Genomic DNA, 134,293 nt, shown 5'->3' with positions numbered 1-134,293 from the left:
TAATCCTTATAAAATGTAAGGGAAAAGTTCTGTGGAACAATCTTCATGAAATGCTAAATTAGAATGGGACAGATTCCTAGGTCGTCTTAATTAGAAGTGTGTCCTAATAGCAACAGTTCTATTTGGAAGATCAGCTGGAAAGATTTTAATCTTTACATTAACATACAGAGGCAATGTTACATTTTTGGTATAGTAAAGTAACTCCTGACTCTTTCAGCCAAATTCATGAGACAAGATATGCTTCTTAAAATGGTGTTAAAATTCAAATTGGCATTCTGACATCTGTGGTTATTACACTGTCATCTTGTGTCTCAAGATCATGCTATGGAAGATGTCTAAGTCAGTTTCTATCCAATGTTAATGTTTGGCATTTACACCCATATTTCAGATTGGGGGCTTAGAAATATTTACACTATCCCTTTGATTTTCTTTTGCTATTAGTATAACTTTACCACACATGAACCAGATATTTCAAACTTGGCTGCCCAGCATTAATGAGCAGCTTCCAAGTACCAAACTGGTGTGGACTATAGAAAATTCTCTCTTGTTTGCAAGACATTAAAATGTGGGAAAACATAACTATGAAGGTCTTGTCCTAAATACTGTGGTCAAATACATACCAACTACAATACTATGGAGGTGGTGGTAGCAGCTCTGTAGTTCAGGTTGCACTGAGATTTTCACTTGGAGTAGGGATTTGAATAGTCTTTCAGACTAAAATGAAAGCACTTAATACCAAATTTGGCATGCCTAAAAGAATTTTCCAGGTATTTTTATGGATTGCTACACTTAACAATTATTCAAAAATTGATTTTTTTTAAAATGGTCTCAATCTTTTTCCTTTTTACTGTTTGTGATGGAGCCATTTTAAGCCCCCCATTTTGGAACATACTCCTTGTACTACTAGTGTATCATAAGTACCCCAAATGTGTTTGCCTTAATTTGTCATAAGTTTGCTCTAATTGCTGATGATGAACATTTTGCTGGATATTTCATTCTCTAGTATTGTCTTGACTGCATTTGTGCTCGGCCCACAGCTTGCTGAACCAGAGAGAGAGGCTGAGCATCAGGAAAAGGAGCAGGCCTCAGCAGATAATGTGAGGCTGACTTGGTGAACCAAAGGTGTTCACAAGCTGGGGCTATATGCAGTAAGTGTTGCTTCACTTACGCAGGGCTGCTGCAGGGAAAGAAATGGCTTTCGAGATACGTAAGGTGGGTGCAGTGGGCCATACATAAGTCTTTATTCATGTTAGCATTGTGTAAAAAGGTGCTCTTCTACAAAAGATTCCTCTTCAGATGCTACATTGTAGGATTTTCCAATACATCCAAAGCTTACATTGATAACAGCTACAGTGCATCACCTTGTGTTCAGAAAATAGGCATTTCTTACTAATTTATCTGCCCTACATTTCAAGCTTCTGTTTCAACTCTTTGAACTCAGGATTTTGGATGCCCTTAAACAGTATATGATAGCCATGTTTTACTTAACCATGCCTAAGTGATGTTTTAACTTCAAGTTTTTTGATTGCCCTTATTTAACATTTTACTAATATGGGAGTAACAGCCCTATTCAGTGTTGCCAAAACATTCTAACATGGATTTTCTTCTGCCTGCTATTCTGGTTAGTTGGTTTTGAACATGTGTAAACTTGTCACTCAGGATACTGTTTTAGTGTGGGTCAGTTGTGATTTGCCTTGAAGTAAGGGCTTATATAATACAGCAATGAGGACCGTTGTGTACATCATTTCAGTTCATGTGTTGTTGGGAGAGCAGGATTGATTTTTCTCAGGATGAAACTCAATCCAAGTTACCTACCTCCACCCAAAGTAGAGACAGTGAGCGCTTTTTTAAGACGATGATTTTGGATCATACAGTAAAAGACAACTTTTTTTAGGGTGTCTTCACTGACAGCAGCAAATTTGCCGCCGTCAGATCAATCTATCTGAATTGATTGAGTGGTCAGGGAAGACCCGCTCAATTGATCCGGAAGTTGACGCGTTAAAACCACCCCATAAAGTGGCGCAGTGCAGCGACGACGATGTGTAGAAGAGGATTTACGAAGTCAATGGGAGTTACGCAAGCTACTCTGGGTAGCTTGTGTAACCCGTCGATTGCCACTGAATTTGAAGGTAAGTATAGACAGGGCCTTAGTCAAATTTAGCTTTTTGTTTTCATCCTGCCTTTTACGCTAGTCACAAAATGCTGCTCTCAATAGTTTACAACTTCCTGCAGTAATATCCGGCCCTTTTTCTAATGCAATACAACCAGGGTAGCTGTAGTGCTACAGAAAGGAGGTTCTTAGTATTCCATCAGTTACTGGTGCCAGAGGTTTCCTGAAGAGCTGCTCCAACACAAGCTTGAATGTTAACTTTTTAGTCTCATGGAAGAATCTTCTGATCTGGGCTCTGACTGATGGATTAACAATATCCACAAATACTTTGGAAGCAGCTAAAACATAGGGCTCATCTAAACATAAAAGGAGGTACTGCTTTAATTAGCACGGATGCAGTTCTATTGGTATAAAAGGACTTGTGTTGTACAGTTTATTCGTGTTTGGAAGGGGAGTAAGCTATACTCCTACAAACATTCTTAACCAATAAAAGCCCTTGTATGACCAGTTTAACTTTGTTCTAAAAAAAATCACCTTTCTTGCAAAAAGTTATACTGATAAAACTTAAGTGCAGACCAGGTCTTAGTGTGTTGGTGCCTAAGCTGATTCCCCTGTATAAGCCCTGAAACTGTTTCACAGTTCTGATCTGCTGCAGTTGCAACAGTTGTCTTCAGCTGCTCTGCTCTGCTCAGTGGGCGTTTGGCTGTAAACCCTTACGTTTTTTGACAGCAATTCACTTCACTTCTCCCAGCTTCACTGAGAAACAGTGGTGATGCCTTCACCCTGGTACCAAAAGTGTTGAATCCTAACGGAAAAAGACTGGCTCACTGAAAACCTCCAACAAAGAGTAGAGTTTAGAGTGCCTCCCTCAGAAAGGCTGTGTGGACGGGCCACAGCAGACCCAGCTGCTGTGGAACCTGAAAGACTGGTCTAGTCTCAGAAGAAAGCTGAGTGAGGTTTTGCAGAGATATGGAGAAAGCTAGGGCCTGTAGCTAATGCTCATAAGCAAAGGAGACCCCTTGCACTTGTGAACCAACAGAGCTGTTGAGTCTGTGGTGCCAGTCAAACTGACCTAGCTCTGTTTTTGTCATCTGTAACAACTGACCCTTCAGGGGCCTTGGGAGTTATAGGTGTCCTGTGCTCCCGGTTTTGATACCAGGCATTGACACAGAGTCTTTGGAGGACATGGCCACAATCACTGACTTTGACTACTGGGATGTTGAATGCTCTACTCCTGCAGTCTTTCTCAGAGAGTGCTAGGCATTAGGGTCCTCTGGCAGACTAAATGAGAGTACTTGTGCAGCTGTATAGTGGTAGCCCCACAGAAAAAGCTTCATTGACATTCATTAATCTCCCCAGTTAACAATTGTGGCTATTACTACTTTATCATCTCCTGAATAAATCTCATTCAGAATCCAAACTTTATTCTTATTGAAGCCTGGAAAACACAGCTTTTCTAAAATATGAAACTGTGGCACTATTTCAACTGGGAGAGGTGGGAGAGAGGGCACGTTGATGCAGTTCCATGTGCTCAGAGGCGCTGCCTAGGAGCCAAAATTGACATACTTCTGCTTTTGTGGGTGTGATTAATCCATCGGTCAAGACCCAGGCAGGATTCCTTTGTTGTGCAAGTAGTGTCCTTATGGGGACTCCCCTGACGATGTGTCTGCATCCTTGCGCTGCTGATCAGAGAACTTTGGTAGCAGTGTGTGTTTGGCCCTGGCATGCACTGCCCCCCTCATGCTCTGCCACGAGACTAACCAGCACCACGTGGGTTAACCCTCAGTTCCTTCTCAACCGCCCCTGACTAGAAATGGAGCTTTAGTTTTCCATTAGCAGATCATTAACTTCTTTAGAATTGTTAATTTTTAGCTACCTTTTGGCGGTTCCCTGTCTTTTCTTTATCCCTTTATCTCTTTGTTGTTTATCAATTTTTTTAAATTTAGACTTTGTTCTTATCTTTGACACGCACCCCCGTCTGGGATCCCACTGAACAGAGTAGGCCCGGTTCACTGGGCTTCAAGAAGTGTCTCAGTTGGAAGGAATCTATCCCAATGACTGACAGACATTTCCAGTGCATCCATTGTCTGGGAGAGAACCACATCCTACAGAAGTGTGGTTTGTGCCAATAACAGAAACCCAGATTTAGAAAGGACAGAGACCTGAGACTTAAACTTCTACTAATAGAGGCAACCCTTCGACCACCCTCTGAGCCACACCAAGACCCTGGATGGCAAGAAACCTCACCACAACCAAGAGAGGTGAGCCCAAGATGTCCCCAAGCTGCTCCAGCAAGACCTCTAAGAAAAGAGCTGAGCCAAAAACTGTCTCCATCTTGATCAGGCCCAACAGCACCAAACCCGTCTAAGTCCGGTACCCAGGGCTCACACGGTACCACACCGATGGAGCATATTGGGCTGCCTAAGGACCCATTGGGCAGAGGCAAGGAGTCATTGGTACCAACTGGGCGTGAGAGATCAAGAGAATCCTCCCTGGAGAAGGTTCCTTCGGTACAGAGATTGTCTGTCTACCATCTTCGGCACGATAGGCACCAACAGACGGCATCAAGTCTGCATCACCAACTCCTTTGGTGCAGATAGTACTGACAACACCATCATTACCAATGCCTTCAGCATCAGTGGACTTCCACTATGCGTCAAACCTTTCGGTGTCTGACACACTGGATTCACTTTTGCTTGGTACTGATTTCACCCAGAGTTCCAAACTCACTGGCAACGTCATGTCATGCACCATCTTTTTCATTCACTGAGTCAGTGAGCAAGAGGACGTGGTCTCCCGCCGCTCTTCTCACCCACTGTATCGTGTCCAATTCCATCATGGACCACAACCATCCCATCCCTGCTGGAGATTATTTGAGATGGCTACTCCATCCATTTCAGCCTCCTCTCCCCCAATACCTTTCCCCGTCCTTAATGGACCTGTCTCACGAGAGCCTGCTCAACAGGAGATAAACAATCTCCTCAGTGTAGGAGCCATAGAGCCAGTGCCCATCTGTCAGAGGCAAAGGCTTTTACTCTCGCAACTTCCAAGAAAGATAACCAAGAAAAAGGGAGGTTGGAGAACCATACTAGACCTCAGGGTGCTCAGCAAATTTGTCAAGGCTCAGAAGTTCAAGATGGTCTCATTAGCAACTATTATTCCAGTGTTAGAAAAGGAAGATTGGTCCTCAGCCATTGACCTTCAAGATGCTTGCTTCTACATTTCGATTATACCAAGTCACAGACACTACCTCAGATTTACACTAGGCCAACACCACTACCAGTACAGAGTACTTCCTTTTGGCCTCTCATTGGCCCCAAGAGTATTCTCCACAGTCCTCTTGGTAGTGGCAGCCAACTTACGCTCCTAGGGCATCATGATTTATCCTTACCTGGATGATTGCCTCCTTATGGTGCGTTCCTTCATCAAAGCCCAGCAAATCACCCATCCAACATTGGTTTGATTCAAGAATCTGGGCTTACAAATCAATGCACAGAAATTGACATTAACGCCAGTGCAGAGGTTAGAATTCATAGGAGCCAACCTCAACTCTGTCTGACCAAAGGGTGCTCTTCCCACATCAGATTCCTCAGTCTCACATGCTTCTAGAGCCTATACAATCCAGTCCTCAAATTTTGGCCAGATTCTGCCTCTAGTTTCTCGAGTATATGTCTGTGGGCACATTGGTTATAGCTCATACCAGACTTTGCATAAGATGCCTCCCAGCATGAGACTGAACAGAGACAGCACAGACAAGCTTATCAGTGCCCACCAACACCAAACAATCCTTAAATTGGCTGGGAGCTGGAGGGCCTGGGCTACAGGGTCTGCCTGCCACAGCTGGGGGCAGTGGGGTTCCTCCACCATGGGCTGGGAGCAGTGGCTGAGAGCTCCCGGGCCCTCTGTCATCAGCCACTGTGGATGGTGAGGACCCTAGAGCTCAGAGCTACTGTGGGCAGCAAAGGGATGCCAGAGCTCCAAGGTCTGTCCACAGCTCAGAGCCACAGGGTCTTTGCTGCCGCTGGCTTAAAACTGAGGGTCCTGCTGCCCATCCTAGCTGACAACAGAGATCCCTGCTGCCTGCAGCAGCTTGGGACCCAGGGGGTTTCTACTGTCCGTGCTGCCGGGATTCTGGTTGACAGCTGCAGGACCCCTGCAGCCTGTGGTGGCTCAGAGCTGGGGGGTCCCTCCCGTGGCTGAGCTGCTGCCCTCCAACTTTCCCCCTGAGCTGTGGGACCCTTGCCTGTGACGGCTGAGAGCTCAGCTCCCCACAGCCCCAAGAAGCTGTAAAGGATAATTTCACGGAGGTCCTTGGAAGTCACGGAAGCCGTGACTTCAGTGACAAAATCTTATCCTTACTCATAGGATGAGGCACTCATTTTGATGATTTCTCAGTACAGGAGAAATGGTCTCCATCTGCAGCAGACCTCCAAATCAACCTGCCCAAACTCACAGTGGTCAGGCATACATGCATTCATTTCCTTCCACTGATCAGAAGTGCACACACACAGGTCACGAAGGACAATCTAGCCTGCATATATTGCATAAATTGACAAGGAGGCACCAGATTGCCCTCCCTTTGCATGGAAGCACTAAAGCTATGGAACTGGTGCATTTCCCACAATGTCATAATAGTGGCAGCCTATCTGCTGGGAGTCCACAGCATGACAGTGGAGTGTCATCTGCAGGTTCCCACATAACCAGGAATGGGAGATAGATTCAGTGATACTCTGACATATTCTGACAGTGCGGGACACTGTTAATAGACTTGTTTGCCACTTAGCAGAACAAGCCATGTCTACGGTACTGCTCCAGAGTGGGAATCAGCCAGCGCTCCATGGGGGATGCTCTCCTCTCATGGACAAGGCCCTTCTTTACGCCTTTCCTCCCATTCCCTGTATTACTGAAAGTGCTATTGAAAATAAAAAGAGAAAAAGCTCATATCATACTGATCACTCCCACCTGGCCCAGACAGACGTGGTATCCCTACCTGTCACAACTGGTGCTGAATCCACCCATGACGCTTCTCTCCACTCCTTACCTCATCTCACAGAACAAGAGATGCACTCTCCATCCTAACTTATGGATACTACAGCTCAAAGCCTGGCTCCTTCATAGTTCCAGCGCATAGAGACATCTTGCTCTGTGGAGGTATAGGAAGTGTTATTGCACAGTAGGAAAGTGGCTACCCATTGTACCTACCTACAAAAGTAGACCAGCTTTCACATCTGGTGCCAGTCCAAAGGAGTTACCCTGGATATGGCCACTCTACGTGTAGCCCTAAACTATTTGTTGACTCTCAAGAAACTGGGACTGTATATCAGCTCGCTAAAAGTACACCTAGCAGCAATAGTGACCTTCCACCAGCAGGTAGAAGGGTATTCCATTTTTTCTCACCTGACTATGAAGAGAGATCTTATCCAGTGTTAAAAAGACTGAATAGTCTGCCATTTGAACCCATGGCCACTTGTTCTTTAACTCGCCTTTCCATGAAGACAGTGTTCCTGATCACCATCACCTTGGCAAGAGGGATAGGGGATATAGCAATTCTCATGGCGCATCCCCCTTTCACAGTGTTCTTCCCTGACAAAGTTACACTCGGACCACATCTGAAGTTCACCCTCAAAGTGGCTTCTGCATTTCACATGAACCAATTTATTCACCTTTCTACCTTTTATCCCAAACTCCATCAGGATAATAGGGAAGCCATCCTCCACCTGCTCAATGCAAGGAGAGCCTTGGCCTTCTATTTAGAGATTTTAGAAAATCTCAGACTTCCTCTTCATGCAGATAGGTCTAAAGGCACAGCGATCTCAGCTCAGAGACTCTCCAACTGACTCTGGAACTGTATCAAACTCGGTTATTAGATTCACAATTTAGCACCCCTAGCCAGTCCATACACACTCCATGGGATCTGCCTCCTTCTCCAAAGATATCCCTATATCAGAAATCTGTAGAGCAGCTACCTGGGCATCTGCGCACACTTTTGCTGAACACTATGCCATATCGAGGGACTCTGCTGCAGACGCCAGTTTTGGCGCCCCAGTTATCATCCGTAACAGACTCCAACTCCGAAGCCCCAGCCTTCAATGGGGGGTACTCACCTACAGTGGAGCACCCATAGGGACACTAGGGGAGAAGTAGTTACTCACCTTGTGCAGTAACTACGGTTCTTTGAGATGTATCTCTATGGGTGCTCCATGACCCAACCGCCGCCTCTCTATTTGAGTTCTTGTCAATGACTTGCAGCAGAGAAGGAACTGAGGAGGGGTCTCCCATGTGGTACTGGTTAGCCTCGTGGCAAAACACAAGGGGGCCAGCGCATGCACGGGCTGAACAGATATGGCTACCAAAGTTCTCTGATCAGCAGCGCAGGGACGCAGACACAGTGGAGCACCCCTAACGGGACACATCTGAAAGAACCATCATTACTGCACAAGGTGTGTAAGTTCTTACTTACTTACTTGCACACTTAAATTGCAATTTTAAATTGTCTGAAAATAACTATTTTACAGCAGAAGGGAGGATTGGCTTTTTTAAACCTGCATTGTTCAGGGAAGAGTAAATCTCCTTTATCTTCTGCATGGCTTCTCTCCTTAATCATCACTAATGGGCAATACCTCCCACGTATGGAATTCAGAGGTAGTCCAATATTGGAGACTCCAGGACTAAGCCCTGCCGTTCACCTGAGGCCACCATGTTTTCTGTCTCCAGCAGTGGAACAAGTTGGTGGTTCGTTGTCTCCCAGCCACTGTTTTAAACCTAATTTTTGGATGTATTTTTTGTGTGCAGTAGCTACTTCATTTCTGCGTATAGCTCCTCTCTCTTTTCTGAAGTGAAGAATGACCAAAGTATTGAAATTCTAATTATCCGGCATCTCTGGTGCAGTACCTCTTGGGCAGGTTTCATTTGCCCCTCGCAGCAGCAGCAAGTTAATTCCAAGAGGTTGTGTAGGTAGCTTTTTAGGACCGTTGGAGGGGAGCTGTACCCTGCTGCTGCAAGCTGTCCACCTGGGATTTTCAGTCAGACAGCTTGTAAGTCTTTGACCCTCACCTGAAGCCGTGACTCAGCCAGGAGCAGAAGCATGCCCAGGGAGAAGAGAAACCACGCAGCCTGCTCAGGGGTAAGTCTTGCAGACTTTGAGTTCCAGACAAAAACAAGCATCCTTTCCAGCAGGTGGCAGCTCATATTGTCCATGAGCAAGTAGGGTTTAAATCCAGATTTTTTTAAACCCTTCTCCTTTCTTTTTCTCTCTTCCTGCCACTTCCTTCCTACCACACAGTGGTTGAGATTTTTCTCTTCAGAAGCTCTCCATGCTCTATCCAGCTCACTGCACTCTGCAGCATGTCTGGGCCTGCAGAGAAGCCTGCTACTCTCAGGCTGCAGTAGAATGGGATTTGTCTATTTTTCAGCACATAAACTTCTGCTCTGCCCCTCTCAATAGGCTGGCTCCACCCTAATGCGTAAGGAGCACTTCTGTTCATCTGTGAACAAAACAGAGGCAGGTGAGAACTCCATTCTCCATGCAGCTGCACCAGCATGTGATTTTAAGGAGGTAAGTGAGAAATTCCTTCTCATGTTCTAATTACTCGTGTTTTACTGTGTAAAGCCCTGGGTGGTCATAAGTCTTCCCTAAAGTACTTGTAGGGATGCTAGCCAGCCTGGAGGAGCAGGCGAGGTCCTGGTGCTATCCCTCAGTCCATGTCCCCTCATTAATCTATTTGTACCAGTACCTCCCCTTGGTTGAGGGGTCCCCAGATCAGGATGAGAAGCATACTCTCTCCCTCCTGTAAAAAGCCATGGGAAGTATTGCACACACAAAGCCTAATGTATATAAAACAAAGTAACTTTGTAACTTTTAGTAGCTTAAGATTGGTGCAGCTGTAGCTCCACCCCTGAGAAAGTCACCCTTTCAGAAGGAGATTTCCTTCCAAAACATCCCATAGAATCATAAGTGAGGACATGCTACGCACATTTCAAAGCCTCAGTGGTAGCCATTGAGACCAGAAGTTTTTCCTGTGCTTAAGTCCCTGAGCCATTTATTAGGGGTATGTTCTTTGCTTGGAATGAGAAGTCAATGGTTCTGTTATAGTCCAATCCTCATTGTGACGTGTGATGAGCAATGGCTCCTAACAGTGGCAAGGAAGCTATATTACACCCATGCATAGCTATCAGTCTTCCTAAATCGATATTTTGGGCATCCAAACTTACAGGTGAGAAGCTGCTAAGGGAAACAGAAATTAGTAACTGAGAATGCAGAGGCCTTACCCCTCAGTCTAAAAGCTAGCATAGTAACAACTAATAGATTGCTAACACACAGGCTAGTCAAGAACTGACTATTTCCCTAGCAGAAGCAAAAATCTGGAGCAGAAGATCCCTACAAACCTCGACCTATTGTCTTCCAACAAAATCTGCATTATGACTGAGAAAATGAGCATTTGTGTATGAGACAATTCTTGTACACCATTCTTCCTTTTGAGCCTCTTTACCCAGAGTCCTAAGAAATGGCTGTTAGTAGTCATAGTAAGGCTTAGTGCTCTGGCATGAGTAGGTTTGTTTCTCTAAATTGGCCAGTCACTGGAACAGATTTATACCCACCTGTGTTCAAAATCAAGAACTGTTTGACCCCAATACAGAGAACAAATCACCCAAGGGTCAAAGCAGGCATGGCTCTGGCCCCAATCTTACCATCAACGCAGCATTACTCTTTTTGCGGAGGTGGATTAACGGTGTCAACTTCCAGATCAATTGAGTGAGTCTCCATTGCCGCTCAATTGATCCTGCAGAATTGATCTGCTGGCGCCGACAATGCCACCGTCAATATAGACATACTCTCAGAGTTGTCTGTCTGGCATGCAAAGCTTTCCTTTCTTTGCTCCAGATCCTGTCCCAATCTTGACAGACAAGACTACAGCTGTTTACTGTCTCAACAGAGTGGGGAGCAAGGTCATCTCTACTCTGGTGTTAGGCCATTCTACTTTGAACTTGATGTATTTATCATCAAACTATGCCAGTGCCAGTTATTCAGAATTCTCTGGCAGATCAGATTCTTTCCTCTGCTCTTGGACAATAGGATAGATGTACACATTTTCACTGATCCCATTGGTCCAGAGAATCCTGAGGAAATGGAGAGAGAGAGAAGTTCAATGATCATGCTAGCTCCAGCGTAGGCCTGACAATTTTGGTACTTGCATCTGATCACCATGTCGGAGCAGCCCCAGATTGTGCTTTGCCTAGCAGTCGCAGAATTGTGACCAGGGGCTGATAGCCTAGATGTTGAATGGATAACTGCCACAGAAAGGAGCTGTTCAGAACATTCTGATCTTCAGAATTCCCATTTCTCAGAATCAGCTAGACTGATTGACAGCGTAAAGTCAAAGTTTTCTATTTGGGAATCCTGCCATCCTGTGCCTATTTCTGGTATTTTGGTCCATTGGTTGATTCTAAAATGATTGGGACATTCCAACAGCTCAGTGAGTGTATATTTTAGCAGCTATTTCTGCACATTACCCTCCTGTTTAGGGCTATATACCATATTCTCACCTCCTAAATTCCTTAGAGTTCTCATGCATGGATTTCCTTCCAGTGTGTGAGCCCCTGCTCGCCTGGGTCCTCAATATTGTGTTAACATGCTTAATGAGCCCCTAATAATCTGTTCTTATCAACTGTCCATGAAGACTGCCTTCAGCTTGGAGGGTAGGGGAAATTCAACCCCACATGGCTGGTCCACTTTACACAGTGTGTTCCATACAGATAAGGTGACATTTAGGACTCACCTCAGTTTTTGACCAAGATTGTTTTGGAATTCCATTAGGATCAGCTTGTTCACGTCCTCATTTTCTTCCCTAGCTCAAATTAAGATGAAGCTAAACTTCACACTTTGATGTGATGGGGCCACTATTGTATTATTTTGATAGGACAAGGAACTCCCCTAAATTTCTCATGACCTTTTACAAACTGAGGTTTAAATAACTTCATTTCCTACTCAAGCCTCCTATTGATGCATTTTGGGAGTGCATTAGCTCTTTTGGCCACAGCATCTCACTGGGAGCTCATGTTCAGCTGATTATCCAGCATGACCCCCACATCCTTTTCACAGTCACTGCTTTCCATGATAGTCCCACATCCTGAAAGGAGGGCTTACATTTTTCCCTAGATCTACCCATTTACATTTAATTGTATTAAAACACATTGTTTGCTTGCACTCAAGTTTACCTAGTGATCTGGATAGCTCTGAATCAGTGACCTGTTCTCTTCATTATTTCCTCTTCCCCACTCTGTCATCTGCAAACCTTATCATTGATGATTTTATGTTTGCTTCCACCTCACTGATAAAAATGCTAAATAGCGTGAGGCCAAGAATTGATCCCTGTGGGACCCCACCAGAAACAGCTGCTTGAGGAAAATTCCCCACTTATTATTACATGTTGAAACCTATCAGTTTGCTGATTTATTTAATGTGAGCCATATTAATTTTATATCAGTCTAGTTTTTAAGCAAAACGTCCTGCAGTACTAAGTCAAATGCCTTATAGAAGTCTAACTACATTATGCCATCACTATTACCTTTATCAACCAAACTTGTAATCTCATTAAAAAAAAAAATTAGTAGTTTGACAAGATCCATTTTCCCTAAACCCATGTTGATTTGCATTAATTACATTACCCTCAAGTCCCTTTATCAGTCACTCCACTATCTGGCCCAGGACAATGTCAGGCTAACAGGCCTGTCATTACACAGGTCATCCCTTTTATCCTTTTTAAAAACTAGCACGCTATTAGCTTTCTTTCAGTCTTCTGGAACTTCCCCAGTGCTCCAAGACTTACTGAAAATCCACATTAACAGTCCAACAAGCTCCTCAGCCAGCTCTTTGAAAACTCTTGGATGAAAAGTTATCCAGAACTGTGGCTTTAAAAGACTAACTTTAGTAGCTTCTGTTTAACAGCTGTCGGGATAGTTATGAAAATAAAGAATTATAAAGTTAGCTTAAATTTGGTTAGGGAAATATTTGCTTTATAGGTTGTGGCTAATAACCAGAATAAGGCCCTAATTATCCAATAAAGGAAGGCCATGAGAATAAGTCGAAAGACCAAAATGTAGTGGGGGAAGGATGTATGGTTCAAAAACTAATAAAATAAGAAGCTGCAGTAACCAAGACAAAGTGAACCCTTCTCACAAAGCAAGCACAAATTTTTTCTCACATACCAATGCTATCTGAAAGTGAGGCTTATGTGTAACCAAGGGCAAAAAAAACTACTTGTAAGCAAGGAGATGGGAGGAGATCAAAAAGAAAAGCCTTGGAGAGAAGAAACTGTTTCAAACTGGGGTTTTGCTATAAAGCTAGCAAGTGTGCTGAAGGGTAGAAAAAGAGCCAGGAAGCTGAAGGGTGTTTATTAGATCTGGTCAAATCATGTAAGAGCAAATCAGTGTGAAAAGACTTTTCTCCCATCTGGTCCTTTTGAAAATGAGAACAGTAGATACTTATAAATGTTTTATTACTCTGTGGGATGTAATAATGCTTATTAGCTAAGTCCAAATGTTATCTATACAGTTGGACTGATTTATAAAGTAATTTATGGTTGGTAATGTTTGGTGGTGCCCTTTATCATTAATAATCAAATTCCAACAATATCCTCTAGAGATACTAGTGGAAGGGAATGTGTGTTATCACCATATGATTACTATTACTAATCTGTTCCCGCTAATACAGAAAAGAAATTTATTGAAAATGTCTTTTTCTGCATTATTATTGATAATTCTACCATTTCCATCTAGTAATGGACCAATATCATTGTCAGGATTATTTTTGTTCTTAATATATTCAAAAAACTCATTGTCCTAAACAATGCTGGCTATAGATTTTTTCCCTTGTCTCTTCCTTCCCTTATCTATTTTTTGAAATTCCTAACTTCTGATTCTCTCTGGAAGCCACAGGTGGTGGGGAAGATTAAGTTTGAGAGAAGCATATTTGAAATCTTTATACAATAGATACTACTGCCCTGGGCTGTAGTGACTCCATTGTACACTCTAGCCTTAGAGATCATGATTGCAGAGTACTGCAATATTGTGTTCTATAAGGGCTCCTAACTTGTGATCACTGGTTATGGGGGAAGGGAAGCTTCCTCCACTCCCTTCACGTACACATTCTGGAACGATGAACTACTCTAGTTTTGCATTTTTATAATGCCTTTCACTTCACCTGTGAATTTTATCTCCCACTATTGCTCTGTAACTATCATAATCCCTCTTTTGTGTAAGGGAAAACTGAAGCACCAACACGTATGATCTGACCAAGATCACAAAGGAGGCAAGTGGCAGAGTCACAGGGCTGTAACCAGGGTGGGGCGAGCAGAGCAGCCACCCAGGGTGCAAAGCTGTAAAGGCAGAAAAATGATGAAAAAACAATGGGGGGCACAAATATGCTTGCTCGCCTCGATGCTAACGGGGCTAGTTATTCCTCTGTCTTTTAGACTTTGTCCTAACAGATAAAGAGGAACTGATCCCAGAACTAAAAATTAATGGTTGCTAAGGTACAAGTAATCATTAGTTGATCAGATTTATAAAGTGCATGCAAAATAAAGCCCAGACCAGTAATATATAGACTGGGTGCTTTCATAGGGCCCATTTTCCAAACACAAAAACAATTATGAGCAAAATCACTTGTGAAGAAGAATTTAATCAGAAAAAGGTGAATGATAAATGGGAATTGTTTAAGAACACCTTACTAGATGACGATAAAACCAAGAAAGAAGGATATACAGGTTAAAAAGTCAACCAGATTTAGAGAGGAAGTGAAGGCAGCTATAAAAATAAAATTTTAACAAATGGAAGAAATGGGAAGCTGCTGATGATGAATATAAATCCTGCTTGCTAACACATGTCCCTGTGAATGGACTCCAGCTGTGCCTTTCCTACTCTGGGTAATCTGCCTGGCCTATGCTTGCCCATAGGAGCTGTGCTAAACTGCTTTCTGCTGGGAGGCATTCCCATACCTGTGTCCAGCATCCATGAAACCTGCTTCCATCAGGCAAAATCAGGTCAGTGTTTTGCTTCCAGCAAACAAAGTGCAAGTTTTATGGTGAAAGTAATTTCCCTGGCTCCTGGTTAAGAACAACAAACCACACCTCACAGGCTAGGGGGGAGACCAGTGCTTCATTAATTGAGTTTTGAAATGGGGTGGTTAATGACTATGTTCAAATTAGCCAGCATCACCTTTTCATCCTGGGGAATTGAAATGAGATTTTCCACTGCGAGATAGAGCTAGTCCAGCTCCCACCCCACCCCCAGCCCTTTTCAAACAATCTCAGGTAAACTTGGTATCTTCCTCTTTCACAGACTATTTTCCTCATTGTATTGTCTGAAGTACATATTTTAAAACCCTAATTAATAGCTGGTATTTCCCGTGGCAGTGTTCTGCAGTAATGGTGCCAAGCGCAGCAAGAGCATTGATAGGAACTCTACTGGGCTGGACACAAGTCCGAGAATCAGGTCTGCCTCCCACTCCTAATCTTTGCAGCAAGTCACTTTGCCTGGTCAATTTCTCCATAAAAGAGAGAATGATGCAACTCCCTTTTTGTAAAGTACTGGGGGCGGGATCCATGAAAGGCCTCTGCTGAGTGTCACAGCACTAGACAATCACAAGAACACACATGATCCCACAAAGCTGAGTTAGGCACTGCCTGGGCTCTTGTACAATGCATGGGGAGAGAGAAGTGCTGAGGAATGCCCTCCACAAAAGCCAGCACTGCTGCTCCCTACCTAAATTAGGAACTAGGAGAGGCTGATAGCAGACATGGGTTAAGCCCTGCCCCTTTCTCAGAGAGAGGCACCTCCATCCAAGCTGCAGTGAGGCACCTATGTCTGTTTAGCAATCCCCAAACAGGAACTCACCCCCTGGACTCAGACAGTTGAGGCACCTACTTGGTGGATCCTACCCATTCAGACAGCTAAGTGTTATAAGCTGTACTCCTTTATCGATGCTGCGGAACAATTGAACTTAGCTCTTTATGGCCTCAGTAAGATCTCCCCAGGGAAGCCAGCCAAGCCCTATTGCTTGGCACATTTAAAACTCGCCTAGACCAAATGCTAATCAATTCACAAGTAGGCACAATGCTGTGTTGGCAGGGAGCCGGACTGGATGGTCTAAACGGTCTTTTTAATATCCAGCCTCTGAGATTTACCAACATTGACTAATGAATCCACCATTGTCCAATGTGAGCGGAGAGAGGAGTGGAGGATGAGGGACATCACCCTAGGAGTAGGCAGTGTGGCTGAATAGAGCGGGGATTGGTCTGAGCTTCAGGAGTGGGGAGCTCACTTCCTAGCTCTGCCGTTGACCTTACCATGTAATCTTAGCTTTAAACTCTGGGCCTCTGTTTCCTCATCTGGAATTACACAGGTTTGTAAAGTGCTTTGAGATGGGTGTGAGGTAAGTGCTGAGTATTTATAGGTAGATAAAGACAGGAGCGCTGCGCCGAGGAGCTTACAAAATCCATCTAAATCAGAAGCACAATAAAGCAAGCAATGGCCTACGGAGGAAGAAGAGGACAGCAAGAGGCTGACAGAACAAACCATGTGTGTTGCACTTGCTTCTTTCTTACTACATCTGTTGCACTAGATTTCTGTTAGGCTGGGTGTGCTTAACAAGTTAATTCACAGCAGCCCTACATCTGACCAAAGAAAGAGCCTTGTTCCTGTGGTGCCTCTGGCAGTACCTTCCCTTATACCTGAGACAAACAAACAGCCCTGTGCTGATTAAAATGTTACATAAAAATCCGGTGCTTTCACAACCACACCATAAAGCCTTGCTGTTTTTAACCTCACTTGAGGACATGCAGGTATCAGTCCCCTCCCTTCCTGTGCCCCCTTCTCCCGTAACTCCTGCACTCCACAGCTGCACCCTCCTTCTCTTCCTCATAGCCCCAGGCATTTGGTGCAGCATACCTCCTTCTGCCCTTCCCACCAGCCAGGTCATTCAAAGCCCTGTTGCTGAGATCCTAGCGCTGGGGAGAGCCTCCTTCGGCTGGGATCACTGGGCCAGCGATCCTGCAGGGATGGGGGTGCTTTGAGGATTCTGGGCTCCATCCAGACTCTGATGGACCAGATTCTGCACAGAGGAGGGGCTGACACCACTGGGCCTGATCCTGTACACCCCTCCATTTTTGTGCCCCCCCCCCGGCTCTGCACCCTGGGAGGCTGCCCTGCTTGCCCCATCCTAGTTACAGTCCTGAATAAAGAACTCACCTGTTGGCTGCAACACTTTTTGAGTCAGGAAATTGTCATCTATAATATTTAGAAATTCCAAGGATGTTAAGGAATGGCATGAGACCGCCAATAGCTGTCACTCAACCTGAAGTGCCCTGTGAGCTCTGTTTCTTTTCCCTACACTTAGTAGATAGATAGATGCATAAGGAAGCAGTCATCCTGGTCCCTAGAGTGATTTGGTGGGCTGTAGCAGGCACCAGTTATATATAGTGCTGTATCTGTTAGGACACTGATTCATCAGCATTCAAGATACTTTTTCCCCGATTTCAGGGACACAGAAGCAGGTGAGGCCATTTGGCAGAGTCTCATGCTCCCTCCTTACCTTTTACACACTTGATCTTTCCTAAATAGGTTATAACCATTGATTTTAACATGTGAATCATCCCACCAGGTTTCAGTAATGCCACCTCGCTCAAATGAACAATTTCCCTTCCTCTTGTTCGTTAGCCAGGCCTCGAGCATTAGGGTAGAGGCAATTCAGTAATTTCTTCTTTGTCCTTCGGTTCCTTGATTCCTTTTGCTATCTGTTTATCCCCCTCCTGACTACTTTAGCCTCCCTGAGATTTGTCCCTCTTCTACTGTGGTGGGGGAGGGCCATCCAAACAGTACAGGCCCCTGTCCTCATAGAAGGTGAACCAATGTTTGACAAAACCAAAACCCTCCACCTTACACCACTTACCCAACCAGTGATTCACTTCCAGAATCTTCCGCCTACTGTCTTCCTTTGGTCAATGGACAGGAAGGATCTAGAGAAGACTGCCTGGACATGCTAAAAAAAAAAAAAAATCTTATTAAGCTTCCATCTAACATCAGAATACTGATCACATTGTAATTTCCCTGTCACAAGTACATGTAATACATCAAAACAAGTTTCACCAAGTCAGCCATGTATCCCCCTGGAAACTTCATTATATCTGCCCAAAACTATGCATTTCTTTGTAGGGGGAGCACTTCCTAGTTCTTAATTCTTTTTTAAGCTTCAACCGATTGCATGTTTCCTGGCCAAGTATAATAAAGGAAAGGCTTTTAATGTGTCCCCAGACACAAAAGATCACTTTTTTTTTTTTTTTATTAAATAATTGGCAGGCTTTCCAGTCTAAAGCAAGTTGAATTTAGCCTCAAAGGGGAATGAAAGAATTAGGGCAGTAAAATCTACTTGGCCTACTAAAGAAAAGAGGAAGATGTGTGGTCTCAATTGAAAGAGGCTTACAGTCAGAGGAGCCAAGTCAGACATAACATGTCTTTTAGACACCATCTGTTTATCATAGAGTAGTGCAATAATCTGAGATGAAAAATATTTTGCAGGAATTTAGCAGGTGGTGCTTCATAGCAATTCTTCCCCTCGAGTCCATGTCAGACCCGCACGAATTGTAATGTCATGTAATACCCACCACATAAAACCAAAAACTTTTAATTTTAGCAAATACTTAAGTGTCATTCACACTTCTTAATGTAGAACAAAGCTATGGCTGTGCAACTGAAGATACAAGTGAACTAGTTTCTTAAAATGGGAAACATTTAAGATTTTTAGTAGAATATGTATTCCTAGTATATATATAAAAACCTTATCACAGTCAGTTGCAGATCCGATCAAATAGGATATGCTTAGCATGGGTACTGTACCATGGCTCATTTTTCCCTAAATCAGCTGAAGACCGTAAGTCAGATTTTATCCAGCACTAGATGTACTTAACAGTTGCAGCCAAATACCATGATCTAAATACCACAGCAGTTGCAAAACACAAACTAGGACAATATCTTCATCTGTAAAAGAGGAAGATCTGCCATTCTAGGAGTAATACTGTTCACACTAGTGTGCTGACTAAGCAAAGCATTGAAACCGGGTATTGATTGGTTCTAATCCCAGCTCTGCACACCCTCAGGCAAGTTACCCTAGATCAGTGATCTCCAAACTGTGGGGTGCGCCTCCATGGGGAGGGGGGGAAGCTATGTGGCGGGGGCTGGACCCAGGCCAGCCCCCATGGGAGTTAGGGAGGGAGCACCACTCAGCTCTGCCCCCTAGCCCCGCTCTGCCCTCATTCCCTCTCTGCCCCCAGGCCAGCTCCACTTCTAGCCCCAATCACAGCTCTGCCTTCAGCCCAAGCTCCTCTGCTGAGCCAATGATGCCGTAATGGACGTAGGACATGGACAGATTCCATTCCTGGTAAGGGGGGAAGTGCCAGGAAAAGTTTAGGCACCACTGCCCTAGATACGCAATGACAATATTACTCAATGATCCCAAAGGGGCACTGAAGTTTAACATTTGCAGTGTTTTTAAAAATACGTGAAGTGAAACTATGGATGTGGGGGTGGGTGGGTGTAGAGGTGATCTCATTTGGGGTTTAAGGTGAACTTTGCCTGGAGTGAGCTAAAGTTCAACACTAACAGCAGCACAACTGAGTTTTTACTTTTGGATATTCGCCAGGCGTTACTTCTGGCTCCCATTTGTAACCACTTTTTTTTTTTGGGGGGGGCCATCATTGGCACAGCGGAGGAAAGACCAGCACATTAAAGTTTAGAAGACAGCTGCTTTGCTCCAGTCAACTTTAGGCACAACATTAGAATTCTAAACATACAAAAGTCCTAGTGAGGGAGGCTGGGATGGTCAGAAAAGATCAGAAGGCACAATGTTAAGCGCATTGATTAGTCTCTTCCACTTTCCAATGTGTCCCTGCCCAATTTAACAAAATTAGATGAAAACTGAAAGTTCAAAAAATGCCTGATGAAATATAGTGGAGAGTATAAATTAAGGCGAATTTTTGGGCAAGATGTAGTTTCACTTAAGGGTCTATATATATATATATAACATGTGAATGAAAGCATCTCTGTTATTTTTCTGTAGCAACCTAGTTTCTGGTCCCGATGCTTTTCTTCCCCCCCCCCAAACAAAAAAAAATTAAATAGGAAGTGAAAAATATCATTTTAATACAACTTGAAGTCTAAACAAGTCTTGATTAATTTTCTTTGTGCTGGACTGGCTCCAGAAAAACTATTTCCTTGGTAATCTGTAGATTCAGACAAGTAAAGATTTAATAAAAAGCCACTATTACTGCCAAAGAAACACAGTAATTATACCTGAACTATAAGAACAGGTGCTTTCATAAATACAAGCCAAAATGTATTCAAGCATGGCATAAACAGAGCAAATTTTATTTTCTAATCACTTTTTAGAACAAAATATGCAATGGAATGCAAATTTCAACACAGTATATGATTAGGCAATGATTTGATTTTAAAATATTCATTCACAGACATAAAGGACTTGACAAAATGTCTAGTTAAAATTACAATGTCTACAATAGCAGCAAAGAGTATTAAACTGTTTTATGATCATGTAACTGGTTCATACTACAGCACACATTACTTTATCCTCAATAAAGCGATCAGATTTAAATTGACAGTTGTTCAGTGTCTTTGAATTCTTAAAACAATTTGCAGAATGTTTATTAAAGAAACTACTTTCTGTATCTGGTAACAAATGGGACAAAAAATTCAAACTAAAAACTGGAGAGTCATTATAGCCCTCTTTTCCATATTAGCATTAAAAAACCTCATCACTTTATCATATCTCCATTAAGGGACTCTCTAAGAAAACATGAACTACTATGAACTGAAGTGGAGTACTGAAATTTTTCTGGCTTAAAATAGATAGGTAGGTGCACATTTTCATTATTTCACATTTTAGAAATGTAGAGAAATAATACATGCAAGAGATCAAAGTTATAAATATACTGTAAAAACAAAGCTATAACCCTGTCTCATTTACACAATTTAAATATATATTTTCTTTCACATAGTCAGTAAAAAGGTAGACAAATACAACGTCAAAGTTTTACAAAATATCAGACTTATGCATGCATATCTTTCAGATTTGGAAGTTGTTATTCAAGGGGGTTATTTTCTTCCCCTTTCTAATGGAAACTCGTCATTTATCAAAACTTTATATATTTGAGAATGGCTTCAGGATTTACCTTGATCAAAGTCTTTAGAAGGTTTGAAGAAATTAAAAACAACAACAAAGACACCCTTAATGTTATATAAAGCAAATGATTGGGAAGAATATTATTGCTGTGAACCCAGTCAAGTTATACTGATTGCAGAGTGTCACTTGCAACCTCCTGCATTTGACAAGATATTTAAAATGCTCAGTGATCTCTGTATTAATATGACATTTTATGAGGCTGTATCTAATTTAAAGTTACTTTACATCTTCTTTTCAGTGGAAAGCTCTTGACGAGATGTAAGAGTTTCAGTGACTTGTGGAAACGTGGGAGAAAAAAACCACTAGCTCACAAATAGATAAAAAGTATTTACATTTCAAAAAGATACAAAGAACTATCCTATTACCCCAAATCTGCAAAAGCAATCTCATACTAAGTAGTTAGTTTAATGGACTATAAGCTACAGATTCACAAATCTGCCTCATTATGATACTACAAGAATAACCAGTAAGATGTTGATTTTCACTATTTCACCAATTTCAGAGGTTTAATGGCTTTAAATTCAGTCACTGAATTATTGACAACTGTAAATATGCCAAGTATTAATCTCATTAAATGAATTTTATCTATAAGTTCTTCCAATAAAACAGCTTTCTCAGCAGACAGTAAAAGCTTTTAAACAGGCTTGATATATTTATTTCCAAACACACAAAATCACAACCAGATACAGCATATGAGTGTTGAGTTATCAAATACCAGGTTTTCATTTTTAAAAACTGCATTTACACCTTCACTTTTACAATTAAATACTGCCACAGATTAGTTTCGCTGCTAATAATCTTCATTTTTTGGCTGAAATAACAAGTTTGTATTTAAGCAAAATACTAAGTTTAAATTACAATACTTAAAACACTGTATAAGGTGAAATAAGTGAAATACACTGGAAGATTGATTCTAAACTATTTATGACAATGTAGTAAAATTTAAGATGATCTAATGTTAGATGTGTTATGATATCAAGTGATTGATGAAAAAAGGTGATGAACATTTGAGTCCAATCAGAATTTCATTAAGTCAGTGGTACTCAGTCGTCTCTTTAGGGATTTGAGGACAGCTCCCGTGCTTTTTGGCACATAAAAGAGCACAAGTAGATGCCCAAGTACCCAGGAAGTGGGAAGAGAAGGAAAAAGTTGATAGGAATAACAACCAACCACCAAATTGTGGAGTGACACCTAGACGTGTTATAAAAATGTATGTCATGTCTGAGCTAAATGACAATGTCATGGCTCAGTCACCAAAGGCAATGTCTTCACAGTTACATTGTAGGCCCAGAAACCAGACAATGAAGGAATGGCTCTCCAGCTCTTCAGGAGAGGATATCACTTCATTAGTCTCTTTGGACTGGTTTTCTGTTCATACTGGGGACTTAAGACATGTAAATAAATAGAAGGGTGGGAATATAGTCTGGAGTTTGTGTAAGATTTACTAGAGAGTGGTTACTACTTAACCACTTAACTTTCAATTTAAAAAGGCTTAAAGATTTATTCGTTTGTATGTTAATTTTGGTGATTGCGTGCTCAGAAGTAATTCAAGTGGCTGGTCAAAAAATACACTTTAATGACCACTTCAACTATATCCACTGCAATAAATCTGACAAATACTGTCCGAATTGCTAGCAGAAAGCTCATCTGAAAGAGAATTTAAAAAAAAAAAATGTACCGCATAGTTTCCTCCTATTTCGTGAGCATCGTTCACCTTAGGGAAGAAATGAAGGCTGTCAGTACTATACTGTGGATCAACTTCTGAGGGATAGAAGAAAGGAAAACACTCTTGAAGAAGCCTGTACCTCTACCCCCATAAATCTGGCAGCGGGGGAAGAGGGGGAGACTGTGTTGAGCACCTGTCCTGGACCAAGAGTGCCAATGACAGCCAATGACCTGGTGCACTGCAAGTCCCACTACACAGCAGAACATGGCAGGTGACTGCTGTTGCAGAGGATATCCATCTGAATGAACATAGAATAAGAGCTCTAAGCAGTCCTCAGATATTCTGAGCCCCTGTGCTTGGGGAAGGGGAGAGAGTGGGATAGGATCAGGGGGAAGAAAAGTGAAGGAGGCATGGCAGAGAAAGACAAGGGTATTAAAAATATGGAGAAGGCGGCCCTGCTTCTACACTTTGTACCTGTAAATCCTAGCTCCTTGCCAAGCTCCTAGCCTAAACTGCACTAGAATGCCTATGTCTTCACAGGTGCTCAAGTCGAGAGGCCACAGACTGCCTTCATGACAACAAAAAGTTCAGCCACCAGAAAGACAGGCCAACAATATACATATTGTTTACTGCTTCACAGATACCTCCCAATAGCAAAGTGCTATGTTCTAATCTGCATGCTGAACTGGAAAACTCTATTGTCACTAATGGGGAACCAAGAAAAGCTTTTTTGATTACACACCTCAACTAACTTTACCAGAGGTATGCATGTGCACATGGTATGCCTTAGTCTCTATGAAGCATCTGTTAAGGGAAGACTGAATAATGGAAAGAAAGCAAGGGGGCACATGGAGCTGAACAATATCCAAATACTACATCAGAAGTTACCAAACAAAAGGTATATATACAGTCTGAAAGCAACATCGCCTACACTATTAGTAAGCGACAGTTGTATTTCAGTAGAAGGTAGATGTTTGCTGGTGTGATAGAAGCAGTAAAAAAACAAGTTGCACACCTTTCTAGAGACATTATTTGGTTTGCTTTTCAAATGAAACTACTCTGTAGCTTCAAGCTTTCAGTTTATCCAGGGCTCTTCCAACTGTAATTTAGCTTTAAAAAATTGATACTGGCTTTAACACAAAAAAAAAAGAGCTATATGTTATTTTAGACTTAACAGGGAAGCAGTAAAGCTAAAACACAGAATTACAACAATAATGCTGGAACAAAAAAGTTGGTGTAAAAGTAACTGGTAGATGCAAGTGTGGTTTTCAATAGCTTTTCAAACAGTTATTAATTTTAATTTCTCGTGTAAAAAGTTGCATAAGGAGCATTAGATACCCTTTTCATTTAACCCCTAAAAATGAAAGGTAAAGAGCTACTGGAAGTTGCAACTAACTCTGCTGATGCCTAGTTACAGAACTACAAGAGTTAGGGATGTCCAAATTAACTCTGGGGGATATCCTAGCTCCTTGGAAGTGAATGGCAAAACTCCCATTACCCTATGTGGTGTCATGATTTCACCCTATGATGATCTCTTCTCTTTATTTAATGTGGGAATTTTTGTTACTATAATTTAGAAAATACAAATCTGAAAGTATGTTAATAGGTATCATCTTGAGGTTCTAGCAGGCATATATCATTGAAAGAAACAGCAAAGATTCAGATCTGAAGAATAAGAAATGCTCCAGTTTTAGGATACCTACCCATAGAGATTACAATGCATGAACAGTGTATACAAAATACAGGAATATGTCACACCAAATAGTACAAATGACTAGGTTATTTTAGTTAGTGTTGTGACTGAGCTGTTTCAGTTATTCTTACAATAGAGGTGGACTCTTTCCTAATACAAAAATAGTTGTGTGAAATGAATATTCCAAATAAATGAAACAATAAATGAAATAAATGAATAAATGAAAGTCATTCCGAATAAATGAAAGAGTCACCTGCCCAATTTTTACTCAGAAGGGTCTTCATGATCTGCCTCGTAACAAAAAAAATTCAAGATTTTGTAAACTACAGTGTTAGTTTTAGGGACAATTTTAACACACTGTGTACATATGTATGTATATACTTATGCATGCATGCACGAACTGCATTTATAAATAGAGCAGGTCTGCACAGAGTTGCTCATGGCTCTAATTTCTGCTTTCAGAGAATCAATTATTTTGTTGACATTTTCCCTAAAAAATTATGTAAAGAAATCTCTCCAACTGGAATTTTTCTTATGTCCTAGAGTAAGTATGGTGGCAATACTATTCAGTGTTAGGAAAAAGAATTGATATTCTGCCCTATGAAATGAGTGAGGACAATATCAAAAAGAAACTGATTGCACAATTGTTTCACAGGTCTTCAGGTACTGAGATGAAAGTTAAATACAGATTAATACAATAAATGTATATGATGAGGGGAAAAAAAGAAAAAAAATCATAAATCAAGAACAGTCTCAATCTACACCCGTGTTGAATTTAGTTTGGAACTGAAAGCAATCTTAACTAAGAAGGGTTTCAACCTGCCTTGCATTGTTAATTTTACAGGCATACCCTCAGATCCAACCTAAAATGTGAATGAGCATTATTATACTGCTTAATTCTAACAAACATTACAGCAAAGGTTTGACTATTTGACTTGTAAAATACAGCTAATTTACAGAGACATCTTCACCATCTAAAATGTACAAATCTGAATTCAAACCTATAATTTTGTTTGCAACAAACCCTGTTTGCTAGAGTATAAAGGCTCAGATTTAAACAAAAGTAATCATTTTAAAAACACAACTGATGTACTGTGAAAGAGCTATTCTTCATGCTCTGTTTGGAGACATTCATACTTCTAGTAAAACCAAAGGGTAACCATTCCATTTTTGTCTGTAAACAAACACACACAACATTTTGGTCTTCCACAACTAGGAAGGCTCCATTCCTCATTTTGGAGAAGTCTTTGTAGAGCTGAGAGAAACTGACACAACCAAAATACTCAGCAGCATAATGCAAAGCCAGTATGCAGACACTACTTTTAGTCCCCAAGGCCTTGTGTTGACTGGGTAAAAGTGGAAAGCCATGAAGACATGGCTGATTTTGCAGTTGTGAAGGCCCCTCCTACTGATTGACCTGTATTATAAACAAACAAAAAAGAGAAAAAGTTACTCATGTAAGTGTAATATGCTTTTTCTAGACAGCATACACCCCATAACACAGTCTTTGTGTATAACACCCCCCCCCCCCCCCCCACCCGAATGATTACAAATACATCATTGGTTTAATTTGTAATTTAAAAAGTAAATGCTCAGATATACTCAAAGAATTTAAAGATGGCATCTTAGAAGAAATGGTTTGTGCTAACCAACAATAATTATAGTCTTTAGGTGGCCTCTTCAGGTCCCAGCCCAAAAGACTCTCAGGGCCCAAGCTCATCTCAGAACAGCAGCAGCACAGGCAGATCACCTCCAATTTGAATCCCGTTCAAGAATTTTCGCAAAGCCACAAGAGAGCAACCATTTATAAGGCTTCTTAACTGGTGGCCTTATGTTCTCTCTCACCATTTGATGAGGTCATGCTGGACATTCAGAACAGTATGGGCTTGATCTAAAATCCACTGAAGTCAATGAGAGCCTTTTTATTGACTTCAATGGCCTTTGGATCAGGCCCTGTCAGAGAAACACAAAGTGAGAATAGTTTGTTATTCCTGGAGGGGTATGGTTTAGTAGTTTAAGCACTTAAAGAGGATGAAGAATCTTTCATCTGAAACCTTAAAAAACAGTCGTCTACTGTGGGCAAAGCCTGGCTTTTAAACAGTTTACTCTGGTGTCCTTAGCTAAACTTTCCCCTCCTCCTATTATTGTGCAGTCTGAGGTATTCCAATTATCCACCTATCTGCCAGCCTTCCCAGCTCTTAGCCTCCCAGCCAGAGATGGCTGCATTTCTCTGGTGGGCAGATATATCTGTAAATCCCATTAGAATAAAACGCACTATAGAAATGTAACACACTATTATTAAATAACCATGCCATATCATGCTTGCAGTATCTAGATAGCTGCATACTCTTCCAACCTAGTTATGGACAAACAGATTTCTTACCTACGGCTTTTCCTGTTTGTACAACATTCCGGCTGGTACTGACCATGGCATTTCCAAGTTTCTTGCCACGTTCACTGTTCTGGACAGAGCTAAGCAAGAGAAATATTCAAAGAGAATTAATCAATTGACTCACTACCTATTCAAGGGGCAAAACTTAGTCTAAAATATCAATTAAGTATAATCAAGCTCATAAGTTTCAGATCCATCTCTTCATTCCACCACAGACCAGTTACATACATAAATGTGTGCATCAGGCATGTTGGAGAAAGGGAAGAATAGATTCTGCCAGTGAACCAGGAATCAAAGCCAACAGGTTAGTCATTATGGAACGTGCTGTGCTCTTTGGTGTAAGGCTTAAAGACATTTGTGGCAAGTTTTTCTGTTGTAGGTTACAAGACAAAATTTTTCTGCATCTACATTTAGGTACCTTTGAAAATGTTAGTCTTTGTCTATAAGTTTTGTTAAATGGCTAATGGGCTGGTTCTGAATGTTTGTCATTGCTTTGTCATTTCAGAAAAAAATGTTAATTTTACTTTGTGCTTCAATCCATAAGAATCAACTGTTTGAACAAGGATTCCTTTCATCTCATGCTTTTTCAAACAAATAAAGGGAGAATTATGTTACTGTCATTGGAAAAAAAAGCATAAAAGCTATTAGTTTCTATTCATTTTAAATGGCAGCAGTTGTAAAATCCTCTCACTGGGTTTTATAATATAACATTCAAATAAAAATGTCAGTTTCCTCACCCACTCCATATATATATGAACACATAAATCAACACTTTCAGCTGGATTTGCAAAGTCTAGTTTTGATAAGATGAGCATTTTTGACTGCACTGTCACTTATGGAGAACAAACATGTTGTCGCAAGAATATTTCTTTCATTAGAATCATACTTAAAGGACGATTGATCCCCTTAAATTCAGTTTAGAGTTTCGTGAAGTATGAATGTCTCCCCTTTCAAAAAAAAAGTGTAGGTGATGGAATAGTATCAAATAAAATGGGGACACCAATAGCTTGGGGATTAGAAATGAGTTATACTAAGACTTATCTCCAAGTTGCTGGCTAAAACAAGATCCAAGTTTAAGTTGACAGCAACTGTCATTATCATGGTAAGGTGGCCTTTGTGAAATGGGTTAATGGTCTCAGTCTTCATCGTGGAAATCTAGCCACTGTTATGATGAGCACAGGCAACAAAGACCAAACCTTTTATCTCTAGAGCTGTCAGGTCAGGTCTTCGTTCTACACTAAAAAATTGATGGTAAAAATTATACCTTTGTGCCTCCTTAGATCTTCTCCCTCCTTTTAGAGAGAGTCACATCTGCTTACTTTAGTGACAAGAGTGCCCGTTAGCGAACGGGAGCAGCAAACGGGAGTTTTGCGAGGGAATTTAGAGACTGAATATGAGAGACAACTACACGCAACAAACATACTCTAAACATAGGCCACTGAAGAGACCTCTCCTGGGGAGGGAATCCCCATTACTAGAAAGAGCCAGTAATGATAATGGGGGGATTCAATAATTAGAAATATAGCTAGTTGGGTTTGTGATGACTGGGAGAACCATATGGTAAACTGCCTAGTGAGTGTATATTTCATGAGACATCTGGACAATCTTCTGAGCAGTGCTGGGGAGGAGCCGGTGGTCGTGGTACATGTAGGTACCAATGACATAGAGAATGGTAGGAGAGAGGTCCTGGAGGACAAATTTAGGCTGCTAGGTAAGAGATTAAAGTCCAGCACCTCCGTGGTAGCATTCTCTGAAATGCTTCCAGTTCCATACACAGGGCCAAGATGACAGACCGAACTGCAGGGTCTCAATGCATGGATGAGACAATGCTGTAGGGAGGAGGGTTTAGGTTTTATTAGGAACTGGGGAACCTTTTGGAAAAGTATGAACATATACAGGAAAGATGGGCTCCACCTAAACCAAAATGGAACCAGATAGCTGGCATGTAAAATTAAAAGGTTGTAGAGGCATTTTTAACTAAGGGCAGGGGAAAAGCAACAGATGTGGAGGAGCACAGAGTTCAGGTGGAGACATCCCTTGGGGATGAGTTCATTAAAAGGGGAACTCTAGATCCTAATAAAGGGGATAGGAAAGAAGTTGGTAAAGTACAGGTAGGAGCTAGTGAGACACAGTCAAACATAAGTCCCGTTTAAATATAACACAGGATGGCAAGCAACTCAATATTGACAAAATGAACAAGTGCTTATACACAAAAGCTAGAAATCCTAATACTAACGTGGGTGAACTAGAGTGCCTGGCATTAAATGAAGATATTGATTTAATACACATCATGGAAACTTGGTGGAATGAGGATAATCAATGAGACATGTTAATACCAAAGTACAAAATATATAGGAATGACAGAATAGGTCACATTGGTGGGAGAGTGGCACTATATGTGAAAGAAAGCATAGAGTCAAAGTGAAAATCTCAAATGAATCAGACTTTATGATAAAATCTCTATGGATAGAAATTCCGTGCTTGAACAATAATAGAACAACAGTAGGAATACACTACCAACCACTTGACCAGGATGGTGCCAGTGACTGTGAAATGCTCAGGGAGATTAGAGAGGCTACAAAGGCAGAAAACCCAATATTAATGGGGGATTTCAACTATCCTCATACTGACTGGGTATATGTCACCTCAGGAAGGGATGCAAAGATAAAATTTCTAGACACATTAAATGAATACTTCTTGGAGTAGCTTGTCCCCACAAGGGGAGAAGCACTCTTGATTTCATCCTAAGTGGAGCACGGGATCTGGTCCAAGAAGTGAATACAGCAGAACTGCTTAGTAACAGCAACAATAATATAATTAAATTTAACATCCTTATGGGGAAAAAATGCCAAAGAAACCCACCACAGAGGCATTTAACTTCAAAAAGGGGAACTACACAAAAAATGAGGAAACTAGTTAAACAGAAATTAAAAAGAACAGTCACAAGGGTGGAATGTCTGCAAACTGCATGAAGACTATTTAAAAACACCGTAACAGAGGCTCAAACTAAATTATGTCCCGAATAATAATTAAAAAAAAAAGAAGTACTAAGAGGACCAAAAGAATGCCAACATGGTAAACAGCAGGGTAAAAGAAGTGATTCGAGGCAAAATGGCATCCTTTAAAAATAGGAAGTCAAATGCTAGTGAGGAAAACAGAAAGGAGAATAAACTCTGGCAACTCCAGTGAGGCTACATCTACACTGCAAAGCAATAGAGCTTGAACCCTTGGTATCAGATTGATTCAGGCCCGGACCCCTGTAGGGTCCTGGGTCCAATTTTTTGTAAACAGAAGGAGTGTTGGCTTGAGCCTGAGTTGGAATTCTGGGTTTATGTTGCAGTGTAGACACATGCTCAGAAAACCTTTGAAAAAGCCCCCCACCAAAGGCTTTTAAGCAACCTAAGCAGTCAGGGATAAGAGGGAAGGTCCTCTCATGAAACAGTAACAGGTTAGAAGATAGGCAACAAAGGGGAGGAATAAATATTCAATTTTCACAATGAAGCAAGGTAAATAGCAGGCTCCTCCAAGGATTTGTACTGGGGCATGTAATGTTAAACAAACTCAAATGATCTGGAAAAGGAGGTGAACAGTGAGGTTGCAAATTTTGCAGATGAAACAAAATTGCTCAAGATAGTGAAGTCCAAAACTGATTGCAAAAAGTTACAAAGGGATCTTACTAAACTGCACAGCTGGGTAAAAAATGGCAGATGAAATTCATTGTTGATACATACAAAGTAATGCACATTAGAAAAAATAATCCCAACTATACATACAAAACGATGGGGTCTAAATTAGCTGTTAACACTCAAGAAAGATCTTAGAGTCATCATGGATAGTTCCTGGTAAACATCCACTCAATGTGCAGCAACAGTCAAAAAAGCTAACAATGTTAGGAACCATGAGAAAAGGGATAGATAATAAGATAAAATATCATAATGCCACTATATAAAACCATGCAGTTCTGGTCACCTCATCTCAAAAAACATATTTAAAGTTGGAACAGGTTCAGAGAAGGGCAATGAAAATGATGAGGTTTATGGAACAGCTCCCATGTGAGGAGGGATTAAGAAAACTGGGATGGTTTAGTTTAGCAAAGAGATGACTAAGGGGGGATATGACAGAGGTCTTCAGAATGAAGAGTATGAAGAATGGAAGTATGAAGTATGGAGACGTGAATAGGCAAGTATTATTTACTCCTTCACATAACTCAAGAATTAGGGGTCACCTGATGAAGTTAACAGGCAGAAGGTTTTAACAAACAAAAGGAAGTACTTCTTCAGACAAAGCACAATCAACCTGAGAAATTCGTTGCTATGGGGTGTTGTAAAGGCCAAAACTATAACTGGTTCAAAAAAGAATTAGATAAGTTCATGGAGGCTAGTCCATCAATGGCTATTATCCAAGATGGTCAGGGATGCAATCCCGTGATCCAGATGTCACAAAATCTCCAACTGCCATAAGTTGGGACCGGACAACAGAGGATGTTTAGAGTGAGATTCATTACTTTATACACATATAAGCACTCAAGGACCAACAGAGCTAAGAGAGCTTTATCTATTGAGGCTCATGCATCAGAACTGATAGTTACCTTGCAACTGCAAGACTGAATTTTGACCTCAGTTATACATGTAAAACTCCACTGAAGATAATAGGGTTGCACAATTATAACTGAGGGCGGAATTAGGCTTGAAGAATCTTTTTACTGATGGATGCAAGAACAGGAATGAATCCAGCTTAATTCTAGAACCCAGGCTAAATTTTCAAAGCTGAAGGTTATGGAAAATATATTTTTACTTTTAAATTGAAAAAGTTGAATCAGGGATACAAACATGGAACCCCAAAGCATCAATTTTAATGTTATTTTCAGCAGCATAGAATTGGATTTCAAGGTTCAGATCTTCAGTTGATTTAAAAATCAGTGGGACTATGCAGAGGATCTGGCCCAGAGTTAAAAAATAGACCAGAAAAAAATAAATCATAGTACTAGAAATGTTTTAAGAGTTTTAGTTTACAAAATTCACAAATAAACACTAATAAGTGGGTTAGCAAGAGGAGGTATTGCATTATGGGAAATGCAGCTCTAAAGTGTTTAAATTAATCAATTATTTATTATTTGTATTGGCCCCAATAAAAGTATCAAGGACCTATTGTGCTAGGCACTGTACAAACATGAAAAGACAGTGGCAATATATACTGGCAATATTTTTCACTCTCTCAGGCAATTTGCCCATTCTTAGGTGTGGCTAGTTTAGAAAGAGTGCAGCATAGTTTCACGAACAGGACCAATTCCCAAGTCTTTAAAATAATCTTGATTTTATCTATATATTCGCAGTTTAGCAACAGACAATACAGTATAAATATTGAAACAAAAGTTTTGTTTTTAAATATTAAAGTATTATATACTTACTGTGATAATCTTAACTTTACATCTGATACAGAGTATTGGCCCTGGAATGGGTGGCTGGAAGGGGAAAAATGCAGTGTTTCAATTTTGTTATTTTTTCCATAAAGAAAAAACAGCACAGTTTTATTTGCTGGTTGTCCTCCACTGCAACAAAGAAAATATCTAGTTTCACATGTCCCAGTTGTGATTCAGTCCTAGGATTTCGATGAATCACCTGCAAGCTGCCATCCTTTTACAAAATAGACACATTTCATCTTTTCAAACTTCATAAAAACTGTCAGCTGAGACACTCCTCCTGCTGACAAGATGAGGCATGATGAGGGAAGAGATGTCTCAGTAGCCATGTAGGGCTTTACAGATTTAAAAAAAGAAAAGCCATAAACTGAACACAAACAGTAGCCAATGCAACATATGGAGTACAGGTGTAACTAGCTCTATGCAGCATGGTGCCATATTCTGTACTACCTGATGCGGTTGAGTTGTCTTCAAAGGAAACCTTAAGTGCAGAGCAACTGCACAGTCTGATTTTAAAGTGAAAAAGGCATTTAAAAACATGGCAAAGTCTACATTTAAAAAGGAAAGAATGCAACTTCTGAGCTAACAGCACTGCTGTCAAATGATGACCCTGGCCACTACTGATCCCTGGAAATCTGGAAGCAATCAAAAATCCACAAAACCCAGCAGACTGTAAACCTCTAAGGAAAGGTGGATGAAACTCCAGCACACTCACCCTCCCATCATAAAGAGGACAGCTAACTCTCACCAAGTTATTCAGAGACTTCTACCAGCTTCACGTCTGCCTTTAGGTAGAGCTTTAGCAAGCTTCTTCTCATCTATGCCCCACAATCTCAGTTAGGTTCTAGTAATGAGAGAGATTACACCACCCTGATCTGAAGAAAAGGAGGTACCCCAGAATCCTTACAGCAGTGCAGTCCCAAATATCTCAAAGTTTCCTAGAGTTGCCTCATATAGGCTGTAAAGAGGAGCAATGAAAAAGAACCTTGTAACATCCCACAAAAAGCTCTGTTTCTCCAAATAGGAACAGAACAATAAGATCTTTATTCTCCCCCTTATCTTGGAAGTTGGTTTCTTACCTAGAATTTACCTCTGCAAGAGCGGGATGCTTGTTGCTGTTCCACACTCTGTAGTTGTGTGTATTTTTCCAAGTTGCTACAAAGGCTGTTCCAAAGTCTGACAATATCTTTTCATTGTCTGATGAATAAAAGACAGAAGGTGAGTGAACCTGTATCAATACACTGAGGATGTAAAAGAAGACATTAAAAGGAGGTTCTGAAAAAAAGAAAATTTCCCTGATTCTTGTCAGTCAGAGAGCATGGGGCTCTGACTGCATAAACATTAGCAAATCAACAAGCTCATTATTTTGGGTTTAAAAAATGCCACTGCCCAACACAAAGAGTTAAGGAAAGGAAAATGGAGTTCAGACAACTAAGAAATTAATTTAAAGGCACACTGAGAACTTGGTTTAGACAATTTAGATTTTTTTTTTATAAAAAGTTTCACAAAACCTAATATGAATAAAACTGTATTTTGATATTTTGATATCAAGTTGTTAAATATCCCCATATCGTGAACTCAAACTGCACCTTACCACTGTATGAGAATCTGAAAGTGAAGATAAGTGGCTTAGTTCTGTTGCAAAGCATTATCTAATAGCAGGGAATAAGTCAAAGGGGTAACATGAGAACTATGAAAAACATGACATCACCTGCACTGGTCTTGCCCTAACAGCAGAACCTTACTTTATTGTGCTACATTAATCTGCAAATTCAATTTTAGGGTGAAGCTGAGAGTTACTAAAGTGTGAATTAATAAAGAACCATCACACAGTACAGGTGTATTATGTTAATGACCTTTTAACAATATCTTTACAAATATAGAAAATCAATCTAGAACAGTGGTTCTCAAGCAGGGGTATATAGGCATCTTCCAGAGAGTACATCAACTAATCTAGATCAGTGTTTCTCATCCTGGAGGTTGCAGCCCCCAAGAGGGCCACGAGACAAGTCTGGGGAGATCACAAGTACAGGGCCAGCATTAGGGGGCGGCAAGCAAGGCAATTGCCTGGAGCACCACAAAGACAGTTACATGCTTCATCCCCGCTTCCTGAGGCTCAGACTTTAGACAAGGCTCACAAGTGCAAAACAGGCTCACATACCACTCTGAAATGTAGGTACAATATTTATATTCCAATCATGGTAAAAATGAGAAAGCAAGCAATTTTTCAGAAATAGTGTGCCGTGACACCGCTGTATTTTTATGTTTGATTTTGTAAGCAAGTATTTTTTAAGTCAGGTGAAACATGGGGTACGCGAGACAAATCAGACTCCTGAAAAGGGGTACAATAGTCTGGAAAGGTTGAGAACCACTGATCTAGAATACTCAGAAGGGAAAACCAAAATCTATCATGGCATTCACGAAAAGCATGTTATGCCACATCAAACGGTGAGTCATTTTAAATAAAATTACATGGCTGGCAGACACAGGGAACACAGAGGACTTAATATACGTATGTTTGAAGTGAAGCTTGCTCCAGTATTTGCTCAGGAATATAATGGGGTGGACACAGAACTGATTGACAGGCTGTTAACTGAGAATAATTATGAAGGAAAGGCCATTAAAGAGGTCAACACTGGGCAAACAGAACATTTTCCTAAAAGATTTAGAGAGTTAGTTGTTTAAGTTCTGCATGAACAATTGAGAATAGCTATAGTCCACAAAGAGAACCTAAATTAGCAGGATGTCTGCATGTACAGATTTCAAGTACTTTTATTTATAAGGTGAATATAAGGAAATTTAGCACAAATACTCAAGAAAAGATAACAAAGAGGGAATACAATAGTCTCTAAATCATTGAGAGTTAACATAGCATAAAGCAAGAAATTAATGAAGACGGTCAAGGGATTAAAAAAAACTCAAACTTTCAACTGAGATAAAGCATGAGCATGAGCCAAATTGAAATGCAATGGAACAACTGTTTACTGTGCACCCTGCCTCCGCGGCCCATCCTCCAGAATTTACCTGGCTGCAGCATAGCAGCAAGCAGTGCATGAAGATAGGCACCAAACTGGGCCCTGATCCACTCATCTCCTCCCTCCCAGCCGGTGCCATCAAGGAAAACATCATCCCTGTTCTCAGTTACATGCTTCACCACGTAGTCTGCAAATCTCAGGTCAGCAGTTGTGAGGTTCAGGATCTTCCTGAGTTCTGGATCATGGATTTGGACAAGGGCTTCCTCTATCTGATTGAAATAATCCCCAGGGGAAAAAACAGTCCAAGAAAGACCTTCAGCATACATAACCAGTAATTCATCCCCATCTACCACCACAACCAATGATAAGGAGAAACTGATGACCAAATTATGCATCAACTGTTCTCAAGATACGAGAGGATGGTCTGAAGTAGCCTGAACTTCATGATCTTCCTGGCAGAAGCTGCAGAAACTCTTTGTCAGGATTTTGGGTATGTTCCTAAAGGGTACGTTTCTATAGGTTCTTTTTCGAAGACTTTGATTTATTGGCTGGCTGAGTTAATTTGACGTTGTTGGGTAGTCATCATTATGCAATTGTAAACTTAATTTTTAGGGCATCTACAGCTTTCTGTTTGGGCATGTTTTATTGCAGCTTAAATATAAAATCAATAAATCTGATAAAGAGCATATTAGTAGTACCATAACTGTGTCTGTTCCTCAGTTACAAACATTTATTTTTAAGTTCTAATTAGGCAGCCATGAAAGTTCATTACGAGAAAGAAACCAAAACAGCAAGGAGTCATATGGAACTTTTATAAATATTCTATAAAGTGTAAATACTGGATATAATATATGAAACCAGAAACTTATTAATGTTTTTGAAACTTAATAAAAATTTTTCATTCTTAATAATTTATATAAGTGCAAGTATACAATTCTAACATCATAGGTGTGAGACCCTTCTCTATTTCTACTGTTTTTAGGGGCTTGTTAACGCAGTGAAGTTATTCCGGAATAAGATAGCTATAGTGCTGTAAATTCACACCCTATTTCAGAATAGCTCCTTGTATGGACACACAGTTTATTCTAGCCAATTTCCCTTGATAAACAAGCCCAGAGATCCGATCCCCAAAGAAGCGCAGAATAGGACATCGGAGAGTTAACTAAACACACACAAAATCTTGTTCGGTTGCCCACTTTAAGAAAAATACAGAAAATTTCAATGAATCTAACTGGAAGCTTAGGAATATTTTTGTATATATGGTCTTTGGACAAAAGCTCATTTAAAACAAAGTATGCAGGTAAGTTTTTGGGGGAGGGACTATTTTTCTGTTGTGTGTTTATACAGTGGGGTTCTGGTCCATGACTCGAACTCTTAGGTACCAAGATTATACAAATAATAATATAATTAACAACTTCATTAATAAATAAAGTCTCTTATTTTGATTTATTAGGCACATTCATAAGGTAACTACGTTTTTTTTTTTAACGTTTAAAACATTTTAAAGAAGAGAATTCATACTTCCACAATTGCATCACTTAGATGCTTCTGCTGGCGGAACAGGATGTTGGTGGCTCCCGCAACAAAGCCACGGACTGTTACATCAGAGAGGAGGTGATGCTGTTGCAGGGCCATGTATGGCAAACAAAGGTATCCCTAAGATAATGGAAACGTTACATGATTAGTAAGAAAATGGGGGGGAACACCCCCCACCCAATCCATCTTACTGTACACTTACCCACCTCCACAGTCCTTCCTAGAGCTAAACAAAAGCAAGAGTACCACCACAGAGAGAAAACAACCCTGGTTATTGCTCTGCACCATGTTCCTAGCCACACTGCCACTGGAGTCTAATATTGCTTTGCTATATTAAGCAAACACAAGAAACGGAAATGGAGTATACTTGGTAACGGCCTATGAAGGCTTTCACTCTTATACCACTGGTTGAAATCCAGCCCAAACAGCCTTAAGATGGTAACAGAGCTGACCAATGTGAAATGAGGTTGGTGGTCTCAATCCAGTTCTTATGTCCTTGGCATTCACAATAAAGACGTCAAGAACTGAACAGACAGGCAGACTATCCTCTCTTCCACAGCATCATCTCTTTTGGCAGGACTCAGGTACTCTGTCAGGACATTTAGACACTCTTGCACTGCTGCTATCCATGTGTTTTAGGGACAGTGATATCAGTCTGGAAATTTTTGTGAGCATGTGCATGCCTGCTTTAAAAAAAAAAAGGGGGGAAGAAGAAAAAGGCTATGCTCTGTGCTTTTTAACCACTGTGTCCTTATGACACTAATTATACCAATGCTTTCCAGGAAAATTTGCTATTTTAAAAAAGTCTAAGTCTTTGATGTCTAAGAATTTGATGTACACCCAAATTCTAGTGATACAGCTGGAACTATAATTTTCATTTAAAAATAATATCAGTGTACCCCTTGAAACTCTAGCCCAATTTCAGCTGTTCAGTTACATATAGCATTGTGCAGTTGATTCACTTCACTAACAGAAGGGCTACAGGCATATTAGACAAAACAAGAGTGCATGTACATCATCAAGTCGAACAAGGCAATTTGAAACATATGGAAGAAAGGAGTACAATTACTCCTTTTTTCTAGATTAAACACAGGGATAGCTATCTAGCTGAATAATACTAACAACTAAAACAGAACCATCTTTGTCAAAGCATAACAGTACTATGTTACAGAGTCACCAACCTGGAACATTAGGTTTCCTTAATATTATTTTTTTGGTAGTTGCCAATGCAATATCTAATGCCATGTAATTTTAACCACTAGATAAGCTGTAAAATTTTAGGAATGCTTTGCCTTTTAAAATAAAGAGGGCCTGATTCCAAACTCACTACTTTTACACCAGGCAACTATGACGACTTCTGATTTACAGTGGTGAGATGAGCATCTAACCCTAAATAGCTGCCCCTAAAATTAGTAACAAAAATCCATAACCTGTTTTTCCTTGTAGTCTTGTGTTCTTTTGTACTAGGAGTACTTTACCATATGGTCATTTAAGACAGTTGATGACATTTTGGCACAATCTCATTCATCCAAATTTGGTGTGATGGGATAAGTTTCTTTCCATAGGTTGGAGAAAAACAAACAAACAAACAAAAACAAAAAACCTAACTTGAAATAAACCTATTAAAAGAGATTCACAAATTATAAGGCCAGAAGGGACCGCTGTGATCATCTTGTCTGACCGCCTGCATAACACAGGTGCTAGGATTTCCCTAAATTAATTAAAGTATATCTTTTAGAAAAACATCCATTCTTGATTTTAAAATGGCCAGATCTAAAATGGACTTCAGTTTCATGTTGAATTAAATTGTTTGCTGGGAATAGACAATCCAGAAGTTTTTGAAGGATGCTCATCACTAGAAATTGGCATATTTCAAATTTCAAATCCTCTGCTTTGATTTCATTAGGTAAACTTGAATGAGAACGTGTCTTTGTGGGGTGGAAGGTAAACATTAAAATTATATTGTCAGCTACATTTAAATTTTTTAATTCTCCATTTAAAAACCCATCTTAAAAAAGATTCCCCCTCCCCCCCATTTTCAAGGGACCGTTTAATGTGAAGAGGTCTGTTAATACCCCTACAGTCACAGGGAGGAAAGGAAGGGAAGAAAGCTGTTGGCCTGGGGTTGTTAGTGGGATGTTTTATGAAGCCATAAATCCAGTGTCTTTTGAAGGTGTTGTGAAGGTTTCCTTTGAATATGAGGACTGGTTGGTCAGATAAGTCAGGTGCTGTGGTGCTTTTGTCTTTTATCATTGTATTAAGTCTGATCAGAGGATGAAAATATCATCCATGTATCCTCCAGTATATCATTTGTCTATCATGAAACTGATGATATACCTGAGATACATCAATGATATTTTCAATCCTCTGGACAGATGATAAAAACTCCCTAAGATTTTCACCACAACTTCAACAACCACCACCTGTCCAATAAACTCTTTCTGGAACACTCCCACACCAACATCAACAACTTCCGGGACACCATGATCAGCTTCAACAATGGAATCCTACAAGTATATGCAAAAATCCACAGCTCACTACACTTACCTTCACAGATCCAGTAACCAATTTCTTGGTATTTTCAGGGTGGTTATCTACAGCCAGGCACTCAGATACCACAGAATATGCTTTGAGAAGAAAATCTGGAATATTCACCTTAACACACTCAAAATCATCTTTACCAAATAAGGACACTCCACCAGAGAAGTCGATTGCATCATGGAATGGGTCACCCAAATACCCTGAGAAAACCTGCTTCAATACAGAAATAAAACCCCCTCCAACCGCACACCCCTACCACTGCACATTGGAACCCAAACTGGGTATCTAACAACTACTACCCATACTTGATGGGGACCCCATCCTAAAAGAAATCTTTCCTGAACCCTCTCTTCTGACCTTCAAACAACCTCCCAACCTCTCCAAACTCATCATCAGAAGCAAGCTGCTCACAGACCAGGACACACCAACTCAAAGGCCAGGTCTACGCTTACCTGGAAATTCGGCGGCAGTTGATGGGAGTTACACAAGCTACGCAGAGTAGCTTATGTAACTCCTGTCAACTTCGTAACTCTTCTTCTATGTAGCATTTTCACTGCGCTGCACCACTTGAGGGGATGGTTTTATTGCGTCGACTTCCGGATCGATTGAGTGGGTCTTTACTGACAACTCAATCGATCCGGACAGATCAATCTGACGGTGGCAAATTTGCAACTGTCAGTGAAGACATACCCAAAGCAGTACCAGACCACCCCAGAACTAACACAAAACCTACAGACATATCTCTGTTGCTATGATGATCAACATCCCCCACAACAAACTTTTCAAGATCCATGGGTCCTATATATACCTTCCACAACTAAATGGCCCAACAGCAGCTATTTGAGTGAAACCAAACAGACAATTACTAAGCTCTCAAATGAACACACAGAGGAAAATGATAAAAGACAAAAACACCACATCACCTGTGGGTGAACGTTTTTCACAAAGCAATCACTCTATATCTGATCTATCAGTCCTCATCCTCAAAGGAAACCTGCACAACACCTTCAAAAGACAAACTTGGGAGCTTAAATTCATAAAACTTTGCTAGACACTAAAAACCATGAACTGAACAGAGACACTGGATTTATGGCTTATTACAACACCCCCTGCAGCTGCTTTCCCCCACCCCCTTCCTTTCCTCCTAATGACTGAAGGAGTGTTAACAGGCCACTTCACCTTGAATGGTCCCTTGAAATGTGTGTTAAACATTGTTTACTTATGCTAAACAATCTGTTCCATCTTGTATTTAGCTGTGACACACTGGTCTGGTCTACACAGACTTACATCAATATAACTACATCAGCCAGGGATGTGAAAAACCAATCTAACCTCCAGGGCGGACAATGCTATGCTGGTGGGAGAGCTTCTCCCATTGACATAGCTACTGCCTCTCAGGGAGGTGGATGAACTATGCCGCCAGGAGTACCACTGTCATAGAGCATCTTCATTAAAGTGCTACAGCAGTATAGTTGCACCGATGCAACATTTTAAGTGTAGACCTGCCTTCTGAGTAAGTTTCCCAGATCTGAAAAAGAGCTCTGTGTAAGCTAGACAGCTTGTCTCTCGCCAACAGAAGCTGGTCCAATAAAATATATTATCTCATTCACCTTCTGTTTTTTGCATTTGGTTGTCATTTAGTAGATCCTCTATATATCTGTATTAGTTGGCATGATTGCAGCTTCAAGTCACGTGTACTCTAAATTCTCTAAATTTTAACTTTGGAGGATCAACGACTGAGTTTTCTGTGGCAAGTTCTTGACTGTGTAATTTGCATCTTTGGTGGTCCATTAGAGCCAGAGTTTGCTTGGCATAGCACCATGAAGGTTGACACTTTTTTTTTGGTCAAGCATCTAACTGGGAATCATTGATGAAGAGCTGTTTCGTTTGAAGAGTTGTGGCAGTACAGGGAAGATGGCATTTCAGCTGTTAGCTTTCAGCAATTGAATGTATTGCTTCTAATATAAGTTATTGATCCAATGGGATTGGAACATTGAGAACATAATTTAATAAAAACAAGTTTTAATTCTACAACTACCAGTTCAAGATATTCTAACAATTCCATTAGTCCCTAAAAAGCCAGAGATATAAAGCTATCAACGTCAGTCCCAATTCCTATCACAAAAGCCATTTTTTAAAGGATTGGATATTTACCATGATTTCCCATCTACATTCACAATATATAAAAAAAACCCTGAGTTATCTGACATAACTCATCTCAGGGCTCTATCAACATGTGGAGAACTTCAGAGTATAACTGCAAAGGATGATATTGAAATATGAGTTTGTGTTCACATTTTTAATTTCCAAGATTCAGAAATTAGGCAAAAGTGGTCATGGAAGATCAGTGTCCTAGTATATGACAAACCTTTTTAAATAGACATGCCTAGCATCCTGAGATTCAAAACTAAGGTTAGACTCACCTAATTTTCAGACCCATTCCACCCATACCCAACCCTTTCCCCTCTATGCACATAACACTGTAATCTCTCCATTTTCAGCTGTGCTGCTACTGTTACTCACACATACCTACTAGCAGGGCCTAGACAAAAGTGCGAAGGCCGCTATGAGGCATCATCAAGATATTGCATGAGACAGACAATGCCCATCAACAAAAGAATTAAGCCAGTAAATACACATAATAAATGAGAAAACTCTCTCCCTCTCTCCTGTAGCATGTTTAAGGGTTACTGGTAACAATAGTTAGGTACAATATTTTCAAATGGAAATTTATTTTTGAGTTGACTGCATCCCTTTGCCTCCATAACTAAGTGCATCTTTTGCCAGGGGATCCTACTGCCTGGTCATTCTGTAAATGGTCAGACACCCCAATTTACAAGGGTCCAGAAACCAGCCTTTTTCAGTCTTCTGCTGCAGCAAGTCACTGTGCTGTGATTTGCACTGCCATTTGTTAGTTTTGTTTTGTTTCAAGGTTCAAGTGCACAAAGATGACGTGTGTCACATACAAACATTTTCTCTCTAATTTATTTCCAATTGCAGTATGAGCAAGACCTGTGTTAGATTTAAGTGTGTTTAATTTTTAATTTGCTGAGTCATGTTTAAATTATTTGCCTCATTGCTGCAAGCCAAGCAAGGTGTCCCCAGAAGAGGGTAATCTGAAATGCAAACAAGAGGACTACTTGAGAGCAAGAACAAACACAGTGCCCTCCTACTTGAAACAAATGGGTTGAATTTTTTTTTTTTTTTTAAATAAAACTAAGAGATATTCCCCAAGTCACTCCTCCTTATCAAAGATGGGAAGAAGAACCAAAAACTCCTTGAAGTCCACTAGGGATCTTATCTTACAGATCTGTGTAGGAAGTGCTTACATATTACAATAAACAGAACTTTAGGAAAAGCCTAAATGGATGGTATACATAGTAACACACCCTAAATGAGTACTTCCCCTCATATTTGTGTTATCATATTTTACAATTACATTAGAAACACTTGCACTTACACAACATTCCTTTTTATTAATTAAAGAAGTTACTAAATAAATTAAGATTTACAAGTTCTTCAGAAGTAAAGCAGAAACAATATGTGGGGGGGGGGGGAGAGGGCAGCTGGGAGAAACTGTTGGTGTCTGCTGCTAATTGATCAAGGAGTGTCTGCGCGTCACTGCCTGTTAACAACATGACTTAGAAAAATAAACTGAACAGTGGTAAGTCATGTGAAGTAGTGCATATGCATGTGGGGTGGAGAACGCATCCAGGAAAGTGGGGGAGGGTTTATTTTACAAAAATAAAGTCACTTGTCAGAGTCTGCACTTGAATATGGAGCTATACTTTAAATGGCCTTCAGGCTGAGCACCCAAAAATCACTAGTCACTTTTGAAAACTTAGGCCTGAAAGCATTGGTAAATATTTACTAGGTATAATGATCAAAATGTTTACCTTAGTAAAAACTGCCAATGGCATGCCATATCGGTCCTCCTCCAACCCAGACACTAATCCTGGAATAAGAACCACATGTCCTGTTTCAGCCTGAGGCTGCACAGTAATTGGAAGGCTTTCCAAGGTTGTGCATTCCTTTGAAAGGGTTTCAGTCTGTTGTGATGTCATATTTTCATGTTCTCTTTCTTTCGAGTTGGGATCCTCCAAAATACTAGGGTCCAAGGTCTCCCAGTCGCTCTCAGAAGACTCTGGGGAAGTGCGGGAAGGAGGTGTCAAATGTTGTCCATTGCCATTGGAAGACTGTGCTCTATTGCAATTCTTTTCAGAATGGGATAAAGGCACATCTGTTTTCTTAGCCTCCCGTACATGGTTTCCTGACAGCTTCCTGCCTTCCTCTCCCGTTCCTGAGTTTGTATTTGAAATGTCAGTAGTGGACACAGAAACATAATCCTCTAAAGGGGGAGTAACTTCCCGCAGGCCAGTATCCTCTGATACACTCTTTCTTGGTCTGTAGTGTGAACAGTCAGTAAGACCATGTTCAATCATACCTAAAGGACAAACACATGCACAAATATCATCTCAAAGATTTTAGTGATTTTTGATAATGGCGAAGTATATCAAAGTATATCAAAAGTATATCAAAACAAAAGTAAGTGTCATGCATTTTTCTAAGCCACTTTAAAAATCTAGTCCACTTCTGCCCAAATGGCTCAGCACTGATCTTCTGCCTTGACAAGTGTTATTTAAAGTTTGATATACTTTTGGCAGAAACACAGAGCCAAAGACTTATTATTCACTCACATATCAAGAGTGCCCAATATGCCTCCTACAGAGATAAAATAAACTTCAGTATCTTATTACTAAGGTAAGGAGCACTATATAAATATCAAGTGTTATGAGGTTGTGTGCGTCATAAAAATATTTCACAGGTTTATATGTGAATTCATTGTGGCTACTGCACTCCGGCAGTATACCAATACAACCCCCCGTCACATAAATTGGGCCTCCTCCCTCCAAAATATATCACTGTCAATTTCAGTTATGAGCAGAAATTACACAAGAAAGAAACAGCCCAAACCTGCTTTTACTTACCAGGAAAGAGAGATAAGACAGTCATCAGTGCTCCCACCAGTCTATTTACTGGAGAAATATAAAATAACACCTGTAGGAACAGGGATTTGGGGAAGATTAAAATGACAATTTAAGTCAGAGAGAAAAAATAAGCAAACAAAGGAATCCAAGGATATCTAATGCCTATATCTATTTATCTATCGATATAAAAAAAATTTAAAAATCAGTTCATGGAGAATTTCACTTTGATATAAGCTCCCATAATATTTTTATTCAGATAAATACTTAAAGAGAAGACAAAGCATTTACTATACTTGGATAATTCAATCCAATACTAGTAGGTTGGATCATTTTCAGGGATGGCAAGAATGACTAGCTACAATCTGAAAGATTGATGGAATTGCAAAAATGACCTTCTACAATCTGGTCCTTGCTGGTGCTCACTCTTGAAGAATGGGAGAGATGCCACATTGCCTTTAGCTGACTGGAGGATTGCCCTAATCAGGCAGTCAGGACAGTTTTTAAAACCCATCCATGTGAAGGAATACCTCTTCTTCCAACAGATGGCCAAAATTTTGTTTGTGGCTTGGTATGTTACATGTTTAAGGTTAATGCTTTCCATAATTTTCTAGTGTTTTTCCTATTGTTTATTTGGGTGCACATCGATTCCTTTTCCCCCTTTAACAAGCCAGCAAATAGGGTGACCCTGGCTATAAATATACAAATGACCACCATCTGGAGGTGGTGTCTCAACCCAGCAGAAGTTGGGAGTTGGAGACATGCTTCCTCCTACCTGTGGGACAGGCATCAATCTGTGGATTAATGGGAGCTGATCCACAGAACAAAGGCATCATTCTGACCAAAACTTGTGGTATTATTGGGCATACTGGCTGAGTACATTTATGGTCTTTGATTGTACAGGTTTCCCTACAACTATTCTGGAACCTTAGCACCTGTTTAAAAGCTGGTAGTACAGGAAAACAGTGCACTCTCTCTTTTTGCAGTTGCCATGGTTCACTTTCTGCTTGTAAATTCAGAAATAATTCCCGCAATTATTCAATAGATATCCAGCTTTTTCAAATTAAACTTATGTTTGAGTCACTTGTGCATGCCTGGGAAAGCTTTTCTCTCCACTCTTCCTGGGAATTTGTGTCTTGCGGTTTGTACAGTTTCAGAATGGAATTATAGCTTAGTACTATACATATACTAGAATGTTTAGCTGTAATTATGAAATGATCCCATAATCAGTTTTTAAATCAATCAAATAGGCAAGGCAGTTTCTAAAACATTTATTGTATCAATGTAAAGTGAAACAATTATTTCTAATTCTAAAGTTTAAAATAGTTGGAGTAGACTTTTGAAATATTTTGGAAACTTTTCAACAGACTGATGTAGAAAGTGAAACAAACCCTACCTCATGATTACATTGAGATTACTGAAACTAATGTTTTATATGTATGTATGACTTCATGTATGCAATTTTAAACTGACAGGCTTTCTGGTGTACTCTGAGACTATTGCTAAGCTTACCATGAGGCACTGATATTGACTTTTTTGGAATTAAACTCAACAAGTCAGATTTGGCAAATGAAAAGTAAACAATGAGACACTGGGATCTCGATCATGCAATCAGACTCGATAGTGTAGATGACTCTGCCTTTACATAGCCCAGATAAAGACAATGGGGCTTCACATGGGCAAGGGAACCTATGTTACTGAATCCAATTGCAGGGTTTGGGCCTAAATTGTTTAAAAAACCCAAACACCGCACATTGCCATTAATTCTCATGTTACAATACAATTAGTTATTTTAAAACCATAAATACCTATCCATTAAAAAAAAAACTACACTGCAAGTACGTTAAAGTAGCAAGGCTAAGCAATGGTGGTGAGGGTGGGGGAGGGAAGAGTACAAAAGGCTCCAATTAAGGTTGCATATGAAAATCTTAGGTCTACCTACTTCTAACATTTCCACCGTCTAATTACACAATCATGTTTTCTCAAATACTTTTTCTACAACTGTAAATCACTTGAAATAAATCTAGTTAAACTGGTGGCAAAGCCCCAAAACGGAAACTTCAGCCGGTTTAACCCTTGCTTACATTGGTTGACCTCGAGTCATTAAGTTATCAACTTGGGCTAAATCTATATAAACACTGTTTAAGCTGGTTTAAGTGTGTCTATGTTAGAGATCTGAGCTAATTTGATTAGATTTTTAAATTGATTTAGACAATCTCAACATATGCATTCCTTGACTTTTGAGCAACCTTGATAAAAACTGTGTTCATGTCTGATGTGTTGATATTACTTCCTGCCCTTCAATGAATGATTTTTTTTTTATAATTGTCCTAGAAAGGCAACTTCAAATAATTTCTTTCAAGGAGATGAACTTATAATGTAGCTTGTTGACTGAGGAAGCAAAGTAAGATTTTTACCTTTAACATGAAAATAATTGTTGTAGGAAAAAAAGATTCCTATGGTCATGTATCCGTGAGCTGATATTCAGTTACTTTACTGGAAGTTCTTGTCCCAACATAGGAATTTACAAATCAGTACTCTTTTGTTTCTATTTCTTATCTCTTTGTATATGTTCCAGATTCCTCTTAAATTGCCAAGACAGCACCTGTTTTAGGCAGTAAGGTAGCCTGAAGAAAAATATAACTGAGACCTACACTTCTCTGTGGATTTGAAATGAGGTTGACTTACTTCTTTTAATATCTGTTTTTATTTACTGTGAATTGAAGTTAACATGACTAGAGAAACATGACCTTGGATACTCAATAAACATTTCAGATAAGTATCCATACAATTTGCAAAAATCTAACACTTGAAAAAGGCTGTGCATGCTTGCTTCCTTTGGTATTTATACTACTGTTATTGGTTTTATGTTTAAATGAAGTTCTATTTTGCTGGGCCTTATGTACTAGGTAAGAATTTTCACGCTACAATGGTGAGGGCACTATTTAGGTCCTGATATTTCCCATCCATTCTCTTATGCAGTTAACCATTTCTCTTTATCATTTGTATCAATTCTTGCAGTGGCTTTGATACGTACATGAACCCCTTAAAACCTGTCATGAAAATTTCTCTACCCAAATTTACCAAAGCTTACTTGCCTTTGCTCTGAAGTAGCTGTCTATAATGGAAAAAATCAATACTGTGCGAGTAGAATTTATACACCAATGCACACAAAGAGCAGTTAAACAAGCAGGTAAAGTTTTCCAGTTTTACTTATACCTGTATCTAAATGCATTGTGTTTTACTCCAGATACAGTTAGTGTAACGTTCATCTTTCACTAACATATGCTCAATAGCTTCATATAAACAATTACATCCAACAATTATATTTCCATTTAAATCTTCCCCCTCATCCCACAAACCCTACCTTTTTCTCCAGAAGAATCAACTTAAAAAGAATTAAGACCTGCAAAATAAGGAGGGACAGGGGAAATTAACATGGTGGATGGCTAACAGAGAAAAAACCCCACACATTTGTGTGTGTGTGTGTGTGTGTGTATATATGTGTAATATACCTAAGTTCATCTTTCATTAAAAATGTTTCCTGTAGCTATTTCATTATTTCCAAAATTTATCAAGTACATCTAACCAATGAAAACTTCTGGGATACAGCATGTCTTGATATTCTATTTGTTCCAGCTGAACATCCATTAAAAACAGTACCCCATGGGAAGAGATTACTAGAATTACATTCTTCCTAATATGAAGTTTATTAATAAATAAAACTATGTTCTATCATCCTGAATTAAATATATATTCTAACATAAATCACGTAAAATTTCATATGCACAAAACAACTCTCCCACAGAGATGCATTAATTAATTTAAACAATGAGAGTCCTGTAGCACCTTAAAGACTAACAAATTTCTGCAGGCAAAAGCTTTCATGGCCTGCAACCCACTTCCTCAGATGCATGAAGTGGAAACCACAGATAGGAGGTATATATATATATATATATATATATACACATACACACACGCACACATATATACACATCCAAGCGTGAGAAACATAACAATGGGGAGGACAAGTGCTAACAAAGTCAATTCAGTTAGGGTAGATGAGGCCTATTCACAACCATCCATCAGACTGGGTCTGAATAGGGACTTGGAATAGTTATCTCATTACAAGACGTAATTGTCACTGTTCACACATTCTCAACCTTCTAATCAATGGCCTATTCACAACCTTGGATGTGTGTGTGTGTGTGTGTATATATATATCACTCCCTTTGTGCACCAAAAAAACCCAAAACACCCAACCAAAAAAAACATGTACACCAAGGAATAAGAGATGGTGGTGCCAACCTACTTAACTCTGTTAGCTCAGTAGTTAGAGGACTTATGTAGGATGTGGAAGACTCAAATTCAAATCTCCACTCTGCCTGATTGGAGCAGGGGCTTGAACCTGACTCTCCTACATCCTGGGTAGATGCTCCAACTGCTAGGCTATAGAATCATTCTCATTGTCTCTCTGACCCAATGAATTTTTATATTTTATTGTTTTATGCAAAGTGGAACTGCTTCAATAGGAGAGCTTGAGAGAAACTTGCCTCAGAATACACCATAGTTAAGGTTAAGATTCTGTCACAGGTATTTTTAGTAAAAGTCAGGGACAGGTTGCGGACAATAAACATATACACATATAAACAATATACATATACACACACACAAACCTCCAGTCTACGGTTTCCACTTCATGCATCTGACGAAGTGAGTTGCCCAATCCAGTAGCTGTGCTCTAAGCATGCCTAACCCCCACACAAAAGAGAAGAGGAGGTAGTAACACCACTGTCCCCCATTTACCCAACAGGTTAGTGATTACGGCACTTACCCAGAAGGTGGAAGACCTGGCTTCAAATTCCCACTCTGTCTGGGAGGAACAGGGATATAAACCCTGCATGAGTGCTGCACTGCACTGTACTATGGTTAAGGATATGATTCTGTCGTGGAGGTCACGGATTCCATGACTTTCTGGGAACTCCAGGACTTCTTTGGAGGCAGGGCCAAAGCAGCCGTCAGCCCCAGGGCCACCGAAGCAGCAGCCAGGGTTGGGTCAGCTCCCCCCAGGGCTGGAGCAATGGCTGAGCTGGAGAAGCTGCAAGCTCTGTTTGTCCTCCCTCCCACAGGGTATTTTTAGTAAAAGTCAGGGATAGGTCACGGGCTTCCATGATTTTTTTTTTTATTGTCCGCAACCTGTCCCTGACTTTTACTAAAAATACCTGTGACAGAATCTTAACCTTAACTATGGTGTATTCTGAGGCAAGTTTCTCTCAAGCTCTCCTATTGAAGCAGTTCCACTTTGCATAAAACAATAAAATATAAAAATTCATTGGGTCAGAGAGACAATGAGAATGATTCTATAGCCTAGCAATTGGAGCATCTACCCAGGATGTAGGAGAGTCAGGTTCAAGCCCCTGCTCCAATCAGGCAGAGTGGAGATTTGAATCTGAGTCTTCCACATCCTACATAAGTCCTCTAACTACTGAGCTAACAGAGTTAAGTAGGTTGGCACCACCATCTCTTATTCCTTGGTGTACATGTTTTTTTTGGTTGGGTGTTTTGGGTGCACAAAGGGAGTGAAGTTTTTTTGGTGCACAAAGGGAGTGAAGAGTACTTGCAACCTGCCCATTGGGGCTACTTCTAGTGGGGGCAGGAGAAGGATGAAAAAGGGAATCTCTAGCAAGGGTAGAGCCAACAGAGCAAATTGCTACACCTCCCTCCCCAGAACCCCTGACAAGGAAATATGGGAAGTGTGTGGTGGCAGGAAGGGTGAGTAGCTGGAGCACATCTCCAGATGGCATATGGTCCCTCAAACAACTCCCAGGCTGCACCAACCTGCACCTGAGGCCAGAAAATAATAGGAGGCTGTATCCAGCTCCTTAGCTGCTCAGTACAGCAGCGAGTCTGACCTTTAAAATATGAAGAAGTGTATGTGTGCATATACTTAGCTATCAGCTGCTCATCATGCAACCTACACTTTTACCATGTCAAAGATACAACCCAAGCATGCTGGTGCTGGTGCTTTAAAACGTACCTTGTGTCTAAACTGAAGGACAAGATCTCGAGGAGACAGACCTAAAACATTGAGAGCAGATCCATTAGTGAAGCTTAGCAAGAGGTATCAACTCATTTCTTCCTGTCCCCCATTTTTCTTTTGGCCAAATTACATAAGCTGAAGTGACACACGATGATTCCCCATTCTCATGGAAAACATGCTGGTGATTTCATTAAAAGAACTCATACCATAACCACCTTCTCTTCCTTCATAGAATGAGAGCGTTGAGAGTAAGATGGAGACTCTGCATTACAGAAGGTGGCTATTTACTTTCATACTGAATCCAGCTGGCCTAAGTATTTCCCTATGGGAGCATTTGATTAAACAAAGTCTTTTAGTTCTCTTTTTAGATCACAACTCTTTCTATGGTATGTGGAGCATGGGGGAGGAGGGGGAGGGAGTTTCCAAGGCATAAAGGGCAGTTAGGTCAAAAGGAACTGGGTGCCTAACTCTCATTTGTGCAATTGAAAAATTCCCCCATAAAGCAAAAGAGCATAGTTTTCAGAAGCCGCTGAGCAGCTCACTCACTAATTGTATATCATGTCAAGAGGCACCATGGAAGTATTCTGGATTACAACCTACAATGAGACCCACATTATGGAAAAACAGGTAGAGGGTAGTTTACCTGAAAATGATTTAACTCCATAAGTGAAAAGAAAAATAACGAAGTACCATGCAGGCAGATAAACATCTAGTGCTAAATTTTAATGCACATAAAGTAGTTCAGAAGAAACGATTTGGCTAATATAACATTATATAAAAAAGTCACTTACCAAGATAAACTTGTGACCCCTCCAGTGTAGTTCCTCCCAAAGAACTATTCATATGCTCATAAAGTTCCTGTAAAAGTTAAATAAAAAATATTAATGGCATATGAATACCACATCTGATTAGTAACACCTATTCTAAGAAGCTACCCAATGGAGTAGAATAAATAAAAAAGTAATTTGCTTAAAAAAGATGGACAGACAAAAGAACATTTTTTATTCTAACTGGGTTGTTACTTTGAAGGGGTCATTGAAGGTATGGTTCCTAGATATTCCACTAATCAGAAAGTGTTCCTTTCTCAGATTTACATTAGTATAATATATTATTTCATGTAATTATTTAAAATAGTTGAATAGAAGAATCACCAATGAAAATGCAATACATACATGAATACAATGAAGAATGTTTATAATGTAAAACTTATAGCCATACACAAGGAGCATTATACTGTAGTAATATATATTGAAAAGTTACCTTTAGAATTGAAATTTGTGAGAAATCCTTTTCTTCAAAATAGGCATGTGTAATGAGCTGTAGCTTTGCTTGAAGTAACCCATACAAAGGCTTGTAAGACAGACAGAGACGTGGACATGTTATGTCATGAATGAAAGGCAGCTGAAAAAAGCATGTTTGTTGCTGGTTTCCAGTGTCTTCCCTCCCCACCCCCAACTGTCTTTGTCTTCTAATACAGATAGATACCCCAGTAGATGGAAGTGTAGTTTGTAAAGACACAAGCCCTTACTGTGCATTTTAATCAGATAATAATTATATCCTGTGTTTCATTTGCAGACAGAGCATTACCACTCAATATCCTGCCAGTAGTGTTGTGTGGCTAGAATAAGCCAGAACTTCCCTGCTTCATCTTGCTCATGAAGTTGAATTCATCTCTCAGTAAAGAATTCCTTTTCTCTGCGTGTTAAGTGTAGTTGCAGAGCAGTCTACATTGCACTGTAGGCCTCCCGATAACTGACAGCTACCCCTAATATGTTTTGAAGAGACATATCATATTCTACATAAAATAATACACTAACCACTAGCAAAAAGCTTCATTTCACAGTTGCCCATTGCTAAGATTTTCATTATCTGATAACTAGTAATATTATAATGAATAACCCTTCCTCCCTATAAGAAGTATCACTATGGGTATATCTACACTTCCATTGGAGATATTACAGCAACGTGGGCTGGCATACTCATGCTAGCTTAAATCTAGCTAGCAGCGCTAAAAATAGCAGTAAAGACACAGTGGCATAGTCTAGCAAGGTAAGTACATACCCATCATGGCTTTACTATTTTTAGTCATGGTAGCTAGACTAAAGTTAGCATGGATACGCCAAATCATGCTGCAATTACACTTCCAACTGCAGCATAGGCATATACTGAATGGAATACAGAATTATTTATAGGCTTCTTGGGACAATTATTAAAAATGCAAATAGATAATATCAAGACTCGTAACAAAGGACATGTATTTTTACACACAGTGTAGTTGTAGTTCTGTCAGTCTCAGAATATTGGAGAGACAAGAAGGGTGAGGTGTATCTTTTATTGGACCAACTTCTGTTGGTGAGAGAGACAAGCTTTCAAGACACACAGAGGTCTTCGTCAGGTCTGGAAAAGATACTCCCAGTGACACAGCAAAAGCTGGGAGTACCTTTTTACAATTATTCTTATAAGTACATACTAGTTGAAAGAATTATAATAAAATTTGAGTGCCTTAGCCTTTTAACTACAGCTGTGATTCAATGTTCATTTTGTTACCTTTTAAAGTGTTTCTAACAAGAAACATTTAAAATTATGAAAGTTCCCAAATAAAAATGTGTCAAACAAACAAGTTTTCTGTGTGTACTCTTTATATATATATATATATATATATATATATATATATATATAAAGAGTTTAAGCACTAGTTAATAGCTCTCTTACCAGCTGACTTAGAACACAGACACTTTTCTGTACTGTTTCTCGGGTGATATCTGCTTGCCGCACTTTCAGTGCCTAAGAAACAAAGTATTAAAATATTTTTACATATACGTATTTTTTAAATTATTTTTTAAAGCCAGTTACCATAAAATCACCTCTGATCAAACCCCAAATGTGCTATTTAAGAATGGGCCTACCCAGTGTCATGCCATGACATGTTTAATAAGGCATGCAACAACTTTTTAGATGACAGTTAACATTTTTTTCTAATGTACATACAGCGATTAATAAACCAAATACATTTTTTGCCAAATACTAGTCGCCAAATATAATGAAACCTGAGAATATGCAAATAAATGATTACCTAACAGTTCTACTGAAATCAAAAATCCATTCTTCTATCTTTTGTAAGCAACTCCTCAGTGACTAAGTTGCAAAAATCTGGTAAACTGCACAGGTACCTAAGCAGTTCCTTTTCAATGGTCAGTTAAACCAAGCTGCACAGGTGCTTGCAAACCTGGGTGTTGTGCATGAATGTCTAAATGCGCTTTAAAGTAGAAAAAGACTCTACCACCATGGCTGAAGAGTAGGGAATAATCAGAATTAAGACAGCCAACTTGACCTTAGAGAAGCAAGTATGTAAATCCAGCATATGAATAGTTCTATGCAAGTCAAATGCACCTTAACCTTGCCACTGTTCTCATTTGTACACAGCACACAGGTTGGAACACAATTTACTAATTTAAAAAATATTTGGATGAGAGACTTCCTCCAGAGATTCGAGAGCATCAACCAGAAAATGTGTCTGGAACTCCTTCAATTGTTTTGGATCCAGCAACTGTCCAAATTTAAGTTTCTCTACACTTTCAAATTGTACCAGTAGATGTTCTCTGACATTGTCAATAACCTCAAAGAAGAGACGTTTATACATTGCTTGGCCTTCACTTGCACTTTTCCTCCCCCAAGGTTCATGTGCACCTAACTCTGACACCTCTTTGCAAAACTTGTCAAAAATGTGTTGCTTTCAGCTAATTTGCTCTAACATCTCATGAATCTGCTGAATACAAAACCCATCAAACACCAAACATCAAAGATCACAAATTTTGCACCAAACTGTTCATCTAGATGAGTTGTTGACTTTGCTAACTCTGTTCAATCACAGACTACTCAATTCTGCACTTGCATACCTTAGCTACTTTTTCCAGTGCACAGCTGGTCAGGAAGTCAGCTGTCTACAGTGATGTTGCCCAGGTAATGTGATTCAACTTGGAGTACTACCTGCTTTGCCAGCAAACCAAGACAACAGCCGACATGAACAGATTGATTGCATGCAATTCTTGTAGATTAAAACATTTTGTGTGAATTCTGGGGCATACAATGCATGTGTTGCATATGTAGAGAGCACGCCACTTGGCCTAGCTCATTTTTCTCTCTGGCCCGCCCATGCTGCCGCCATTGAAACTTCCATCGACTTCAATGGTGCAGTATCAGACCTTAAGGCAATCTGCTTTACATCAGTACAAATAGTCAGAACAATTGGTCACAGTTGTGTTCTCAATTCACTGTGCAGACAGTAGTTGCAAACAGAATTATAGAAATGTTGAACTAAAAGGGACCTCGAGAGGCCATCTTGTCCATTTCTACTCCCCCATGCTGAGGCACAACTAAGTATACTTACACAATCCATAACAGGCATTTGTCACAATCTCCCTTGGTAACCTTTATAGTTAGGAAGTTTTTTCTAATATCTAACCTAAACTCCCTTGCTGCAGATTAAGCCTATTACTTCTTGATCTACCTGTCACAGACAGGGAGAACAACTGATCATCGTAACAGCTCTTAACATATTATCATCACTATCAGGTCACCCCTCCTCAGTCTTCTTTTCCCTAGACCAAACATATGCAGTTTTTTTTTTTTTTAACATTTCCTTATAGGTCAGGTTTTCTAAACCTTTTATCATTTTTGTTGTCCCCTCTGGACTTTCTTCAGTTTATCCACATCTTTCCTAAAGTCTGGTGCCCAAAACTGGACACAGTACTCCTGTGGCTGAGGCCTCACCAATGCTATGTAGAGGGGGACAACTATCTCACCTGTCTTACAAATGACACCCCTGTAATACACTCCAGATTGACATTTCCCTTTTTTCACAATTGCATCAATGTTGTCCCATATTCAATTTCTGACCCACTGTAACCCCCAGATCATTTTCTTTCATAGTAGTTCCTAGCCAGTTATTCCCCATTTGTAGTTTGCATATGATTTTTCCTTCCTAAATGTAGTATTTTGCACTTGTCTTTACTGAATTTTATCTTGTTGATTTCAGACCAATTCTTCAATTTAACAAAGTCATTTTAAATTCTAATCCTGTCCTCCAAAATGTTTTCACCCTCCCATCTTGGTGTCATCCATACATTTTATAAGCATAGTCTCCAATCCATTATCCAAGTCATTAATGAAAATATAAATCGTACTGGAGCCATGAGAGATCCCTATGGAGCTCCACTAAATAAGCCCCTCAGTTTGCTATTGAAAACTACTTTCTGAGTAGAAGTTTTCAACCAATTATGCAACAACTTTATTGTAATTTCACCTAGGCTGTATTTCTCAAGTTTGAGAAGATATGCATAGTCTTTAGTACTGAAGACTATGTAAAAGGCACCAGCATAAGTAGAAGGCAATGGGATGGGGAAGAAACAGGTATGACAAGCAAAGGGCCATAACCCCTCTCTTCTCTGACACAAAACCTACACAGAGGGACCAGTTGAAAAGCTTTTGTCTGGAAACAGTTTGTTTCATGCTCAGGCATTTCTTCTAACCAGCTGTAAGTGGAAGTGGCAGCACCTGTGGAGTCATCTACTCTCTCCGCCAGAACAAATAGTTCTAACATTTACCAGCAGAGCTAGAAAGGGTAGAGGCAGAAATCAAATGATACTCTTATATTGTACAAAATTGCAAGAAAGTGAATTACAGCCCCACACTTCTATCAAAAAGCCAGATGGGCAGAGTGCTGAAGTTGTTGCTACATAAAACACAGATTGCTTTATATTCCACTTGTTCCAAAACAGTTCAATTTAAAATCTATTTACCCTCTTAATGGTTAGTAAACAGCAGAAACTGAAATCAGTGGTATAATAAAACTAAGTTAAAATAATTGTATAGTTAAATATAAAGAGGCTTTAACCACAGGATACCACAAAGACCTCTTGCACAAATATTGAATAAACCGGAGTCAGTACAAATAGTAATAGAATTGCAATTATGTATTTAATATTGTAAAGTTGATTCAAACAAGAATTAACAAACAGGCTTTAAAGTAATCCAAATGTGATGGGGAACAGTTTAAATAAAGTACATAGGATGCAATTTGGGACTTCTGAACATAAGAGTTATCCAGAACTCCTCCTAAAAACTATTAGACATTCAAGATTGTTGCATGTCTTTGGAAATATTATTATACATATTTTAAAATAAGTTCGTAATAACATTACAGAGTAATTATAACTACAAACATTTATAATGTGCCCATCACTTTTTAAAATCTAGGCACAATGTACATATATCAGATCAAGCCCAAAACAATTTCCCCAAAAAGCATGGGACCACACACACTGCAACCCTTTACAGCCCCAAAATACTTCCCTGAAAATCCAACTGATTTAGGCAATAGAAAACTGCATTTAATGGAACACTTGTGCAAAGGAAGATTTAGGTCCACCTGAAAATATACTTTTTGCAAAGGAGACCAATATCTTTCCTGGATTAAAGAAGATTCATGAAGGGAAGAATCTGCATATCTGTGCAACAAACAACAAGGAAATACCCAAAGATCTTCTAAGGGCTGCTACTGGAATAATTTAAACCTGATTCCAGCAAGGAGTTCCACTTCCCTGGCAATATAAACTCTTAGCTAGCCTGACAGATTCTGCCAGCTTACTTCTATTTCTTGGAGCTCTTGCCTGGTAGATTCTCTGTAACCAAAATGTATAGTGGGATGTGTAGGGAAACTGACATGGACCAGACTGTTCCTGGTGGTGAAAGGAAAGACAGAAAGATTCTTCAGCTCTCAAGGTGCCTGCTTTTCAGATTCATAGGTTTTAAGACTAGAGGGACAATTCTGATCATTTAGACTGACCTCTTCCATACCACAGGTCATAAAATTTCACCCATTCATTTCTGTATCAAGTCTACAATTTTACTCTTGCACATTTGCAACTATACATTACCTTGGCTTCAATCTGCCTATAGCAGGAGACCCCATATACTGTCGATCGATGTCCACATCTTGGTGGCAAGTGGAAAAACACAGTATCTAAGCAAGGAGAGAAAAAGCTTCATCAGCCACCAACAAAACATCAACATTTTATATAGTCATCCTTTTCAATGTATTACTCTCACTTACAAAAGCTTTACTGCAGAAACTGCAGTTCCTACCAGTCTTAGTTTTGTGAGCACAACAGTTCTACTTACAGAAGGGAAGACATTTTGTCTAAATCTGTGACCAAACTGTTTCCGTAACTAGTAAACAACTTATTTTCTCTCTGTGCAAAAGGTGCCAGATAAGCAATATTTATGCTATGACATGACAAAGGGCACTAAAAAAAGCTTTCAATTAAAACTATAGTATTTAGTTTAAGCAATACAGTATTCAATAATTATGCAAATAGACATACCACTGCCATTAACAGTTAATTGCTAATGTATAGATATAGCAATGGCAAAACATTAGAAGAATTCTATTTTGCAGTTCACAGTATTTCACTATGAAACAAACCCTTTCCTGAGTGACTAAAATGGATTATTGATTTTATAATAATGAAATGGAACAGAACTGAACTTAAAAATATGGGGTAATCTCTTTAGACAAGGAGTTATGTAATATGAAGTTAGTCCCTTTTACAAATTTCACTGCATTCTACAGAGATCAGATAGGGTTTTAGTAGAATTTTTAGTGCATCTCTCTCCAAGCCAATAATTAACAAGTAGCCTAATTCTCCATTTCATGAGACATGAGTAACTCTTTCACTGGGAGATACTCACAATCTGCACAGTGAAATCAGGCTCAATGTGTTTACAGTACATTTACAGTAATCTTAATCTGAAATAATTTTGCTAATTCTAAATCAATCTTTAGTGTGTTTCTGGCCATAAAACCCAAGCATATCCACTTAGCAGGTTTAGTTGCTTTGTTGCTATGCTAGTTTTGAAGCAATTTCTCTTAGTTCAAAATATGCACTAATGACCTGTTGCTGTGGTAATGAAATGACAGAAAGTCAACTATTTAGCTGCCATGTGTAGGGCAGTGGCACTGAGCCAATGTAGAAACAACTTCACTCACCTGCTCTGACTTCCTGCTTTAGAATGCACTCAGTATATCTCTTGATATTTAACAATACAGAAACGAAACAAAGTCAGGACCCAACACAGGGCCAAGGAGTGGCCTTTTACTGCAGCAAAGATAAATTCTTTTGCTACAACTACTATACCTTTGCCACCAATTCCAAATGAAATACCTCTAAAACTTAGAAAGTTGGACACACAATTTGAATTAGAAACAAAACCAAGCCCTAATTCAAAGTAGTTTCAGGGTACTTTTGTGGGTTTTACAATGTCTTCCTTTTAAAAGTTTTTGTCTCTCCTGTTGCTGTGCAGAGAAACAGACAAATTGACTGTACTTGGGAAATAATGAAAGTCACCATAGTGCATTAAAGGAGCTGTTATAAATGCACAAAATAAAAAAATCTGGAATGAAAAGAAAGATTTTTTTCCCTCTAATCTTTCAGTTATGGTAACTTTCGGCATTACTTGTAAAAGTAAAACATTTTCAAGTGTTCATTTTCAAGTGATCCCTGGTTCTCTGGAGTCTATAGTGCTATTTTGCTACTGGTTCAGAACTTGAAACTGCATGTCCCAGACAAAGGTGCTTGTGTAAATTGATCCTTGGTTTCTCTTCTTCAGGAGAAAGCATAAAGCAAGATTAAAAGAAAAATGTTAAATAAAATATTTCATTTTTTGTTCTATACACAGAGCAAAACCATTTATAGATATATTTACCTGTAGACTGCTGTGCCTTGGCCAAGTCCTAAATAGTAATACAATGGCAAAAAGATTCTCTCACCTTTTCATTCTGAAAGCCACTACTTTTCATAGCACCTCCTCCTGCCCTTCTCTGGCCTGGTCTACACTGGCCGTGGATTTTGGTGGTAGTCGATAGGAGATATGCAAGCTACGTACAGTAACTTGCGTATCTCCCATCGACTTCCTATTGTCTACTTACTGCGGCATCTCCACTGTGCTGCCCCAGCAGGAAATGCCCTCCTGTCGACACAGCGCTACACTACTTGCTGGTGGATTTACGGAGTCGACTTCCGGGTTCGATTGAGCGAGGCTTTACTGCCACTCAGTCAAACCCACAAAATCGATCCTGCCCTGCCGGCTGTGCGGCTGGCAGTGTAGACATAGCCTCATTAATTGGTTCTCACTATATGCCTTCCACAGACTATCTGTAGAGCACATTTTCAGAACCACTAATCTATTTAAGCAAAAATAATTTGCTTTGTTCACACACTTTGAACAAGATACCGAAATGCATCTTTTTCTCCCACCTCCAAATATTTACAGGACCAGATTTCCTTCATGAAGTTCTGCCTTTTTAAAGGTTTTGAGGAGTGTAGATTATTTTATTTTAGAATCATAGGCAAGTGAGGTTGTAACCTTTAAAGGAACCTCTTGTACTGAGCAAAGATTTCCTGCTGCTGGATGCATTCTCATGATCAGGGTTCAGTTTAAAGGCTCAGGTATTTTAAGTTGTTCTTTTCACAATTCCATTTCTGTAAAATCCACTTCTGCAGTTGTGGACTAAACTGCAAAATAAAGGTTAATAGAATTAAAGTAGTCATAAGCCTGGTTAGTTAACAGTTCAAGTGTCAGGATTCTTCCCCCCCAGTAGAAACCAGTGTGTCCAGCTGCTGCCACAGATGCCCACTCACAGATGCTGTAACCTCAAATCTGGTTTCTTACCTTCTTGATAGTTGTGAGCTCCATCTGGTAAGGCAAGAAAAGGCAAGTATTTCCATTCTTCTGGTAAACTGTGGCTGTCATGTCCTTCTCCTGGGATAAGGGGAGGATAGGAGAATTCAACCTGGAGAAAAAGAGACCATGTTAGCAAACACAGAAATTCACAGAAACTGCCACACCAGATCAGTCCAGCAGTACATCAAGACTAGAATTCTGTCTCCACTAGAGGCTAGATCCAAGTGCTTCACACTAAGATGCAAGAAATTCCATTGGGGACAACCTACTCATAGCAATTGGCTCTTGTCCTCCAGCATGAGGTTCTAAATCCTTTATACTACCTAACTCTCTATCTATCTATATGATCTCACTATCTATATTTACATCAAAGTGCTATTTTTAATCTTTTTAAGCTCTCGCCCTCAGTGATCTCTTGATGCAAGGAGTTCCACAGGTTAGTTGTGTACTAAGAGTATTTACTTTTATCAGTTTTAAAAGTGTTGCCTTTTAATTTCATTTGAAGACCTTTTGTTCTTATATTGCAAGATGAGGTAAATGGGAACTTCTGAGTTACCATCTGTATCTCATTCATTATCCTGAATACCTCAATCAATCCCCTGTTCATCAGCTTTCTACTTAAGAATCCTAATCTTCTCAATCGCTCTTCACATGAAGGTCTCACTATACATCTAGTCATTCACCGCCCACCTCTGGACCCCTTCTTTTTTCTGGTATGTATTTCTAGAGAAGGGTTGACTAGAATTGAACAGAGTACATTCAAGGGAAAACATAGCAATTATTTATATAACGGCATTATAATACAGTCAGTACTTTCTATGCCATTCTTTATGCAGCCTAACTTTTTACTGATCATTTCTGTGCATTAAGCAGATATTTTCATTAAGCTGTCCACGGTGACACCTATGTCTTCTGCCTGACTGGTTACAGTTAAAATAAAATGTAAAAGAATGAACAGAGTATTTGTTTTGTGCAGTAGAAAAATCTAAGGTTGCTACATGGTTTTTAGGGTGGACAGAAGGAGATGTTTTCAATTCAAGAACACAAATCAGTTTGTCAGTGATGGAAAGAGAAAGGATGATCCTTAAAATACAAGACTCTACAAAAATAGCAGTAGGGCAGACTAATCAAAAATCACTGAAAGAGAGAGAGAGATGGAGGTTCTGCTTTACAGAGTCACTCACATCGGGAATGCTGTCTTCAACAGTGTAATAATTGTGACTTGATCCAATACTGCCAATTAAAGAATTCTACAAAAATCTAAGAAAATTTATAAATGTATTAGTTAAATCAACTTGTCAAAATGAGGGAATGAGAGCTCTAGCCAAATCATCATTTATCAGTAGAGAGGGCAGATTATTAAGGGAGAAAATATAATTTCTCTTGGAAGATGTTCAACTTTAGATAAATCAGTTGTCAAAAACTTGTACAAGTATTTTTCAGATGTTGTAAGCTTCTATAGAAGATCATGCAAAGGCAAGCACGTAGAAAATCATTTCGATATTCTATGGATAATCAAATTTAAATCCAAACAATAATAGTACTGGAGGGGGGGATGACTCCAGGCTTTGTTGAGTTGTATGACACACAAATATGGGGCAAGGAAAAAAAAACCCAGCTGCACAAATTGCAATGTCGGTTTCAAACTTGCTTATTCCCCTCATACTGTATTCCATACCATCATATGCATGAAGATCTCCAGGCAATGCCAGAAAAAATCAAAGCTTCCTATGGCCATAGCAGTTCTGCACTGAACACAACCTTCTCACAAAGTACAATTTTACATGAGAGAGGAAAATGGGGGAGGAGGGGGGAAAGACATGTAACAGAAATCATAATTGATTTAAAGACAATTGTATTCCAGAATGCTACTTATAATTCCTTTCCACTAAAAAGGTATAAAAGATTGTGGAGTTTGAACAAAATAAGCAATCAAGATAAATGGGAGAAGTATTTGCTTTCAAATGAAAGAGGAACAATATAATGAGATAGTGTATCCACGAAGTAGAGCAATTGTCATTGGATAGATTTTCAGTAAAACCATATTTCATTATATACCTTCCAACTTATAGACCATGAAATTACATCATCATAAACAGTGCTGGAGTAGTTACACCAGAGAAAAGGATTTAGAATGTATAATTTGATTCTATTCCAAAATTCAGATATATTGGCTGAAAATAGCAACTGTTAACAAAAATATTACTGGAATAAGAAGTATCATCATTTGCCTGCAGGACATAACCTTGTAAATAGAAAACGTAAAAAATAAATTTTAACACACAAATGCTTGTGCAGTATTGTTCCTGGTAAGGGATATACTATAATAAGGATATAGAAGTCAGCATCTCCACTTATAAGTAAGTTATGGACTTACTAATTTCAAACCAAACTGAAGAACTTTAAAACTGTATTGTCTGTTTTTAAATTATGTGACAGAATATCCTCAAACACTACTGACAAAATTAAAAGGAGAGAGAGAGAAGACTGGACAAATGTACAATTTAAAAACAAAGCTGCTGTGTCTAAAATTGTAGCTGTGAAGTATTAGAGACTTTTTTTTTGGTGCCTGTGTGTCACTGGAGTAAAATTTCAAATTAGTATTTGTATGCAAAAGAACTTAATATGTACATAATGATTATTAAATATCTGATGATACACCTTAATATTTGAGTTTTTTGTTTGATATTTTGTCTTTAGCTCCATCTAACAGTTACAGAACAGAAGGTCGAAGTCCATGTACATGTCAATCACAATTCTAAAAATATTTTTAGTATTATAACTATAGCCAGGGCTAATAGCATGGCCTATTAATAAGCTTGCCCAACACTTCCGAATATGAGACTCTATTTTCAGTTGCCTATATTCAGCTTGCCAAATTTATCTATTTGGGCTGGAATTTGGGGCAAATGTCTGCCTGAGGGTTTATTTATTTATTTTGGTGTAAAATTTCAGCCTAACCAGGGTTCAACTGTTTCCAAGAACAAGGCTAAGGAAAAATATGTTTTGCCCATGTTAAAAAAAACATCTGGCAGCCTTTTCTTTGACGTGGTGATCTTTTCTCTAGCTATCCTATGCTTTGGAGAAGGGAGTTGGCGTTTGTGCCAGGGATGTATCGTTTGCCATCCCCATGAAAATCTGCCCAAATTTGACTAAATTATAAATCCAGGAAAAATTGCAGTTTGCACATGCTCAGGAGAGATTTCTTACATCTCTGAAGATTCTGCCCTCACTGAGCATTCCCAAGCCTTTCACAGTTTCCATGTGTGACCAGACTACGCATGTGCTAGTCCTACAGACTGACTGAGTATGCTCCAGCTCAGGGCTATGGGGGCTCATAAAGGTTTTCCATGAAACTGCTGTTCCCAGCTGCTCTGGTCGGGACTGAGAACAGGCACCAGAACTAAGAGCAGGGAGCCCGTGTTCTCAGTGACCCCCTTAATTCAGCCCGTGTGTGTGTATGCATTGTGATACAGTGTTTAGCATGGGACCATGTCACTATATTCTCCACAGGACCCCTGCCTCATTCAGTGTACTGGATGTACCTGCTCTGGGGATAAATGAGGATTCTGTAGCAAAGAAGGCTGGTGTGTGTAGGATCCCTGCCTCATTTATTGAGGAAGATGAAGAATGTGTACTGAATGAGGCTGGAACTGTAGGAGGAGAAAGGACTGTCTCATGGTTAACATAGTTGAATGCTGCCCTGGAGAACTGGCTTCTATTCCTGCTTCTGCCACAGAACTCTTATGTGATCATGGGAAAGTCACTTTTCACAGATGGCGTGTTCCTCATTTGCTGAGTGTCCTTAATATGCTGGGGTCTGATTTGCTAAAGTGTTGAGCACTCAGAGCTGCAACTCATGTCAATAGGTGCTATACTTTGAACACAAAAAGTGCTATAAGTAATTTGAAAAATCAGGACATAAGAGTGAGATTGGACTCCCAAAATTAGTGGAAACTTTTGACCTTAATTTCTCTGTGCCTCAGTTCCCTGTCTGTAAAATGGGGAGAATGCCACCTATTCTTACAGGGGTGTTGTGAAGCTCAATTAATATGTTTATGAAGCACTCAGGTACTATTGTGCTGTGCACCATAGGAAAGTCCTGGAGGAAATAAATAATTCTGTCTTCAGAGCAGGGTTTGAACAATGTGCAGTAAATAAGGTGGGGCCACACACTGAACAATAAGGAAACAATAAAATAGTAAGTGAATATCATCCATTCTATGCACTGAATGAGGCCGGGGTCCTGTGGAAAAAACAGTATGTAATTAAAGACTATCATACTGCATCTGCACATGTACAGACAACCTTAATTCCAACATTTCCTAAGTTTTGCGTGCTTGACTTTGCAACCTTAATAATCTTCTTTTAACAGTTTGTATGTAATTTTGTATAGAATGCAATGCTAAAACTTCAGTAAGAAGCTATACTGAGTACAAAAAACATCTATAAAAATGACATGGTCTTTTTTGTATATTTAATTTATTTTAAATCGCAGACACATCATAATCTGCAAAATCTATCTGTTCTCCAAGGCTTTTTCTGGACAGAGGGAAGTTAAGCTGATGAGGATCAGGAAGGTGTGGACGGGACTCCAATGCGTATTTAAGTTCATAATTTGTATTTAATAGATTTTGTACAAGCCTAAATGAATTATACATATCCCATCTTCAGTTTCCTTATTTACAAGCAAATTAGTAATTGACAACATATATGTCGTCAATTACTAATTCACTCTTAATCAAGGAAACTGAAGAGATTAAAGAATTTTTCATGAAGCCAGTTAATTACGAGCCACAACAACAAACAACAAAAAGATAATTAGCTAAATACCTTCTATGCATAAATTACAATTTTTTGTAAAACACCTCTCTTCCTGTTGTGGATGACCCCTTTTTTAAAAAATCCAGCCTCACAAATAGTGGGAGAAATCTTGGGGTCCACTGGAGTCAATGGGAGTTTGCCATTGACTTCAATGTGACCAGGCTTTCACCCTGAATCTCTGATTAACACTTACAACCATAGTTTCTTTTTATAAATTACATAGCAAGAAAGTTTTGCAAGTCACTCCAAGTTCCACCACTCTAATTCATGTGGAGGGAACCTGTTCTATTTTGGGAAAAATTTCTTTTGAATTTATTTTCCTACCTCAACAGCTAGGCTAAACCAAACCAAGAAAAGAAGCTCTGCACAAAAGACTCATTTCATTCCTATGTAGAGGGACCATCCCATTGTAAATCAGTCCAAGTCAGTATGCAAGACAGCATTTCTAGGCTTTGTTGAAATCAGAGATTTTAGAGGAAATTCTTTTATCTTCTTGATATGCTAGTCCTTGTGTAATACAATCAAGAAAAACCAGAACCCCTAAGAGTTTAATTTGAAACACTTACTGCAATTGTAACATGTGATAGAGTGAAAAACAAAGCCCAGGTAGCATGAGTGTCTATTAGCACTTTGGGCACAATTCTTGGTTTACTTTAACATTTCCCTCCCATCATGTTGGCAAACAAACCGTAGATCAGTGACTACAACTTCAAACAGTCAACAGACAAAACAATACCACACCTACATAACAAATATAATTAACTCTGTTAAGACATATGCATATAGACTATATCAAGTTAAAGTTTTCCCTTCATTTTAACTTTGCGTTCTCTTTTGACTCCATTTGCATTTCCTTTCAGACTTTACAAGCAGCTGATCATCTTTTCTGAATACCTCTCATCAATGTGTCCCAACTTGCATTACCAAAACTATGAAGTAGGACAGCTACTTAGATATGTTACAGTGACTCCATTTGTCCATTAGAGTTCCCAAAAATCTGACTTCCCATATTAACATAACATTCAGATACTGTAGTTAGTGTAAATAAATTAAAATAATCTTAAACGTTCAATCCAAAATCCTACACAAAACCTTCATATTTGACTTCAGAAACGTTCCCAGTAAGTGTTTCAGATACTGGGCTATTTCTCAATTACAATTACTCAAATATTTTGCTTTTATAAAGAGCACTAGTTTAAAAAAAAATTAAATGAAATGGAAGAATTCTTCAGGATCCTTTTCCTGTATGGTACTCCTTAAAAACCTGTCAGACTAGTGACTTCCTTACATGTGAAGAAAGGCTGCCTTTCCAGAAAGTCACATTTAGCTTCGGAGGGGAAGGGTGAGGAGTGTTACAAGGCGGTCTTGCAAAACTCTCAGAGGATGAATGTGCTATCTCTGTAGCAATCCCAGCCTAGGGGATTTGTGACCTGAACACCATATCCCAAAATGGAATATCAAGGCCTTGATTGTAGTCCACAGAAAATGTCCCAGTGGGAACTCTAAGCAGTCCCCCTCAGCAGGCACCTCAACTGGTGCTCCAGGGCGTGCAGCTTCTGTCCAATGCTTTCTCCCCTACTTCCCTGTCTCTGGCCAGCTATGCTGGCTCATGCAAACAGGGGAAGCTGTGGCCCTACTCTCAACCTGCCACATCCACTTTGCAGAAATTATTCCTGAGCACTGGGTGGAGGACACAAGAACTGGGGAAATGCTCCTCCCCCCATGTTCATCCCCATAGGCTCCAAACACAATCTGGCTGTGGATTTGGTAAATATCTAAAGGTGCAAACTAGATATTTAAAAATAAAACGGGGGAGAAAGGAGAGAAGTGAAGGAAAGGAGACAGACAAGTTCAAAAATATTTTACTTTCTCCTGTAAGTCACTGATTTGACTCCACCAGACCCTTCAGAGTCTCAAGTGAAGCAAGTTTGGTGGTCTCTATGTCCAGCTCCTAACTGACAGGTTTCCACAACCCCAAAACTGCACTATGATTGATTTTAATTTGTCCACCTTACTGGCAGTCCCAGCACAAAGGCCAATAACTGAATGGCATGGAGACCAGTATTGTCTCTCCCCAAAGATCATCTCTCCAGGGGAACACATTAATTGGGCAGTGGGAGAAATCATTCATTGCTACTACATAGGCTGTACCTGTCCTGTGGATAACTAAAGGAATGTAGTTTTTGGGCTGTCAGCCTGGTACCTTTCACCAGCAGTAAACACACACACACACACACACACACACACACACACACACACACACACCCTTTTAATCAGGCATCATATAACTGCCCTCCCAAAACGTAAGTGTAACACATTAGCACCAGCTGGTCATCTTGTATCAGAATGTCATCCCAAACTGAAATTATATAATTACATGCCAAATAGAGAGGCTGCTTGACAATGAAATCTGAGAATGGATAATCACTGACAACTTTTTAATGCAAAGAAATTTACAGAATCAATATTAAGAATCTGAAGCCAACTAATAAAATGAAGAAAGAGCATATCATGGTGTGGGTGCTCAGCCAGTGTACCTGTGACTCATCAGCTGACCCCAACTGGACTTCAAAGAAGGCAGCTGGGTCCTAGAAAGGGAAATATCAGATGACTCAGAGTTGCCTGAATCAGTTAGGAAATGGACAGGTGAGAGTTGCCAGAGCTAGGAGACTGTATGTGGTTCCTAGGGAAGGCAGAAGAGCAGCAAGAGGGGTTTGCCATCTGATCTCCTTGTGTCATACAAGGTTATAATCCAGACTAATGCATAGCTGTGTAGCCCCTGCCCTGTAACCTGGGGTGCCCTTTACAATGCTTTGCTACTGTAGCCTCCAGCATGTAAATCATTTCCAGCTATGTCTGTGTGTGCTGCAGCTAGCCAGCCACACCTTGGCTGTCATCAGCCTTAAAGATTACCAGGGTGACCCCCGCCCATACCTAGTCTCAGATTTCCCCCCAGAAACATATGTCCTGTACTGCCCAGCACTGTCCTGGACAGTGAATAATATGCACACAACTTGTTACCGCAAATGAGTTACCCAGACAATTCAACCTGAACTTACCGGATTAGATAAAACAAGAAAACAAATTTATTAAGTACAAAGAGATAGATTTTAAGTGAATACAAGTAACAAGGCATAAAAGTCAGTAACAGTTACAAGAAAAATAAAGATAAAATGTTTATTAATACCTAACAAACTATATCAGATTCAAGCAATGTTTCTCACCACATGCTATCAGCAGTTTACTGACCAAACTCTTTAGGTCAGGATCCCTGTCCCAGTCCAATGGCTGCTTCATTTTGTCTCTTCAGGTGCAGTGAATGCGATGGATAGGGAGGAAGAAGGGATGTCTTTGGGTGTTTGTCCCTCTCTTTTATAGTTTCAGTCTCCCTCTTGAAAAACATTTCCAGCTGAGAGCCAGGAGACAAGGTCTATGTGGAATTATATTCCCCGCTTTTTTTTGTTTTTAAACCCGTTTGAACTTCCTTTGTTTTCCCCCTCTGCTTGATGACCCCCTTTACTGCTTAAATGAAAATTAAGGCAAGAACACATTCCTTCCTTTGTTTAGGGACAAATTATACCTCACTAGACATATTTTGTACAAAGATTATTACAATAGTGTGAAAGGTGTGAATAAAGGGGTGTATTCCATCACACTCCCCAAGCAGGAGAACCAGGCCCAGAGGGCTGAAGGCAGAACTGCAGCAAAAGGAGTTACCTGCTGGCTTCCAAGATGTAGAGGGCTGAAGGCAAGGGGGTAGAATAGGGTCTTTACCCACCAACATCTCCAAGCTAGAGAGCTGGAAAACGTTAATGGAACAGGAGGAATGAAAGATGCTCCCCTGGTGAGGATAAACACCCAGGCTGTGGGGGTTCCTGCTGGGAGGAGCAGCATTCCACTCAAGCGGGAAGAGCTCAGATGTCTTTCCTGGTAAAAGGAAAGGAGAGGACCGAAGAAGAGCCCAGGTGTGACAGAAGATGCCAGAGAGCGGTTTGTGGGGGCATCGTGTCATGGAATTTTAAGAACCATATGCACTGGGGTGTGAGAAATGGACTATGTTTGGGCCTTTTGTTATGGATGATCTAAATTATGTTTTGGTAATAAACCAGCCAAAGGAGGATATTATTAAGGAAGAGAGCTGTTGTAGAGTTACTGGGGTCTTTGAGAGGAAAACTGAGGCAAGCACATCTCTCATGCTGCAGCCTGCCATAAGACGGCACTCTAAGTAAGACCACCTTCTCACAGAGCAAGTCTCCAGTACTTCAGTGCAAATACCACCATTTTATGCTTACATACAAGGATGTCAAAGTCCTTTACAAAATTTAAATCAGCCTCGTAGCCCCTATAACTTAAGTAAAATTCATGCAACAACAAAAAAAACACAGTCATTGGCTGAGTCCAAAACAGATTCCAGGCATTCTGACTTCTGGTCTCATGCTCTAACCATTAGACAAAGCTACTTTCCATTTCTGAGGTTTAGTCCTGTCTATTTCCTTGTTTGAGATTTGTTTTTAGAGTTAGTAAAACATGAGTGAGTGTTTAGAAAGAAATGCTCACCTCTATCTGAATACATAACATAATTCAATTCACACTGGCTTCCATTCATATGCAAATTGCCTTACAGCTGGGCAAAAAGTTATAAAATAACAGAGGCAGGGAACTTGGAGTCAGGACTTCTGGGTCATAATTCCATCTCTGTCACTGGCAAGCAGTGTAGCCTTGAATAAATAATTTAACCTCTTTGTGCCTCCCTCCACTTTACCCATATGTAAAATGGATATGTTACCTACCTTATAGAGGTATTGCAGGCTGAATTAATGTTTGCAAAGTGCTTTGAAATCTTTGCACTTTTATAACACTTTCAGCCAAAATGTTGTTAAGATGACCCTTTATTGATCATTCAGTTCAAATTTTAAGCTGCAGTTAAAAGGTGCTATAAAATTGTAAAGGAATATTTAGTAGTCTTCTCATAGTTCAGATGTTAAAAAGAGGAAAAAGGTCAAGTATGGGACTTCAAAGAAATAACTGCAGTAACATTAAAATAGTAATATTGTTCTTTTGAAAAGGAAAACTTTAAGAACATTTTAAACAAATGTACAATGTTTCCTAATTAAGGGAAATAATCTCCCCTCTGCTTATGTGTCTAACTACCATTAATGCTAAAGAAAATAGATCTTGTCATACTGTGTACAACATTAAAAAAACCAGTGAGTATTAAATATACTATATTTACACACAGTTCATGTAAGGCTGCAACAACTGCCATGCACTTTGTGAATACCTGAGGGGCTGTTGACAAGCTGAATGGGAGCACGGTAAAGTGGTAGTGCACATGGTTCACCACAAATTGGAGGAACCTCTGTGACCCTGGAAGAGTGAAATGTGAAAATAAGGACCCTTCAAATCGAGAGTGGCGTACTAGTTCCCTGGATCCAGAGACAGGATAATGGAGGCCAAGGAGATCATGCATAACTTCAGCTTCTTCACGAATCAGTTGAGGTTTTGCAGGTCCAGGATCAGTCTGAGCCCACCATTGACTTTTGGGATTAGGAAATAATGCGAGTAGAACCCCGACCCCTTAACTCTGGTGGAACCTCCTTCACTGCTCCCACCCTTAAAAGCAACTCCTGGGCTACAAGCTGCCCATGAGAAAGGTCCCTGAAAAGGGATGGGGAAGGAAGGTGGGAGAGAGAGGAACAACTGAACTGAAAGATGTATCCAGGTGCATAGTATCGTATGTAGTACCCAATGATGTGAGGTAATGCTGGCCCACGCCCGATAGATATGGGATAGCCAGTCCACAAAAACTGGGAAAGTTGGATCCAAACATTGTCCTGGTACATCATCCCCAAACATCCCATCAAAAGGCCTGCTTTGGCCACTCTCAGAAACTCAGATAAGATGAGCCAAAAAAAAAAAGTATATTTCTATTTTGTTCAATAGTTTTGTGCTGCCTTTTGATGCCTCATTGCCAAGGTGCCACCACTGACAGCTCCCGAATGGCAGGGGATGGCAGTACGGGGAATGACAACTTCCTCGCTGCCTCAAAAGCTTCTGGCATGGATGGTAACGCCAGGGTAGTTGTGCTCCGATCACTCTCTCTCTCGGTCGAGAGTCCAAAAGGTGCCGGACTCAACGGTGCCCTTCCCAGGGCTGGAATCAATGGTAGTGTATGTGCAGCTGGTACCTCTGAGTGGCCTGGCACAGGTCACACTCTGCCAGTGTCTCTACGCCAACAGATCTTAGGCTTGGGGATTGCCCATGGTCAGTCTTCCTCTGCTTCTTTCTTGGTACTGGCGATGGAGAGCGCTGCCAAAAGTCCAGTGCAGAAAGTGGTCTTCTTTGTCACCAGGGATCACTGTCGGTGCCAGGAGTCCCGGGAAGCAGAAGAAGAGTCCTTCCTCAGCACTGGAGAAGCAGAACAGCGCTGCATCTCTTTTGGAGACAACAGGGCATTTCTTACTGAAGCAAAAGTACACGGTGCCAAGTCGGTGTGGCTCGGCTCAGAGGCAGGACGAAGTCTGGTGTCCCTGTCCTTAGCATAGGACCAGAACCCACTGCAGATCCTGCAACGCTCTTGCACATGGGACTCTCCCAGACACTTAAATTAGCTGAATGAGGGTCACTAATAGGCATCAGCTTATGGCATGACGCCCACTGCTTAAATCCTGGGGACTGAGGTATGCCCTGGTGCCGGGGAAGATCTAACCCTGCTAAGCGGGTTATACTAATCTAACTGATTTACTATCTAAATAACTGAATTTTAATCACTACAAACTATTTTCAAAGAACAGAACAGAGTCCACTGAGAGAGGTATTTGCGGGAAACGCAATGATGAGCTGAAGTTTTCAACCATCATGGGCGGTAAGAAGGAACTCAGGGTATGGGAGGGCCCTTTATTCGGGAGCTATGAGCGCACGACTCTAGGGAGCATGGGAGCCAACCCAATGGATACCACTGAAGGAAAAACTTTCTGGTGACGGTGCTCTGGATGACCACAAACCTACATTGGAATGGACATGAGCAAGCACTTGAAGATGAAGAATAAACTCTCCCCTGGCGCAGAGATTGGTTAAAAAAAAAAAAAAAGTTAGCAAAAGCAAAAATTGCATCCTAGAAACATCTCCCCTTACGTCCACCAAATATGGAAATAGGTCAAGAAAAAAATCAACCCTACAAACAGCTAGAACCTCCCTTTGCTCTGGAAAGGGGTGCCACAACATAGGACTCTGGACAGGAGACCCACCCTAGCAGATTATAATTGCAAGGCAGGATCATAGGGCACAAGGTGAAAGCTTAAATATTTTGGACTAGGTACAAAAAGAAGAGACCATAACTTTGCTTCTTTATTGTCTCCTACTTTTAAAAGCAGGTTAAAATATAAGTCATTGAAAAGCAAGCATGCAATTTCAGGATATTTTTCCACATGGTTTCTTTAGGCACAAGGCAAATAGGCTATGCACTGACTGTTCAGGCCAATTTCACATAATTGATGTTCTGTACCTAAATACAATACACTAGGCTTTCTTTTGCTACATGTATGAATGAGCTTTTCTCAATTATAAAAATGAGAGAGTACATAATTTAGGAACACTGTAAAGTTAAAGTTTTCTTCCCTCTAAGATGCAAGAAAACACATTCAATTAAAATGTAACTCTTTTCAAGGATTACCTATATTTCGCAGGGGTGGTTCTTCAAAAAAGTTAAATTTTTAATTCAGTGTGTGTGTTCTCGCATCTTAGAAGGAAGAATATTTTAACTTTCCAATATTCCTAAATTATGCACTAAATATGGATGAAAGAACAAGTGCCACAACGCTGGAAAGGTGGTATCACAGTGGCATTACCAAAAAAGGATGATCTTACTCTGTGACCAAACTGGAGAAGTATTGCTAACAATCATAGGCAAAGCACTGACTATCATTATGCTGAACAGAACAAAAGAAGGCAGTGACTGAAATATTACAAGAACAGGCTGGGTTCCGTCTAGATAGATCATGCTGTGAACAAATATTCACTCTTTGACAGATCATTGAAAAAGATGCTACTTGGCAAAAATCCATCTTAATCAACTTGAAGAAAGCATTTGATTGTGGAATATTGCAAGAAGCTATGGGATACCAGAGAAGCTGAACAACATAACAAGGAGTTTATCTGATGGAAGTAGATGCGCAGTAAGAATAGATATAGGCCTGGGCGAGTGCTTTGATATTGTGACTGGAGTTAGACAAGGGTGTGTGTTATCACCAATCCTCTCTGCATTAGCAATAGACTGGGTGATGAAGTGGCAACAAAAGGCATTATGGATAGCACAAAATGGGCTGGCGGAGACAAGTTACACAACTGACAACATTGCCGATTACATTGTTTTATTAAGTACGACATGGAATGGAATGATTGTCCTTACATCAGAGGTAGAACAGGAAGCATAAAAACTGTAAATTGATGCAGAGAAAACCATTATGAAGATAGGAAACCAGATAACAGATACAAACTGTGACAGATATGGCAATTTCCTGCAATACCCAGGACAAACCTGATTGAATTAAGTTAATCCTTACCGTATTCATTTATGTATCACTGTTGTTGAGGCATTGTATATAATTTCATGGGGGGAGGGAAACCACAGCCCTCCACAAACAAAGTACTGTGGTAATTTAGCAAATTCACTCAAGTCGTAACACACCCTGAGAGGCACTAGCACCTGGAGAGACTTGCATTTACTGGTTCAGACTGGATTCTCTAGAGAACAGCAAACAAAGAAAGGATTTTTGAATAAATAACCTGTGTTTAAAAAAGACTCAAGGTCTTCGCTCTGATAATACAAATAAATAGGACTTTTTGTCCAAGGGGAGGACCCCAATCCTTAGGGAAGGGCTGGAAGGACTGGCACCAACCAGAGTCCTTGAGGAGATGAGGGAGCTGTCTCTGGTAAGCTTATTAATATATGTAGCTTCTTTTATTTTTAACACGTTTTCGCAAATGCTTTTACCCTAAAAATAAATGGTCTTGCTCAGAATTAAGCTAAGAGCTGAGTGGTAATTTAACTGTGAGTAATTAAACGGTTTATAGCCTCTGAGGAGAAAAGCAGAGCAAGCCTGCTTATGTAGTCTCCTGGGGAATTCATAGCATAGGCAGGGAACTGGGCAACTTGGAAAAACCCCAGTCTGAAGAGAGAGAAATGCATGTCTCTGCCCAAGAGACTGCTGGAGGCTTGAGGGTGGGTGCCTTGCTGGACCATGGAGGGAGTTACAGATGGAGTTGCCCTGAACTGTGACATAAAGGCATCTGTGGTTGGAAAAGAAAGTGAACATGTAGAAGAGTTCTACCATCTGGAGAGTGTGATAACATTTGAAGGTGGCTATGAAAAAGGTATTCATATGAGATTAGGAAAACCAAACACAACCTTTGGAAGGTGGAACAACATCTGGTGAAACTGAATTACAGGGCAGATTATATTATATGATTGTCCTGAGCAGAGAGTTGGTTGATGACAGTGTTTAAAAAAAGATTGGAGGATGCCCACCACAGATGGCTGAGGAAGAGTCTACACATTTCATGTAAAGACAAAACAACAAATGCAAGACTAAGGGAGCTAACAAAGCAGGATATGTTAAAAAACCATCAAAGAAAGAAGGCTCAGGTGGTTGGAACACATATGCCACATAGAATATGGGAGACATGTTAGCAAGCATTGAATTGGGTATGCAAGGAAAGAACGAGAAAACAAGGAAGACCAAGGAAGAACAGCCAGAAGACGGTCAGAAAATATATTGAATGTGCTGGCTTCATCTGGGAAGAAGGTTCACAACTAGAAAGTGACCGTAATTAATGGAGAAATTGGACTGCCTGAGGTACCAGCAACACAGAAGGAACTAAAAGTCTAAGGACAACATCAGGTGTTTCATTCCTGGAGCCCACACTGTACTTGTAACGTAATACACAGGCAACTTATACTGTGCACTCATTCTTGGGGGAAAAACAAAACCATACTGCCATAAGCTATGCTGATTTTTCATTACCGTGCTTTTGGGGAAAAACAAACATTCACATTCGATGGTTCTGATACCTTTTAAAAACATGTTTTGGAAGATCTCTAGGAACACAATCTTTTGCCCCATTAAAAGGATTTGCATTTATGCATCGAAGTGTTCCCTATTATGTTTATTACATGTATTCAGCAAACTCATTCTGTATTGTTGTATAGGAAAGTGTAGCAAAGTTACTGCTGTTTTACAAATTAAGGATCTGGAACAAACAACAGTAGCTGGATGCATGATCAGTCTAAGACAAAAACGATAACATCCCATTATCCATACTTGCTTTTGCATCACCATCAGAGATGGGTATGTTTAAATAAGCTGAAAGAATGCTTTGGGGTTATGCATTCTAGGCAATATTCACCCATCATACTAGGGTGTGGGCAAACTGAAGAATGAGTGCACATGGGATCCTGGACACTGAGTATATCAGAGCCGTGCTTCATGCCAGCTCTTCATAAACAAGTAGGAAGAGAGATTTGAGGTCAATTGGTGACATGGTCACTGTGTCTAAGATTACACAGATGTAGTGGCCACATACCTAATTTACAGTACACACAAGGGGTCAGGTTTCCTACTCCAGATCAGAAGCTAAAATACAGTAAAGGGACTGTATATTTGCTTAACAATCTGAGCATGGGTTTGTAGTGAATTCTATCCCTTCAATCCCCACATAGTTCCTCTACTTAAAACTTGTTTCTTAAGTTTTATGGAGAGGGCAAGGTGAAAAGTCAATATTTTCCTTATTCTTTAAAATAACACCACCATTTTGCATTATAATAGCGCCTTCTTTCTGAGGAGCTCAAAACATTTTACAAATAAGGCATCATCCCCATTTTGCAGATAATGAAACAAAGTTTAGGGCACAGATCTCAAATAACTTGCCCAAGGTCACAGAGGAATTAGCTAAGCTGGGAACAGAACTAAATTCTCCTGACTCCCAGTCTTGTGCCTTAACCACAAGATGATCCTTTCCTCTCCAAAGCCAGCATTTTCATCATGATTTGTGTCTAGAAGTGATCTGTATCATTTTCCTAACAGAAAGGTCTAACAAAATATTAATGAGAAATAAAGGTTTTGTAGGCTACTCTGTGCTTGTATAACATAATTAACCTTTTAAAAAGCAAATCAAGTTCCTGACCTAACACAGTTTTAATGGTGTGAAAATATATTGTTGTTCTGAGCAATACTTTTGATGCAGAGAAAACCAAAACCAGGAATAACCTGTTTTCGCTCCCATCAGCTATTCTACAAGACTGTGAAGCTCAGTATAGCTGCTAGAAAAGTTGATCTATTTTTGAAAAAGAAGCACCTCTAGCAATCCAAGCCTTTCTAAAGAATCCTGAAACTAGCTGAACAACAGAATATAAACAAGTCAATCTGAATTAAGCCAATGCCTGCAGAAGTGCCAAAGGAGCAAGCCACCTTAAGATATTCCATATAAATACGAAGTCCTCTGTCAGGTACTTGTATTTCATTTGGGCTGTCCAGGCTTGATGTCATGCCATGACCTTCATTTCTGAAGTACCAGCAACTGGTTTTATTCTGAGGACTTCTCTCACAACTGAAATGTTTCAATCAATATTTTTCTTTGTTTATTCTGTTTCATAAATTGATTAAAGCAACGTTTTCACCATAATTCTTATATATTAAGGGGATATGGTACATAATACTTTTAAAGCAGCTCTCTCCACATGTACATGAGCAATACAGTACAGCAGATATTCCATAGATCAGGTCTACTATATATTTATCTTGGATTCACAGCTGAAAAAGTTGAGGAGACAGTAGTAAAACCACAATAAAATATGCTTTTGAGCTATTTCTTTTCATGTTGGTTCTTTTTATTATTTATCTCAAGGCTTTGGGATTTGATATGGCATGAGGCACATTTGAATTAGTAGAACCTATTTAACATCTCTTCTCCTTTTGTTACGAGAAATTTTTAACTTTCCCGTACTCTTAAAACACGAATATGTATATACCAGGCATATATATGATAAAGTGACGGAGAGAGGATACATGCTCAAAATGTTCCCTCTTATCTCACTAGTAAAATAATTTTTCTTCTTGGCTCTCAATATTCAAGCCATGTTATTTATTTTAAAAATAAAATGGGTGAGATATAGGAGTACATTTTTACAGCTAACAAAGAAGGAAAAGTGCAAAATTCTGACTAATAAAGTTTTTTTTTTTAATTTAAAAAGCAGCAAACAAGCAAAATATTTCTTTTTCCCTGGCCACAACAATAAGGTTATCTAACCAAGTGGCTTCAAAACTTAGCTCTGAAGGGACAAAATATTTTACATCTATTTTGGAATATCAACTGAAATTCATTTATCTCCCAATTACACCATTGAATAATCAAATAAAGGAGACTTTTGCCAATGAGGAAAGTGGAACAAAGAACGAGATGTGGTTCATTCTAGAAGTACTGGAAAGAGAACTGTATTTCACATTCACCTAAAACTATAGATATTATTACATGTAAACCATGCCAAAAAGCCAGCCTTACTGTCACAAATTCTATGATTTATGGGTTCTGGGTTGATTATTCCTTAATATTTGTGACTTTTCCCACACTGGGATTTTTGTATGTGGTTAGATAGTGATAATAAACAGCTAAACCAGTCTCAGTGGAACCCTGAGAGTTGCCAGGTTAAAATCTGTACTGTACAGGAGGCAAGGAAGAGCAGAAGCAATCATATTTATAACTAGTGCTTTATTGTGCAATTATGAGGAGTCAATTTTTATTATCTGATTCAGACAAAGGGTCGCAGGGCCTGATTCACGGTTGTCCTGCACCTGGTGTAGTCATTTACACCAATGAAAAGTAGTATAAAATACTACTGAATCAGAATGGTAACATTTTACATCCAATCCATACAGGTACAGGCTATTACACGAGGTGCAGGATAGCAGTAAATCAGACCTGCACAGTTCATAAAGCTGTATCTTGGAAGTGCTGCTGCTCTTTCTGCCTATACAGAGTCTGAGGCAGAAATACAGAGCTGAAGAGGAAATTGCTACTCCCTCCTATCCATCCTCCTGCATTACTGCTCTGTGGCTGACCAGGCAGGCACTAAAGATAATGGTTTTCAATAATATTTTTAAAACAACCATTTAGATGTTATTAAATATTCTAAGTAATTTTATTCACAGTAGACAGCTATTTTGATTAAATTAATGCCAGCTCGGACTTTTGGCAAGTTTCATAAGTTGATGATATTTGCCATTTTATTTCTTAGCCAGAAAGTGACATTCCATATAATTTATTGCGACAAGTCTATAACCTTGTGCATCTACACAGCAAGTAGCTGCAAGTCTCAGAGCCCGGACTGACAGACTCAGGCTTGCACTATGGCACTAAAATTAGCTGTGTAGCCTTTTGGGCTCAGGCTGGAGCTTGGGCTCTGAAGCCTAGGGAAGGGGGTGGGCTACACAGCTGGTTTTAGCCCTGTAATCTGAGCCCTGCGAGGCTGAATCTGTTAACCTGGACTCTGAGACTCAATGCCGCTCGCTCGCTGTGTAGACGCATTCTGTAAGTGCTGCTCAAAAAACTATCGTAGCATAGTATTCAAATAGATTATCGCTTTTCTTAATGTATTGCTGCAGAACTTATCAAATACCAGAGGAATAGTCTCCAAGATAACTTCTTAGAATAGGAAGAAGATGCTATCATCATATCCACATCATCTTTGTGGCAAGAAGGTTTGATAAGCAGCTCTTTCTGAACATTTCATCAATGTCACAACATAAGTAATCAATAATGGGTACTAAACCAGCAGTACTCTTAGATGCCTGCTGCTACACAGAAACTCAACATACGGCTTCTCAACAGGCTTAAACTCTACAAACCTGAGAGATCCCCATGATTTGTTCTTGAAATCAGGATTCTTGATTTAATGATGCTTCTACGCACTGCATGGCCAACTCAATGGTCAGTGGCAATTCTGAAATTTGCACAACTTCACAGAAAATGTGACCGTCAGCTTTCTCTACTTGTTCAGCAAGCACTCTATTTCATGTGTTGTAAATATTTGTTCCATATCTTATATAAGCCTACTTTACCCAGAAGAAAATACAAGACGAATCAGCTTAGACAAAAGCATTGCAAAAATTACGAAAATTACAAAAATACCTCATAAGTTCATACTATAAAATCATCTCAAATAGGCTGATGCTCTGAGGCTTTTTATACATCACCAAATAAGTCATTTTCATGTACAACTGGTCGTGGTTCTATACAAAATTTGAGAAAAAATAAAACAACGCACACAGGAAAAAATATTTACAGAATTATCTTTAACAGAAATTAAATATAGGAAAAGTTAAGTTCTACAGAACAGAAATGTATCTTCTTATTCCTGACCAAGGCCAACAGGCATAGACAAACAATTCCGGTAACTGAATGATATCTATACAAAACAATGCCAATCTAATTAAAAATCAGAGCACATGAAGGTCCAATGACTTCTGCTATCTATTATTAATCATACACAAAGAATCCAAAATATATATGCCAAGTGTAGATATAATAAAGATCTACACACGCAGCAGTTTTGCATTACAGATTTTAATTTCTACCAAAGAGATGACTTTAGACCTAAAGAGAGTCAACAAAGAGGTGCCGACGTGTTTCAGTATAACACCAAGATTTGCAAAGAGACTCGATTTTATATGAATTTTCTGATTAAAAAAAGAGACCCTCACAGATCACAATACTTGAAAAGTTTCTCCAGTGAGCAGGATGCCAGCAGTGCAGTGAAACTTCCTGTCATCAATAATCACATTATTTTCATTCTGCTGCTGCTCCTGTAGGCAGAGGGAAGTGTAACAGAAAGGGAAAAGAGGATACCCGCCCTCCTCCAACAGAATGATGAAACCACAGAAGCCAAAAGATAAAAGTACATGTGATTCCAAGCTCCACTGCCTCTGAGCAGCTGCGGGCAAGGTGAGTCCAAATATGCTGGCCTTCCTGCTGACACCCAACCAGTGCCCATCTTCCATAACAGCCTCTGGTTAGCGGGTGTCTGATAAATATTGCAAGCCCAGAAAGATGATGTAAGTACTGTTGTAGCAACTGATCTTGCAAACATGTACATGTGAGTAAATTTACCCATGTGAGTAGCCCCATTAAATCAGGTCTATAGTAATAAAAAATGTTCCAAATACTTGGTTTGATTAAAATATATTTGGATCAACCAAAACGTCTATTGGTTAATAATGCTTGTGCTTGATTAATGTTTTTAAGCATCAGCCATTGTTAGTCAAATCAGGGGAGCGGTGCTATGTGTTTTTCTTGTTTGTTTTGTTTTCTAGCTACCATACCATATGGTTTCAGAACATGTCCCAAAATATTAACAATGGGTCGTTGGTGCCTTAATGAAATGAGTTGGTGGCTTCAGACAATGGTGGCTCAGATAATAATCATCCACATCATAACACACACCATCACAATCCTTATCCTTATGGACCGTCTCAGCAGAGTTCAAAGACTGCATAGGCAAAGAGACTGAACTATCCTCTCATTTTTTTTAGAAATGATCCTTCCAAGACAGCATGGACTATAAACTGATGGAGTAGGGAAGCTTGCAATGCTATTGACCATGCTGCATCAGTCCTGTAGATAAATGGATGAAGGAATACTCTAAGTGTCAAGCTGGAACATTTCAGAAATACAAAATTCATTTCCCCCCCTCCCAATATGATGACAAAAATAAATTGCCTACAGAACAGTTATCACCTGGAGGGTGAAGTGCAACATGTAAAGAGAGTGAATAAAAGAGAAAATGAGGAGGGGAAAAAAAGAAACAAAAGAACAAAAAGAATTATACTTAGAACTGTTTGTTAAGAAAAACCACTAACTTACACTGACATTACTCAAGAGTTCACAATATAATAACTGAAAAATTATTGCTATAACTCTATTGATGGTGCTTTGGAAACCTTTTACTCATTAGAAATAGTTAGTCTCACTATGGCTATCACTGCAGATCAAGATAATACAGCCTAGTCTGGTGACAGCTTAGGTATCAAACAAAAGACACTATTTAAGGATTTTTGTGGGAGTGGAAATGAGAGAAGTTATCCAGGATTTCAAGAATGAAGATGAGATATAGCTAAACTAATCTCACCAATCTAACCTCTTTAAAAATCAGTAAACAAATATACATTAAAGGGCAACAGTTTCAGCATTAGGCCATTTAACACTGTTATGCAAGTAGTAATGTCTGCCAATTGCTGGATTGCAAATCTAGACATAGCACTGGCTGTCTTGACAGGGAGAGGACAGGACAAGCAACTCTGAACACTTCATTCATGTTGATTTTCCCTTTTGATACCCAAAAGCATCTATTGGAGACATTCCTCACTCCAGCAATCACACACACCTAAGAAGTTTAAATACCACAATGAAGAAAAGCTGTCTTATTTTAACAATGGAACAATAAGATGCAAAAGATAAACAATCATTCCTTTATGGCACAGGATTTATGTGAACAGGCTTAAATGGCATACAGGTTTGGAACAGAGTCCTGCACTGCATCACTGCTCTTAAAAAGGTAGGGGGAGCAGTATGAGAATTTAAGGAGTATAAAGTGAGTTGTTCTTTCCCCTTACATAATACCACAGTAAACAACTATTTAAAATAGCATAATATAATGGAGGAGAAAGATATACATACCTAACATTTAATAGAAGCCAGATTCTACTTAATATTCTAAAGACATTGAATTATTGATCCTTTTGTTAAGGTTATGCCTGTGATGTTGCAAAAGGGCAGTGACGGAGCCATAAGAAGAGGCAGAAGGTGGAGTAATCTAGAATTTATCCAACTATTTTTAAGTTATCTTGCATTTATAAATGCTCATCTGTTCCAATACCTTTCTTTAAACCCTTTTCTTTACATTTTGGGACTTTCCCATTCCCAACAGTCCATTCCTGATCAGCATCTATTATTGTAGACAATTATTTTAGTTGAAAATATTTTTGTCTGCATAGTCAAATCTTATTCTGAGAACTCTGTTTAAGATCATTTTATCCTCAGAAGGAAGTCCTTAAACCTGACATTAGAGACAATCACTTATCCAGCAGAATAAACATTAACTTTGGCATAGCCAACATTTGCCAACTAAGCAAGAGTCATTGCTTCTCTAAGGACTAATTCCACTCAGAGGCCAGTCTGAGTAAATGCAGCCTCACCCACAAAAGCTTGGCATTGGTTTCCACTGGAATACAGTATATATTAATATTCAGGCCTACATACTGACTCAAAAAAACACTGAGCAGACCAACAAGAAAACTTAGAACCTGAGGACCTAGATTGTCATATGTATCTCTATAACCAGGGTCTTCAGTTGAAGATGGGGCAGGGGGACAGAGGGAGCAGAAGGTACATGAGAGAAAGAGAAAGAAACCAGAACCGTGCCTTGAACTGAAAAACAACAAATAATAAATGCACTGAAATTAACAGACCTGTTAAATCCCCTTCATCTGGGGGAGTTTCCCTCCTTTCAGGCTCCAATTTTATCACCCTCATGCATGTTGGGGAGTACCTACCTCTCACAAGTACTCACCCTGAACTCTATGGGACCACTCACCAAACAAGTGCTACTCGAGGAAGTAAGGGTGCCAGAATCAGGCACCTGCTAATTAGTCCTAGGGACAGTATGCAAAATCTGGTGATGAAAGGATTTTGCTGTATTTGCCAATCAAGATTTTCAATAAAGGAGTGAAACTTCCAAATCTCATTTAAATTGTCGCCATCCACCCAGTGTGAGGGATACAGCAAATGACCCTTGCCAAAAATAAATGCAGACACATTTTTGTCTTTCATCCTGTGCTGAAACACACAAGCAGAGAAACAGGACGAGGGGCCCAGAAGTGGAAGAGGCTGGAGGATAGGAAGATGCAGGCAGGGAAGGGCAGAAGAGTGGAGGGAGGCACAAAGGGTAGGAAAGGAGCAGATAAAAGGGCTGAAGGCAGCGATGCGGGGAAGTAAGGAGCGGGGGGGATAAGCAGATGCTGGGGGGAGTGAAGAGATGGGGTGGAAGCCGTGGGGAGAGGAAAGTGTGAAAGGCGATGGAGGGGGGAATTAGGCAGGGGAGATGGAGGCAGCACAGGGCAAGAGGGAGGGAGCAATGCAGGCCGGAGGGGGCAGGGGAGCCCAGGCCCCCTTCCCCTCACCTGGCAGCCCTTCTTGTGGTGGAAGCCGACCACCACGATGTGCAGCACCGGCCCCCACTGGCTGCCGGGCGGCGGGGGCTTCCCCCGCGTCTCCATGGAGTCCCGCGGCGGCCGCCCAGCCGAGCTGAGGAGGATGTTTACAGCCCCGGCCCAGCCCCTCCAGTCTCTGCGCGCCCCGCCTCCGCCGCGCAAGGGGGGCAAGACCCGGAACAAGCCCCGAGCCGGCCCGGCTAAGCTCCCCGGGCGCTCGGCTCCACAGCCAGCGGCAGCGCTCCTGCCGGCGCCTTCCTCCTCCGCTTCCGCACGCAGCCGGCCCGGCCCGGCCGGGCCCGCCCCGCCGGGGGCGGAGCAGAGCCACAAGCTGCCTTCCTTTCTCCACTCCTGCTCGGAGGCCTTCCCCTCCTTCCAGCTGCTGTCTCTGTGCCTTCCCTCGCCTTCGCCTTCCTTTCATCCTGCTCTTTCCCTCGTCTTCACAAGCTGAGGAAGGGCGAGGGGGCCAGCCAAAGGCAGCCACCACCCATTTGGTGGCCCTCCTGTACCCTTGCTGCGCCCACACATCTTACCTCGTTTGGAAGCTTATTCTGGCTACTTTAAGATGAGGCATGATGAGGAGATGTCAAGTGGTTGCCCTAAAAACGGGGCTAACCAGGGACACCCTCAACTGCTGAAAATGACTCCTCTGAAATGGTTGCAGTCGTTTCCGTTACTTTGCCGACACTATGTATTATTCAAGGCACAAAACTGGATTTCTTTCTGACCTCAAAGCAGCACCACAACAGCCTGAATGAGAAAACACAAGCAAATAATAAATTGGTACAGGAATCATTGAAAAGTAATAAGGCAGGTGACATTTCTAGTTAACATCATTGTCATCATCATGATCTCTGGCGAGAGTGCATGAGTTACCACAGTCTTCATCGCCTTGGCTGGCATGTATGCTCTGTGGGAAAGATGGGTCTGACTACAGATTGTGGAGCAACTGGTACAGGCACAAATAAGGTCTTGTAGAAGCTCAGGTGGCATTGGGCCTTTGAAGAATGAAGGGAGTAGTTCATCATTCACGCTTTTCCATCCATATTGCAATGATGATCCAATATCTTGTTTATGTATGTGTGAATACGTCCAAATCTTTGTTTGCCAAGATACCTTTTTGACACAGTCTTCACAATTCTCCTCATCTGGTGGTGGTTTGGCAGCGACTTACCCTTTTTATGGCTAGGTTGAGGCACAAGCAATCCTGGTCTCAGTGGTTCTCTTTCTTTCTTGCTATGGTCAAACTCACTGCTACCATCTTCCTTGCTGCAGAAACTGTGACTTGTCCATCACCCTCTCCCAATTTGGCAAGATCTCTGAAGCGGTAAGCTCCCTTTGTTTTGATAACATTAAACAGAGATTCCCCCCCCCCCCAAAACAAAAAACAAAAAAAAAACCAAATAGGGATGACACAGAGTCATATCTTGTTAATGCATATACAGCAGGAAGTAAGTTGCAGAAGTCAAGAGTGAGTGTGTCGCAAATTGCATGCATGAGTATGAAGAAATTATCATCAGTTGTGCTGGTTGTGGTGTCTGTTTTAATCCATATGTGTTCTATTTTTGGAATATACTAAACAACATGGACCAAGACATTTATATCAGGTGACCTAATTATTGTGGTTCCTTTGACACTAAGAGACCCAAAAGCCCTATTGGCACATACAGCATGCAGAAGTATCCTGGTGTCTGCTTCCTTTTGAGTACTGTACAAGCCTTGGGCTTTTTCAACTCCTCTACTGGTAATGCATTTTGCTACTTCACCATTGTAAAAGGCTCCAGCAAAAAGGAATGCTTGTGATGCATATGCTCCTACAGTCTCAGGTGCATTTTGAACCATATATTCACAAACGAATTTTAAAAGTAACTGCTTGTTGGATGCCACATTGAGAAACCTTTTCCATGGAGGAACAGGGCATCCTCCAATCACTGGGTATTTCTTGCATCCAACCTTAGATCCTGTCTGGCGCTGTCTTCCTGCAGTTTTCAGAGTTACTGTTGTCATATCTGTCAAAAACTCTGATAAAAAAATTTGACAAAGCTAATTCTGTAAGGACCTACCTCAAATTCTCAGCTGATAATTCACCAAATGTGTGCAATTTGTCTCCAGCCATTGTTTGTATGACAGCCCTGGTGTACAATGTGGTTTTTTTTGTTGCATGCTGTTAGCTCAGTGGTCCTCAAAGTTTTTACCCTGTGCACTCCCTTACCCATGTCTGCACCCTGCCTATCCCCTCCCAGCTGGGGCTGGGAGTGGGGCCATGGTCAGGGGGCTGCAGTCACGGCCAAGGCTGGGAGTGGGGCATGGGAGGCCGCAGCAGGCCCAGGTGGCTGAGGCAGAGGCCGGGCTCCAAGACCATAGCTGGGTGCCATAGCTGGGGGCTGAGGAGGGGGCTGGGCACCATGACTCGGGACTGGGAGGTGGGGCCAGGAGCTGGGCACTGTGGCTGGGGGCCGAGGCAGAGCTGGGAGTTGGCCACCTCAGCCAGGCCAGGGGCTGTGGCTGGAGGGGTGGGGCCAGAGTAGAGCTCAGGGCAGAGAGGGGCTGGGTGGTGCTCCCCCACCCCCGTGGGGGCTGGCCCGTACCGTGACATGCTGCCCCGAACATTCTTCCATGCCCCCCTAGGGGAGTGTGCCTCACAGTTTGGGGACCTCTGTCTGAGTTCATGGATTCTTTCAGCTTGAGCTTCCAACTGACACCCTAATTCAACTTTGTCTGTTCTTATTGTTCTATCAGCATGAAAGAGGGACACAGGGACAGGTCCTGTTGGATGACTAAAAACAATTGCCATTGAAACATCATCCCTGCATCTTGCTAAGGACAGAGCTCTGTGGAAAACAATTTCTGGACTGTGCTGCTGTGATTGTTCCTTCTTTGCCAAACTTAGATTTGGTCTTCTTGGCCATGTCAGCAAATGTTTTGATTCCAGATTTCTTTACTGGGTTGAAGAAGCTACATGTCCCATCAGAATCAAGTGCACCTCTCACAAATCTCTCCATTTGTTGTTCACCAACATCTATTTTCAGTAGAGGCTGTTGCACATCTGAGATGACATGTAGTCCAGTAGATATGTGATAAGCAACTCTGGATGTGATTCAGGATGAGATGGGTTTGTCATATCGTTGATTACATGGTTGGTAAGAGCTATAACATGCTCTTCATCTCTCCTCAGTGCAGAGGCAAGGACTTGTTTGTGGACATTGTCTTCACTACCTCTTGTTAGGCCTTTTCTTTCTCTCATAGATTTTTGCATATTCATTATATAAAGCTGTGCATTGTCATCTCCAACACTAATACTGACCTGTGCATAAGTCACTGAATTAAAAAGCTAGTTTCTAGACTATTTCAAAGGCTAGTACTGCATACATAGGCAATTTTACAAATTAAAACCTTCTACCAGGCAGACTAGGTGCTACAATATATGTAAAAAAGCTTACAGATGGAGAGGCATTATATTACAGAAGAATTCACAAACATATATATCTACCCACTATGCAGTACAAAATTTTGGCACACAATCTACTGTTACCTGTCCACAACCTTCAGTGTGAGACTGATCTGTTCAGCAAACTTCAGCTGAAAATATAGAAAACTATTATAGTCACTTGTGAGATATATTTAACAATTAAGAATATGCGACGTGAAAACATTTCATGTTAGAACATTGAAAAATGTTGATATTCGCTATTTTAACCACATGCTACAAAGCTTAATCTTTTCTGGAAGAGAAAAAAGCTTGCCCATGCAAAACCAATAAAAATCTTGTCATTTGGTAGCTTTGACCAATAAATACCACATGAAGGTGTTGAAATTAACTTAAAGCAGTAAAAACTGTAGTCATAGTCAGGTTGCAGTGTTTCTGGAACTGTGCAAAAAATTATACTTTCTCATTTTGGGTATCATTATTTCATCTTGCCTACAGGCTTATGGCACTGCTTGACACCTTCACATCACACCTCATCTAAACACACATCAAATAAGCTTTCAACGATATATGATGTGCATGTGTGTAGGGTGGGTACATTACACTCCAGAAATATGGCCATTTTTGGAAAATTGCCACTTGCCTATACAGGCATTGAGGATCCAGCCTGTGCATGTGTGGCTGGGGAGATAAGGATACTGTAGGTGCACAGCGGTTGAAAATCTGGGCTTTGGTAAGTAGGAACCTGGGTGGGACTATGCATGTATTATTTCCTGTAGTGTTGGCGAATAGATAAGGAACTTGTCCCCACCAACACCCTCATGCTATACTCTTTATGTGCCTGCAGGATTCATGCCTTCCTCCCCCTGACTATTTTTAGACTGCAGTTTCACCCCTGTATAGAACCATGAACAAGCGTAGGGTTCTCTGTGTTGAGCAGAGGGGTTTATTGGACCTGAATCTCCTCTCCTACACTGGTGTAAATCAAAACTAACACTGTTTAAGTCAGTGGAGTTACACTAGTGTAAAACTGGTATAAACGAGCTCATTATCAAGCCTCTTTGCTCTGGAAAACCTCAAAAGCAAAAATCCCATTTAAAATAGTATCCCATAGCATAATCACCTCAGATATTATCACTGTAAATCCATGCATAGAAAGTATAAGAGAGGGAGTAGTAGAAAACTTCTCTCTCTTCTTTGTTCCCAAATCCTCGTGAAACTATAGAAAACATTAGTCTTCAGAATAATTTACATAAAAATTAGATCCCATAGGCTGATGAGAGAATCTGTTTTTAGTCTCTTCAGGTAAGACATGAAAGCTAAGTTTTCCTGAAGACTAAAACAAAAATTGATAATAAACTTTAATAATTACATCTTTATATAAAATTTTGCATCTTCAAAATGTTACTTTATAAGCAATAACTAACCAGGGCTTTATCCTGCAGCCCCTCAGTTGTTTGAATAGTCCTTACATGACTAGTAACATTCACTTCAGTGAGTCTGTTCCCTTGAGACTAAAGGATACAAGAACAAGTCCATAATTCTTACAGTAGAATTCTCAGGTTAGTATTATCTCCATCTTACAGATGAAGGAAATGAGGTAGAGAAGTTAATGGCTTGTCAAAGGCCACAGAAAGATTCAGTGTCAGAGACAGAATTAAGAATTAGGAGTTCTAGGCTTCAGACCATTACCAAATTGCTGTCCCTTAAGGTCAGATCATATTCCCATTGAAGTCAATAGCAAAACTGTCATTCAGTGGTGCAGGATCAGGCCCTCAGTCATTAAGATCCTCTGTGGAATCAGATGAAAGGACTCTTTCTAAAAGCATAAGAAAAAATGCTCCAGGAAAAGTTCAGTATTAATGCGATACCCAGGGGCTCAAACTATAACAATAGATTAAAGCTTATAATTGCATAATATTTCTCAGCTTCAACAGAAGTTTCATTATATAGAAAATATACTTTAGGGAACAAAAGACTGTAGGGAACAATCTGCACTGGCAGGCAAATGATTAGTTATTAGGTCTTTTCTGTCTCATTTTTTTGATTGTTAGTATAATTTCAAGAAAGAAAAATCATATGAAATATTAGCCATTGTCTCCTTCAGTGAAGAGCTCTAACAAAAATGAAGAACAGGAGACTATCCACTTTTCATATTCAATTCAGCAAAGAAATGTAGTTTGAAACTGTTCTCACTACTATGCATTTTGTGATGTATAGACATTGGATAATCCTGATTATTGTTTCTGAATGAGATTTTTTGTCATTGTTCAAAATTCTCTTTCCTGCTATGTGAGACAATAGAAAGGATAAAAAGCTGTTCTGCAAGATGTCAGGTCATATAATAAAACAGGAAGCCTGCTGCAACTTGATTGCCATACTTTTTGCATCTGCTGCAGCTCACCCTATACATTTTGTACCCATGTAGTTAAGAAAGAGGAAGGGAGGTGGATGCCTTAGATACATATTTGGAACAGTCACAGACACATGCAAAGTGCACCTTCCTTATGGAATTTACTCTCTCCGCACATAGCTAATATACAAACAATACAATTATCCATATGTTAGCCATAGCCATCTTATACTTAGCTGTAATATTTTAATAATATTGACTGCTACTATACCATTGGCACAATAATTACAGGGACTTTCTTTATTTGTTACTGCATTCTTAATTAATGACAACCAGGAACTTCTAATTTTTCTTTATTTGCAGTGGTGCTCTTTAATGGATATGCTTTAAAGTATGATTAGAAACATTTCCATATCAATATAATATTCTATTAGTTTAAGTCTCAAACATACACTTCTATTTCTCAGATAAAGGCTTAAATTCAGCAGAATTTTTTCTTTAGCTTTTCCATTGCAAAAGACTTTGGAATATGCTTTTGCGCTTAATTCTGCTTATTTGCTAGTAGTGTGACAATCTGCAGAATGAATTACTGTAGAAATTTGTATTTGGTCCTTTTTTTTAGATAAATTATATGTATGGGGATGGGACATATCACAGGGTGAGCTGGCCTCTAAAAGGAGTTGGGACTCAGCTGCACCTGTGTCAGGCTTAGCTCACCTCCCCAGGTGAATGAAATGAGAGCTAAAGGGTCACAAGATGGAGAGCAAAAAAAAAAAAAAAAAAAAAAAGGCCTGCTGGAATTTAAAAGCAGTTTGAGCAGAAAGAAGAGTTGTGTGCATTGTTCTATAGTGAGAGGCTAGTCAGGTAAAAGCTTCTGGGAGCTAAAGTCTATGTGGGTCAAGGGAATTCTTTGAGTTTTGTATTTAAACAATAAATTGTGCCCTGAGGTAAAGGCCTGAAATGGACCAGTGTGTGTTATTCATTCTTCTTTGGACTGGTAAGACAGCCACCACTGTACAAGGGAAATGGGAGGGGAGGAAGGACAAGGAAGTCAGTGACAGCAGAGAGTGGAATTCAATAGTATATCTCTGTATGTTCTACAGAGTATGAGGAAGTCAAAACTTGCTTTACACAGACACAACGGTAGCTCTCTATTTGGATATTAAAAATAGCCGCGGAGGCAGCAGTTTAAAAACAAATTTAAAAAAAACCACAAAAAAGGTAGTTAGAAAAAATCTACAACTTGGTTGAAAATTACAGAAAAAAGGCAATGAGGCAAGTGTTGGAAAAAATACAAAAGTACAAACAAAGGCTCTACCCTGCTCAAGCTGAGCGTTAAGTACATGAGTAATCCTGTAACTTCAGTGGGACTGTTCAAATGCTTAAACTTGGGTATATATGTGAACAGAGGAATATGTGGGTATTTGACCCCAAATTCTTACAATTTCTTAAGAGGTGTGCGGGTATCCCACTATATAATATAATTTCCCACAGGGCAATGGACCTAAAGATGGCATGGAAGACACTAGAATGCCTGCATACAGTGCAGAATGCCTTCTGTAATACAAGCTGACGCTGCCTGGACAGAATGCACTGGCACCAACAGCTAAGTGTGAACACACTCTGCTGAAATAGTTTTGTTGTTGGCACTATGTTGGCCAAACTTTTGCCAGTAACCTTTCTAGTGTAGACAAGGCAAGGTTTAAAAACATTTTACAATGTCTCATGCCCTGACAGAATGTAAAGAATGGATAACTTAAGCTTCTGAAAACCAAATAAATGAAAACTTAAGGTGACGCAAATTTAAGAACTCTGAAAAGTAGGAAATGCACATTAAGCCTTGTCTACACTAGCATTTATATCAGCAAAACTTTTGTCGCTTAGGGGTGTGAACCTCCCCCTTCCCTCCCAGTGACATAAGTTTTGCTGGTATAAGTGCTTGTGTAGCAGCATGATGTCAATGAGGGAGAGCTCTCCTGCCAATAAAACCACCTAAATGAGTGGCGGTAGCTCTGTCAGTGGGAGAGCATTTCCTGCTGCCATAGCGCTGTCCACACAAGCACTTATGCCAGCAAAACATATGTCATTCAGGAGGTTTTTGTCAACATAACAGTGGAGGTGTACACACTGAAATATTCCTTCCACCAATGTAATTCCCTTGGTATGCCAATATAATAAAACCACCTCAATGAGAGGAGTAGGTCTTATGTCAGTTTAGTTACCGAGACTCAGTATCAGTGTTGTAAACACTGCTTTCCCTAAGTAGGCTATTGACTGTCATTCTTACCAATTTCATCTGCTGCAGCTGTGAAATTGACAAGAAAGCCAGGGCAAGGCCCTAGAGCCCAGCTGCCACCGGCTGCCCTGGAGAGCTGAGCAGCTTCTCCTGGCTCCTAGTGGGGAACAGAGAAGCTCTGGGTGGCTTCCCTTAGCTCCTGGCAGGGAAGGGTGAGGGGGGGGGCAGCCCGCTGGGAACCTTAGAGGTAGTGGGGCTCCTACCGGGGACCTGCAGGCCGAGCTGAGAGACCAAGCTCTCAGCTCCTCACACTGCCTCTTAGGTGGATGGAAGCAGGCCTGGCGAGGACACATACCATTGAGGATGCAAGGAGGGTAGTGTGGCCATCAGCCACCGCAGCAATTACTGAGGTGGCTATAAGTTGACCTATGTTATAGGTCAACGTATCTTTGTAGCGCAAAGACAAGGCCTTAAGAATTCTTCCCTTAACCTACTTTTGTTTGTGCGGAGGGTTAGGTCGGTTCAGATAGGTCTCTCAGAGGTGTGGATTTTTCATTCCCCTGAGAGACAACCTAGGGATACCAATGTAAAGTCCTAGCGTAGGCCAGGCTTGAGTATTTCCCAAGGAAGCAACCCCAAAAAAGGGACTGTCCTGGGAAAGCCTGCACAGGTGCCCACCTTAATCTGGAGCCTCCTTGTCAAAGCCCCTGCATTGTCCATTGAGTTTGGGCGGAGGGGTGATCGGCATTTCTGTAAATCAGACCCTAGCACCTTCCCTCGCTGCAGCCAGAGCCTAGGAGCTGGAGCTGCTCGCGCCCGAGGTGGGGACCCCAGCACACCAGCCAGCCAGCAGGAGCACGATTACTTTGACATCCATTAGCTACGCCTGCTCACGCAGCCGGCTCTGAGAGCTACTCGCCCTCCGCTCGGCGATAGCTGTGTGTGATTGATTAGGTCTGGTTTCAATATGGCGGCCAACGCGACGACCAACCCCTCTCAGCTCCTGCCGCTCGGTAACTAGCTCGCGGGCGGGGAGAGTGGGGGGGGGGGTTCTTGTTCTATGCGGTGGGGGTCTCTGTTCTTAGGGCGCCTACAGTGACGCTGGGGGAGGGGTGGTCTCGCGCGCCGTTTGAATGGAAAGGGAGCGGGCGCTGGTGACGTGAGTTGGTGAGGTCTATCGCCCGACCCGTTGGGCGGCGAGGAGCCCAGCCGCGGGGCGGGAGGGGGCCGTTGCTCTCGTGCTGGGGAAAACGCCCCGGGGGGGGGCGGCGTGACGGAGTGAAGGCCCGCGCGAGGGGGCCACTTCCCTCCACCTGCCTCACCGGCGGGGAGCCCACGTGGGGGGCAGCTCTGCGCTGAGCCCCGCCTCGGAGCGCCCTGTGGCGAGGCGGGCACTGCACCTTCGCCCCACGGGCCTGGTAGCCTCTGCTGCCCCGGGGGTGGCGGTTGGTGGAGTAGGCTGAGCAGCTGTCCTGATCTCATAGGGACAGTCCCCCTATTCGGGGCCTTTTTCTTACCTTGGCGTCTATTACCCCCCTCCCCCCTCCTGATTTTTCACACTCCTTGTCCGCTCACCCTATGCCGGAGCCCCCCTGCGATGGTGCCTGCAGTGCCCGTGAGAGCAGAAGTCGGAGTCCAGTGGCAGTCTCCTCGGGCTGCAGTTAAGCTCTACTTTAACTGGTTGGGAGGAGATAGTGCGGCTGTCTCGCTTCCTCTTGGGGATCCCACCCCCCAGCTGCACACGGGCCGCTCAGCATGGGTCTGCACCTAAACCGCTAGAGCAGTGTTTCTCAATTATATTTCGCCGCGGCACCCTCGCGCGGCCATGCGATATCCTCCGCTGACAAGTCCAGGAAGCCTTCCCCTTTTCGGCGGCGCGCTCTGTAAGCAGTTTTCGGCAGCGCACTCACGGCTGTTCGGCGGCATGGTTCCGCTTTTTCGCGGATCCCTTCAACTCAGCCCGCGGAAAAGGGGTTCCGCAGAATACTATTTGAGAAACACTGCGCTAGAGACTCGAGACACCGCCTACCCCAGTGGGAGGGGTTCTCCATCACCGTTGTTTTTGCTGTATACAGATTAACAGGGCAACTCCGCTGGAACTCCATCACTGTAGTTAATTCACCTCCTTGAGAGGCGGTCCATGGAAGAATTCTTCCCTCGACCCAGTGCTCTTTATGAGGGGATTTAGGTCACCTTAATGTGTAGATTTTTCACACCCCAGGCCAAAGTAGGTAAAGCAACTTAATTTTCTAGAGTAGACCAGGCCTTGGTTTCTCCATAGGCTTTAAATTAAGCTGCTAACCAGAGTTAAAAAGTGAGTTGCCAAGTCTTCATTACTATTTTGAGCACACTACTTTTTTTCAGTATAGACATACCCATTGATGTAAGTAGGGCTCTGCATGGGGGTGGGGATCCCCCAGTATGAATCTGATTGCAGGATTAAGGTTTGTGTTAATGGCCAAGTAAAATAAATCTCTTGTCTTGTCGGTATATTTAATATGGTGATTTAGGGCTGGTCTGCATCTAAAACTTAGGACAACCTAGCTATGTTGTTCAGGGATGTGACATATTTACAGCCCTGAGAGAAAAGGAGGTAAGCCAACCTAAGCTCCGTTGTAGAGACAGATCTAGCTAGATCAATGGAAGAATTCTCCCATTGACCTAGCTACCACCTATCAGAGAAATGGATTTACTAACTATAACAATGAAAGAGAACCCCTTCCAGCGCTATAGTAAGTGTTTATGCTGCAGCTGTGCCACTGTAGTATTTATAATGTAGATTTACCTGTATGCATCATTACAACAGGGTGGAGTTACTATATAGTACCAAAACAAGTTGCAGCTTTTCTTTTAACATTTGTAGATTCAGTTTAGCAGTTCTGAGAACATTCTTTCAAGCAAAGGGATAGTGATGTCCAAAAACAATGTGGTGCCAGGGGAGGAAAAGAAACTTCTGGTGAGCAATGGTTGGTTGTTCAGTTTCTCCAACAGAAATAAGTGTGTTTCATCAAAATAACTTTTCTTTATGTAAAATTCTGTTTTTCCCAAAGTTCTCCTAGAATCAGGAACATTAAGAAAAAATGGTTTATAATTAATAGGCTCCAGAAGGAAAATGTGTTGAAGGGTTCTTAAAACTGAAGTCCTTGATTTACCTAGAAAGTGCCTAGCACATTGTGGGTGCTACCAAAACAGATGATTAACAGTAATAATAATATTTTATCTTTATCACAAAGTCCATTGCTATCCCTAAATATTGGTAAACATTGATTTCACTGTATACACAAATTGATGAAAAAATATTTCCATTGATGGTATTGAAATTGAAATTTACAAAGGCAAAGTAAGAAAAATGCTGCTTGCTTATTAGAGTTTGATTTAAGGATATTTACTTTGTATATTTTGACAATTTGTTTTCACATTATAAAACTTTTAAGTTTTTGAATTTCAGTGTCTGTTATTTAATAATTGTCAGATCCCCCATAATCTGCTGCAGCTGTGAAAATTTAAATGGAATAAAATTGGGGGGGAAAATACTTAAAGCCTGTAATTTTGCACAACTGTGGAAAATTTAAATGGATAAAAATATTAAAAAAGCCTAAAAATAAAGATCTATAATCTGTCAAAATTATAAAAGTGAAAATTGAATTCTGCTGAGCCTATATATTATTTATATAGTGCTCAATGTGTTCTAGATATTCTTCAGATATGTTAGGATGCGCCTTATGTATAATAGTGGATATAAGAATAAAACAAACATTTTTGCATATACAGTTTTAGAAGTGTTTTTGGCAGTCATTTTGAACATGTACAGTTTTGCCATCATATTCCTTAAAAGGCGTGTGTTAAAAACATCACCATTTAATATATATTTAAGTTTAGTTTGTAATCATGTATAATATGTTTTCTAATTTTCAGAGCTTGTGGACAAGTGTATAGGTTCGCGTATTCACATTGTGATGAAGAGTGATAAAGAAATTGTTGGCACACTCCTCGGATTTGATGACTTTGTCAGTATCCTTTAAATGGAATATTTGCAAGTTACCAATTTTCTTTTTAGAATAAGGCTGTGTCTACACTACAAAGTTAAGTCAACTTAAATTACGTCGATGTACAGCCACTGCTGTAACTAAGCTGCTGTTGCATGTCCATACTCCTTGTGTCGGCGGAGTGCATTCATAGTTGCAGCTTTTGCCCTAACACAGAGCAGTGCACTGTGGATAACTATCCCACTGTGCAACTGGATGCAGGATGTTTTGGAAAGGGTGTACAATGCCTCATTGGGGCAGATTAAGTGTCACGTGATGCAGGTTTGATTTCTCAATCCCATCATTTCATGGTCATCCTTCTAGGCTTCCAGCCACTTTTCAACTGCCCTGGAAACCTGCGAGCCAGCCATCAATGTCAGAAAGCATGGATCCTGCACTGCTGTTCAGTATGTGGTGTGCGTTATGAACACAAGGCTATAAGAAGAGCTCAATGGCGTGGGCTTTTCACCACTACCCTGACTCCAGGCTCCTCCTTGTAGAAGCAGCATATCTGTGGCTCTGCACCAGAGCTGACTATTTGCCTCCCTTGCCTTCTGTATGCCTGCTGCAGCTCTTTGAGTTTTACATGTTGTTGCTGCGTGTGTCCCTATCATAGCCCTTTCCCTCCATGCTCCTAGCAAGTTCATGCAGCTGGATTGGAGCTGTGCCTACACAGCCTCCTCTCCCCACAGACCCAGGAGATCTACCATCCCCCAAGTACTCCAGGCAGGAGCGTGTTTGCTGCGTGGAGCTGGTGTGATCAGCTGGGCAGTTGCTGTGTAAGCTCTCCACACCAAGCAAACAAGAAGAGCAAGTTTAAAACTTCCTGGGGCTTTAACAGAGGAGAGGGGTGTTCATTTGTGTACCTGGCTGCAAGGTAGTGGAGTTCAAAACGGGGACAAGAGTGGTCACAGTGGGCCTTGTGGGATACCTGCTGGAGGCCTCTAAGGGCGACATAAGCAACGCAGTGTTTACACTGACATTGCATTACTCTAACTACATTGCCCTAAGCTCTGCCTCTCATTGAGCTGGTTTTATTATGTCGGTGTAGCAGGCAACTTAAAGCGGTGGAAGGCATATTGTACTGTGTACGCCTCCATAGTTAGGTTGGCATAAGTTGCCTTATGTCGACAGAACTGTAGTGTAGACATGCCCTAAGCTTAATTATTCAGGTGTATATTTGGATGTTTTGAATTAGGTGGCTAGAAAGAATGCTTCTATTTTTTGCATGGATAAATGTGCCACACTTAAGCCACACTGTTCTTATAAAATGAATATACAGGTAAAGTTATTAAATCAAGGATATTTTAGTTTTCTGTTTTCCATGACGGTAGATTTCAGACATGGTGTTAGAGGATGTTACGGAGTTGTAAGTATTACTTCTGTTTTTTGTGGCTATTTACACTGCAGTGTGCTTTTCTTTCCTTTCCCTTTTACAGAAAATGTATATTGAATTAGAAAGCAAACCATTTTGACGTCTTTAAAAGATTTGACACAACTGTGTAATTTAGGCTTCAAATTTAAACGGTGTGTGAATAATGCAACGGGGGTTCATCCTGTACAGCAAGCTCTTGAATAGCTGTATGACAGGTGGCAAAGTCAGGTGCTGAGCATGCTTAGGTCACCAGTATCCATGCTTTGTGATTTGGTTTTCTATTCTGACTGGTAACAAGTCATCTGCTAACCAGGTATAGAGCACTTAAAGATGCAGTGCCTTTGTCAAAAGATGAAACTTCTGACCTTTTCTTCACTTGCAAATAAAAGTCTTTAAACTCGACCTGGTAACTCATGTGAAGACTATAAATTGTCTTGTCTTCACTGCAATTTCACCTTGAGTTAGCTAACTCAAGTTAAGGATGCTTTGGGGTTTTTTTGGGAGTGGAGATGGCCTAGTCAAATGGGTGTGTCACATGCTTTGTCATACATTTTTTAATGTTTCCTGATTGGCAGCCTTGACTTTTTTCCCCTGAACTCTATGTTCAATTCTCCACTAGCTTAGTGTTTGCTTGTTTGCTCTGACACATAGACAAAGACTTAAAAATAGGTGTAATCCAGGATAAGAAGGCATTGGTTGCCTTATCTTGCAACATTATTCATGTTGCCAGTTGAAACCCCTTTTTATGAGTTGAGGACAATTAGAATTTTGGTGAGATTAACAGTTGCTCTAAAACTTGATATCTGGAACTTTTAATTTTTTCTAAATTAAGTGCAGTGGTTGGTGAGGAACACTATGATCTCTTCAGCTTCCTAGCAGATATCCATATAATACAGCAGTAGAGGGTATTCCAAACCTGTATTGTGATTCAGCTAAATTCTGTGTTACTCTTTGTAAATACTCCAACCCAGTGGTTCCCAACCTTTTTGGCTCAAGGGCCACAGATATCATTTTTACAACCCTGAAGGGCCACCAGTCTCCACCAGCAGCTCCACCCCCTGCAGCCAGATGGAAGGAGCCTCCTCGCTGATCTCTCATCTCCCTGGCTGCAGCAGGGAAACTGCACACGCCTGTAGCCCTGTGCACTCCACCTGGGTCCCTAGGTAGTGGCTCCCTTCTGCAAGCAGAGGGACGGGAGATCAGTGCTCCCCTCCCTCTGGCTCCAGCAGGGACTCCAGCGCCTAAAGACCCAGGCAGAGCGCTTTGTCATGATCCCTGCTACAGCCAGGGGGAGGAGAGTGCTGATCTCCCATCTCCTTGGCTGCAGCACGGAGCCTGCACTGGTCTTTTAGCCCTGCGGAAACGTGCTCCGCTTGTGTCCTTAGGCAGCAGCTCCCTTCTGCAGCCAGCGGGAGGGAAGCCACGGGCCACTTTGAAAGCCCCCCGCAGTCCACTTTTGGTCCCTGGACCACAGCTTGGGAACCACTGGTCCAACCCATTACAGAGCCATGTGTCACTTCAGCTCTTATCACAAGTCCATATTTATTTTCCAAACTTTATTTACTCAATATTTTTTTCTTCATAATGTTTGATCAGTGAAATCACACCTGAAGGAAGAAGAATCACAAAATTAGATCAGATCTTGCTAAATGGAAATAACATAACAATGGTAAGTCAAGTGTACAACTTGTTGTTTTTGCACTGGTTCTTGGAATATGTGGAATTCAGTTACTGACTAATTCCTTCAAATGGGCTTGAACTCATATTTATTTTAAACACCTGTTCTGACAGAATAATCTTATAAAAACTCATACTGTAATTCTAGTAGCTGTAGACTTAAATTTCTTACTCGATTATGCATGTGTTGCATGTTACATTTTGAAAACAAAAGTGAAAATACAAGCATGAACTTATTGGTATCTTAATGTACAGTAAACGTAAAACATAATACTTCTGATGCATGCAAATCAGGGCTGAAGCTGTAACTGATTGTTATAGGTCTGATCCTACAGCCAATATTTTATATTGCCTGTCCTGAGACTATGGGCCTGATTCTGCACCAGAGAATCCTAAGGCCCACTAATCAGTGAGACTACCTACTTGTTTAAGTGTGTACGATGAGGACCTAAATGACTAAAGACTGCACAATAAATACCCATGATGGTAATGTGTTGTCTATTTTCTTTAAAGAAAAAACTTTTTGTTTCTTTTTTAAGTGTTGCTCAATGAAGAGAAAAATGTCAGAAAAAGAAATGATAGTCCCTATATCTTTTTTACATTTGTTTCTTTAATTGTTTAGGGAGTTAAAGCATCAGCTCTTAAATTGCACTCAGTGCCATGTGCTCTCTTCTGTCTTGCCTCTTTGTTGTATCTGCACATGTCCAGGTTCTTCATTGCAAAGCAAGTCTATGTAAAAGCAGCTGGAAATGAGCAGCCAACCTGTATGCCTTTATTTGGGGCTGCTGCTACACAAAAGGAAGAGAGAAAACAGGTGTAGAAAAACTGTTTCTCATTTAGGAAGCAAACTGTATAGTCTACCTGCTTTTAAAAGTGAGCTATCTTGTTTTTAAACTGAAATCTTCCCACCAACTGAATGCCAAAGAAAATAGAATTAGTAGCAGTTTTTTATCTAGACATGCCTTTTTATTGTATTGAATGTTCCTACATTCCTTGGCTTCTCATTCCTGAAACATATCTAAGCATGCATTTATCTGTTGGCAACAGATTCCCACCGGAGTGAGGAAAATTTATGCAATGATGACTTGTTGGCTAAAATACATATATAAAATGAGTATATAAGAAATACTTTTTTCTCATATTGGTAAACGTTCTGCTCAAATGCTAGTCAGTCATGGTATAAGTGATACAATATAGGCTAGAAAATTTCAGAGGAATAGGAGATTAGCAAACAGTTTTCATTATCTTTAAAGCTATAATGTCACTCATTTGATCTGATCATTTAGCTGCTCTTTGTAAGAGTAGAATTAGGGAGTGATTTAATTCAAAATGGGTCAGTTTACCTTTAAAAATACACTTGTGTTGTGTTATGTTCTAGTATTACTTTAAATTTTCCATCTGTTATAAAAATGTTTTCAATAGTGTTTAATAATAAATATGTACAAAACCATATCACAATTCTCACTTAAATCTTGAAATCAAATGTGTACTGTATTTCTTCATACTATATCTCTCAAGAAATTGTTTGTTTTCCTTCTCTTATACAGCTGGTTCCTGGAGGAGAAGGACCTGAAGTGTAAATTGATTCATTTGTCATTTATATGAAGACAAAGACATATGAAGACATGTTATATATTCTGTTATCCTCAATGGAGTGGTTTTTTTTTTTTTTTTTTTTTTTTTTTTTTTTTTTAAATTTAAAGTTTATATTTGATAAAAGGTAAAATTTCCTATTCAGGGAAGATGCATTGCTAATGCGGACTTTAAGTTAAAATCATGACTTTCTTGTAAAGGCTGATCTGCTGATCAAAATAAAACAGATGTTTTCTTTTTGTTAAACATGCTGGTTGGTTTTATTTAATGCAGTAGAAAAGATGTCTATAGTTATTATAATCTTTAAAAATATCCAGGAAGAAAACAAGGAATTTGAGATCAAAGTTAAGGCTGAGACTCAATCTCTAACTGGCTCAGGAGCATGTTCAGGCTCACCTTTATGGCTCAAAATAGTACTACTCAACAGTAAGTAGATTCTTCTTGATGCTTTTTTTCCTCTTGAACCAGAGGGGGATCCAACTCATTGGAGGCGATTCCCTGTTTATTAGAACATCTCTAAATAAAGTAAGAAAATGGTGCAGTCTTTAATGTAATGGACAAGAAAAATGGAGATTGGTTCTAAACTATGCCCCCTGCAGCTTCTTCCTTCTTTATACTCTTCCTCTTTAGTCTCCTCCTGCCTTGGAGAAAGATCACAGCTGCTTGCCATTACCGTAGAGATGTGCAGGGTACAGGGATGGACCCCGTTGTGGGTAACTAATGAATTGCCTAGCATCACCAGAAAAGGGAAGGAGAATCAATGGAAGGGGCTTCACAGAGGAGGAGACTCCAGAAGCTGGAAAGTATGCCAGAGGATTTGTTCTTCTGGACTCTGCTGAAGCAAATCATATCCTTCTTCTTCATCTGACTGAGGTAAGCCAGGGTGTCTGCTTGCTGGGACCCTGGCTGAAGTAAGCTGAGGGCAACTTTGTTTAGCCTTAAATGGGGAAGGCCCTTATTTCAGAGAACACCTCAAGGCAGATTTGATTTGAGTGTGTCAATTATTTTTTTGGTCCGTCCTGCTTAGGGTTAGTCTGTCAATCTTCTGAATTAACCCTTTAGGTGGCTTCCTCTGCCCTTCTCCCTCCAGCCTCTGCTGTGCTAAGAGTTTAATTCTTTTAATTGTTTTACAAAAGTGCTAATTTTTAGTTAATTAGAACATTATCTTTCTATGCTATTGTAGGAGTGCGTGGCCATCTCTCCTTGTCAGTCTGGGGGGGAGGCCACACCCCCTTGCTGTCACACCTATGTAGGCAGACTTAAAGCAGTGTTTCTCAACCTTTTAAGTAGCAAGTACCCCTTAACTTCTGAAAATGTTAATAAGTACCCCAACACTCAATTTTCCACAGGATTTTATATTTACAGACTGTGAGCCATATGTTGGAAGAAGGGCTGAGTATATAAGGCCCTGATATGACAGAAGTCAGATCTAGTGTAGGTAGGGTTACCATCTTTATACCAGGGGTGCGTAACTCAAGTATGTACCTGGGCTAGAAGTGATGTTGGCCAAAGCTAGGAGGCTTTGAGTGGCATGCCAGTGCTGGGGCCGCACTGAATTTTTTGGCATAGATTTGAGAGAGGGAAGGAGGGCGAGAGAGAGAGAAACAGGAAAAGAGGGTAACTGGTGAAATCTGGGGCTGTCTTAGTTGTCAATTTCACTGCTCTAGCTGAGCAATTTTCTGGGCACTAGGCTTTGAGCCAGGGAGGTGGGGTGCCACCTGGCTGACAGCCCGGGAGGTGGATGATTGCCATCCAATCTGAGCTGGGGCAGAGGAGGCTTCCGCGCCGGCTGGGACCCAGGGATGTGGGCAGGAGGCTGTCCCTCGGCTTGGAGCCAGGGCGCGGGTGGCTGCCACCCAGCTGTGAGGCCAGCTCGCGAGATGCAGGAGGGTGCCACCAGACTCCTACCTCGGAGCTGGGACCCAGTAGAAAGTGGGGAGCTGCTGCCCGCCTCCCCCAGAAGCTAGCGGTTGCTGCCCGCCTCCCAGCTGGGAGATGTTACCCGGGGGAAGCAGGGGGCTGCCACCCGCCTCCCAGCTGGGAGCTGTGACTGGGCAGGAAGTGGGCGGCTGCAGCCTGACTTCCCCAGAAGTTGGGGGCTGCTACACGCCTCCCTTCTGGGAGCTGGGACCAGGTGGGAAGTGGGCTGCTGGCGCCCGTCTCCCCTTCACTCTGTTTTTCCCTGGGTACCTCCTGCCTGTGTCTCGCATACCCTGTACCACAGATTGAGAAACTGTGGCTTAAAGTACAGAATTAGCTAAGCAGTCTGTGGCCCCAGGCACTCGGGCATGGGTGAGCACCAAACAGGTCTCCGGGCTTAATGGGGGAAGACTACCACATCAGTAGTGGGGAGGTAGGGGGACCCAGCTCCCACCCTACTTCACCGGGTCCCAGTCTGGGGTCCCAACAATGGTGGAGCGTTCCACTACTGGATCAGTGGGGCTCTGACCGAAATGTGCCGAGTGGAGCTCAGGCATGAGCAGAGCCGGACTGCAGTTGGCTATCCCTGGGCTACCATCCCCTCGGGGTGTACTTGCATCCAGGGGTAAGTTGCCAGTGGCAATCCCAGTAGCTCCTCAGTGTTAGCCTCAAAAGGAGGGATCTGCAGGTCACTCTCACAACGCAAGCAGTATGGTGTCCCTTTCAGGCAGTTAGAAATAAAGTCTGAATCCAATGTTCTTCGAAAACAATATAACAATTTATTAAGGGGTTAAACAGGGTCACAACAAAGGTAAGTAGGGCTGAACCCAAGGTTCCCAGTGTGATAACCCAAGGGCCCCAAGTGTCCTTGATCTTATACAGTCTCACAGGTCTTTCTTCACCAGATGGCGGTGCCGTCTGCTTCTCTTCCTAGCAGCATCTACTTCTCTTCCTCGCAGCGTCTGCTTCTCGTCCTGGTCTTCGACGAGCCTACCCCAATCCTACAACCACTACGATCTAATCCACCCTCTCTCGTGTAACAACTGCAAAGCGGCAGCCCCAACTGCCGTCAGCCAAGATCTTATATAGGCTGTTCCTGGTCCCTGAGGACCAATCAGGTGGACGGATTTCCCGCGCCTGGTGAGGGTCTGCACACGGACCTCTAATGTGCACACGGCACTAACTGGTTTTGCACACGGTCCTTAAGGGAACGTGGTGTCTTCCTATTGGCTATCTGCTTCATACATATTTAAATAAAGTGCCAACTGACATGAACTATTGACCTATGGTCTGTGACTGACAGCTACTGTCCCTGTCAGTAGAGTCTCTGATGACTACTATAAACAAGATCATATATAACTATTTACAAAGGAGAGGAGGAACGGTATAGGGGGCCTGAGCCACACCCTACATCAGTGTCTGGATTGTTGGGCAGGTCAGGTGGGTCCTTGGTGCAGCTGGAGTCCTCTCTGGGTTCCCACTCCAGCAGTGGGGAAGAGATGTCTTTTTCCACCGGTGGCTCTCTCCCAACTGAGTTGGAGCCAGGCCCATCCTTTATACTTCCAGTTTCTGTCCCCCCTTCCGTGTCCGGCATGGTACCTTCCTGGTTCCACCCAACAGGAGGTGGATGGCCATCCCTCCTTGTCTGTCTTGGAGGGGGGCCATGCCCCCTCATTACATATAGCCCCCTCAAGTCTAGCTCCCGGTCTTCAGGGCTGGCTGGTCCCCTTCCCCTAGCTATGACAATGCATCTGCATTGGTGTGTTCCTTACCGGCTCAGTGTTGTAAGTGATGACAAATGGCTGGAGAGCCAGGTACCAGCATGTTAGGTAGATGTTTCTTGTACCCTTCCTCGATTGTAAATAAAGAAACGACAATGTTAAACTCCATCTTGGATTTAGAAGCCATTTTGGAATTGGCCTCAGACAGGCAGGATGCTAATACTTGGCAGACTGCCAGCAGGTGAAAACTGCCCAGTGACAGCAAGGTGGGAAAATCCCAGCAGTGGATTGGCTAAGATCAGCCCCTGGGAAGTTATTTAAGGTAGTGAGTGCCAGGGCAAGGGGCTGCCCATCTGAGTGGTAGCGCGGCTAGGTGCCGGTATTTTGCGTGGCTACGGACTGAGGACGAGAAGCAGATGGGGCTAGGACGAGAAGCAGACAAAGCTGACTTACCTGGAAAGACCTGGTTCCAGCGAAGGAGATCGTGACCAGCACTCCCTGGGAGGGAGAGAAAAGAAACAGTAAATACCATCACAGACTGAGGGGACCAGAGGGGGGTTGTGTTCTAAGGTATTGGGCCTGGTGTTCACTTCCCCATCCCTATTCTCGACACCAGTGTTAATTGTTGTTGTTGTGTTTTAAGTGGGATGGTGTTTTGACACGCCCGCAATAAAACCTGTTTATTTACACTTTACTGGCTGTCAGTCTCAGTCAATTCACCCGGTGACAGATCCGGTAATCAGGGAACTACAGTTTGGCTAACAAGCGCATCAGCTTGACGTTGGTATCTTTCATCTGTAGGAGCCATTTTAGGAGTGCGTAGTCTGTTACCACTACGAAGGGGCCTCCTAAGAGGTAGTAGCAGAGGGCTTCCATTGCCCACTTAAACGCTAAGTCTTCTTTTTCAATAGCTGCATAATTTTGCTGCTGGAGGAACATCTTCCAGCTGATGTACAGAACTGGTGTTCCTTGTCATTGATGTTCTGCGGGAGGACTGCCCCCAGCCCAACCACAGAGGCTGTGGATGATAAAGTTTGGATGATAAAGTCGTGGGTGAAGTCAGGACTGTATAGCATGGGTTTATGGCATAGTTAGCCCTTCAGGGTCTGGAATGCTGCTTCGCATTCAGGGGACCACAGCACCTGTTGTGGTCAGTCCTTTGAGTGACCCGGTTAGGGCGACTGCAATCGTGGCAAAGCCGGGGATGAAACACTGTTAATAGCCCACCAGCCCTAGGGACTGTCTGACCTGTTTCTTGGTGGTCAGGGATTCCTGGATGGTTTGGACTTTCCCCGACTAGGGGCTGTACCATACCTAGAGGCCCTACCATGCCAGAGTGTACCCCAGCTAGGTTGTTTCTTGCCACCCAATTTTGCACTTCTTGGGGTTCGCAGTTAGGCCGGTTCCTCGGAGGGTCCTGAGGACGGCTGCCACCTGGTTCAGGTGGTCCTCCAAGCAGCGACTGTAGATGATCACATCATCCAGATCGGATGCAGCGTACTCAATGTGGGACTGTAGGAGTTGGTCCACCAGTCACTGGAAGGTCACAGGGGCCCCATAAAGGCTGAAGAGCATTGTGGTGAATTGGTAGAGCCCGCTGGGGGTAGTGAAGGTGGTTTTTTTTCCTTCGTCCCACGTTCCAGTGAGGTCTGCCAGTAGCCCTTGGTCAGAGCGAGGTCAGATCATGCTTCCCCAAGATAGTCGATGCCCTGGGTAAATGAGCTACTCGGATTGGCATCCCAACTTTGAGATTGCATTGATCCTCTGGAAGTCTATACAGAAGCGATGGCTTCTGTCCAGTTTCGGGACGATTATAATGGGACTACGCCATTCACTTGTGATCAATAACCCTGAGGCCCAACATGACCTGGACCTCCTGTTTTACGGCTTCCTGCATGCAGCATGGGAGAGGTCAGCTCACCCCAAGAACCACCTCTCCGTGGTTGGTCTGGATAGTGTGCTGGATTGGGATGGCCTGTCTGGGTGCAGCAGTGAAGGTTCTCAGGAATGCCTCAAGGAGGTGCTTGGCTTGCCTGTTGCACCTCAGTGAGGGTATCCCCAAGCAGGGGTTCTGCCAGCTCAGTCACCACAGAAGCCTGAGGCCCCATCTCAGGTTCAGGGGGTATGATGTAATTAACAGACCTCCTGTGACCCTTCCGTGCCTAGGGTAGCCACTTGAAAATGGCGAGGTCAGGGTAGACTGCAAAAGGAGAGCAGATTCTCCCAGCGCTGGTAGGTGGCACTGAAGCTAGACTTCCCAACCAGCCACAAACTGTGCTTTTGATTCCCCACACTGCTTATTAAGAAGACAGTATACAAATACACACAGCCCCCTTTACTGCATTCCAGTCTCCGGCTCTCAATCAGCCACTAGGTCCAGTAAAGAGACCAGTTATTTAAATTCTACGCTCTTTACTAAAAAGGTTCCCTCTGACCCCAAAGGGTCAGCCACAGTACCAGATCAATATAAGTTTGGATCTTATCCAAAATACCATGCTGCCAGCCAATCCTTCAGTAACTAAAACTAAAGGTTTATTATAAAAACAAACTATAAGAGAAATGTTATAGGATTAAAGCAATCAGATACATACAAATTATTTGAAATTCCATATAAATCAGGTTTCTAGAAGACTTGTGGAGTTTGAAGGCTTGTATATTCCCTCTGGTATGCACCCAGTACTTGGATGGGTCTCAGTCCTGTGTTTCACAGCTTCAGTTCAATTGTAGATGAACTGATCCAGAGGTAGGTTGGTAGCTGAAGCTGAATCCTGACTGAAGAACAAAATGGGATTCCCAGGCCTCTGCCTTGTATATCCTCTGGCCCCTCCATGCTGTTTGTGGAATTTTACAGGAACCAAAATGGAGTTCAGAGTCACATGAATAAGTCCTGATGACTCATCAGGTATATCTCTGGCTTCTCCCCTTGGGCCCCTTGCATCTGTGGATGTCTCAATGGGCCATTAAGCAGGCTCTTGTTCTGCCACCGCCCTGTTTAGGGTGTGTCTGAGACAGCACAATTTGAAATACAGGTATATCAAATATATCTATAACTTCCATTACACACAACACATGAACATAAGTATTATTATCTTATTTAGCATATCATAGCCTTTCTAACAGTACCTGACATGGCATGTATTACATGAATTATGATTTTGACATACTGATGTCACATAATGAATGCCTCCACCCCCCCAATCCAGCCAGCATGATACCTCCCACTTATGCCACAGTTTCAGGAGATTGATATGGTAGATCTGTCTCTTCTTCCACTGATACGTTTGGTGGACTTCATAGGTAATGGAGCTAACCTGGTTGATTACCTCATATGTGCCCAGCCATCAGGCTAACAGCTTGGATTCCTCGGGGGGAAGCAGGACAAGCACCCGATCCCCTAGCTTGAAGGTCTGAGTGCGGGTTAGCTGGTTGTAGACTCTGGCCTGGGCCCCTTGGGCAGCCTGGAGGTTCTCCTTTGCGATGACTGTGGCCTAGGTCAGTCGTTCCTGCAATTGCAGCATGTATTGGAGGAGTTCCTGGGTTCAGGACGGGATCTTTTCTGATGTTTCTCACATGAGGTCTAACACCCCTCTAGGCTGGCACCCATACAGCAGCTTGAAGGGTGAGAATTTGGTGAAAGCCTTGAGCACCTTTCTGATGGCTAGCAGTTGGTTTCAGTGGTGTAATTCCTCTGGGGAGAACTTTCTGAGCATGCCCTTCAAAGTTCTGTTAAAGCACTCAACAAGCCTGTCTATCTGGGGGTGGTATACTGACGTCTGCAGCTTTGATTACCAGCAGGCCACGCACTTCATGGAGGAGTCAAGAGGTGAAATGCATCCCTTATTCCATGAGGATCTCCTGGGATAAACCCATGCGGGCAAAGATCTTTAGGAACTCTGTTTCAATGGTGCAGGGAAACAAGTGGCGTAGTCCATTACCACAAGGAGGCAGTGGAAACCCATAGTGCTTCTTTCAAGGGGTCCCACTAGGACCAGGGCTATCCTCTGGAAGGGTGTTCCCACCACTGGCATGGGGACCAGTGGAGCTTTCGGTACTCCTGATGGTGCCACCAACTGGTACTCTGGACAGGAAGCACAGTTGTGCCTGACATCCTGGTATACACCCAACCAATGGAAGTGGGTCAGTACCTGGGCTAGAGTCTTCTCTTAGCCCAGATGGCCGGGAGCGGGGATGTTGTGGGCTAATCTTAACATGGCCTGCTGATGACACTGGGGAACCACTAGTTGGGACTGACATTTGCAGGTACGGGCGTCTTGGTTGACCTGATACAGTCTGTCATATTTTAGCTCAAACCAGGGCCATTGGGTGGCCTGTTGTAGTTCTGTTGCCATGTTGTCTATGCAGGCCAGCTGATCATACACTCGGCTCAGAATGATGTCTTCCCCCTGTTCATGGCCAAAGTCCCTCACTGGGTCTAGCAAGGGTTCTCCTCCCTCCAGCTGGGTTGATGTGGCCTCCTCTGAGGTGTGCTGATCCTCCAGCGGGGTCAGTGAATCCCCTGGGTTTATCTCCCCTTGTCCTGTACTGGTGCCTTTGGGAGAATCCTCCTCCAGGGCTATCTGCACCGGGGGTTCTTGGAGGTTCACCATTCTCAGTAACTGTGAGAATTCAGGCCGGTCCCAGCCAAGGATAACTAAGTAGGGCAGCTCATAGATGATGCCCATGGGCATTCTCTGGATCACGCTGTCTACAGTTAGGGCTATACGGTCTGGGGGTAAGTCTTTACATCCCCATGGATGCACTGGAGACGGACCTGTTCCATGGTTTGGTCACATGCCGGTGACCAGGTTTGTCCACCTGGAATCTACCAGAGCGTGCACTCGTCTCTCTCCGAGGTCCACTGGGACTGTCACCTTCACGGCTAGGCGCTGTCGGGTGCAGGCCTCCCCAGCATATACTTGGCCAAACAAGCCGTCCGTGGCCGGGCACTGGTGTTGGAGTTGCCCAAACCGGCCACACGTGGAACAGGGTCCCTTCTCTGTGGGGCTGACCTGGGTCCTAGGCCTCCATGGGGTTCTGGATGATTTTGGGGGTGATGTCAAGTGCCTCCAGGATGGCTGCCTTTATGGCCCATTAGTGGCAGACCTCTTCATTTGGGAGGGCCCAATAAGCAGCATGAGCTACCCCCTGTCAAGTAAGGGGCCAAGAAGGTGGCCCATTGGGTTGAGATCCACCCTGAGGCTGAGGCGATGCGCTCAAAACTTATTAAGAATGCCTCCGGATTGTCTTCAGGCGACATCGTGGCGAGGCACAATGGCATCACGGGGGGTCATTGTGCTTCCGGGGGTAGGGCTGGAGGGGCTAGGCATCAGGGCAGCTGGCTGCTGTTCTTGCTGTTGGGGCCCCCAGGTCTCGGATGAGCTGCTGCTCCTGAACACACATTTGCTGGGGCAGCTGCTGCTGGAGCTAGGCGGCTTGTTGCTGCTGCTTGCTTTCGGCCCACCATTTTGCCAGCTTGTTGATATCCATAGCAGTACTCTGCTGGTGGTGGATCTGGAACAAGTTCAGTCCCCTTTGTCTTGGGGGTGGGTGATCCCTGCATTCTCCACCACGTGTAGGAGTGTGTGGCCGTCCCTCCTTGTCAGTCCGTGAGGGAGGCCTCACTCCTTTGCTATCACACCTATGTATGCAGGCTCAAAGCAGGGAATTAGTTAAGCAGTCTGTGGCCCCAGGCCCTCAGGCAGGGTTGGGTTACCTGCAGTCTATGGCCTCAGGCAGGGCCGGGCACCAAATACAGTCTAGGGGCTCACAGGCAGGGATGGGCACCAAACACAGGCCTCTGGGCCTAGTGGGGGGAGTCTACCATGCCAGGAGTGGGGTGGCAGAGGGTAGGGGAACCTGGCTCCAGCCTAATCCACCAGGTCACAGCCCAGGGTCCTAACAGTGGTGGAGCGCTGCATCAGTGGGTCTCTGACCGAAATGCACTGACTGGTGCTCAGGCATGGGCAGAGCCCGACTGTAGTTGGCTATCTCTGGACTACTTCCTACCATCCCCTTGGGGTGTACCTGCATCCAGGGATTGTCATCTGCCTCCTCGGGATAAGTCGCCAGTGGCAGTCCCAGTAAGTCCTCAGCGTCTGGGTTGTCGGGCAGCTCAGGTAGGTCAGGCAAGTCCTCAATGCAGCCGGAGTCCTCTCCAGGTTCCCACACCAGCGGCTGGAAAGAGGCATCTTTCTCCACCAGTGGCTCTCTCCTAAATGAGTTGGAGCCAGGCCCACCCTTTATACTTCTGGTTCCTGTCCCACCTTTCCTAGTTCTGGTGGGGTGGGCATGGCCTCCCTGGCTCCACCCACCGGAAGGTGGATGGCTGTCCCTTCTTGTCAGTCTCGGAGGGAGGCCATGGTCCATCACTGCAGCTATTTAACCCCAAATTCTCTGTTTTGTTTACTAGAAATGGATTGTCTTCACTCCTTTTAAATGATACTGGCTTTCAGCCAGCAAAATTCTCAGTCTTTTCTGTCCTTGTAATTATTTTTCGAGTCTTCACTCTCGTGACACTGAAAATAGGCTAGTGGAAAACATAACTCTCAATTGTACCTCATTTTGAGGGACATCACTTCTTTTAGTCCCAAAGCTACCTACATTGCACACACATTCAGACTTTTATTGCTGAAAATCATTTACATTGGAAATAAACAGCCATAGAAATGTAGAAAGTTATTTATGCTACATGACTGATTCTAAGAGCATTTTAAAGTTTGCCTGTTATACTTTTTTTGGTATGTTCCTTATTTTGGGTTTCTGTCACATGCTGTGTCCCACATTTGGGTGTTGGCAAGTTAGGAAGTACCTTGTAGAATCTTGTTCCAAAATCAAGTAGCATAAATAATTACTTCTGTATATACAATGGGCTTCATTGCACTTGGTGTTTTGCATATGTTTATAAATTGAACATGAAAATCAGATGTTTTGAGAGAGTAAGTAGCAGAACTTGGTCCAAAGGGAGTTTTGAATGGGAAAAATGAGCAGTATTTGGTCTTCTGTCAACACAAAGAGTGAAATGTAGCATTCTTTTCTCTGCAGGGATGGATTGTTATCATGAGAACTAAATTTAATATTGCCTCATTCCCTTTTTTGCTGTTAGTTTCTTACTATTCTTAAAGAGGACTAGTGCTAACTCTGTTATCTTTGTGAGTGTTTGGTGTATCACTTTCTGAAGTCTGCATATGTTCCTCTTGATAAACTGTATTTGTGTACATGCCTATGTTATTAAATATTCACAAGTTACAAGGGAGCAGAGTTAACACTCTGGAGATTACTTGCAACTTTGTGCTAAAGAATTGAAATATTCTGTACCTATTATTTGTCTTCCACTATAGTCAACTAATCAGTTTTTATACCACTTGCCATTTTGGAAGTGCAAACAATAAGCTTTTTAATTAAATGAATTATGTCTGATGTTGGATTCGCTGGAAAGCTTGCACTTCAATCATACTGATGCTTTGCTTTCCCTAGAAGCATCTGAGCCGGCATTGTTTTTCAGGACACAATGTTTTAGGTCACCACTAGAGGGAGAATATTTGAACTAAATACAAGGCTGAGAACCAAAAGGTTTTTATGATGTAGCTTTATAAATTATACAAATCTAAAATTAGGGATGCTCTTTTTGGTCTTAAAAGTTAAAGTAGGACTCATCTTAGGGTAAAATCAGTCTATTTTGTTTGATTCACACAATTTAAAGTAATATTGACCGTTTTCTTTTGCAATTTTTTTTCTTGTACACTATCTGATGTATTAACTTCCTTAACTTGTCTTGCCAGCAAAACTCTGACACTACTGTTCATTAATACAGTTATAGACTTCTTTATATTTGTTTCTCTTAAGTTGTGCCAAAAACAATTTTTTTGACATATCACTTTCAGGACTTCATAAATAAGATCTAGAAAACCCAGCAACTAATGTCTTAATTGAACTGTAATTCAGAGTTTCAGGATTTTAAGTTGACCTCTGTGGTTGATGTAATAATACCTAGCTCTTGTATAGTGCTTTTTGTTAGTAGATAAAGATGTAAAGCATATCCTGAAGATTCATGAGTTGGTTTTATATTTGACTATGTATTAAGGAAGATACTTAGGGCCAAATTTTCAAGAGTGGCCTCCAGATTTGAGCATGGAAAATTGTGAATGCAAATGTTTTGGAGTGCTAATCAGCACTGACTTCAATGGAGCTGTGCTAATTTTAAACTAGCTGAGGATCTGGCTATAGGTTCATATGCTGTATTCAACACTGTGGCCTAGTTGCCTTCTAGAAATAAACAGTATCTTAATGATAAAAAAATATATGATCCAATTTAGTTTCTGTTGTTGGTGATGATGCTCAAGATGGAAAAAACCCACCTTGGCTGTTGAAGCCCATGGTGAGTAAGTAGGTTTGTGCAAATGTTACTAATGACATAATCTGAAGAAAAGAGGGTTACATGAAAAGCATAAGGACTGTACATATAGTGGTGTTTGAGATGGAAAAAATCCAGTTTGATTGCGATAGTCCAGTTGAGTTGGTGAGGCTGGTAGTTACAGAGATCATTTTTTTTTACTTGCAAACTGAGCACACTTTATATCAGTGAGACAAAATGAATGTAGAACGCCCACAATATCACTTTTTAGGGTAAAATCTTGGTTTATCTTATTTGGGTAGTTGCATAGCTCTATATACAATTATTTTTATGATTATGATATTGTCTCTTTGGAGAAGGAACCAAAGTACTGGAATACCACAGTACCTGGGAAAAGGATAAGAAGTTAGGGTCAGATGTTCTGTTAGTGTAAATGTGCACACTTGACATCAGCTGAGGTTCTAGCCCAGAGATTGAAAGATAGAATGCATTGAAATACTTTTGCTACAAAAATTTAGTTCCATGACATTCTGGGAAGAGCTAAAAATTACTAGTATTTGACACTCTTTTGGTTTCTGGACTGCTGCTTCTATGGTTTAGAGTCTAAATGCACATACAAACAATTTTGTGGAAAAAGAAAATCCATTAAAATAAGGTACACTTAAAAGTGTGCTTGAAGTTAAATATATGCTTAGGTCTCACTGAAGTCCTGTACTACTGCTGCAAATTATTTTGGCTGCTAAAGCTAATAAGTAAACTGTGTGTATCTATATGTATATGCAATAAATATGCAATAACACATGACAAGTTACCAGGCAACTGCAAGCTGCAGATGCAGAGGGAGACACAAAGCAGCTGGTCACTTGCTATCAATCCATGGAAAAGTACAGACCCTCCTGTAAGGTTGTTTCTTCTGTCTATAAATGGTATTTTTATCATGCCCCTCACCACATGATCTTACTATGTTTTTCTACACATTTTATTTCAGAAATGATTTTATGATTTTTAAAAAAAATTAATTTTAATATCTTGAGTGGTGACAGATCTCAGGATTCTCTCTGTAAATTTTGTGTATTCTATTGGGAAATGTATAGTTTCTACCGTAATAGGTTTTTGTTTTTTAACAGTCTGGTATTGAATAATCTAGCCAGTTTTTGATGCTCTTGTGCATTAATTTTAAAGGCAGCTGGGAGCAAAATGAATGCATGGCAGCTTAAGGGGCTTTATAGAGAGGGGAGAAAAAGGTAATTCAGTTTGCTTGTGCCTTGACTATAGCTATGGAGTTTGTGTTCTAATAGATTGCATGTAACACACATGCACAAAAAAGAATCTAATATAACTAGGAAAATTTTCAGAAAAATATTTTTCTTTTGTATAGGTGTACATGGAAGGAGGGATAAGGTATTGCTTATCATTGCATCCCTATCTTCTATGATACACTGAATATCTGATTTGGAGACTCTTCCTTTTATTTAGCTTATTTATGCATGCACCATACTATAATACTTACAAACTAGTAGAGAAAGAAGTGCATGTAGTACTTTAAAGACATAAAAAGACAAGGTGTCTGCACCAAATTGCCTACAATCTTACTCTGACAAGTGAATGAAGGTATGGAAACATCAGTGAAGAGATGAATAATAATAATAGATACTCTTGTATAGTTCTGTTCAGTAGATTTCTAAAATGCTTTATTAAAGGAGGTTAGTAGGAAGGCTTCACACAAAAAATGGTTTTCAGAGATTTGAAGGACCATGCATTTTTAGATTATGGTGAGAAATGTTTGTATAAGGGTGGGTGTTTAACCAACATGTTTTACAAATGAAAGCCAAAATGTTGAGTGCCAGAATCCTGAATTTGACGCACGTGGTGGCAGATTTCCAATAGAGCTCAGCATGCACAATCTGGGCCATATGTTTATAGAATCTCATCTCCTGTTTATGCACCTAAATAAGTGACTGCATTTCCATGTTGGGTGCTAAGCTCTTTTGAAAATCTGGCTCTAGTTTAGGTGCCTAACAAACCCTTTTTTCTTCTGAAAATCTGACCTCAATTCTGGGTGCTGAGCACAATAAAATCTGGCTCTAAGTCTTTTCACATGTGTTCCATTACTTAAATCTTGTCTTTTTTCTAATGTCAGTATTTTCTGTTAAAGTGATATGTCAACGGAAACTGCAACTAATAGAAATGTTTAAACCTGTCAGAGATGAAAACTGTAGATAGGGAAACGTCTTCAGAGAGGAGACAGACCCACCCTAACCTTTGCCCAAAATTTGAAACAAACTTCCTTTGAGGTTGGAAAATTTTCAAATGAGAATTTCTTTGTTATTTTTCATTTTCAGACACTTGTGATGATCTGTTTGACCTGGAACTGGCAGCAGACAGGCCAAATTACAAGAGTTGTTGGTCATGGGAGATTCTAAACTGAGTTTTACCAATACACTAGGCTCAGATTGTTAAAATGAGCATCCATAATTTTTCAGGCTTATCCAGTCAGACCTTATGAGGCATGATTAATCCAACTTCAAAATGAACATTAAATGTAGAGTTGTGTAATGCGCCCATGCAAATAACAAGTGAAAATGTATTTACATTGGTAGTGTGTGTATGCATGTATAGTTCACATAGGATAACTCTACACTATATACTCTTTACGGCATCATCCCCTAGCACTGATATAAATAGCAGTGTAGATGAGTAAAGATGCCCCTGAATCCTTAGGGTACATAACCTACATGGCACTTTAGATTTCCAACAGTGCCTCCACATTTCCACTGTTGTTTGTAGCAGTGTAATGTCCTGCTGCCTCCCCACTGCTGGAGCTTTTCTCTGCCACGGAGCTGCCGGAGCCTTTCCCTAGTGCAGTGAAAGATTCCAGCAGCAGGGAAAGCCCCCCTTCCAGAATGTTTCACTGATGTGTGTAGCTACAAAATGTGGTATGGATGCAGTCTGCTTTTAACTGTGGCTTATAGCTACACATACCTTATATGCTGCCGCCAGTAGTGTGCAATGTAGACATACCTATGCATACACACATATAGACACATACATACACGTGCACATGCACTTTCTTTCTCTCCCTCCTTCACTCCATACAAAAACCTGTTAAAATAACATTAAGGTTTCAAAATGAAGTACTCAGTAGACTGGAAATGCATAACTTAAGTTTGCTCCTAAATCCTTAACTTTCAAACCCTATTGTGAGTGTGTATGATTCTGTCTTTAATTACAAGGTCACATACTATTATTGCTGCAGGGTCATTGCCTTATTCAGTATGTAGATTGGACAGTGAAAAAGGCAGGGCTGTATCCCCTCCCTCTTCCAGAGTGTGTGTGCTGGTTGGTTTGCAGTGAATGAGGTAGGGGACAAATTCAACAATGAGCACAAAAAATAAAATTAATACCAAACAGCTGCCTCTTTCACAATTTTCACTGAGTAAACAGGACATGAGCATTGGATAAGGCAGGACTTTACCTGGTGGAAGGGAAGTAGTTGAGGTTAAGAATAGAACTGTTGATATAACTTCATGAGTGTAGTGTAGATGGGGTGTTAAATGACTTACAGAGAGATTTTTAAAGTCAGAAATGTGAGTATGCGCCCAACTCCCGTTTGCGCCTTTGAAATTCTTCCCCTTAATTTCTTCTTCCTTTCCTTGCATGGATTGCTTTGCTTTGTTGGGATATACAGTCTAGAAAATTTAATTCAAAGTTAACAAATAATATTTATGGGAATAATATTGGATACACAGAAACTTCATGTTCAGAGTAGCAGATACTCAATGGAAAATGTCAGTGTTCAAAACACTTGAGAGGGTCATAATAAATTCTCTTTAATCATGTCATGGGGTTACACAAATGACATGAACCAAGACCTACTTGCTGAAAAGCAATAAGTGAGTCAAGTTATCAGAGACTTCTGTCTGTCATTTGATCTTTCTCGGGTTTTTTTTTTTTGCTGTTGACAGTATCTTAGGGCTGGTCGACACTGGTGGCGGCGGACGACGGGAGATACGCAAGCTTCATAATGTAGCTTGCATATCTCCCATTGACGTATGTATGTTGATGTACTATGGTGTCTTCATGGCGCTGTGTCCATGGGAGGCAGCCTTACTCTTTTTGGGGAGGTGGACTAATGGCATCGACTGGAGAGTCCGTCTCCCATCAATTGAGCAGGTCTAATGTAAGTCTAATGACCCGCTCAGTCGATCCTGCTGCATTGATTGCTATGGAGCCTGCAGTGTAGACATACCTGTAGCTTCTTAGCTAAAATGAGGTGTAGTATCTCCTACATCTCTCATCAAGGGGATTATGTCATGTTCCTTTTTATGTCAATAGGAGGGAGGTGGAATCAAGGAAGATTGACTGATTGATCTCACAGGTCTTTCCCATCTTTACCGATCCTACTGTACAAGTGTTCTCTTCTTGTTTAGGATTAGTTGATGTCTAGGGGGCATACTGTAGTTTGGAGACCTGCAAGCTGCTTAGGTCAACCTGTAGACTGGCAGCACAGAGGTTATTAATTTTCTTGTGTGACAGTGAGGCATTGACAAGGTTTCATGCGGCTAATCTTTAAAACTGAGCTGAGTTAAGTAAAAAACTTTCAGCTGGAAAAAGAAATAGCATTTGTCCATTGGGTTGGAAGCGAGTTGATGAATCATACCACTCAGGGCTTTGCAGTATTAATCAGAGCACAGTAACTGTCTCCTTATAGAATTTGGTTGTTAGGATGAGCTAAGATAATGTTTGTCCATGACAAGTTGTTCAAGAAATGTGAAAATATGGAGTTATAAATAAGGAAATTTTACAAAAAATAGAAGACACAATGCTTAATTTTAATGACACCCCTAAAAATTAGAATAATTTCATTTACAATATGTGGAGTGTGTAATTTCTAAATCTGAGGCAGCTTCTTGCATTAATTTATCACTAATTAGTATATCAATAGAGTGGGGGTCTTTACTTTATGCTTCCATATGGCTTCATGAAAGACGTTGGCTGTGATCATTGCTTGCTGTTTGAAGAAATGTGATGCTGATCATAGTGTGAATGTATCAAATATTTTCTTTTTTTGCATAAACAACCTAGCATTTTTTCCTGTATTGTTACTAATTAGAACTAATATGAAAACACCAGATGAAAATACAATATGTTTTGCTTTAATTACAGTATAAGCTATGATTATTTTCAGAAAAATCTTCTGAAAGGATAAATCATTCTGGAGCATAAACAACTCTGGAGAAAAGCTCATTTTCTGAATACTTTGTAGTGAGGTTAAAACATTTGCCTGTAGACTGGTTTCATGAGGTTTAAGCAAAAAACATGTCTCCGTCTCCATAAATCTTTTTTGTTGCTATATAAATCAGTAGTCTGAAACTATATAAAGTGTAATTCTCTATATAATAGAAAATTGATCTACTTTGCAAGAAAAGGATGTTCTGAAAAGAATAAGATTTTATGTTTACTATATAAATAAATGGTTATTAAAAATAATATCTAATACTATTATTGAAGTCACTTTTGTCACAGATGAATTTGTCCCACTGGTGGTTTTTCTTTTTTCAAGCATACTATTGTTTTTATTTTTTTTTCAAAGTTAAGACGCCCTAAGAGCAGTTGCAGACGATATAACTCAAAGACAAATGCATCTCAAACATTTTATATGTCAAGGCTGATCTAATCAGTTACTTGTTCGATGTTAGGATCTCTAGTCTCTCCCATAGTAAAGTGAATACACTATCTATTTCTAGTGTAAGGAGGAACTCTGAATCCCAGTGAAGGAGCCCCTTAAAATGGCTATAACTGAGGAGACGCTGGGTTTTGAAGTACAGACACAACAAAGGGCTTGTGTTCTAGCTGGTGAAGTAAAGGGCTATCTTGGCTGTGCTACCATAATGCATTCATCCGGACTCTGAAGCCTTTCTATCAGTAATTATTATGAAGCAGGAGCTACAAAGGACCCTCAAAACTTAAAAGCACATTTCAACTACCTGTTGAGAAAGGCCTCTCTGCTGACATGACACTTCTTTGCTGAGTTTCAACAGCCAAATCAATATTAACTCACATGTGTCTCATTTATTGAGCTTTATTTTCACATCTGTTCATCTTTGGTCACTATGATCTCAATTTGGTTTTCTCATATACATAATGATAGGATAGGAAAATAAATCATCACGTAGGCTGGGTCCTGCAAGGAACTGAGCACTCTGGCCCCAGTCTAACAAAACACTTTAGCCATGCTAAAATTTTAAGATCATGAGTTTTCCCATTTTGATAAGCACATACTTAAGTGCTTTGCTGGACTGGGGCCAGAGTGCTCAGCATCTTGCAGCATCAAACAATTGTATTTAGCTGCTTTTATCATAATTTTATGATTTTGAGGTTGAGAAATAGGAAGTATATGAAAGAATTAAAAAATTGAGTGGAAAATAATGACATAATAAATCTTACACAGCCCATATGATATAACACATTGTTTAGCAAGTAAAAATGAATGTATATTTTGTCACAACACAACATCCCAGTGATACCAGATACGGGATTAACTTCCATTGAAATTATGGAAGCAGGGCCCCAAACTATCTATAACAAAAATCTTTAACTTTGTCTAATTATGTGTGTTCTTCAGATATGAGTATATGAGTTTTAAGGAGACTTAATTACATGTTTGGGAGAGCGACAAGCCATTTTTGAATTTGTGGAAGACAAAAACAAAAAACAAAGTCAAAATTCCAATTTAGGATTTTTTTTAAATGACCTGTTACTAAAAATGCCTGACATTTTCTTCAAACTTTGCATAAATATTCTCCTCTACCATCAGAACAGAAACTAGTTCTATAAGTTATAATTTATATAAGTTTATATAAGTTATAATTTGCTACATTGAACACCACCTGAGAAGAATTGCGCATAATTTAACTTTACAGAAAAAAGTAGTCCTATTCTATAAAATAGCAAGGGCAGCTAAATAAGGAAATTATTAATGGCTGAGAGTACTAAAGTCCTTCCTGTAGGTTGGTCTCTTGGGCTGTGTCACAGGGTGAGTGGCCCCTTTAAAGGGCAATGGAGCCAATCCTTCCTATGCCACAATTAGCTCCTTCCCAGGCTAAGGTGGCAGGACTAAATGGAATCGGATGACAGCCTGATAAATACCTGGGTCTTATAAAAGGACAGCTAACTCAATGTGGAAGAGGAACTAAAGGGAGCAAATTAGGTTCCTGTGGAAGGCCATGGAAAAAGTTTGGGACTCCAGGATGCAGTGATCTATCCCAGAACAGAAAGACTTAAAGGTGACTCAAAAAGGGATGGGAGCCCAAAAGGTGGGCTGAAGATGAGCCAAAGCAGAATGGAAAAACCTTTTGTTTGGACTCTTGTTACCCTTGAATTGTTTAAGATTTAGTTAGTGACTTGTCTGGAGGGCTAAGCCACATCAGCAACTCTAACTCCATGAGGAAGGCTGAAGGGACCCACCTGGGAGGAGGAAATGGAGGCAGGATGCTTCTGCAGTGCCATACCTGGCCTATGACAGGCTGATAGAAATTTTATGCCAAGTTTAAAGATAAATTACTATTATAATTCCTCTTGCAAATAGACTTCATTTTGCCTTGGAGAAAAATGCTCTCCTTTCACCTCTTAAAGAGGCCTTTACTGCTAATGGGAGGAATCTTATATAATATAAACATTGTTGTCCAATATCTCTACCCCATATTGGCTTTTAGATCTTGCTACATTTTAAACTAATAGATTAGATAGATACAAGGCTTCTGAAAATTGACCAGAAGGATACAAAGTTTTTTATTTTACAATGATAGCATTCCTCAATTTTAGGAGAGTATTTTATAGCCCATGTTAAACATTTAGCTAAAGCTGTGATCCTGCAATAAGCTCTGTGCAGGCTGACTTCCACATTGACTTGAGATAAAGTAGACTAGAGCTAACCCATGTACCTTCCTGAGATTCCATAGCCTAAATTCTATATATGAGTCAAATTTCAGAGTTCTTTCCCAGTGTCAGTGGTTAAATCTTATCCCTATTCCTCTGTCACAAATAACTGATCTTGCTGCTTTACTTTTATGGATATGAGATGCTCCCCCACCTCTCTGAAGGAAGGCTGATGGCATGGCAAGCATTCAGGCAAAACGTATCTAGTTTAATTCAAATAATTGGTGTATCTTTGTCAGCCTGCTGCCTATAACAAGAATCTCACTATGGCAATGATCCCAAGTGGCAAAGCAGATGGGACCAAATGGTTTAATTAATCCTCCTTTACATTATTTAAAAATCAACCCACAACTAAAAAAAGATAAATTGCAAATACCAGGCCTACTGTAAAGTAGAAACTGAAACATTCATGGGTTTTAAGGCTAAAAGAGACCATTATGATCAACTAGTCTGTGCTCCTGCATAACACAAGCCAGAGATTTTCACCAAGTGATTCCTGCATCAAATCAAATAACTTAGTATTTGTTGTTGTTGTTTATTATGGTAGTGTCTAGAGACCAGCTAAGAATGGGTCTCCATTGTGACAGGTGTTGTATCAAACAGAGTTATTAGGAGATGGCTCTGCACAGAAGAGCTTACAATCTAACTAGACATAATTGACAAAAGGGTGGGAAAAGAGAGAGAGAGAATATAAGGAGAGTGAACAATATGATTGTAGCAAATGTCATGTTCGTTCTGTATACTTTTTTGGGGTGGAGTGAGGTCTTGTTAGGAGGGGATTTACTAAAGGAAAAGATAAAAGGGGAGGAGGACAGAGCAAAGAAGTAGAAGGAAGGAAAGAAAATAGATCTGGGTGGGAAATGGGTTTTTTTTTGTCCTGGGAACATTTTTGAGATTTTGAAAATTTTTCCAGTTTGGCATCAAGATGAAACCAAGACCACTGCAGTTGAGGGGGTGGGGGTGGGTGTGTTGTGATGGGGCCAGCCCTGACGGCTATAGGAAGGTGCTGGAAGGCATATATATCAGCCCCAGGCTTAGCAAATCTTTGTTCCCTGGGTGATCCAGCTGCGGCCACTCCAGGGCAATCAGGCCAGCTGGGGCCAATCAAGGACAATTAGGCCAGTCAGGCCAGCTGGGGCCAATCAAGGAACTTGCCCCAGCAGTTAAAAGCCTCCCAGTCAAGCAGATGGGGGCAGCTGACAGGGAGTTGAGTAGAGCTGCTACAAGGTGTGGAGGCAGCAGCAGCAGCAGCAGCAGCAGCAGCAGCAGCAGCAGCAGCAGCAGCAGCAAGGTGTGGAGACCGGAAGAGAGCCTGAAGGAGAGCCACAAGCTGGGGGGGGGGGCTACAGAAGAGTGACCCAGGGAAGGTAGTAGCCTCTTGGACTAAGCTGTTTGAGGCTACTCCTCGCAGGGTCCCTGGGTCGGGGCCCGGAGTAGAGGGTGGGACCGGGGCCGCCGCCCCCCCGCTCCCACCCAACCACACCACCGGCATAGCCGTAAGGAGCACAGACCCACGTGGCAAAACAGGCCCACCTCGCCACAGTGTGTGTGTATATGTGTGTGTGTGTGTGTGTGTGTATGTGTATAATATATATATATATATATAAAATTACAGATAGCACTAACCAGGCTATCAAGCTAGAGTCTCACTGTGGCCCAATCACTATTTAATTATATATATAATGTGGAACAGCTCCTGGAGGAGAGACTGACTCTATAGCCTGGTGATTCAGGCATATGGGCAACTCCAACCCAGGATTTGAACCTGAATCGTTTAAAGCTTAGCTGAGGGCCCTAACCACCAGGCTAGTGACTATTCTACAATGATGGGCTCTAGCTCACTCTCTCTTCCCCACACCAGTTCCATCCTGGCCCTGACAAACCTCACATTGAACCAGGTACATTCCAACACACAATTTCAGTTTTGACAAGTCCATGTTTTCTGACAAAAAACTTGCATCTAAAATTTCCTGACCACAGCTAGAAGAGACCCACACAAACATATATTTTGCTGTCAGATCCTGCTGTTGAGTCATAATGCTACTGTGACAGAGTGCTGAGAACCAGCAGCAGAACCAGCACTCTGGTCACTGTAAGTCCAATTAGTTTCCCCAGAAAAGCTGCCTGACTGAGGGAAGCTGGGGCTAATTACTAGACTACTATGACCTACTTACCCCATTAATTGAAAGAGTAGAAAGGCACATAGAAAAGAAGTGCAAAGGGGGATGGCTGGTTGGGGCTCCAGTAAAAAGAGATTTCTGTGTGGGGAGATCTTTTTCCCTCTGGCAGAAAGAGGTAATATCTGTATGTCACTGTTAATGGAGTTGCTGCACAGGATTGTAAAGGGGGGTAGTGGCTAAGATAACACAAATAAACTAGGTTGGTATTTATAAACTGGAGGTGTTGGAGGTGTCTGTATGGGAAGATAAGAATGGAGAGCCGTGTTGTGTCACAACTGGAGGCTTGTCTGGAAGCCTCCCTTTATCTGTGCTGATGGAGGACCTAATGGGTGAGCCAGTGCAAAGGATTGGCAGGCAGGGCCATGGAGGAATCATTACAATGGCTCATAGAACAGCAGAAAGAGATGGAGAAGATTTCGCAGAGCTTCTGGTAGTCCCACCACCTAGAGAGACCGTTGTTCAAGTGGCAGACTGAGCAATGGAAGAAAAACAACAGGACTTTATTTGGGAGCAAGTCCATGTGCTGCAGAAGCTACTCCAAAGTGTGGGTAGTCCTGCAGTGGCAAGCAGCAACTGGGCACAGGCAGTAGTAGGCCTCTGTAAGAAGAGCCCAATGGATAATTTTGACCTATTCTTGGTCATTTTTGAAAGAATAGCTATGGATGCAGGTGGGGACAAGTGAACTGGGCCTTAGGGCTAGTATCCTGTTTGACAGGGGAAGCTCAGATAGCCTATATGGCTCTAAGGATATGTCTATGCTACAGTAAAAAGCCCCACAGAGCTGCTGCGGCTGGACCAGCTCAGCTGACTCAGGTTCATGGAGCACAGGCTGCGGGGATGTAAAATTGCAGTGTAGACATTTGGGCTTGGGCTGGAGCCTGGGTTCCAAGAGGATCTTTCCATCTCACTGACTCCCAGGTCTGTTTATTTCTTTAATGATTTAGTTTGGGTTACAAGACTGTTGTGCATGTACTAAATTGTCTGCAGTGTCTTTAGGATTACAAATGCAAAATGTTAAGGTGTCACCACTGGCAGACAGCTCTAGATGCATAGACACATACAGGACAGAGCTCAGATCCATTTAAACCACCGTACACTTATACTGTGTTGTACATATTGTTTCTTCTGCTAATAAAGATTTATAGTTTAAACATACTCAGCTGTGTCCTTTGTGATCCTGACAGAGTTTCTGATCTTATGACTGCAGCACATGTGGACAATAGCCCCTGGCTATTCCATGGTTAAATGACAGTGTCACTTTAGATCACACATGCTCTGGTTCTGACTCTGATTTTGACTTTACTGTTCTGAATTTGATATGTGTATGTAAAACACAGCCATCACATACAGATAGGTGAAATAATGCAGTATGCTAAATATGTGAAGCAGATGATGAGCATATAGTCTCCCTTTTTAGAGGTAAGAGGCCAGATTTTCAATGGTACTTAGACACCTCAAGATGCAGATAGGTGCCTTCTGGGATTTTCAAATGCTAGATTCCCATTGATTTGCATCTTTAGGCACTTAAATGCCCTTAAAAACCTGTCCCAAAGTTGTTAATGTCAAATGTCTCAGCCTATTAGCAGGTGTTGATCCTACTGGGAAAGGGTTAAGTGGGTTCTGTTGACTTTTTGGGTACATCTACAATGCAATTGAAAATTTGTGGTTGTTCCTAGACCAGCTGACTTATGCTCACAGGGCTCAGGCTAAAAGGCTGTTTAATTGTGGTGTAGCCATTTGGTCTTGGGCTGGAGTCTGAGGTCTAAAGCCATGAGGTGGAAGGTTCCCAGAGCTCAGGCTGCAGTCTGAGCCCAAACATCTATACCATGATTAAACAACCCCTTAGCCCAAGCCCTGTGAGCCTGAGTAAGCTGACATGGGCCAGCTGCAGGTGTCTAATGACAGCATAGGCATATCCTTAGAGGCAGGTGGCTCATTAATCTACCCATCTATAAAGTAGATGGAATGGGTGTCTAGAGTGAGTGAGCGAAAGGTGTGGACAGTGTAGGTCTGAGAACCCTAGGACTGGCCAAACCTGGACAGGAGAACTTAAAGGTGATTTATGTTGTATTATTTTTAATGAAGCTAAACACCAGGAATGGGGTGAGTTTTTGATGTTGTGTGTATGAACTTTATTTTAGAGCAGGTTGGGAAAGGCCCACGGTAAATTAGAGTTGGCTATTTCCAAAGTATCCTTTTAATATTTTTTTTATTTAAAGAGTGTTCCCTATTTTTGTGGCCTAATGGATAAGTCCTCCCCTGTCAGATCAGAAGACTGAAAGCTTGAGTTCCTTTGTAGTCAAGCTTGTTTGAACACAATTGTCCTTTCTGGCCTTGGAATTTATGAATTGTTAAATTACTCAGCCTGTCTGTATGTGTCCTGACCGTGACAGAAGTAACTCATTCAGCCTAAGGAATTGTTTGAGTTTATGAACAGTGATTTATGTTGTTTTCAGCATGAGCCAAATTAAAAGAAATAATGATCCACATAAATGAATCCTATTTGTATAAAAGTCTTACAGTATGATCTAAGTTTTAACAGGCTGTTAACTGGAGTGAGATGACAGTGATATGGCATGATCTAATAAACAACTGCTCTGATGGAAAAGTTACATGAAAACTAGACCATAGATTCAGTATTCTGTACATCTCTCCATAGTCACAGGGGATTTTTATATATTATGTAAATGTGGCCGTTATTCTCAGAAATACTTATATCCAATTAACTTTCATCTGTATGTCATAAATGACATAATTAGGAGGGTTATGTTAATTTTTGGGGCATTTTTGCAAAATGTCATTTGATGTATGACTCTCTAGTGACCCTGCAAATTCAACACATGATCTTAGCCTTCAATAGGCCGAGAAGTGACATTTGGGGGCAATGGATTTAAAATGTTTTTTTTTTTTATTATTGGTTAACACTCAAACTTGCTGTTGAACACAAGAAGCAGCTGGCTTAGCTGCAGCAGGGAAGGACTCCTGCACTCTGGCTCTCTCTGTGGCTTGAGAACTGCTTCTCTAGAAGGACCAGAGGCAGAACTAGAGCAGCAGATGGATCCAGAACATGGGGCCAGTTCTGCTGCAACAGTTATCTCCATCCTGTGCTGAGGACCCTGCTTTTTATTACAGGGAAAGACTTTCCAGTGAAGCTCAGCATTTGAGGGGTTTTCCAGGTGGGCATTAATAGGTGTATTTCTGGGGGGGAGTATCCATGGCCCTCTTGTCTCTCTTGCTCTTCCTTCCTCTTACTCCTACTCATTCTTCCATTCCCCTAACAATGCCACTTTCCGATGTCTGTCAGCCTTGTTATGCCTGCCCACATGATAGGCAAAATCTCATGCGCAGAGAGATTCTCTCCAGATATCATTTGGCCAAGGGTGTGGTCTCAGTTCTTCTGCTAATTGGTTAAACTATTTCTGTGCCATTCACAAGCCTTATTGCTGACTAAGGCTTCTTACCTTTGGAGGCAGGCAAAATACCTTTCACTCATTTTAGAAATAAGAAACCACAACAGTTGCACAATGTCACTTCAGGTAGAGCTGGGAATAGAACCTATATATCGTTATATGATAGCACTGAGTCAAAACTACTGGGCCACACTAACTTTTAGACTGAACATGTACTTTGTGTACTCAGCTATGTTGACTGTAACCACTACTCTAGCTAGACCACACTCCCCTCCCAGAACTAGGAACAGAACTCAGTAATCCTTATACTCATTGCTCAACTGCTGACTCTCACAAATAGTTGTACAAACCACTTTCAGAATCTGGTCGACAAAGAGGATAACAACCTACTTCAGCTACATGTTATTCCTTTATGTAGTAGACGTCTGTTGTATTAATTTAAATTAAATATATAAGCCAAAGGTGTTAACATAACCTAGTCACTGGCCAACATTTGGCAGTGGTAAATGAGGTTCAGGCCTTGAGATACAGAAACCTCTACCTGCTTAGTACCATGGCAGACATATAAAAAATCCTTGTAATATTTTATTAAAGAGAAATGATGGAAAACAGTTAAAGCATTTGAAATGTAAAGTATTAAGTACAACTTTTATCTTTAAATTTTTTGTTCCCTTTCCATTTAGCTGGAGAAAGTTTTAGAAAGAAAAATGCTCTCATTTGACAATCGTTTGGTTAGTATCAAAGGTGGTAGTAACTGTCCTTTAGGGGGGAAAAAAGAAGTTAGTTGAGATATACTGGAGCCGTTGCTGCTGCTGTTTAAAGTCAGATTCCATTTCATTCCGGGTGGTGGTTGGGATTCAGCTAATATGATCTTATCTTGTTCTCTCTCTGACCTGGTCTGGTCAGGACAGTTCTCAGGATCAGAGTGATGAAGGCCTGGGGTCCTAGAAGAGAATGAGGGGTAGCAGCCATGATGGTGAAGCTTGCTTTAGTACTCTCTCTCTATTCTTTCATCTTTCTTCTGTCTGTTTTTTAAGAATCCAAAAAGGGAGTGGAGTGGGATAGTTTCAGAGACTATAAAGTCAGAAGGGACCATTATGATCATTTAGTTGGACCTCCTGCACAACACAAGCCACAGAACCTCACCCACCCACTCCTATAATAGACACCTAACCTAAGACTGAGTTATTGAAGTCCTCAAATAATGATTTAAAGACTTCAGGGTACAGAGAATTCACCAGCAAGTGACCTGTGTCCCATGCTGCGGAGGAAGGTGAATTCCCCCCCCCCCCCCCCAGGGCCTATGCCAATCTGCCCTGGGGAAAAATTCCTTCCCAATCTCAAATATGGCTATCAGCTAAACCCTGAGCATGTGGGTAAGACTTATCAGCCAGACACACAGAGAGAATTCTCTGTAGTAACTCAGAATCCACCCCATCTAACATCCCTCCTTCACAGGCCATTGGACTACTGCTAGTAGTCAAAGATCAGTCAATTACCAAATTAGGCTGTCCCATCGTACCATCTCTCCCATACACTTATCAAGCTCAATCTTGAAGGCGGTTAGGTTTCATGCCCCCACTGCTCCCCTTGAAGGTTGTTCCAGAACTTCACTCCTCTGATGGTTAGAAACCTTTGTCTAATTTTGAGTCTAAACTTCCTGATGGCCAGTTTGTATCCATTTGTTCTTGTGTCCATATTGGTGCTGAACTTAAATAATTCCTCTCCCTCCCTGGTATTTATCCCTCTGATGTATTTATACAGAGCAATCATATTTCCCCTCAACTTTCTTTTGGTTAGGCTAAACAAGCCAAGCTCTTTGTGTCTCCTCTCATAAGGTAGGTTTTCCACTCCTCGAATCATCCTAGTAGCCCTTCTCTGCACTTGTTCCAGTTTGAATTCCAGTAGCACATCTTCATTATTTGTTCATGAATATCCAAAACACCAATATTGTTTCATTAATTTCTGGTTCCACATCTTCTGTTTTTACCAAGCATAACTTCAATATAGTCCTTGAATCACATCAATGTGATGGTTTTTTTTTTCTTTTCCCCATTAATTTAGTTTGTGTCTGGTTCTCTTGAACATGTTTATAACATTCATTATTGAAAACAACTCAACCTACTTTCCATCAGCATTTGTTTTTATAGATTATTGTAGCATTTTCTGAATTTTGAAATACTTTTTCCAATTGATTTTACAATTAGGGTAAATTTGTGGCCCAATTATAACTCTGTACTGACTATGTGAAGGTCCAAGCAAGAAAAAATAGCGTGTGATCATGTAATTAAAGACTGTATCACAATGCATACAGACATACTGGCATACTTACGGTTCCACTGGCAACCTTAATTCTAGCCTTTCCTAACTTTGAAAAGCTTTACTTTGCATCTTTAACATAGGTGCCACTTCATAATCCCATAACACTGCTACAGGCTCAATAGATCATTTATCCCCTCCCCCCCCCACTCATTTTATATAATTTTTGTGTCTTTAGTGAATACTTTAAAATTAAAAAGAAAACCTCCTCCATCTCATGTGAAAACAAAGGAAATGGTATTGTCATTCATGAAGGGATATTTATTTTCATTTCCTTCTCTGTGTGCTTAAAAAAATTACAATCCCCCTTGGTGAAGCAACATCCTCAGGGAGGGAGACATTTGCACTGCCTGTTATTTTACCTCTGCTGCTGAGGCTCTAATCCCTGAAGGGAGAACCAAGGACAAGAGACAGAAAAATTGAGAGAAACCCCAATTAACTAAATGCATAGGGCAAAGAAAGAAAAGGCTGTGTGTCTAATCCAGCCCTTTAACTTTGTATCCATTAAAATACTATTTTTGTCCAGATAAGGGGTACTCCCCTAGCAAAGGAAATTCCCATTGACAGCTTCATATGTCAGCAGTGAGTTGTCTTGGAAGCCTCGCACTCAACCATAACAGCATAATAATAGAAGAGAAAAACAAGCCTGCTACTTTCAGATCAGGGAGACAGGAGAAGGAAAAAAGCCTCTTGAGGACATGATGGATTTTTTTCTATGAATGGAAAAGGGAAAAGAGTCTACAGAGGAGATAATGGGCTGCAATGAACAGCAGGGATTCTTTTTTATTGATGTAATTGTGCTATTGGTTTCATGTTAGTTGCTAGTTACAGCATAACTAGGGTGTGTAAAGAAGCAGAAGAAATAACACAAAGTATAGAAAGTGTGTCCACATTACTGTGGTCACCTTTGACCTCTATCTAAGGAATGACTATGTCCCTTCCCCTTCCCCTCCATTATCACTGTATTCTAGTGCCTTTAATCTATTTATCCTCACAGCAACCCTGTGAGATTGGGATGTGCTATTATGCCCGTTTTACCATTGGGGAGCTGAGGCACAGACAAACTAAGTGATTTGTTCAGATTTAAGCAGGAAGTCTGTAGCAGGATAAGGACTTGAATCCAGGTCTCACAAGTTCCCGGCTAGTGTCCTAGTTGCTGGGCTATTTTTCCTCTTTGCCGATAATCATGACAAGCTATTTTTCTTTTTCTTTCTTTCTTTGACTGTTTTTACAATAAATGTAACATTGAAAGACAAAGGCAGCAACAAACTGGAAAAATGTTACTTTACTCCTCGTGTCTTACCAGCAGTATGATTACATCTTTTAAAGCCACCCAATATTTTATACTCCTACTATTCCAATGCAGAGCCATTGGCCATTATCTCTGAAAACTTGTGATGATTGGAAGAGGTCCCAGATGATTGGAAAAAGGCAAACATAGTGCCCATCTTTAAAAAAGGGAAGAAGGAGGATCCAGGGAACTACAGCCAAGTCAGCCTCACCTCAGTCCTCGGAAAAATCATGGAGCAGGTCCTCAAAGAATCCATTTTGGAGAAGAGGAAGGTGATCATGAACAGTCATCATGGATTCACCAAGGGCAGGTCATGCCTGACCAACCTGATTGCCTTCTATGATGAGATGACTGGCTCTCTGGATGTGGGGAAAGCAGTGGATATGATATAGCTTGACTTTAGCGAAGCTTTTGATATGATCTCCCACAGTATTCTTGCCAGCAAGTTAAAGTATGGGTTGGATGAATGGACTAAAAGGTGTAGAGAAAGTTGGCTGGATCATTGGGCTCAATGGGTAGTGATCAATGGCTCGATGTCTAGTTGGCAACCAGTATCAAGTGGAGTGTCCAAAGGATCGGTCCTGGGGCCTGTTTTGTTCAACATCTTCATTAATGATCTGGATGATGGGGTGGATTGCATCGTCACCAAGCTTGTGTATGACACTAAGCTGGGGGGAGTGGTAGATACACTGGAGGGTAGGGATAGGATGCAGAGTGACTTAGACAAATAGGAGGATTGGACCAAAAGAAATCTGATGAGGTTCAACAAGGACAAGTGCAGAGTCCTGCGCTTATGACAGAAGAATCCCATGAACTGCTACAGACTGAGGACTGACTGGCTAAGTGGCAATTCTGTAGAAAAGGACCTGTGGGTTACAGTGAACAAGAAGTTGGATATGAGTCAACAGTGTGCCCGTGTTGCCAAAATTAGTTGGAACATTGCCAGCAGATCGAGAGAAGTGATTATGTGGCATGGGTGAGGCCACATCTGGAGTATTGTGTCCAGTTTTGGGGGGCCCCCACTACAGAAAGGGTGTGGAGAAATTGGAGAGAGTCCAGTGGAGGGCAACACAAATGATTAGGGTGCTGGGGCACAAGATGTATGAGGAGAGGCTGAGGGAACTGGGCTTGTTTAGTCTGCAGAAGAGAAGAGTGAGGGGGGATTTGATAGTACCCGTCAACTACCTGAAGGGGTGTTCCAGTGAGGATGGAGATAAGCTGTTCTCAGTGGTGGCAGATGATAGAACAAGGATCAATGGTCTCAAATTGCAGTGGAGAAGGTCTAGGTTGGATATTAGGAAAATCTTTTTCACTAGGAGGGTGGTGAAGCACTGGAATGGGTTACCTAGGGAGGTAGTGGAGTCTCCATCCTTAGTAGTTTTTAAGGCCTGGCTTGAGAAAGCCCTGGCTGGGATGATTTACTTGGGATTGGTCCTTCTTTGAGCAGGGGGTTGGACTAGAAGACCTCCTGGTGTCCCTTCCATCCCTAATCTTCTATGATTTCATAGCAGTGAGGAGTATTGTATTTTACTGCAGGTTCCTCGCTGGAATATACTCATGGCTGGCCTGAAATCGATGGAGGCTGTTTCCATAAGTCTCCCATTCTGAATCAACTGTCAGTTCTGCCTCAAACAGAGAGCGGGGGGCGGGCGGGGCTGCCAAAGGGTTGAGTGCTAGGTATCCAGGACTTGTTGGGTGGCTTCTTCCACCTCCCGTTCCACGAGGAGCAAGCAAGTCCCTCCAGCGCCTCGTCCACTCTCCAGCGGGGGGCGGCGCAGCCACCTCCCGTCTCTCTGGGCTGACGCCACCCTCAGGTGGAGCCTGGGGTGGGGGCGTGGAGGGGGAGGAAAGGAGAAGAGCCAGCCAGGGCCACCACTGCTCCTGGCACAATAGCAGCTCTCCCGGTAGCGCAGGCGGGCGGCAGAGGCGCGATCACACAGAGGCGAGGGGAAAACAAAATGCAAACTCCCCGCCCTGCTTCCCAAGCGCCAGCCCACTCCAGCTGTGGTGGCGGGGCGGGAGAGGACGGCTAGGGCTTACAACGTGCCTGAAGCGGGGGGAGGGTGTGTGTATGGGTGGGAGCGGGGGCCGTCCGCGCCTTGTCCTCTCTTAGCAGCGCTTCCACCCCCGGCAGCGGCTGCCCCTGAGCCCCTCCCCCAAAGAGACCCGAGTTCGAGCAACTCCTCCCCGGGCTCGGCCGGCGACAAACTTCTGCTGCTCCCGCGCGGGGACCAGACCCGCCCCGGGAGCATCTGCGCCGCGAGAGGCGAGGCTGCAGAGGGACAAACCCTGCCGCTGCCGGGCCGGGGAGCAGCGCCCCGAGCCGCGGCTGGTGGGAGCGAGCTGGGCAGCAAGCGGCGTTCGCCCCTCGGTCGCTTGGAAAGGAGAGCAGGGGGGCGGGCGGAGGGAGCCTGCCTGCCCCCGCGGCGGGGAGGAGCCGGGCAGGGCGAGGTACCCTCCTCACCTGGCCAAGTTGTGCCTCGGCCGCCATGGGCTCGGTCACCTCCGCTCTCAGCCGGTCCAGGAACACCGTGGTGCAGCTGAGCTCGGAGCCGAGGGCCGCGCGGGAAGCGCCCGCGAGCGTCCCGGGCGCTGGCAAACTTGGGGGCCCCAAGAGCCGGAGCAAAGGGGCGCCCGCCCGGCCCGTGCTTGCCCCGGGCGCCGCCGCCTGGGTGGCGGCAGGCGGCGCGAGGGAGAAGGAGCAGCCGGAGCTGTCCGCGGTGCTGCGGTGCCGGGAGGACGCGAAGGAGGAGCAGCGCGCGGACGAGCCCCGCAGCCGCGATGCCCGTGAGTGTCAGCACGGGGCGAGGGGGGGGCTTCCTCCAATTACCTGCCCTAGGCGCTCCCCGGCCTCCCTCAGGAAAAACTTCCTCTGAAATCCAGGGGAGTTTCGTCTGGGCGAGGACCGAGGGCCCGCTCCAACTCCCCCTGGAGTGAATGGAGCTGGCTCGGGCCCTGACGCTGACCTGTTATTACTATTATTTCAAAATAATGCATCGAACTGAGTGTCTTACATACGTCCGCCCCCAAACCAGACAATCCTGAGGTGAAAAGAGTGAGGCTCCAGAGAACACGGATCAGGTATTCGTGGCGAGCAGCTTGCATTGCAAGCCAAGAACTATCTTCCAAGCCTTACCTGTGTTATGTAAGGGAGTTGAGAGAGGTTTTTTAAAAACCGAACAACAGTTGCTCTATAATACACACCTGTCCTAAAAGTCTAAAGCTGTGGGGGTAAGAGTCATTGCATGATAGCTAGCCATACAAAATGATATGTTGTCTTCCAGTTTTCTCACTTTACCTTCCAAGTGTGGACTCAGGATAAAGAAAGATCTAAGTAACTACTGGGAATTTCTTCACAGGATTATATCCCTATAAGGGTAAATGCCTTTTTGGAAACGTTTTTGAATGGCAGCACTTATTCAGCTAGCATTTCTCATGCTGTCGGTCAGTATTGTGTGTGTGTCTGCATATTTGTGTATTTCCTTTATGGTCCTCCAGTTTAGAAGAATTCATTCTTTTGTTTTGGAAAGATGCCACATTTATTTTTAAAATATATTGATAAATAGTAAAATATAGGCTAGGATCCTACACTGGTTAAAATAGTGAGAGAAAGCATAGATGCATGAGTATGGAAGGATGAGATACAATCAAGTGAATGCCCTACTTCCCATCCTGCTTATCACCACCTGCCTCAGATGAATATCTCCAGTTACACCTGAACATCTGTAAAGCAATATCTGTAAAGCAATATCTGTAAAGCAATTATACCTGAAGATATTACACCTGAATATCTTCAGGTGTAATATCTTCAGGTATAATTGCTTTACACTCTGTCCACTGTGTGCCTCTCTTGGGACTAAATTCTATTTTCAGTTATACTGATGTAAATTCTTTGTGCACTTTAGCTGAGATTAAATTCTGCTCTCATTTATACCACTGTACATTTAGAGTAATTCCATTGAAATCAGTGGATTTAATTAAGTTCAAGTTTACCAATTTAACAAAGTGCAATTTGATCCTACATTTTAAAGTGTACTTTCCTACTATTGTACCATGTCACAAACATGGGGTGAGTAGAGGTGGGTTAGCTGTATGTATGTCCTCTGGAGTTTTCTATAGGTTGCTGATTAACATTTCCTCACTAGCAGTACCTCTTTTCACACATGTTGTGGTGTGGGAAACTTTGCTATTCCCCATTAGGCTCTGTGTAGATTGATGCAGGCTCAGCTCCATAATCTGCGCAACCAATAAAAATTCAATAATAACTCAGGATATCGGTGTCCAGATACTCGGCTGTTGTAGTTCCATTGAAGTCAAGATAGCATGCAAATTATACTAGCTGGGGGTATGACTCCTAATATTTACCCTCTCTATGCTTTCAGATCTTTACCTCCTCCTATCAAAAGAGGAAATATGTTATATATTTTATATTTATATAAAATTTCACTGTGGCTGTGCACACTATTAAGTCTAATTCTCTTTTAACGTATACCAGTGTAAATAAGAATGAACTTCTTTGGAATTGAAGTCAAAGGCATTATGCTGGCATAAAATTGGCATGAAAGTAGAATCAAATCCCATTTATTCAGTATGACGTCATTAAAATAAATTCATCTTAGAAAAGTCTTTTTCCCCCCCTAGAGTGATTCGTATTTTGTGGACTTCAGATACTTTAAAATATTGTTAACTATAGTCTTGGTCATGAGCAACCACTGTCAGTTCAGATTTCTAAGTGTGTGTGTGAGGGATGGTTTAGGCTTGGAGATATTAATCACTAGTGTGACTTGCTGTTTAACATTTTAGCTCATGTAGAGATATTAGGGTATCTTTCATAGTATGTGAGTCAGCCATACATTCTGGATCTAAATATTTATCTGTCTCACTGATCTCAGCACTGGTGTCACCCCAATCGTTTGATATGTTTAATACATGCTGCTCACTTGTCCCAGGCTCATGTACAAAAAAGCAGCTGATCAATGTCAAACAAAACATAAAAAACCCCTCAAAACACTGTACTTATGTTGTAAAGAAGCATAATTGAATCCAATAATTA

The 134,293-nt window shown here is 41.3% G+C and overlaps 2 protein-coding genes across 5 annotated transcripts; one reads left to right on the top strand and one right to left on the bottom strand.

Moving 5' to 3' along the window:
- Window positions 1–21,983: 21,983 nt before the first annotated feature.
- AVL9 (AVL9 cell migration associated) lies at window positions 21,984–83,804 on the bottom strand. 2 transcript variants are annotated; one of them, XR_010922419.1, is made up of 16 exons: window positions 83,396–83,804; window positions 60,333–60,453; window positions 57,539–57,624; window positions 53,316–53,387; window positions 51,864–51,953; window positions 51,395–51,461; window positions 50,601–50,641; window positions 47,931–47,969; window positions 44,567–44,636; window positions 43,475–44,022; window positions 37,023–37,157; window positions 35,551–35,770; window positions 33,617–33,723; window positions 32,515–32,568; window positions 27,099–27,187; window positions 21,984–26,132 (listed from the first exon to the last, which is right to left on the bottom strand). XR_010922419.1 is itself a non-coding variant. In XM_067562474.1 (16 exons), the coding sequence occupies exons 1-16, from the start codon at window positions 83,489–83,491 to the stop codon at window positions 26,038–26,040; spliced, it is 1,941 nt and encodes a 646-aa protein (XP_067418575.1). In that variant the 5' UTR covers window positions 83,492–83,804; the 3' UTR covers window positions 21,984–26,037. The 2 variants fall into 2 exon arrangements, 1 of the variants encoding a protein (XP_067418575.1); XM_067562474.1 differs by having other exon boundaries at window positions 33,606–33,723.
- An 8,520-nt stretch (window positions 83,805–92,324) lies between these two features.
- Window positions 92,325–100,357, top strand: LSM5 (LSM5 homolog, U6 small nuclear RNA and mRNA degradation associated). 3 transcript variants are annotated; one of them, XM_067562475.1, is made up of 5 exons: window positions 92,325–92,454; window positions 95,357–95,452; window positions 96,808–96,835; window positions 98,438–98,510; window positions 100,066–100,357. In XM_067562475.1, exons 1-5 carry the CDS (start codon window positions 92,409–92,411, stop codon window positions 100,096–100,098), a joined length of 276 nt encoding a protein of 91 aa, XP_067418576.1. In that variant the 5' UTR covers window positions 92,325–92,408; the 3' UTR covers window positions 100,099–100,357. The 3 variants fall into 3 exon arrangements, with proteins under 3 accessions (XP_067418576.1, XP_067418577.1, XP_067418578.1); XM_067562476.1 differs by lacking the exon at window positions 92,325–92,454 and adding an exon at window positions 92,562–92,600; XM_067562477.1 differs by lacking the exon at window positions 92,325–92,454 and adding an exon at window positions 94,328–94,397.
- The last annotated feature ends 33,936 nt before the right edge of the window (window positions 100,358–134,293 follow it).

This window comes from Emydura macquarii, unplaced genomic scaffold, assembly GCF_026122565.2.
Source record: "Emydura macquarii macquarii isolate MOO-44397 ecotype Brisbane River unplaced genomic scaffold, CSIRO-AGI_Emac_v2 contig_2432, whole genome shotgun sequence".
NCBI classification, from domain to species: domain Eukaryota; kingdom Metazoa; phylum Chordata; order Testudines; family Chelidae; genus Emydura; species Emydura macquarii.
The sequence above is the reverse complement of the archived record's forward strand: the minus strand, read 5'-3'. Positions and strand labels throughout refer to the sequence as shown.

Coding starts and splice junctions, on each gene's coding strand:
- AVL9 (XM_067562474.1), bottom strand. CDS start 83,491: ATGGAGACGCGGGGGAAGCCCCCGCCGCCCGGCAGCCAGTGGGGGCCG. Junction 50,642..51,394: donor GGGGTCACAAGTTTATCTTG/GTAAGTGACTTT, acceptor TCAATGTTTTAG/GTCTGTCTCCTCGAGATCTT. Junction 27,188..32,514: donor GTAAAGTTAAGATTATCACA/GTAAGTATATAA, acceptor TCTCTTGCTTAG/CTCTGTCCAGAACAGTGAAC.
- LSM5 (XM_067562475.1), top strand. CDS start 92,409: ATGGCGGCCAACGCGACGACCAACCCCTCTCAGCTCCTGCCGCTCG. Junction 95,453..96,807: donor CGGATTTGATGACTTTGTCA/GTATCCTTTAAA, acceptor GGTAGATTTCAG/ACATGGTGTTAGAGGATGTT. Junction 98,511..100,065: donor ATGGAAATAACATAACAATG/GTAAGTCAAGTG, acceptor TCTCTTATACAG/CTGGTTCCTGGAGGAGAAGG.